General features: G+C 47.7%; 2 protein-coding genes across 2 annotated transcripts; both read right to left on the reverse strand.

The window, feature by feature from the left end:
• Nucleotides 1-17354: 17354 nt before the first annotated feature.
• LOC147120524 (uncharacterized) lies at nucleotides 17355-27540 on the reverse strand. Its single transcript, XM_085986569.1, has 2 exons — nucleotides 21787-27540; nucleotides 17355-18750 (listed from the first exon to the last, which is right to left on the reverse strand). The coding sequence occupies exon 1, from the start codon at nucleotides 26241-26243 to the stop codon at nucleotides 24942-24944; it is 1302 nt and encodes a 433-aa protein (XP_085842695.1). The 5' UTR covers nucleotides 26244-27540; the 3' UTR covers nucleotides 17355-18750; nucleotides 21787-24941.
• Nucleotides 27541-29806: 2266 nt separating this feature from the next.
• On the reverse strand, nucleotides 29807-73853 carry LOC147120525 (uncharacterized). The gene is made up of 4 exons (XM_085984231.1): nucleotides 73770-73853; nucleotides 69534-69578; nucleotides 31075-31553; nucleotides 29807-29810 (listed from the first exon to the last, which is right to left on the reverse strand). The coding sequence occupies exons 1-4, from the start codon at nucleotides 73851-73853 to the stop codon at nucleotides 29807-29809; spliced, it is 612 nt and encodes a 203-aa protein (XP_085840357.1).
• Between the last annotated feature and the right edge of the window lie 70326 nt (nucleotides 73854-144179).

Consider the following 144179-nt stretch of genomic DNA (forward strand, 5'->3'; position numbering starts at 1 on the left):
TTCTCACCTTGCTTTCACTGGCAAGTTTCAGGAATCCTGGGAAACCCATGGACCCAACGTTAAACTCAAAAGTCTATGTAAGTATCACTCTAATTGAGCGATTAACCTATGTTAATTAGCAACTCGCCTCTACTGAGGGGGTTGTGCGCATGCAGCCTAACGCGCTGGAGTGAAATGCAAAGGTCGGTGGGCTGGAGCCAGCATCCTGATGCGCTGACACTTTTGTTAGTTTTAACCCCCTTCACCCACACCTAGACCCACGCACTCCTTCACATTAAAATTCCCCTCATAGGGATCATTTGGGTTACTGCCCAGATCGATCACTATAATTGGATTCTGCTATAATTGCATTGCACAAGGTTGTGATCTTTACACTGTCAACACACACATACTTAGGCTAGCCAATAACCAAGTGTATTAGTGAGTGTATTATAGCATTAGCATTTTCTCATTTCATAACTAGTAAATAACTTGCATTTTTTTCTTTCTTCAATTTTACTTTATGATTTTCCCCCTTTCCTTTTTCTCTTCTGTAGGCAGTATGCCTCGCGAGGGTATGGCTGCATGGGCACTGGCACCCCGGCAGTACATTGCCCCAGTGCCCATTCTTCACTGCATTGTCTGAAGCCTATTCAACCATGGATGGCATCATGGCCAAGTTCAATCCTGCTCTCAAGCAATGACCACACATATGCTCTCTAACTGTTGTCAATGGGTAGCGGGCAGAACCAACACGCTGAATCTTCCTGTTCTGTATTGCTAAGGACCGCAAAAAGAAAACAATGGTATTAACCCATTATTACTTTTTCCCTCACCCAGTCTTTGCTTCTGAACTCCCCTTCTCCATTTGTCTCAGACTTACCCTTTCCCCTCAAATCTGTACCATCGATGCCTCTAACATACCTGCACTGCATCATAGAAACATAGAAGATAGGAGCAGGAGTAGGCCATTCGGCCCCTCGAGCCTGCTCCAACATTCAGTGAGATCATGGTTGATCATCCAAACTCAGTACCCTGTCCCTGCCTTCTCCCCATATCCCTTGATCTCTTTAGCATTAAGAAATATATCTAACTCCTTCTTGAATATATTTAATGAATTGGCCTCAACTGCCTTCTGTGGTAGAGAATTCTACAGGTTCACCACGCACTGGGTGAAGAAATTCCTCCTCATCTCTGTCCTAAATGGCTTACCCCATATCTTTAGACTGTGACCCCTGGTTCTGGACTCCCCAACCATCGGGAACATCCTTCCTGCATCTAGTCTGTCTAGTCCTGTTAGAATTTTATAAGTTTCAATGAGATCCCCTCTCATTCTTCTAAACTCCAGCGAGTATAAGCCCAATCGACCCAATCTCTCCTCATACGTCATTCTTGCCATCCCAGGTATCAGTCTGGTGAATCTTCGTTGCACTCCCTCCATGGCAAGAACATCCTTCCTCAGATAAGGCGACCAAAACTGCACACAATACACAAGGTGTGGACTCAAGGCCAACATACCATTTGCCTTCTTAACCGCCTGCTGCACCTGCATGCTTACCTTCAGCGACTGGTGCACAAGGACACGCAGGTCTCGTTGCACTTCCCCTTCTCCCAATCTATTGCCATTCAGATAATAATCTGCCTTCCTGTTTTTGCCACCAAAGTGGATAACCTCGCATTTATCCACATTATACTGCACCTGCCATGTTTCTGCCCAATCACCCAACCTGTCCAAATCATACTGGAGTTTCTCAGCATCCTCCTCACAGCACACACGCCCACCCAGCTTTGTGTCATCTGCAAACTTGGAGATATTACATCTAGTTCCCTCGTCTAGATCATTAATATATATTGTGAATAGCTGGGGTCCTAGGACTGACCCCTGCGGTACCCCACTAGTCACTGCCTGCCACTCGGAAAAAGACACGTTTATTCCAACTCTTTGCTTCCTGTCTGCCAACGAGTTCTCTATCCAAGTCAGCATCAGTGCGAATATTTCAATTTCTACGAGTAGCCATCACTATTGTTGCATTGGGCTGACAATAACTTGCAAATTGTACTGAATTGAAGGCATATTTTTACTGTGAACTTGTGCCCATTATAAACTGGGTTGAGGCTGTTAAACTGTGTTTTCCTTGTGTCTTTACAGCCAACAGAAAGGAGATTTTCATCAAAGATGAATGGGCAATTATTCTAATTTAATTCAAGTTACAGGAGGACATTAATAAACTTGCAGAATGGGCATATAATTGGCAAATGAAGTTCAACACAGATAAATGTGAGGTTTTACATTTTGGTTGGAAGAATAGGGAGCTCACTTATCACTTGGAGGGTGCGAGTCTAGGTGGGATAGAGGAACAGAGGGATCTCGGAGTACAAATATACAAATCACTTAAAGTTGCGAAGCAGGATAGCAAGGCCGTAAACAAAACAAACCCAAGCACTAGGATTTATTTCTAAAGGGATAGAATTGAAAAGTAGGGAAGTTATGCTAAACTTGTATTGAACCTTGGTTAAACCACACTTAGAGTACTGTGTGCAGTTCTGGTCGCCATGTTATAAAAAGGATATAGAGGCACTGGAGAGGGTGCAGAGAAGATTTACAAGGATGATATCAGAAATGCGAGGGTATACATATCAGGAAAGGATGAACAGGCTGGGTCTCTTTTCTCTTGAAAAAAGAAGGCTAAGGGGTGACCTAATAGAGGTCTTTAAAATTATGAAAGGTTTTGATAGAGTGGATACAGAGAGAATGTTTCCACTTGTAGGGAGGAGCATAAGTAGAGGCCATAAACATAAGATAGTCACCAAGAAATCCAATAGGGAATTCAGAAGAAACTTCTTTACCCAAAGAGTGGTGAGAATGTGGAACTTGCTACCACAGGGAGTGTTTGAAGCAAATAGTATAGATGCATTTAAGGGGAGGCTAGACAAACGTATGAGGGAAAAGGGAATAGAGGGTTATGCTGATAGATTTATATGAGGAAAGACAGGAGGATGCTCGAGTGAGCATAAATGCCAGTATGGACTGGTTGGGCCTGAAAGGATTATTACTAGTCCTAGCCCCTTTAGGGCTACCCCAGATCAGGCGTATTCCCCAGATGTTCACTTTCAACTAAAGTTTGAGGTAGCCAAATCCTAAAGATGCTTAATTGGGTCTAAAGGTCCAGACTATCTCTCCCTAAAGGAAAGGAACAACCTGAAGATGTTACCGTCCTCCAGATAGCACTTTTAATAAGTTTAGCTAGACTGTAATGTTCTGGATATTATGAGGGTCCAGAAAACTCCCCCAGAATTCTACAGCTCCTCACCAAGGAACATACAGAGATTGAGTTTGCGAGTTTGATACAGAAGTATTATGTGAGACAATTCTAAAAATATATAGATTTATTAAAGAACCGACATGTAATTAACAGTTCCAAATACAAAAAGCTTACAATTCTATTATCAGAGATCCTTATTCTCAAATCTTAACTTCGCTAGTTTTACAGTTCTTAGTTTATTCAGAATATCCACCAAAATCAAATACCTTTGATACCCGAGATACAAAGAGGTGTAGACTTACAGAGCCTACCTCTGAAGCCGAGAATCACTTTGCCTCTTCAAGCAAGTCTATCATCCCATTTGAAAGTTCAATTTTTATACCCTTTTGCAGTGGTATTTCCTTTGAAGTTTTCTGCTGATGTAAGCTCATTATCTCTCATCATTTTTCTGCTGACCCCTGCTATTTTTACAATTAGATCAGCTGGTAGCATTGCAGACTCGTGTCTCTCCTTTAGGTGTTCGAAGTTTATCATAAAAAACGGTGTGGAGCAGGTGCATCTATTTGATGTCATTCTTACCAAGGTCTTCTGTTTGTGTCTTTTTATGACATGTAAATTAAAACTCCTCAACTAGGGTGATCTATGCAATTCTTATTTACTTGAGCTGGTTGCAACACAGAATCGTGTCTCCTGTGTTTCATTTGATGTCATTTTTACAAAGGCATATGTTTCTCAATTTTCTGTGTTTCTTTCCGAAATGTGATTTAGGACACCTTAACAGGGTGTACCATTGTGTTCTTTCCAAAGCTGCAGACGTCAGGAACCTGTAACCTTCTGTTTCAATAAGGCTATTGATTCAGTGTCAACAACTTATCTTATCTCAATAGCCTGTATGCTGTTTACAGCTTTAGATTGTTGAGGCTTCCAGATTTCCAGACCGAGTATGTCATGCTTTAATAAAGTCAGAATTCTTTTATAGAATGGTGTATTTTTCTGAATAAGTATATTGCTTATTCCTTCACAGGCCAAATGGCCTGTTTCTGTGCTGTACATCCTATGTAATCATATGTAATCCTATGTAAACTTATTGAGGGAGAAATTCGTGTGGTTTGCACCACACATTAGCGCCACGAGATGACGCTAAAACGGCATTGAGAGCTTTAACGGCAACTGATGCTGGTTCCAGCACCACAAGCCATGTTGGTGTTCCTGGTAGCACTGCCGCTGAACGCAATCGCCAGGGACCTCACCATCGTGGACATCGTGATATCAGTGAGTGTGCAATGCACACTTGATTCCCGATCTCCCAACTTCGTTACAGCCAATGAACTTACGGGCTGGAGAACACGACGACTGCTTCAGGTGGCTTGCAGCAGCAGGAAGCTGGCTCCAGCAATGCTATCTAAAGGGATCATCACCAATCACTCGGACCGGACAGGTTTTTGAAGTTTGAGTGGCTGTGTGCTACTTCCTGCTACTGGAAGAATTTAATTATTAAGCTCAAGGTTCTTTGGTATCAGGGAGTGTTGTGGCAAGTACAAAACACCATAATTATTTCTGAAAAGCTTCAAACTACAATACTTGCTAAAAGTCATGGGGGCTGTACTGACAGTGGACCTCGCCCTCCAGGATCTACAGCAGAGGGAGTGGAGGCAGCGAGATAGTTTGTCCACGATTGGCTCATCAGACTCCGATTCACATGAAAGAAACTCCAGAACCCCGTAGCTCACCACATCACCATCACACAATTCCTGTCTCATGACATATCACAGCATCCACCTGGGCGCAAAGGTGAAATGAGAGAGACCACAAAATATTCCAAACACAATTAATAAATGTACCTATAAACATATCACACATATCACATGAATTCTAATAACTAATGATCATTGTGCCTTCCATAGTTGAATAGCTGTCACTGTGTGCATGGTGTGAGATGTGGGTGTGAGTGTTGCTAGGTAGAGATTGTTGGTGGGTGAGTCTTGGGGTGTGGTGCATTGAGCAGTGTGTGAAGCTTGTGGTACAGATGGTGATATGTAGCATTTGTTGAATCCTTCACTCACCCTGACCACTCGTGTGAGGTCATTAAACTTCTTCCTGCACTGGATGTGGGTCCTGGGGCGCACACTGCTTCCCGTGATGTGGTGTGCCATCTCCTTCCACATGGTGCGGCAGACTTGTGGTGAGGGCCTCCTGCCAGTTGCCAGGTACAGGACCGCCCGCCTTCTCTCCACTGCTAAAACCAATGCTTCCAAAGCTTTGTCGGAATATGTCTGGGCTTTCTCCCTGGGGCAGCGATCTGCCATCAGAATTTGTAATTAAGTGCTACTTCATCTTGATCTTCTTGTGGTTGTTGAGGCAGCTGCACACCCAACAATGCTGAGAGTGAGGTGCTGCAGCATCAATGAACCTCCCCTTTAAGTAGTGAAAAAAGCCTGTGGCAATCATTACTTGTGTTTAGATTGCCCCTAATATAGGTCCATCTTTTCAGTATTTAAACAATGACCTTAGGTTCTTAGACGAGAATCATGATAGCAATCATTTTACTGAGGAGTGAGGCTGAATTTTGTGTGCAGCCTAGATGATTTTAGAATGGCGCTACTTAACCATTTTTAGCCTAAACACTGCCCATTTCTTGGCTATAACAATTTTCTAGCCCATTGAGGTTGAAATTGATCTTGGCCAAAAGGAAAAAATGGGCAATAGCGAATCGACAGCCTGTGGAAGCCACTGGAGCAGGGTGTAAAACAGGCTGCCAATTCATTATCACCCATTTTGTGGAACCTCCTAAAACCAATTTCATCCCCACTGTGCCATCTAGATAATGCCAACCTATAACCAGCTAACTCGCCTTTCCATTTGCCTTTGGTCCAGCTAATGCCTGCTCTGCACTCTTCAACTCAACAACAGCATGGTTGAGATCAGGATCTAACCACATGTGGAATTGTGTGAAATCTAAGATATAGATTGGGCTAACCAAATTAGTAACAATACTGTGGAGGAGGAATTCCTGGAGTGTATACGGGATGGTTTCCTGGACCAATATGTCGAGGAACCAACTAGAGATCAGGCCATCTTAGACTGGGTATTATGTAATGAGAAAGGATTAATTAGCAATCTTGTTGTGCGAGGCTCCCTGGTTCGGAGCGATCATAATATGATAGAATTCTTCATTAAGATGGAGAGTGAAGTAGTTGACTCAGAGACTAGAGTCCTGAATTTAAATAAAGGAAACTACAATGGTATGAGGCGTGAGTTGGGTAGGATTGATTGGGGAATGTCACTCAAAGGGTTGACGGTGGGTAGGCAATGACAAACATTCAAAGATCGCATGGATGAACTACAGAATTTGTTCATCCCAGTTTGGCATAAAAATAAAACAAAAAATGTGACTCAACCGTGGCTAACAAGGGAAATTAGGGATAGCATAATATCCAAGGAGAGGACATATAAATTGGCCAGAAAAAGCAGTAAACCTGAGGATTGGGAGCAGTTTAGGATTCAACAAAGGAGGACAAAGGGATTAATTAAGAGGTGGAAAATAGAGTATGAGAGTAAGCTTTCAGGGAACATAAAAACTGACTGTAAAAGCTTTTATAGATATGTGAAGAGAAAAAGATTGGTGAAGTCAAGCATAGGTCCCTTGCAGTCAGAATCAGGGGAATTTATAATGGGGAACAAAGAAATGGTAGGCCAAATAAATAAATACTTTGGTTCTGTCTTCACAAAGGAGGACACAAATAACCTCCCAGAGCTGTCGGGGAACATAGGGTCTAATGAAAGGGAGGAACTGATAGAGATCAGTATTTGTTGGGAAATGATGTTAGGGAAATCGACGGGATTGAAGGCCGATAAATCCCCAGGGCCTGGTAATCTACATCCTAGGGTACTTAAGGAAGTGGCCCTAGAAATAATAGATGCATTGCTGGTCATCTTCCAAAATTCGATAGACTCTGGAACAGTACCCATGGACTGGCGGGTAGCTAATGTTACCCCACTGTTCAAAAAAGGTGGTAGAGAGAAAACGGGGAATTACAGACCGGTAAGGCTGACATCGGTAGTGGGGAAAATGCTAGAGTCCATTGTAAAAGATGTAATAGCAGAGCACTTGCAAAACAGTGACCGGATCAGACAAAGTCAACATGGATTTACAAAAGGTAAATCGTGCTTGACTAATCTACTGGAATTTTTTGCGGATGTAATTGGTAAAATAGATAAGGGAGAACCAGTGGATGTGGTGTATTGGACTTTCAAAAGGCTTTCGATAAGGTCCCGCATAAGAGATTAGCGTGTAGAGTTAAGGCACATGGGATTGGGGGCAAGGTATTGACTTGGATAGAGAACTGGTTGGCAGACAGAAAGCAAAGAGTTGGAATAAACGGCTCTTTTTCCGAGTGGCAGGCAGTGACAAGTGGGGTACCGCAGGGATCGGTCCTTGGACCCCAGCTATTCACAATATATATAAATGATCTAGATGAGGGAACTAGATGTAATATCTCCAAGTTTGCAGATGACACAAAGCTGGGTGGGCGTGTGTGCTGTGAGGAGGATGCCGAGAAACTCCAATATGATTTGAACAGGTTGGGTGATTGGGCAGAAGCATGGCAGATGCAATATAACATGGATAAATGTGAGGTTATCCACTTTGCTGTCAAAAACAGGAAGGCAGATTATTATCTGAATGGCAATAGATTGGGAGAAGGGGAAGTGCAATGAGACCTGGGCGTCCTTGTGCACCAGTCGCTGAAGGTAACCATGCAGGTGCCGCAGCCGGTTAAGAAGGCAAATGGTATATTGGCCTTTGTAGCGAGAGGGTTTGAGTACAGGAGCAAGGATGTCTTGCTGCAGTTGTACAGGGCCTTGGTGAGACCACATCTTGAGTATTGTGTGCAGTTTTGGTCACATTATCTGAGGAAGGATGTTCTTGCCATGGAGGGAGTTCAGTGAAGATTCACCAGGCTGATACCTGGGATGGCAGGAATGACGTATGAGGAGAGATTGGGTCGATTGGGCTTATACTCGCTGGAGTTTAGAAGAATGAGAGGGGATCTCATTGAAACTTATAAAATTCTAACAGGACTAGACAGACTAGATGCAGGAAGGATGTTCCCGATGGTTGGGGAGTCCAGAACCAGGGGTCACAGTCTAAGGATAAGGGGTAGGCCATTTAGGGCAGAGATGAGGAGGAATTTCTTCACCCAGAGAGTGGTGAACCTGTGGAATTCTTTACGAAAGAAGGCAGTAGAGGCCAATTCATTAAATATATTCAAGAAGGAGTTAGATATATTTCTTAAGGCTAAAGGGATCAAGGGATATGGGGAGAAGGCAGGAACAGGGTACTGAATTTGGACGATCAGCCATGATCTCATTGAATGGCAGAGCAGGCTCGAGGGGCCAAATGGCCTACTCCTGCTCCTATCTTCTATGTTTCTATGTTTCTAAGACTTATCACTGTGTCATAGGATGTTAACGTTCTGATATGTCACCAAAAATGTCATTTTTCTTCACAAATGTAGTTGGCAAGGGAAATAATCAAATAAAATAAAAGGCTGCTCTTGATTGATCTGGAAGTAAGCCAATACCAGTGTAATCAGTGCTTGGTAGCAGATGTATCTCTTCACAGGCATCGCCTTGGCTGATGTCACCAAAGTGTGCCTGTTTGAATTTTTAATATCAAATGGGTATCTCAGGAGTAATTAATGTCTACATTTTCAAATAACTAAATATTTCAAAAAAATTCCAAACACAAGGAACACATGCAACAGTAAGTACTTAACATTCAAAAGGGTAGAAATTGGTCCTCATTGCACCAGTTTCCCAGCCTCCCTATGGCTCAATGCCATACCATATAGTACATTTACCCACTCAGCCATTCAGGAGAGCCAAGAACCAATGAAATCTAAACAATTCTGACTAGTGGCACCAAGTTTAACTACTTTAGAAAGTCTAGTGGTCCAAATTGCAAATATAGTGGAAAAGTGGAGTCTGTCCAAACGCTCCCAAACCACATCAAAATATCAGGTGACCGGATCCAGCCTTCAATGTCAGCTAAGAGCAATAGTTTACCTGAAGCTGCAATTGGTGTATAATGTACTTACACAACGCAAAAAACAAAATATAGGTAGATTCTGGGAAGAAGATGACCTACTTGATGCATTTTGGGAGTGTTTGGACAGACTCAGTCTAAGTTTCACTCCCTGGCAAAGAAAATGGATGTGGAGATCTGTTTAATGACCAATCAAATACAGATCTCGGAAGATATATGGGTAGACTCTGAAACAAATAAACAAATCTTAGCAAAATACTAATTTTGTTGTATTCAGTCTGCCTGAAATTGGGGTGGAGATTGGCAACCACTAGAAGAGGTCATTCTTAAATTTTGCTATTATTTTAGGTTAATTAGCATTGCATAAATAATAATAAATAATGTGTGTCCTAACACAGTGAAAGCTTTTAGTGTCACAGTAAAAAGGATAAGATTACTTAAGCAAGATGATAGGAACACCACAGACATTCAGTTTTATAGCTCAAAACATTATTGTGTTGTTTAATAAGCCTGAACATTTGAGCAGTAAATTGCCAACCTGTGCGACAAAAAATATATCATCTCTACTGTTTAGCAGAATCCATTGTTTTGGGAGGTACAAGGATGTCACTGTCTAAATTATATTAGCGTGTTTCAGTTTTTATTGTTAGTATGTATTTTAATGATGAATGTTCTTAACGGTACAATGAAGGATTAGTGTTGCTGTCTTCTACAATGTTATTTTAAAATATAGTGTAACGGGAACAGCTTTGATAGAGCTTTGAAATTCTTTGAAATTCTCTGAATATTTCTGTCCCTGGAAAGGAACATTTTAGTAGAACTGTGAAATCACAAATAAGCACAGTAATCCTGTAAAATCCATGCAAAAGCTTTATTGTAAAGCAACCTTGCCTTAATTAAAAAATAAAGTACAAGAGTATTATTTACTTCTATTATGCACCATGGAAACACAATTATCTTAGAATGCTTGGTACCAACACTTTTGTTGCAGTAACCATTACACAGTTGAGTGCCTTGAAGAATTCTTTGATTGGTGGATTTGCTTTATGCTTTATTCATCAGTGTAGTGACTAGTTAGACTGCAATGAGTTTGTGTGCAAAATTCTGAATTTATACTTTAAATAGAATTTCACATGGAATTATGGTGTAATTAGGGCATTGCAAGGTGTAAGGAGCATGATTCATATAAGGTCCCAAAAGACATTCCTCCTTCATGCCTGCATAGTCTTTATTATCCAAACATTTGTGGAATTTGTTTAATTGTTTATTTTTTGGAATGTGCTATGTGCCTTTGATTCTCACATGAAAGGCTGAATTTTAATTTGGAGGCGGGTTGGGTGCGGGGGGCGGGGCAAAAAAATAGTTGGGAATCCCGGGAGAATGGGTTTCCCGCAGACCCTGCTGAATTTAACAGCAGGCCTGATTTGCATTTTAAATCTCTGTTTCCCACCCGCAGCCAACCAGATGGAGAGGCTGGCTGGCTGCGGGCGGGTAGACCTGCGGCACTAGACCGCAGAGAGGAGGGAGGGAGGGATCGGGTGGTGGCCAGGGGGTAGTTGGGGTCCGGAGAAGGATCGGGTACAGGGGAAGGATCGGGGCTGGAGCATTGTGGGGGGGGGGGAGGGGGAGAAGGATCAAGGCCAGAGCACCAGGGCAGGAGAGGGAGTCCAGGAGGTCGATCTGAGGCCTTGTGGAGGGGATCGGAGGTCTCATGGGGAAAGATCGGAGGGCTCGGGGGGAATCGGAGGTAAGTATAACGGCATTACCTCCTGGATCCAGCAGTCATCGCCTTACTTTAGCTGGCAGGTTCCCCGATGCCTGGGAAACCCGACCAGCCAGAGTTTGATTTGCAATGGTGGTTAAATCTGAGGCACACCATAGAAACATAGAAGATAGGAGTAGGAGTAGGCCATTCGACCCCTCGAGCCTGCTCTGCCATTCAATGCGATCATGGCTGATCATCCAAATTCAGTACCCTGTCCCTGCTTTCTCCCCATATCCCTTGATCCCTTTAGCCTTAAGAAATATATCTAACTCCTTCTTGAATATATTTAATGAATTGGCCTCAACTACCTTCTGTGGTAGAGAATTCCACAGGTTCACCACTCTCTGGGTGAAGAAATTCCTCCTCATCTCTGTCCTAAATGGCTTACCCCTTATCCTTAGACTGTGACCCCCTGGTTCTGGACTCCCCTGCCATCGGGAACATCCTTCCTGCATCTAGTCTGTCTAGTCCTGTTAGAATTTTATAAGTTTCAATGAGATCCCCTCTCATTCTTCTAAACTCCAGTGAATATAAGCCCAATCGACCCAATCTCTCCTCATACGTCATTCTTGCCATCCCAGGTATCAGTTTGGTGAATCTTCGCTGCACTCCCTCCATGGCAAAAACATCCTTCCTCAGATAAGGCGACCAAAACTGCACACAATACTCAAGGTGTGGTCTCACCAAGGCCCTGTACAACTGCAGCAAGACATCCTTGTTGCTGTACTTGAATCCTCTCGCTATGAAGGCCAACATTCCATTTGCCTTCTTAACTGCCTGCTGCACCTGCATGCTTACCTTCAGCGACTGGTGCACAAGGACACCCAGGTCTCGTTGCACTTCCCCTTCTCTCAATCTATTGCCGTTCAGATAATAATCTGCCTTCCTGTTTTTGCCACCAAAGTGGATAACCCCGCATTTATCCACATTATACTGCATCTGCCATGCATCTGCCCAATCACCCAACCTGTCCAAATCATACTGGAGTTTCTCGGCATCCTCCTCACGGCACACATGCCCACCCAGCTTTGTGTCGTCTGCAAACTTGGAGATATTACATCTAATCCCCTCGTCTAGATCATTAATATATATTGTGAATAGCTGGGGTCCTAGCACCGATCCCTGCGGTACCCCACTAGTCACTGCCTGCCACTCGGAAAAAGACCCGTTTATTCCAACTCTTTGCTTCCTGTCTGCCAACCAGTTCTCTATCCAAGTCAGTACCTTACCCCCAATCCCATGTGTTTTAACTTTACACGCTAATCTCTTATGCAGGACCTTATCGAAAACCTTCTGAAAGTCCAAATACACCATATCCACTGGTTCTCCCTTATCTATTTTAGCCCTTATCACCAGCCTTATTATAATATTTAAATGGACAACCCGCCTCCTGGGAATGGGTTGACTGACCGTCCCACACCCCGCCTCCGTTAAAATCGGAAGTGGACAGGTTGAAGGCGGGTTGGGGGTCAAGATTGAGTTTTTTAACACTTTAACCTCCTACCCGACCCCAACCCACCCATTTGTTTAGGTTAAAATCCCCCCCCCAAATGTTTTTAGCACAAATAACAAAGACGTATTTATATAGTGCCTTTAATGTGGAAAAACATCCCATGCCATTTCACAAAGATGTAAAGAAAAATGATGCTGAACCAAAGAAGGAGATTTTAGGAGGGATGAAAAAAAAACTTAGCCAAATAGGTCAGTTTCAAGGAGGATCTTAGAGGATGAGAGGGGCATGGAAAGGCAGAGAGGTTTAAGGAGGGAATTCTGAAGTGGAGCAAAGGTGGGGGATACACAGGAGCCCACAATCAGAGGAAAAGAGAGTTTCAATGGGGAAGGTTGTAAACCTGGAGGAGGTTACTGAGATAGAAAGGTGTGAGGTCATAGAAGGATTTAAACTCAAGGATGTGAATTTTAAATTTGAGGTGTTGAGAGACCAGGAGCCAATACAGGTCAGTGAGCACAGGGATCATAGTTGAGCTTGATTTGGTACAGGATCGAATATGGGCAGCAGAGATTTGAATGAGCCGAAGTTTATGGATGGTGGAGGATGGGAGGCCGGGCAGTTGCTCATTGGAGTAATCAAGTATGGACATAACAAAGGCATGGATAAGAATTTCTGCAGCAGATGAACTGAGGCAGGTGATATTACAGAGCTGGAAGTAGGTGGTCTTTGTAATGGAGACAATATGGGTTGAAAATTTAGTTCAGGGTTGAACCAGACAGTGAAGCAGTCTGGTTCAACCTGAGACATTGGTCGGGGAGAGGGATCGAGTCAGTGGCGAGGGTACGGAGTTTGTGCTGGGGGCTGAAGACAATAGCTTGGGTCTTCCCAGTGTTTAGCTGGGGGAAATTACGGCTCATCCAAGACCGAATATCAGACAAGCAGTCTAATAGCATAGAGGAAGTGGCAGGGTTGAGAAAGGTGGAGAAGTAGAGCTGCCATCATCATCATTATACATGTGGAAGCTGACCCAAGCCTGCACATGATGTCACCAAGGGGCAACAGGTAGATGAGAAGTGACCAAGATTGGAACATTGGGAGCTCCTGAGGTGACAGTGCTGGTGGGAAGAGAAGCCATTTTAAAAAAATGCTGTGGCTATGATTAGATAGGTAAAAGTGGAACCAAGTAAGGACAATCACACCAAGCTGGACATTGACGGGGAGGCATTGGAAAGGATCGTTGACCATGTCAAAGGCTGCAAAGAGGTTGAGGAGCCATAATACAGTATAGTCACAGAGAATATTGTTCATAACTTTGGTTAGGATTTGAGGGCTGTGGGAGGGGCAGAAACTGAATTGAAGGGATTCAACCAGGAAGTTGCAGGAAAGATGGGTACGGATTTGCAAAGTGACAACATATTCAAAGCCTTTGAAGCGGAAAGGGAGGTTGGAGATGGGGCAGCAATTAGCCAGGACAGGATTAGGGGTGGGTTTTTTGAGACAGATTACTGCAATGGTTTCAAAAGGGAGTGGGACACTGCCTGAAGAGAGGGAACCATTTACAATGTCAGCTAGCATGGGGATTGTGGGAGTGAAAGTCCATATTACCCGAATACCTCGCTATTCTTTCTGTGCAGTCTGTGAGACCAGCATATGCTGGGTTAAAAGTTCAAACAGCTTTCTGCTGAGCATGGGTTGTAAATTGGTAAAGGGGATTTGAGGAAAAGGATGTCTTCGGGGGAAAGATAATAGTAGGATGTGTAAGAGCCACTCAGCCACATCTGAATGTGTCAACTTGATAACTCTGTTTAGGGAGGGTAAGGTTTTATTGCGGCAATAAAACAATTAGAAGAATTGAGAGCCTGGCTGTTTAGTTTATGTTGTTTTTCTGTAGCATTTGTATGTATGTTTAATGTACCATGATTTATTGATAGTATGCATGGACTGTAGTGATCAAAGGGGAAAATGAGTATAAGAAATGTAAGGAAACATTGTTTAGCAGCTCACACTGGAATCAGATAGTGTGTGTCTCAGCAGTTAGCACTCACTGGAATTGGACAGTGTGATGTCTCAAAAGCAGCTTGTGCTCACACTGGTTTTGTGAAGTGTGTGTCCCAGCAGCTCTCATACTGGTTTGTGTAGTATGAAAAAGACTTGTGCACTCATACTGGTTGTGGATAGTATGAGGTCAACAAAGACCTGATCCTGCGTTACTACAACTGAGTGTGTATGTAGTCTGACGTTTAAAGCAACAAAATGAAAAAGAAAAAGAAAGCAGTCCAACAGGGACCATAAAGGGAAGTCAGGTGGTCTGGAGTTTAGTGGGAATCCATTGAGGGAGCAGAAGATTGGTCTCGTGGATGAGCTAAGCTTGGAGAGGGCATGGGGGAGAAACTAGAAAGAGAGAGATTGAGATTCAGAGCAACAGAGGCAGCAGAATGGATGGTCTCTATCTTGGTGATGAAGAAAACCATGAGCTTTGCATATTTGTTGTTAAAGGCGAGGGGGTAAGGAGGAGTTTAATGTGGTGGTTGTTAGTAGAGAAGATGTGTGTGGGGTTATCTTTACAATACCCCCCACCCCTCCACACACACACACTATCTGTATCTTTCTTATAAAGTCCTTGTGGGAGATAGCATTGTCTATGAAGTGGCAATGGTACTAATCCAAACAATGCAACAAGGCTTTCCACTTGTGTTTCCGTGCTGACAAGTATATTTTGATGTTTCCTTTGTTTTTGAGTTGTTTTCTATATTTAGATATGTACTTTTCAATCCAATATAACCAAGTTCAAAGACTAATCATTCATATTCATCTAAAAGCTATTCAGTGCAGTACTGAGGGAGTGCTTCATTGTCAGAGGTGCCGTCTTTCAAATGAGACAATAAACCAAGCCCATCTACCTATTTAGGTGGATGTAAAAGATCCCATGACACTATTCAAAGCAGAAGAAGGAATTCTCAGCGCCCTGTGCAACATTTATCCCGGAACCAATACCACCAAAACAAATTAACCTCTCATTTATCTTATTTGCTGTTTGTGAGATCTTGCTTTGGGCAAAGTAGTTGCTGTGCTTGCACACAAAATAACAGAGACTACACTTCAAAAGTAATTAATGGACTGTGAAATACTTTGGGACACCCCAAGGACATGAAAGCTGCTATATAAATGCAAGTTCTTTCTTTCCATGATATTACTCATGAGCTGAGGAAAAGGTCGAGCTGTGCATTTAGCGGAGCCAGGTGTGGTGGAAGGTGGAGGTCCGTTTTGGTAACCTACACTTCATCATAACCTTTACACTGGTAAAGAGTATGTGCATCCCAGCAAACATCTCGGTATTAAAAATCAGCACAATCTGTGGTGTAAAATGTGGTGCACACTAAGTATTTGTAGCTAGTAAAGTCTATCAAAATATGACTTTTAACTGGAAACAGAAGGCACGCTTTTCCTACTTACCTGTTGTGTTGGGGTACAAACGTAGCCTTCTGGTAACTCGCCCTAAGTAGCCATTCTTCATGTGTGAATATGGACATTGACTAATGGCAGGCTATATCCCTAGCATAAAGAAACAGAGGCCAATAGTAGTGCCTGCATCCCCTTCCCACCCAACTCACCATAGGATTCAATCTGCAGTATTTCAAATAGTGCATTTATCTAATGAGCTATCAGGAAGTTCCCGATATTTGTTTGTAATATTTATTTTTATCCATTTCAAACTTCAAAGCACTTTCAATGTACTCACATCCCATTCACCCCATTCCTGGTTGAGAAAACAAGCAGGCAACGTACTCATAGGGCTCGTCTCCCATAAAAAAAAATGTAATCCACTGATTTTATGCTGGGGTTAGTACTGGGGATTACTACATCTGAGGCACTTAGTGTCAGGATTAGCAATTGCCAGGTCAGGTATAACATGAGTAGGTGCAGAGCAAAGTTCATTCTACTCTTCCGGAATAATGTACCTCTGCTATTATCTTAGAGCGGCCTTTACTGCACTGGGAACCAGTATCACAGAGGAAACGTTGACCTGACAGGGAGTCTGTGATGTACAGGAGTTTCCCTGTGGAACCGACGGCCATCACAACCCGGGCGTGTCCCTCAGGCCCTGTTGTCCTTCTCGGAAACCGCTGGCCTGAGGAAGGTTTTTTTGGGGGGGGGAAAACTGCAGGGAGGACGGCAGCATCTGGCTTTCGCGCCAAAACGAGCGTGGTATGCACACCAGCCCACTGGCGGAGGGCTCAGCTTCACTCTTGTGGGGGATGGGCGCCTCGTGGCCGCACAGCGTTGTTGTGTGATGGTGAAGATTTTATCTGCCTCTGCAGCACAATCCGTGATCGTGGAATTGGCCAAGGCCGTCTGTACCGGTTCCGGTAGCTGACAGAGAAACAACTCTCGGAACAGAAAACATTCTGGTTCCGAGCCCAAGAGCGTGAGCATCTGGCTCATGAGCTCTGATGGCTTTGAGTCCCCGAGGCCGGGCATGGAGATAAGTCTGCGTGCGTGCTCCGACTTGGATAGACCAAAAACTTGCAGTAACCGTGCTTTTAAAGCTTCGTACTTGCCATCATCCGGTGGACTCCCGAGGAGGCTGACGACCCTTGAGGCCGTGGCGCTGTTGAGGGTGGAGACCACGTAATAATAACGGGTCGAATCCGCTGTTACTACCCGGATTGCAAATTGAGCTTCCACCTGGAAGAACCATGCAGCTGGTTGCTGCTCCCAAAATTGCGGCAGTTTGAGGGTGACGCCGTTCGTGTCCATGATGTAACCTCTACGAAAACCGTTCGAAGAGATCGGGGTCACCAATGTAGGAAAGGAGGTTTCTAGCTGAAGAATTGAGAGCGACTCAGAGGATCAAAAACAATAACATTTAATGAACAAATGAAGTTGTACAGTAAACTGCTGAATACAATGCAAATAGGTCTGGTCTGGTTGAAAGCCTCTCTAGGACTGCTAGGAGGTTCTGAATGCTGACGTCATGACGTTCTTCCCGCCATTGGCGGATCACGTGACTGGCGGCATGACGTCATCACGCAGGGTAAAGGGAAGAAGCCATAGTACAGTTAACAGATACATTAAAGGTGCAGCCCACGGTTGCACTACATTGCTGTTAAAGGAATTATCACCAATTGTCCTGAATCCCCTGGTGGCTCTGCCACAAGGTTATCCACTTTGGTGTCAAAAACAAGAAGGCAGATTATTATCTGAATGGCAATAGATTGGGAGAAGGGGAAGTGCAACGAGACCTGGGCATCCTTGTGCACCAGTCGCTGAAGGTAAGCATGCAGGTGCAGCAGGCGGTTAAGAAGGCAAATGGTATGTTGGCCTTCGTAGCGAGAGGGTTTGAGTACAGGAACAAGGATGTCTTGCTGCAGTTGTACAGGGCCTTGGTGAGACCACATCTTGAGTATTGTGTGCAGTTTTGGTTACCTTATCTGAGGAAAAATGTTCTTGCCATGGAAGGAGTGCAGCGAAGATTCACCAGGCTGATACCTGGGATGGCAGGAATGACGTATGAGGAGAGATTGGGTCGATTGGGCTTGTACTCGCTGGAGTTTAGAAGAATGAGAGGGGATCTCATTGAAACTTATAAAATTCTAACAGGGCTAGACAGACTAGATGCAGGAAGGATGATGTTCCTGATGGCGGGGGAGTCCAGAACCAGGGGTCACAGTCTGAAGATAAGGGGTAAGCCATTTAGGACAAAGATGAGGAGGAATTTCTTCACCCAGAGAGTGGTGAACCTGTGGAATTCTCTACCACAGAAGGCAGTAGAGGCCAATTCATTAAATATATTCAAGAAGGAGTTGGATATATTTCTTAAGGCTAAAGGGATCAAGGGATATGGGGAGAAAGCAGGAACAGGGTACTGAATTTGGATGATCAGCCATGGTCGCATTGGGTGGCGGAGCAGGCTCGAGGGGCCGAATGGCCTACTCCTAGCTTCTATATTTCTATGTTTCTCATCGGTTCTGGGGCAGGAGGGATCTGGTTAATAGTGATCACAATATCATTAGGTTTAAAGTAGTTAAGGAAAGGGACAAAGAAGAATCAACGGTGAAAATACCCAGCTGGAAGAGAACCAATTTCAGTGATTTGAGAAGGGATCGAGCACAGGTGGACTGGAAACAAAGATTGTCCAGGAAAACAGTGAATAACCAATGGCAGGCCTTCAAGGCTGAGATAGCTCAGGTACAATCCAAGCATATTCCCATAAGGATGAAAGATGGGCCATCCAAAGCGAGAGCTCCTGATGAGAAAGGATATAAAGGTTAAAATAAAACAGAGAAAGGAGGTTTACAACAAATGTCAGGTACAGAATACAGTCAAAAACCAGGCAGAATACAGAGACTGCGGGGGAAATTGAAACAGGATATAAGAAGGGCAAAGAGACAATATGAGAAAAGATTAGCAGGTAACATAAAAGAGAACCCAAAAATCTTCTATAAACATATGAAAAGTAAAAGGATAGTTAAAGGAATGGTGGGGCCGATTAGGGACCAAATAGGAGCTCATCATACGGAGGCAGAGGGTGTGGCTGAGGTACTGAATGAGTACTTAGCATCTGTCTTCACAAAAGAAGAGGATGAAGTTAATGGGCCAGAAATTCCAGAACGGGGCTTGCAGCGCGTGCAAGCCCCGTATTTGCACTTACCCCGCGCTCCTGCCGATCAGCTCCAGGGACGCCTGCACTTGCAGAAACTGAAAGAAGAATCCCGGGCAGCGTATGACGTCACGCCGCCCAGGAGTGCAGCCAGCGCGGAGCCAGGAGCGTGCAGTGTAAGTGAGACACACCCCTTGAGGTCTCAGTTTCACTGGACACGCCCCCAATGTTTCTGTCAAGCTGCTTTGCTTTTTTACATGCAAAGCAGCAGTTTAAATAGGTTTTTGGAAGTTTTTTGAAGATTTTGGTAACTTTTATAAAGTTTTTTAAATGTTTACATTATTTTGAGTAATCTGAAGTAGTTTTAAAGAGAATTAAAGCAATTTAAAGACTTTTAAAAGCCCTAAAAGAATTTTTTTAATTCCATTTATTTATTTAGCAATGTCGTCGTCACACGTGTCTTCACACTGTTCCCTTTGGGGAACTGTATGAAGTGGTGGAATGATTTATGGCCATGATTAACGCTCATTCCGTGACCGTAACCATCTTTGAACCAGCCATTAGGGCGGTTAGTCCTATGGCGGGAGGGTTTTACGGGCTCCCACAAGCTATACAAGGAGGGGGGGCCACCCACACCCACGGACGCAAATATCCCACTGGATGTCAACCCAGAATTTAGAGCCGGAGCTCCGACTCCACTTGCCGGGACTGTCTGGAGCGGGGTTCAAAACCCTACCCTGATCTGGCCCAGCGGCGGGGATCCTACCGCTATGACAAAGGCCCAATCCGATTAGCAACGTGAAATGGCAGCATAGGGCTCCAGTCACGGGGAGGGAAAAGGCGCAGGAAACGTATGGGTGTCACCTTTTGTGCGGAGTGGGCCTTTTGCGTAGCAGTAAGCATCCCCGCCGCTGGGCCAGAAGGAGTAGGGTTTTGAACCCCACTCCAGACAGTCCCGGCAAGTGGAGTCGGAGCTCCAACTTTAAATTCTGGGTGGACATCCAGCGGGATACTTGCGTCCGTGGGTGTTGGTGGCCCCCCCCCCCCAGATGGGTTGTGGGAGCCCGTAAAACCCTCCCGCCATAGGACTAACCACCCTAATGGCTGGTTCAAAGATGGTTACGGTCACGGAATGAGCGTTAATCACGGCCATAAATCCTTCCACCACTTCATACAGTTCCCCAAAGGGAACAGTGTGAGGATACGTACGATGATGACCTCTTGCGCAATGCACCTCCTTGGACCCTCAGTCGCAGATGCGAGGGGGCAAGTCGTGCAATTGTTAAATTTTTCATTTTATTGACATGTAAAATGTTGGCCCAGTAATTCCCTTCCAAATGCGCGAGTACGGTAGGGGTACTTACGCATCTGGCCGGATGAAATGCCGGTTTTCAGCATGCACAGTGCATGTGGGGAAAACCGGCATTTCCTGTCCTCTGAACGAAGGGGTTCAGAGGCAGAACGCGTGCGACTGCACAGGCAGCGCGTGCGCAGTATAATTCGCCGCTTTCATTAATGCTTTCAGTGAGGTCAAGTCATTACAACTTACGCATGAAAAAAGCATGGGTACAGTTGCTCCAGAGGCTGCGGAGGAAGATATTTATTATCGTGGAGCTTCTGAAAGTATGTATGTCTGTATATATTCCTTTGTGTGTTATGTATATATTCCTTTACTTATGTGTATGAATGTATTATTTAATTATGACTTTCAGAGAAAGTAACTTATTGGAAAATCATAATTAAAAACATACATTCATACATATTAGTAAAGGAATATAAAACATACATACATATACGTAAAGGAATATATGTGGACATACATACATAACTCATTCTCACATTCCATTCACACAGCCACAATTGCTCCTTCTACCTACCGTTCTGAAAACCCTTTTTAAAAAAAAATTTTTTTAACTTTAAAACTTACTTAAAATTTCTTAAAATAACTTCCCTCCCTTTCCCAAACAAAAATATTGCATTTCAGAAGCTCCATGATAAAATATATCTTCCTCCGCAGCCAATGAACAACTTTACACTTGCTTTTTTCAAGTGTAACTTCTAAGGACTTAACCTCACGGATTTCATGATGAAATCCACGAAGTTCACTGCACAAGCACTGCCTGTGCAGTCGCACGCGCTCAAGGTCTGGAAATGCCGGCGTTCCCCGCATGCGCTATTCATGCTGAACGCCGGCATTTCCAACGGCCAGAAGCATGAGTAAGCCGACCGTACTCACGCTTCTGGCCTGGAATTTCTGGCCCAATGTCGCAGTAGAGGAGGGGGGAGTAGAGAAATTGGATAGGATAAAAATAGATAGAAAGGAGGTGCTAAATAGGTTGTCATCATTCAAAGTTAACAAGTCACCTGGTCCAGATGCGATGCATCCTAGGTTGCTGAGGGAAGCTAGGGTGGAGATAGCAGAAGCTCTGACCACAATCTTTCAATCTCCCTCAGATATATGGGAGTGGTGACAGAAGACTGGAGGATTGCAAATGTTACACCCTGTTTAAAAAAGGGGAGAGGGATAAACCTAGTAACTACAGGCCAATCAGTCTAATGTCAGTGATGGGTGAACGACTAGAGACCATTGTCAAGGACAAAATTAATTCTCACTTGGAGAAGCATGGGTTAATAAGAGGCAGCCAGTATGGATTTGTTAAAGGTAAATCGTGTCTGACTAACCTGATTGAGTTCTCTGATGAAGTAACAGAGGGTTGATGAAGGTAGTGCAGCAGATGTTGTATACATGGACTTTCAAAAGGCATCTGATAAAGTACCACATAAGAGACTTACTCGGAAAATAGAAGCACAGGGAATTAAAGGGCTGATGGTAATTTGGGTATATAATTGGCTAAGGGAGAGGAGGCAGTGAGCAGTGCTGAGCGATGTTTTTCTTACTGGAGGGAAGTATACAGTGGGTTCCCCCAGGGGTTGGGATTAGGACCATTGCTTTTTTTGTTATATATAACTGACCTGGACTTGGGTATAGGTGTACAATTTCAAAATTTACGGATGATACAAAACTTGGCAACGTAGTAAATAATGAGCATAGTACAGGGTAGTAGCAGACTTCAGAAGGACAGAGACAGACTGTGAAATGAGCAGACACAAGGCAGATGAAATTAAATGAGGATAAGTGTGAAGTGATGCACTGTGGGAGAAACAACAGGGAGAGGCCGTATAATCTAAATGGGACTATTTTGAGGGGGTGCAAGAGCAGAGGGGCCTGGGGGTCCATATTCACAAATCTTTGAAAGTGCCACAGCAAGTTGGTGAGGCGGTTCAGAAAGCGTATGGGATACTTGGCTTTGCAAATAGGGCCATTGAATACAAAAACAAAGAAGTTACACTAAACCTTTACAAATCACTAGCTAGGAACATGGGACGGGAGGGGGCCATTCAGCCCCTCCAGCCTGTTCCGCCAGTGAGATCATGGCTGATCTGCGACCTAACTCCATTCACCTGCCTTTGGCCCATATCCCTTAATACCTTTGGTTAACACAAACCTATCAATCTCAGATTTAAAATTAACAATTGATCTAACATCAATTGCTGTTTGCGGAAGAGAGTTCCAAACTTCTACCACCCTTTGTGTGTGGAAGTGTTTCCTAATTTCACTCCTGAAAGGTCTGGCTCTAATTTTTAGACTATGCCCCCAGTTCTAGAATCCCCAACCAGCGGAAATAGTCTCTCTCTATCTGCCCTATCTGTTCCCCTTAATATCCTGAAAACATCGATCAGATCACACCTTAACCTTCTGAATTCTAGGGAATACAACCCTAGTTTGTGTAGTCTCTCCCCCGTAACTTAACCCTTGAAGTCCGGGTATCATTCTGGTGGACCTGCGCTGCACTCCCTCCGGGGCCAATATATCCTTCCTGGGGTGTGGTGCCCAGAACTGCTCACGGTACTCCAGGTGTGGTCTAACCAGGGTTTTGTACAGCTGCAGGGTTTTGGCCTCAGCTGGAGTCTTGTGTGCGGTTCTGGGCACCACACTTTTGGGGGGGTGTCAGGGCCTTGGCGGGGGTACAGAGGGGGTTGGCCAGGATGGTACCAGGGATGAGGGACTTCAGTTATGTGGAGAGATTGGAGAAGCTGGGATTGTTCCCCTTAGAGCAGAGAGGGTTAAGAGGAGACCTGATAGAGGCGTTCAAAATGATGAGGGGTTTTGATCGAGCAAGTAGGGAGAAACTGTTCACTCTGGCAAGTGGGTCGGTAACCAAAGGTCACAGACCTGTCGCACTCACACCCATCATAATGAAGTGTTTCGAGAGACTGGTCCTGGCTCACATCAAAGCCAGTGTTCCCGCCTCTCTTGACCAACACCAGTTTGTCTATCGTGCAAACAGATCAACGGAGGATGCAATCACAACTGCTCTACACTCTGCACTGAATCACTTAGATGGTAGAGACCTACATCAGAATGCTGTTCATAGACTACAGCTCAGCATTCAACACTATCGTCCCCAACAAGCTGGCCACCAAACATCGCACTCTTGGCCTGAACACTTCCCTCTGCAACTGGACCCTGGACTTCCTAACAAACAGACCCCAGTCTGTCAAATTAGGTAACCACACCTCCCCCCCCTGACCCTGAACACGGGGGCCCCACAAGGATGTGTGCTGAGCCCCCTCCTCTACTCCCTCTTCACCCACGACTGTGTGGCTGTTATGGTTCCAACACCATCATCAAGTTTGCGGATGATACCACGGTCGTAGGCCAGATCACCAACAACGATGAGTCAGCCTACAGGGAGGAGGTCCAGCATCTCGTGAAGTGGTGCGCCGATAACAACCTGGCCCTTAACATCAAGAAAACCAAAGAAATCATTGTGGACTTCAGGAAGTTTAAAGGCAGAAGTCACACCCCCATCCACATCCATGGGGCTATGGTGGAAAGGGTGGACAGCTTTAAGTTCCTCGGAGTCCACATCACGGAACACCTCTCCTGGTCCCTCAATACCTCCTCTCTGGTGAAGAAGGCCCAGCAGCGCCTATATTTCCTAAGGAGGCTGAAGGGATGCAACCTGTCACCCCTGATCCTCTCTAACTTTTACCGCTGCACAATAGAGAGCATCCTGACAAACTGTATCACAGTATGGTATGGCAGCTGTAGCTACTATGACCGGAAAGCCCTGCAGCGGGTAGTCAAAACTGCCCAACGCATTACCGGCACCCGGCTACCGACCATAGAGCACATACACTAGAAACGCTGTTTACGGAGGTCACAGACCATCATCAAAAACCCTACCCACCCCAGCCACAGTCTGTTCGCCCTCCTGCCATCTGGGAGACGCTACAGATGCATTCGCACCCGAACGACCAGATTTAGGAACAGCTTCTTTCCCAGGGCTGTCATCCTACTGAACTCCACAAATAAACTCTAAAGCCTGCACATCTGCCAATGCACTTTATTATGGTTATGTTTATGTTAATGTATTACAAGACAAATGAATGTTGAATGTTTAAATGTCTTAATCTAAATGTACACTCTCGGGAGCCGCAAGCCTACATTTCGTTGTACTGCACTTGTGCACTAACAATGACAATAAAGTTGATTATTATTATTATTATTATTTAAAATAGTTGCTAAAAGAACTAGAGGGAAATGAGGAGAATTGTTTTCACACAGAGGATTGTTAAGGTCTGGAACGCGCCATCTGAGAGGATGCTGGAATCAGGTTCCACAGGAACTTTCGGATGGTAATTGGACATGTACTTGTAGGGGACTAGTTTGCAGAGTTCTGGGGATGGAGCTGGGGTTTGGGACTAAATTGGACAGCTCTTTCAGGGAGCCGGCACGGACACGATGGGCCGAGTCACCTCCTTCTGTGCTGTTAGATTCTATGATCAGTGTGAAGACGCTGGTGTCCCTTAAGGCTCTTAGAGCTTTTAAAGCTCTTCCCACAGTCAGAACATTTAAAGGGTCTCTCGTCAGTGTGAACAAGCTGGTGTGACAGGAGGTGGGATGACCGAGCGAATCCCTTCCCACACACGGAGCAGGTGAATGGCCTCTCCCCAGTGTGGAGGAGCCAGTGTCTCTTCAGCTCCTCGGAGCTTTTAAAGATCTTTCCACAGTCAGAACATTTAAAGGGTCTCTCGTCAGTGTGAACAAGCTGGTGTGACAGGAGGTGGGATGACTGAGTGAATCCCTTCCCACACACGGAGCAGGTGAACGGCCTCTCACCAGAGTGAACTCGCTGGTGTCTCTTCAGCTCCCCGGAGCTTTTAAAGCTCTTCCCACAGTCAGAACATTTAAAGGATCTCTCGTCAGTGTGAACTCGCTGGTGTACCAGCAGGTTGGAGGGCTGAGCGAATCCCTTCCCACACACGGAGCAGGTGAATGGCCTCTCCGCAGTGTGAACAAGCTGGTGTACCTTCAGCTCCTGGGGGCTTTTAAAACTCTTCCCACACTCCGAACATTTAAAGGGTCTCTCGTTAGTGTGAACTCGCTGGTGTACCTTCAGCTCTCTGGAGCTTTTAAAGCTCTTACCACAGTCAGAACATTTAAAGGGTCTCTCATCAGTGTGAATTCGCTGGTGTACCAGCAGGTTGGAGGGCTGAGCGAATCCCTTCCCACACACAAAGCAGGTGAACGGCCTCTCACCAGTGTGAACTCGCTGGTGTCCCTTCAGATCCCCGGAGCTTTTAAAGCTCTTACCACATACAGGACAGTTAAACGGCCTCTCATCACTGTGAGCTCGCTGGTGTTGCTTCAGATACTGGGGGCTTTTAAAGCTCTTCCCACAGTCAGGACACTGAAATGGTCTCTCGTCAGTGTGAACAAGCTGGTGTTCCTTCAGATCCCCGGAGCTTTTAAACCTCTTCCCACAGTCAGAACACTGAAATGGTCGCTCGTCAGTGTGAACTCGCTGGTGTGTTTGCAGGTGGGATGAACAAACAAATCCCTTTCCACACACGGAGCAGGTGAACGGACTGTTCCTGGTGTGACTGCGCCATTGAACTTCCAATGCAGGCGGGGAACTGAATCCCTTACCGTCGTCCCCACCTTTACCCGGTTTCTTCCCGGTGTGACGGTGCACGTGTCTCGCAAGGTCAGGCGATCGGCTGAATCCGCGTCCACACACTGAACACGTGTGCAGTTTGTCATCGCTGCGATCGCTGCTTTCTCCTTCCATGTGCAAAGGCCGATGATATTCAGGTCCTGATGAATCGAGCGACTCTGTCAGATCTTGACGTGATGTTTGGTCTGAGCTTCCCACCTGTAACTGCTCTACTTCTATAACCTTGTAAATTGAGTTCAGAAAAAGATCAGAGGCAAACTGTTGTTTAATTTTCCCCTTTCTGACCCTAGGGGCAGTGAAGCTGATTTTCAGGCCCCAGCTGCTGCACAGGTTGGTTGAAAGGATCAGCAGTAATGGCGGCTGTAATACCTACAAGCCCCCACACTCCAGAAAGCGCTCTGTTGACTCTGAGTCCCGCGCATGTGCTCATGGCCCCCGCGCTCTCCCTCCTGCTCCACAATCGACCGTACCGATCAGTCTGCAACGGGCATGCTCAGCGCACAAAACCCCACGGTTGGAACATCGGGCGCACATGCAGTGCCGCAACATCTGGCACGTGTGCGCAGCTCAGGTGGGGGCGAGTCGGTGTTTCGCCTCAGCCGCCAGGGAGGTGCGCATGCGCAGGTCGACCCAACATTCTTCCTGTCAGCAATCACTCCCTCGTTTCTTTAATAAAAACAGAAACTGCTGGAAATACTCAGCAGGTCAGGCAGCATCTGTGGAGAGAGAAACAGAGTTAACGTTGCAGGTCGATGACTCTTCATCAGAACTGCTTGTTCTTTAGTGTCAGCTGTGACTCAGTTGGTAGCACTCTTGCCTCTGAGTCAGAAGGTTGTGGGTTCAAGTCCCGCTCCAGAGACTTGAGCACAAAAATCTAGGCTGACACTCCAGTGCAGTGCTGAGGGAGTGCTGCACTGTCGGGGGTGCCGTCTTTCGGATGAGACGTTAAACTGAGGCCCTGTCTGCCCTCTCAGGTGGATGTAAAAGATCCCATGGCATTATTTCTAGAAGGAAAGACTTGCATTTATATAGTGCCTTTCATGACCGGTGGATGTCTTGAAGTGCTTTGCAGCCAATGAGGTGCTACAATGAAGTGGTCACTGTTGTAATGTGGGAAAGAGCAGGGCAGTTATCTCCAGTCTCCTAGCCAATGTTTATCTCTCAATCAACATAAAAAAATAGATTATCTGGTCATTATCACATTGCTGTTTGTGGGTGCTTGCTGTGCGCTAATTGACTGCTGTGTTTCCTACATTGCAACAGTGACTACACTTCGGGAGTGCTTCATTGGCTGTGAAGCACTTTGGGACGTCCGGTGGTGGTGGGGGGCGCTATATAAATGCAAGTCTTTCTTTCTTCGATAGCAAAATACAGCAGATGCTGGAAATCCGAAATGGCAATAGAGTGCTGGGGGGGCACAGCGGGCCGGGCAACATCCGTGGAGAGAAAAAATATTTTTTCTCTATTTTTTTCTCTCCGTGGATGTTGCCTGGCCTGCTGAGTTTTTCCAGCATTTTCTGTTGTTATTTCTTTCTTCACTGGCCTCACCAGTGACCTCTTCTAGCTGATGGTTGATTGACAGCCGAGAGTTCGCGCATGCGCACACGGAGCGACGGCTTGGGCCGAGTCCAGCACAGCGACCCCTCCCGGTCACCAAGGGTAATAACCGCGCATGCCCAGGGGAGACCAACACCCTCCCCCACTCGGAGCTGCGCATGCGCATTCGATCCTGTCGGACGGAGTCGGCGCGGGGCATTCCGGGAAAGGCCTTGGTGTCGGTTCCAGAGTCGCGATCGGTGACGCAAAGTGAGTTTTCTCCGCTCCGATTGGGTGGCGAATCGCGCGGGGTGGGGGGAGGGTTGGATCGGGAGAGAAATAGAAAAACCTGAGAGTCCGCGAGGCCCCGGACCGAGCGGCGTCAATTGGACGGTGCACGTGATCTCCTCGGGGACACGTGACCCGGGCCCACGGCCTGATTGACGGGAGTTTCCGACCAATAGGGAGCGAGCGGGGCGGGGCTAGCGCCGGCTGATTGTCCGATCCGCAGGGCAGCGAGTTTCTGCAGTTCCTTGTTCAGGGTCCGGGGCCAGGGGAAGCGGTGGGCCTTTATTCCCCTTATTGGACACAAGGCTCTTTGTCTCACAACACACTGGCTCAGGTTTTAATAGAGACTTTTTAAATTCATGAATAAAAGCAGATAAACCTCGTGCTTCTGTAGAACAAACTTTCTAATATTTTATAGAATCATAGAATGGTTACAGCACAGAGGGAGGCCATTCGGCTCATCGGCCCGTGCCGGCTCTCTGCAAGATCACTTCAGCTGGTCCCACTCCCCGCCCTTTCCCCGTAACCCTGCAGATTTCTTTACTTCAGGTACTTGTCCAGTTCCCTTTTGAAAGCCGTGATTGAATCTGCCTCCACCACCCTTTCCGGCAGCGCATTCCAGATCCTAACCACTCGCTGCGTGAAAAAGTTTTTCCTCATGTCGCCTTTGGTTCTTCTGTCAATCACCTTGAATCTGTGTCCTCTGGTTCTCGACCCTTCCGCCAATGGGAACAGTTTCTCTCTATCTACTCTGTCCAGTCCCCTCATGATTTTGAACTCCTCTATCAGATCTCCTCTCAACCTTCTTTGCTCGAAGGAGAACAACCCCAGCTTCTCCAGTCTATCCACGTAACTGAAGTCACTCATCCCTGGAACCATTCTTGTGGATTTTTTCTGCACCCTCTCTAAGGACCTCACTTCCATCATAAAGTGCGGTGCGCAGAATTGGACACAATACTCCAGTTGAGGGCGAACCAGTGTTTTATAAAGGTTCATCATAACTTCTTATCTGAACGGCAATAGATTGGGAGAAAGGGAAGTGCAAAGAGACCTGGGTGTCCTTGTGCACCAGTCGCTGTAGGTGCAGCAGGCAGTTAAGAAGGCAAATGGTATGTTTGGCTTCATAGCGACAGGATTCTAGTACAGGAGCAAGGATGTCTTGCTGCAGTTGTACAGGGCCTTGGTGAGACCACATCTTGAGTATTGTGTGCAGTTTTGGTCGCCTTATCTGAGGAAGGATGTTCTTGCCATGGAGGGAGTGCAGCAAAGATTCACCAGACTGATACCTGGGATGGCAGGAATGACGTATGAGGAGAGATTGGGTCGATTGGGCTTATATTCGCTGGAGTTTAGAAGAATGAGAGGGGATCTCATTGAAACTTATAAAATTCTAACAGGACTAGACAGACTAGATGCAGGAAGGATGTTCCCGATGGCGGGGGAGTCCAGAACCAGGGGTCACAGTCTAAAGATAAGGGGTAAGCCATTTAGGACAGTGATGAGGAGGAATTTCTTCACCCAGAGAGTGGTGAACCTGTGGAATTCTCTGCCACAAAAGGCAATTGAGACCAATTCATTAAATATATTCAAGAAGGAGTTAGATATATTTCTTAAGGCTAAAGGGATCAAGGGAAATGGGGAGAAAGCAGGGACAGGGTACTGAATTTGGATGATCGGCCATGATCTCATTGAGTGGCGGAGTAGGCTCGAGGGGCCGAATGGCCTAGTCCTGCTCCTATCTTCTATGTTTATGTATTCAATTTCCCGGTAACTCTAATACCAGATATAAAAGAGGGGAGAGCTGTGTTTAATTCAAAGTGTCCCCTTGGAGATTCTCTGAGTGAAGGAACTGGTCAGCTTGAAATTCGAATGAGAAAAATCAGTGAGAAATTTCCAATTAGCAGATTTTGACCATAGAATCAATGGTTACAGCACAGAAGGAGACCATTCGGCCGGTCGAGCCTGTGCCGAAACAGCGTAGCTCATCAGGACGGGGATTGAACCCGCGACATTGGCGTTATTAGCACCATGCTCTAACCATCTGAGCAAACTGACCAATATCAACTCCCACAGGGATGGGGAATTCTAGAATAAGAAGGAACCGGTCACGATTTGAAAGGTATTAAAGTATTCGAGGGGCCCTTCCATTTGGGATCTTTCTTTATTTTGTCCATTCGAGGAGTTAGATAACAGACTTCCTCTTGTGAATGTAGAGCTGGATTATTGGGCCATGATGTGTTTCCTTGTTGATCTTCTGTTAAATACATTTCCTGAATTAATTTAAATATAAACCAGGTTCTGAGGCGTGATGCTCTATTCACACATCGAAGGTGAGAGAGATGCTGTGGGGCACACGCTAAGTCCAGTCGCTGAAAGTGATTAACAGACTGGGTTTTGTGTTTAGTGATCCCGGGCATGTTACCGATACCTTCCCTGGATACCAAGGCTAGGAGAGGCACTCTAGAAGGTTTGGGTAGCTGGATCTTGTCCATGAGAGTAACCGAAGGTATGAGAACTGAAGTAATCTAGACTTAGAAAGGAGAAAAGGCCCAAAAATGGAGCAGTCTGTAACAGGACATCAATTAGTCTCCTGTTATCTTGGAGACATCAAGGACTCAACACACTGTGTGTTGGAAACAAAGCTGATTTATTTGGCATATATCCAGAAGATTAAACTCCAGCCCAGTTAGGGAGTTATTAACATCAGAAACAAACCCCAACTATCAGAATGAACATGGTTCAGTCCTGAATGTGATTAACAGCAGCAATATCAGCAGAATCCAACCTCTGCAGTCACTTGTGAACTCGCTGGTGTTTCAGTAGGCTGGATGACTGAGTGAATCCCTTCCCACACACGGAGCAGGTGAACGTTCTCTCACCAGTGTGAACTCGGTGTGTCAGCAGATCCCTTGTGCTTTTGAAGCTCTTCTCACAGTCAGAACATTCTAAAGGACTCTTCTTGGTATGAACAAGTTGGTGTGCAATGAGGTTGGCAGACTCTGTGAATCCCTTCCCACACACGGAGCAGGTGAACTGTCCCTCCCCAGTGTGAACTCGCTGGTGTCTCAGCAGGTGGGATGAATTAGTGAATCCCGTCCCACACACGGAGCAGGTGAACGGCCTCTCCACAGTGTGAGTGCGTTGGTGTGCCAGCAAGTTGAATGAACGAGCAAATCCCTTCGCACACACGAAGCAGGTGCATGACCTTTCCTCTGTGTGAGTGCGCTGGTGTGCCAACAAAGAATTTCTGCTTTTAAAGCTCTTCTCACAGTCAGAGCATTTAAAAGATCCATCATCAGTGTGAACAAGCTGGTGTGTAGTTAGGTGGGATGAACGAGTGAATCCCTTCCCACACACGGAGCAGGTGAACGGCCTCTCCCCGGTGTGGATACGCTGGTGTACAGTGAGGTTCCTTGAACGAGTGAATCCCTTCCCACACACGGAGCAGGTGAACAGCCTCTCCCCAGTGTGACTGCGCCGATGAATTTCCAGCTCAGATGGGCAAGAGTATCCCTTCCCACAGTCCCCACATTTCCACCGTTTTTCCGTGGTGCAGGTGTCCTTGATCTCTCTAGGTTGGACGATTGGTTGAAGCCTCGTCTACGCACAAAACACATATATGGTCACTCCCCGCTGTGAAAATTTTCCTCATATAACAGATTCTACAAACAAATACTAATTATGATATTCATACAATATTATAGTTGTGTAGTAAAGTTCTTCTGACAGGCAGTGTCCACCAACTGAGCAGACCGATAGTGAGCAGATCTGGGAGGCACCACAAGATGTTCCACCTTGACTGCAGCAGTCAGCTTTCTTATCCCCGGGGTACGGACTCTCAACCAAGCTGCTAACTGCCCCTCTATTAAGGCCTGAAAAGTAGAGCCTGCGTGATTCTTGTTACATCTGTCAATCAGATCATCCTGCTGAAGGAAAGTTACAGAACAAACAACCTCAAACTAATCTTACAAATAATGAACTAACAAAGGGCCTCCATCGAACTGCAAGGAATATTACTTCCAGCTGCATTCCTTTTACAGATGTGCTCACTCTAACTCGATCCTCCATAGATATAGGCTTGGCAGACTGTTTTTGTAACTAACAGCTCCTTTAGTATATTTTCTTCCCACAATTGAGTGTTGTGCCTCAGGAGTTAATTGGAATTATAAACTTCTTAAATTGATAGTTAAGACAGATGGCTTGCCCGTTGCCTGGACAGCACAATGATGTTTATGGACCTCTCCAACAGGGAAGGTCTCTGTGTAGAGAATAACAACAACTTGCATTTATGTAGCGCCTTTAACATAGTAACATGTCCCAAGGTGCTTCACAGGAGCGTTATCAAAGAAAATTTGACACCAAACCGCATAAGGAGATATTAGTGCAAAAGAGATAGGTTTTAAAGAGCGGCTTAAAAGAGGAAAGAGAGTCGGGGAGTTTGGGGGAACGAATTCCAGAGCTTAGGGCCCAGTAGCTGAAGGCACGGCCGCCAATGGTGGAGCGATTAAAACTGGGGACGTGCAAGAAGCCAAAATTGGAGGAGCGCAGCAATCTGGGTGGGTTGTAGGGCTGGAGGAGGTTACAGAAATAGGGAGGGGTGAGGCCAAGGAGGAATTGAAAAACAGCTTCAATTCAAGAGTTTCTGGGCAGTTAGTCTTTTAATTCAGAATCTATGTAAACATACAATGGCAAAATACTGCGAATGCTGGAAATCTGAAATGACAACAGAAAATGCTGGAAACATTCAGCAGGTCATGTGTATATGAAATAAAGAAAATCTGTCTTGTGTTTAGAATTTCATTCAAAATCTAATTTAATTGTGACAATATTTTCATTTTAATTCCGGACTTCTAAAACCCCCTTTCCCACACTCGGTCCCTCCCTATAAACTGTCCCTGTGTAATATTTCTCAGTTTAGGTGAAGGACGCTTCCTGACCAGTCACCATTTCACTTCCATTTACAGATGCTCCCTGACCAGTCTCCATTTCTCCTCCATTTACAGATGCTCCCTGACCAGTCTCCATTTCTCCTCCATTTACAGACGCTCCCTGACCAGTCTCCATTTCTCCTCCATTTACAGATGCTCCCTGACCAGTCTCCCTTTCTCCTCCATTTACAGATGCTCCCTGACCAGTCATCATTTCTCCTCCATTTACACACGCTCCCTGACCAGTCAACATTTCGCCTCCATTTACAGACGCTCCCTGACCAGTCACCATTTCTCCTCCATTTACAGACGCTTCCTGTCCAGTTTCCATTTCTCCTTCATTTACAGACACTCCCTGACCAGTCAACATTTCTCCTCCATTTACAGACGCTCCCTGACCAGTCACCATTTCTCCTCCATTTACAGATGCTCCCTGACCAGTCACCATTTCTCCTAAGTAAGTGGGCAGAGATTTGGCAGATGGAATATGATACTGGAAAGTGTGAGGTTATGCACTTTGGCAGGAAAAATCATAGAGCAAGTTATTATCTTAATGGCAAGAAACTGGAAAGTACTGCTGTACAAAGGGATCTGGGGGTCCTGGTGCACGAAACACAAAAAGTTAGTATGCAGGTGCAGCAGGTGATCAAGAAGGCCAATGGAATGTTGGCTTTTATTGCTAGGGGGATGGAATATAAAAACAGGGAGGTATTGCTGCAGTTGTACAAGGTATTGGTGAGACCACACCTGGAATACTGCATACAGTTTTGGTGTCCATACTTAAGAAAATACATACTTGCTCTCGAGGCACTACAAAGAAGGTTCACTCGGTTAATCCCAGGGATGAGGGGGTTGACATATGAGGAGAGGTTGAGTAGATTGGGACTCTACTCATTGGAGTTCAGAAGAATGAGAGGCGATCTTATTGAAACATATAAGATTGTGAAGGGGTTGGATCGGGTGGAAGCGGGGAGGATGTTCCCGATGATGGGTGAAACTAGAACTAGGGGGCATAGTCTTAGAATAAGGGGCTGCTCTTTCAAAACTGAGATGAGGAGGAACTACTTCACTCAGAGGGTGGTAGGTCCATGGAATATGCTGCCCCAAAAAGCTGTAGAAGCTACATCATTACATAAATTTAAAACAGAAATAGACTGTTTCCTAGAAGTGAAGGGAATTAAGGGTTACGGGGAGCGGGCAGGAATTTGGACATGAGTCTAGGTTCGGATCGGACATGGCCCTGTGGGTAGCGGAGCGGGCCCAGGGGCCGTGTAGCCTGATCCTGCTCCTATTTCGTGTGTCTAATTCTGTTAGATTCAGGAGATGGTTCTGTGATAGTAGATTGGCGGTTAGGATCAGATCAGCCATGATCTTATTGAATGGCGGAGCAGGCTCGAGGGGCCGATTGGCCTACTCCTGCTCCTATTTCTTATGTTCTTATGCTCTTATGTTAATGAGAGGCGATCTTATTGAAACATATAAGATTGTGAAGGGGCTTGATCGGGTGGATGCGGTGAGGATTTTCCCAATGATGGGTGAAACTAGAACTAGGGGGCATAATCTTAGAATAAAGGGCTGCTCTTTCAAAACTGAGATGAGGAGAAACTTCTTCACTCAGAGGGTGGTAGGTCTGTGGAATTTGCTGCCCCAGAGAGCTGTGGAAGCTACATCATTAAATAAATTTAAAACAGAAATAGACAGTTTCCTAGAAGTAAGGGGAATTAGGGGTTGCGGGGAGCGGGCAGGAAATCGGACATGAGGCTAGGTTCGGATCGGTCATGGCCCTGTGGGTGGCGGAGCGGGCCCAGGGGCCGTGTAGCCTGGTCCTGCTCCTACTTCTTGTGTTCTAATTCTGTGTTAGATTTCAGGAGATGGTTCTATTCACAGGGATTAGTGGAGACCTCGGGAACAGGCTGCCAGCTAGGAGTCCTTCAAGAGTAAATTGGGCCTGTTCCTGGCTGGGGTAGAGATCACCTCTTACAGAAGATAAGTACTGTAGGAAGTACAGGGACAGAGTGATCTCCTGGACGAGTTTCGATCGCCTAGATGGGTCGGAGAGGAATTTCCCAGATTTTTTCTCCCAAATTGGCACATTGGGTTTTTTAACTGGTTTTTCGCCTCTCCCGGGAGATCACATGGGTTCGGGTGGGATGGAGAGTGAAAGTAGATTTGAGGTTAGGATCAGATCAGCCATGATCTTATTGAATGGCAGAGCAGGCTCGAGGGGCCGATTGGCCTACTCCTGCTACTATTTCTTATGTTCTTATGTAATGTGACAGTATTTAGTTTCCTACACCAGCCATCTTGTGAATTCTCTAATGACATTGCTAATTTAGTTCCAATAAGTGCCAAATATAGGGCATTTTATATTGTGGGCCCATTGGAATGGTCAAGACTGCCACACCGCACTTCATATAGGGCCCTTACCACCAACAGGCAAAGAGCCTTTCATTCTATCAATCTGGGTTGGATTCAAATCTAGGCCCTAGAGGTTAAAGGACTGTGAACCTTCCTCTAACTCACTGAATCACCAAGCCACAAAATCACAGATTAGTTCTTCTGGCATCTCACTATAACCAATAGTTAGTAGAAGTATGAAAGCAGTTTCATAGGGAGTGCCCTATTAATTTTCCTTCCCTGAGAGAAACACCTAGCCTCTGCTTGGCACTTCTACCTGACAGTCTAGACAATTTTGTTTTTAAGGCTGTCAGTGTGATAATTAACAGTTGGAACTTGCATCCTATCGCTCTATAGCACAGATGCATTGGTAGACCAAAGTGTTGCACCACCTGCTTCGGTGGTTAGAAGATATTTTAATAAGTCTTGAAACTCAGAATTAATACTTAAGATAGACGAAAAAGTTTGCAGAAGTGAGATGAAGAGCCACAAGACACTACAAGAACAGGCACTGAAACTACTAAACAAACAGCAGAAATGGTTGAAATACAACACAATACAATGGCACTGAGTGGTGCAATGGGTGGCCAGCACAGTCCCCTCTCTCTTCATCCTGAATTCCAACTTAGCTCAGAGGAAATGATGACATTCTCCTTTCACTAATAACTTTTGAAGGTTTAAGTGAAACAAGTTTGAGCCATGTCAGTTCAGTTCCCAATAGGCATAAGCAAACAACACTATACTGTGAGTAATTTCTCATTATTGGCACTACGGGGCAGTCTTGCACAGAGTAATCCTTGGGCCACGTGGTGGTGGACATTTCCTTTTGGCTGCCATCTATTTGAAAACAGAACAGTATTCAATGAAAAAATAAGTAAACCCTCCCTTATGGTTGACTGTATTATTTCTCTAAGCCTATTTAGCCCTAACCACAGGCTTTCTTGGATAGTAAAGCCAATGACAGATTCTCAGAACACTATACAGCAATGTTTTTAACTTACTCAGTTTTTGGCTCAGTGAGGTTTCTACTCCAATCAAATATTGGTCAAGCATATTTCTATGTCAGAGTGGTGTTACTCATCCATTAGCAGCTGCTATTCATGTCATAGAATCATAGAATCTTGAAATTTATGGCACAGAAGGAGGCCATTCGGCCCATCAAGTCTCTGCCAGACGAAAAAGAGCTATTCATCCTAATCCCACGTTCCAGGTCTTGGTCCATAGCCTTGTAGATTACAGCGCTTCAAGTGCATATCCAAGAACTTTTTTAATGAAATGAGGGTTTCTGCCTCTACCACCCTTTCAGGCAATGAGTTCCAGACCCCCACCACCCACTGGGTAAAAAATTGTCTGCTGAACTTCCCTCTAATCCTTCTACCAATTATTTTAAATATATGCTCCTGGTTATTGACCTCTCTGCTAAGGAAGTCTCTGAGATGGATATCTACATCCTGCCCAACCTCTTTTCTACCATGTGCATTCTGGCCATAGTATTGTGCAAATAGTGCTGGCATTCCACCACATTAAATCTGAAGATAATCCCACTGATCTTTGTAAATACCATTCCCTCTGTTTGGGGACAAGACCAGTATGTCCGAGACCCTCTCAGTGGCTTTCCTATACCGCCATCAGCTATTGGAGGTTTACCTCCTCAGTGGTCTGTGAGTGCCACTGTGCTGGTAACTCAATAGAGTGTGGATGTGAAGATGACTTTGTATTTGTGCTGATCAAAATTGTTGTGTGGAGAGATGGCATGGCAAGTGACATTTCATTATCTGAAAGTTCAATGTATTGATTACTGCAAAATAGACAATGGCCCAGAAATTCGATTCGGGGGCTTCCCGCGGGTGCAAGCCCCCGACCTGCACTTATCTTGTGCGCCGGCCGTTGAGCGGTGGGCCCCCATGGAATTGCGATCATGGGCCTCCTCCAACAGCCAGCGCGCAGTGCTTGCGTATCCCAGGGGCGCAGTTAGTTCGATGCGTCCCCTGGGATCACGTGGGCGATGGAGAGCCAATGGTAGCAGGGAATGCTTCATTCATAAGTTTGACAGGAAGATCTGTCAAACCTATAAATACTACAAGCCCCAAAACATCACTAAATCTTCAAATAATTTTTTTTAAAGCCATCACATTTTTAAAATAAACTATAAATTACATGAAATAACTATTTTAAACAATAATTTAAATTTTTGAAAAGTTAATTACATTTTCTAACGGGGCTAAAAATAAACTTACCTTTCTTTAAAGTATTTAAAAATAATAAACCTGTGGAAAAAATGTTGTAATTTTAACTAATTCACCACTTAGCTTATAAAAAGCAGGCCTTGCAAAGGCTTTTTACATGTCTAACTTCTGAAGACTTACCCTCCCGGGAAAACCTGCAAAAAAAACGTCAGTTCGATGCACACGCGCAGCCTCTCCTGTGCACGTGTTCGACTTCTGAACCCCTTTCAGGGGAACGGAAATGCCGGTTTCCCGCGCATGCGCAGTGCATGCAGGAAACCGGCACTTCCATTGGGCTTACAGGTGAGTACCCCATACGTACTCACCCGTGGAGACCCGAATTTCTGGGCCATTATTATCCATAAAGAAGGCCAACTCTTATCGCAGACTACAATTAGTTTCTGGTAAAGTGCATGGGAAAGCATTAGGTAAGGAGAAATATATACATTAGAATCACAGGCAGATAAATCTATTTCAGCTTCTATCACCCCTTCCAGACTTTCCAGGCTGGATAATTCTGTGAGAGCTTATTCAGGTAATGCCAGCACCTAGATTTTGGTTTGGGCCCGTTTTCAAGAGCAGACATGGCGCTGCACAGCCAACACGTGCCTGCACCGAGAGGCCCGAGGATCGATGGAAATTGGACCTCGGGCCTCATCAGTAAACTCGCACCACCACAGGCAGCTTGCCCGAGCAAAGACATCAATATCGTGCCATCTACCTTGCCAGCAGCAGCCCTCGGGTAAGTCCCAGGATGGGAGTTTGGAGTGGGCTACAGGAATGGGCCGATCATGACTCCTGTGGAGCCGGGGTAGCACACATAAGCGCCTGCTCCACTCATCACTGACAAATTTCTTGATGGGGTCCTTTAACAGATGTTAGGCCCCTAATTTACCTATTTAAGGGGCCTAATAATTGTTTTAGGCATCCGCTCGGGAAGCCTACGAAAAGGCCTCCACGAGTTTAGCAGTGGAACCAAACCCTGCGCAAGTTGGGTGCAGGCCATCCCATTGCTACATTGGTACGTGTTAACGCCCATTTTACATCCAAAAAATGAGTGCAATGCACACCAATTTCTATCTTGAGTAACTTCACCTTCCCACATCACCATTTATTGGGTACTACTGGGATTCAGGTGGTAAGCCAACTAAACAGTTAAGTCATTGTCAGATGACAAATGCGGCAGAATGGTTTCAGCATCCCACTGGCTGTCATTATTAAGATGAATTGCACAAAGGAAGAGACTCTAAAAATAAGTGTAATATCAGGAAACAACTTCACTAGCAGGAAAAATAAGGTAGGACTAAACCTGTCACCTCCATGGGGACCTGTATGGTAAGGAATTTAATTAGTTTGTTATTGGAAATAAAAGGGGGACCCCCTGGCCTAATTAATACATTTCTTAATTTCAACATGTCAACCGCCTGGATTAAAGAGAACTTTTTCTCAAGCTCCAGTACATGTCCCATAATTTTCAACAAATACACTGTAGACTATTGAGAACTGTTTAAGTGGTTGCTTTATAGATATTGTTATTTAGCCAGTTCTGGTTTAGGTTTCACTTGAATATAGTTAACCAGGTGTATGGCCTGGATTTTGTGGTCAGTGGCGAACGAATGGCGCTCGCTGTTCATTACACTTACAGCTGCCCACAGACGTTTTGTGGGCTTTTGCGTGGCAACCTACAGTCATCAGGAGTCCGAAACAGCACGGCGCCCTCTACAGGGGATCTGGGACGTGTGTGAACAGGGCAAGCAGCTGCATGGTTCTTCAATCAATCAGATTGAAGAATCCTCACTGAGACACGCGGGGAGCAATTTTAACCCCCAAAAATGGGTGGTTTGCGATCGGGTGGGAGGTTAAAAGAAAGAAAGAAGAAAGACTTACATTTTCTATAGCGCCTTTCACAATCACAGGACATCCCAAAGCGCTTTACAGCTAATGAAGTACTTTTTAAAGTGTAGTCACTGTTGTAAAGAGTTAAATAAAACTGAATCCTGACCCCAACCCGCCTCCGACTCGCCCACTTCCGATTTTAAAGGAGGCAGGACGGAGGGCAGGCAGCCAACCCGCTCCCAAGAGGCGGGTCACCCATTTAAATATTATAATGAGGCTCCATTCCTCATGGTGACCCACTATTGCAAAATTAACTTATCTGCTGGATCCAGCGTCCCTGCCTCACCCATCCCTGCGATTGGACACACCCCTGACCCTTCCAACATCCCCCTGACCTCCCCCTCTGAAGCCTCCGATCTCCCCCCAACCTCCCCACCGAGGCCTCTAATCTCCCACCGATTCCCCCCCCCCCCAACCAGGTCTCCGATCCCCCCTCTGGCCTCCGACCTCCCCCCCCCCCACCCGTTGCCTCCCCCCCCCCGCCAGCTCCCGAGCCCCTTCCCGGCCTCTCCCCTCTGGCCCCGATCCTCCTCCAGCCCTGGACCACCCCTCCCAATGCTCCTCCGGCCCTGATCCTCTGGCCCCAATCCTCCTCCGACCCCCCGACCACTTCCTGCCGATGATGCCTGAAACATTAACTCCGTTTCTCTCTCCACGATGCTGCCTGACCTGCTGAGTGTTTGCAGCATTTTCTGTTGTTGTTTCAGATTTCCAGCAACCGCAGTATTTTGCTATTGTATTAGTGTTTATTTTTAATTTTTAATTTGGTTTGCATTTGAGGAACAGTCAGTTAAAAGTACAAGTACTCTGTGGTAGGAAACTTTAGTAGATCCATACCTTGTTGAGAAGATAACATAAGAAAGGTCAGAATGAGAAAAGGCTGTTCAGCTCAGCAACTCTGCTCCATCGAGACTCTATATGTAATTATTTATCACAACCTTGTCCCCACCATCATCTGTTGATCTGCATTTTAAAGGACAGAGAAAATAAAATCAAGCACCGCTATTATCTTTTTAAGGTTAAGGAGTGAAGAATCCTCCATATTCCTGAGACAGAACATTTTTAAATAGATTATTCTGCTTCCTCTAAGAAGCCAGATGTAATTAGAATCAGAAATTAATATGAAGGTGAATGAGGCAGAAAATTGTGGGGGCAGCAATAACCTTTGAACTATCCATTACAGCAGATTGGATCTTACTTCTGAAGACAATTTAACCAGAGGGAACCACTTTTCCTACTTTGCTGAAAGTGAAGTAGGAGATTTCAATATAATGAGCGGTAACGGAAAAAAGGATTGTATTTCCCAAGACCTTGACCCTCCAACGGTGATGGGATTCAGAATTAAGAACAAGTGAGAGATTCCTTTCCTGGCTAGTGTCATCTGTTCTGAGTATAGCATTAACCCCATATTCAAGTATTGAGAAAATTAGAACAGATAAATTGATAGTCAGTTCTAGGTCCTTCAAAATGGACATAAGAACATAAGAAATAGGAGCAGGAGTAGGCTATTTGGCCCTTTGAGCCTACTCCACCATTCAACAAGATCATGGCTGATCTTCTACCTCAACTCCACATTCCCGCACTATCCCCATATCCCTTAATTCCCTTTGTCTTGAATATACTCAACGAACGAGCATCCACAGCTCTCTAGGGTAGAGAATTCCAAAGATTCACCACCCTTTGAGTGAAGAAATTTCTCCTCATCTCAATCCTAAACAGCCAACCCCTTATTCTGTGACTGTAACCCCATGTTCTAGATTCCCCAGCCAGGGGAAACATTTTCCCAGCATTAACCCTATAAAGCCCCTTAAGAATTTTATATGTTTCAATGAGATCGCCTCTCATTCTTCTAAACTCTAAGGAATATAGGCCTAGTCTACTCAATCTCTCCTCATAGGTCAATCCCATCATCCCAGGAACCAGTCTGGTGAACCTTCGCTGCGCTCCCTCGAAGGCAGCTATGGAGTAAAGTTCTTGGATGTGGAGCAAAATGCTATTACCTATCATAGAATCATAGAATAGTACAGCACAGAACCACCTAGCTAATCTGTTCTCACATGTTGACAAAGTCTCTGTTTCAATCCAACTGAAGCAGCCCATGACAGCCTACAACAGGACATGTATAACATCAAAACTGGGGCTGACAAATGGCAGGTAATATTTACATCGCATAAGTTCCAGTAAAGACCATCATGAACAAGAAAAACTCCAGCCATCTTCCCTTGATCTTCAATGGCACCACCGAATCCTCCACCATCAACATCCTGGGGGGTCACCATAGACCAGAAACTTAACTGGACCAGCCACATAAATACTGTAGCAACAAGAGCAGGTCAGAGGCTAGGTATTCTACGGCGAGTGTCTCACCTCCTGACTCCCCAAAGCCTTTCCACCATCTACAAAGCACAAGTCAGGAGTTTGATGGAATACTCTCCACTTGCCTGGATGAGTGTAGCTCCAACAACACTCAAGAAGCTCGACACCATCCAGGACAAAGCAACCCGTTTGATTGGTACCCCATCCACCACCTTAAACATTCACTCCCTCCACCACCGGCGTACCGTGGCTGCAGTGTGTACCATCTACAAGATGCACTGCAGCACCTCCCAAACCCGCAACCTCTTCCACCTAGAATGACAAGGGCAGCAGGGGCATGGGAACACCACCACCTCCAAGTCCCCCTCCAAGTCACACACCATCCTGACTTGGAAATATATCGCCGATCCTTTATCATCGCTGGGTCAAAATCCTGGAACTCCCTACCTAACAGCACTGTGGGAGTACCTTCACCACACGGACTGCAGCGGTTCAAGAAGGCGGTTCACCACCACCTTATCAAGGGCAAATAGGGATGTGCAATAAATGCTGGCCTTGCCAGCGACACCCACATCCCATAAACAAATTTTTAAAAAGTACCTCGCCATCAACATGCTAGGGGTCAGTATTGACCAGAAGCTGAACTGGGCCAACCATATCAACACTGTGGTTACAAGAACAGGACAGAGGCTGCATACGCTGTTTATCTCCTGACCTCCCAAAGCCTCACTACCATCTTCAAGGCTGAAATCAGGAGTGTGATAGAATACGCCACACTCACCTGGGTGGGTGCACCCACAGCACCACTCAAGAACCTCAACACCATCCAGGACAGAGCAGTTTGCAGCTGCAGCATGTACAAAGGATGCACTGCAGCATCTCACCAAGGTTGCTCCGACAGCACCTCCCTCCCCTGCGACCTCTACCACCAACAACAACAACAGCAGCAATGTTGTGGGAACATGATCACCTCAAAGTTCCCCTCTGTAATGTATATACCTTTAAGGGGGGAACTATCTTTTACAGCTCATGTATACTGCAGTACCGGCAGTGACCACACCTGTATATAGCACTGAGTAGTAATCTGTACAGATCAGTTCCCGTGTGAGCCACGTTGAGTAAACACCTGTTGTACCGTTCTCCTGCAGACTGTGTCTTATTATACACAGACACAACATTGGCGACAAGGCAAGTTAGAACCTACCTGCAACCTCCCGGGGATTCGTTCCTGGAGATCAGTGGATTGGAGGTCAAGGCCAGAGACTCGGGCGTCGAACACGGGCAACCGCCCAGTCATCCAGCAGAGACTCGAGAATTGCGGGGGAGGCTGTCGAGAGCCAGGCTTGGCTTTCCAGTCGAGGTGGTCCAGCGAAACGGGCTGGCAACAGGTAGTGCGCAGACCCTTCCCGGACAGCGGCGGGTTAGAGCCCGACCGAGTGGCACAGCAAAGGGCCGAGCAGCGTCGACGGGGGAGAGAGAGAGAGGGCAGAGTGCACAGGGCGCAGCCGGTGTTCAGGGGCCGAGCAGCGTCGAAGAGAGGGAGAGAGAGACGCGCAGAAACCCGCGAGGCGCCGCCATTGCCACGAGGACCGCCGAGAGCGGTGTTGGCAGCAGTGCAGAAGAAGCGCGCGAAACCTACAGAGCGCCACCATTGCCACGAGAACCGCCGGGAGCGGCATTGGCAGCAGCGGGGAGGAAGGAAAGCGCGGGAGATGCCATTTTAAGCCATTGGGAGACGCCATTTTAAACCACACCCAAAATGCCGAAGAGTGGCAGTATCACTGCGTTTGACAATGAAGTCGAAGATTGGACTACATATGTCGAACGAATAGAGGTATACTGCAAGGCAAATGAGGTGTCAGATGACAAGAAAGTGTCGGTATTGTTAAATTTAATGGGTGCAAAGACGTATGGTTTATTACGAAATCTAGTAACCCCAACGAAGCCAATGGAAAAGAGTTTTGAAGACATAGTAACGATACTACAGGAACATTTAAACCCCACACCACTGCTGATAGCAGAAAGATTCAAGTTTCACAAACGGAACCAGCATAAGGATGAAAGCAATGCTGATTATTTAACAGAACTGCGCAAACTATCGAAACACTGCCAGTTTGGAGCGGGACTGGCAGATACCTTAAGGGACAAGTTTGTGTGTGGGCTTCAAAGTGAAGGAACCCAGAAACGGCTTTTATCTGAAAAGGACCTTATGCTGGAAAAGTCTTTCAGCATTGCGGTATCATATGAAGCAGCAGCACGGGGCGCTGCAGAGATACAACAGAGACCGCAAGAATATGGCACAAACGAAATGTCATATAGAACAGAGAAGTGCTATCGCTGCGGCAGAACAACACACGACCAGAATGATTGCTGGTTCAAAGACAAAGTGTGCAGACAGTGTGGAAAAGTAGGACACATAGCACGAGTCTGCAGGTCAGGAAAGAAAACCAGCAATAAGAAACCTACCAAAGAAAAGTACAAGAAGGTACATAAGATGACAGAAAATAATTCAGACGAATAAAAGAGTGATAACGACTCCGAAAGCAGGGAACTGAGTTGTCTGAAACTACATAATGTGATCACAACGGAGGATCACCGAACCATTTGGGTCACTCTCAAGATAGCAGGAGTCCAGGTAAAGATGGAATTGGACACAGGATCAGCCCTAACAGTCATAAACCGACGGGACTACGAGCGGCTATTCTCACACATACCCTTGAGAGACACAAAAATTATTTTGAAGACGTACACGGGGCAAAAAGTCTACCCCAAAGGAAAAATAAGGGTGACTATTATATATAACGATAAGGAAACACCAACTAGACCTGTATGTATTGCAAGATGGAGGACCACCATTACTGGGATGTGAATGGATCCGGAAAATACAGCTGGATTGGCATTCCATACAGGCACTGACTGTGGCTGACAAAAAGGATGATGACGTCACACCTGGGCGACTGTCAAAGATCCTAACTGACGCGAAAGAAGTGTTCCAGCAAGGACTCGGAACACTAAAAGGCATGACAGTGACGATTAAAATTGAAGAAAACGCAAGCCCAAAATTTTTTAAGGCCAGACCGGTACCTTATGCGATCCGCCCAGCCGTCGAAGCAGAGCTGGAGAGTCTGGAACGTTCACGTGTACTGTCCAAGGTAGACTGGAGCGAGTGGGCTACACCCATCGTCCCTGTGATGAAAAAGTTGTTGAGCAGCACGCCTGGGGAACCAAGGAAGGTTCGCATCTGTGGGTACTTTAAGGTAACAGTGAACCCGGTCCTTCACACCGTACAATATCCACTTCCGCAGATTGAAGATATTTTCGCCTCTCTATCTGCAGGGAAACGCTTCACTAAGATTGATCTGGCCCAGGCGTATCTGCAAATGGAGGTAGAAGAAGCATCAAAAAAATACCTCAAACTCAACACCCATAAAGATCTCTACCAATACAACCGGCTGGTATTCGGGGTAGCATCAGCTCCGGCTACTTGGCAGAGGGCAATGGAACAAGTCCTGCAAGGGATCCCAGGGACCCAGTGTTATTTGGACGACATCCTGGTCACGGGCGAAAATGACAGTGATCACCTTGCCAACCTGGAGCAGGTGCTCACTAGATTGCAGGAATATGGGCTCCGAGCTAACCACCCCAAATGCGAGTTTTTTAGAAAACAGATCTCGTATTGTGGCCACGTTATCGATAAAGAGGGGTTACATAAGTCCCCAGAGAAGATTGAGGCAGTAGTCAAGGCTCTAGCACCTGAAAATGTGTCACAACTGAGGTCGTTCCTCGGGCTGTTAAACTACTACCATAAGTTCTTGCCAAATTTGTCTACAATACTACACCCACTGAACACCCTACTGCAAACTGGGGTGCCATGGAAGTGGAGTGACGAATGTAGACGAGCTTTCCAGAAGAGCAAAACACTAATCACATCGAAAGAGGGATTGGCCCATTGCAACCTGGCATTACCAATTCGGTTGGCATGTGATGCGTCACCCTACGGCATTGGAGCGGTGCTGTCGCACAAATTCTCGGACGGCTCAGAGAGGCCAATAGCCTTTGCGTCACGATCACTAACCTCAGCCGAGCGTAACTACACCCAGATTGACAGGGAGGCCCTCAGCCTAGTGTGGGGAGTGAAAAAGTTCAATCACTATCTGCACGGGCAGAAATTCACCTTGCTGACTGATCACCAGCCTCTTGTCTCCATTTTTAATCCGAAGAAGGGCGTTCCGGTGATGACTGCGCAACGACTACAAAGATGGTCACTTTTTCTAGGGGCGCACCACTATGAGATTGAATATAAGGGCACGAAACAGCATGGAAATGCTGATGGGCTATCACGCCTGCCACTGCCTACTGCGGGGGAAGCACCAGCAGTGGATCCTGTCGAAATATTCCATTCGACTATAGTTGAATACCTACCGGTAACTAACGCTTGTATCGAAAAGGAAACCCGAAATGACCCGACACTGTCTCGGGTATATGATTTGACGGTGAAGGGATGGCCAGCACATGGCGACTCACTGTTGCCAGCATTCTCGACAAGGAGAGAACAGCTGTCAGGGTGCCGGGGGACCTTGATGTGTGGATCCCGAGTGGTAATTCCACCCAAGTTAAGGGATAGAGTGCTCAATGAGCTTCATGAGGGTCATCTGGGAGGGGTAAAAATGAAAAGCCTAGCCAGGGCTTATGTGTGGTGGCCGGGAATCAATAAACAAATCGAGGACCTGACCAAGAGCTGCCCAGGATGCCAGAAAGTCCAAAATGCACCACCACAGGCCCCTCTACACCCATGGGAGTGGCCCTCATCTCCATGGCAACGGGTGCATATTGATTTTGCTGGTCCATTCATGGACTCAATGTTTTTAATAGCCGTGGATGCGCCCTCGAAATGGCCTGAGGTCATCAAAATGTCCTCCACCACCACGGAGAAAACTATTGCAGTCCTACGGACCATTTTTGCCAGGAATGGCTTGCCAGAACAGATTTGCTCCGACAACGGACCACAGTTTGTGTCCGAAGAGTTCCGGAGGTTCTTGAAAAAGAATGGGATAAGGCATTACACATCCGCCCCGTATCATCCAGCCACAAATGGATTGGCTGAGAGGTTCGTACAAACCTTTAAGAAGGCAATAAAGGCTATGTACAATGACAACATTCCGCTGCAGCACAAGGTGGACAATTTCCTGTTCGCCTACCGGAATGCGACACATGCAGTCACCAACCAGGCCCCAGCCATGATGTTCTTTAGCCGAAGGTTAAGATCTCGCCTGGATTTGCTCAGACCAAACGTACGAAGAGATGTTGAGAGTAAACAATTCCAGCATCTCCATGAGAAGCCAACAAGGAGCTTCAATGTAGGGCAACCAGTCTTGGCCCGCGACTACCGAACAGAAAAATGGCAGCCAGGAACGATATGCACACGGCAGGGCCCACTAATGTACACAGTGGACGTTGGGGAGAGCATCGTGAGACGCCATGCTGACCAGATCCTAGAGTCACAGGAACAAGTCAACCCCATGCCTCGCCCATACGTACCTGGTGATGAACCCGACGTACAGGTTGCATCTACCCCAGAAACAGTAGCATCGGAAGCTGATGAACCAACCGACGACAGGGGGCCAGAATCGCCTCCGCACCAAGAGCAAGACACTCGGGAAAGGCGCTATCCAGAAAGGATCAGGAAGCCTCCCCAAAGGCTGAATATATAAATAGACTATTTTCAGCTAATGTTGCATGTTAAAAGTGTTAATTGTAATTAGTTTGATATTTAATTGTTAAATGAGTGTTATGGTACTGTTAATCTAAAAGGGGATGAATTGTAATGTATATACCTTTAAGGGGGGAACAATGTTTTACAGCTCATGTATACTGCAGTACCGGCAGTGACCACACCTGTATATAGCACTGAGTAGTAATCTGTACAGATCAGTTCCCGTGTGAGCCACGTTAAGTAAACACCTGTTGTACCGTTCTCCTGCAGTCTGTGTCTTATTATACACAGACACAACACCCTCCAAGTCACACACTAACCTAACTTGGACATACATCACCAGTCCATAGAATTACATAGAATATACAGCAGAGAAACAGGCTATTCAGCCCAACCAGTCTTTGCGGCCGTTTATGCTCCACTCCAACCTCCTCCCATCTTTCCACGTCTAACTCTATCAGCATAACCCTCAATTCCATTTTCCCTCATATGCTTATCTAGCTTCCCCTTAAATGCATCTATATTATTTGCCTCAACTACTCTCTTTGGTGCGATAGCAAAATACTGCGGATGCTGGAAATCCGAAATAGCAACAGAAAACGCTGGAAAAACTCAGCAGGCCAGGGCAACAGAAACAGAGAGAAACAGAGTCAACGTTTCAGGTCGAAACTCTTCTTCAGAAATGAGAAAAAAAGACAGGAAATTAAGCGGATTAAAAGGCAGTTTGGGGGCTGGGAAATGGGGGAGGGGATGAAAGAAGAGACATTAAGAGATATTCAAGGGGAGATGAGATAGTAATAGGACAGGTAAAGACACAAACAATGGCTCTAGATGAAGTGTGAAATGCGCCGGCAGAGTGAAAGACAGCTGCCATGTGGGAGTGAGAAAAAAAAGGGAAAAGGCACAAACCAAAAGTGTGGATAAAAAATATAAAAATATAATAGGGGCCGAGGTTATGATCTGAAATTGTTGAACTCGATATTGAGTCCGGAAGGCTGTAAAGTGCCTAATCGGAACTCTACTGTAAGACATAGTATGGAAATCTAGGATATAATAGATATTAATCACATGTAAATTCTTTACTACAAATTTCAGGTAGGTACTGCCTTTGATATTCTCTTGGGTTCAGTGACATTGCTCACTCCCATATGAAGACCATGGCCCAGATTTTGCGGAGGCTTCGACAGCGTATGCTCAGCCTACGCCATCTTAAGCATTCTAAAAGGCCCTGCAAGTTCCGGGTTTCCACAAGCACTCTGCATGTGTGAAAACCCGGAACTTGCGATTTGTGAAGGTTCGCCTTGACAGATCTACCGAACCGAAAGTAAAATCACTCTCGCTGGTGCAGATTTGGGCTATTTGCCGAACTACTGCCCAGCAATTGCCCACAAAACTCGTATGGCTGGTAAAAGCAGGTGTAGAGCCTGTGTAGGGTGTTTTTGCGTGCCCCGTGTTTCTGTGACTCTCCCTTGAGTCGACCCATGCATTAAAAACTCCCCGGTTTGTGTTGTTTCCCTTGGACGGCAGGAGCTTTTGCCAATAGTCCCTGCCCAGCCTATCAATTAGCGGGTAATCCCACAGAGAGAGAGAGACCAAGGCCAAATAGGTCTTCTCCTATGCCCGATGCGCAGCATCCCCAGCGGGGTTACTGTGTAACCCGGCCATGACCGGATGCCACCCGGTTGGTCTTCCGAATTATACCGCGAACCTCAAGCCCCACAACCCCCAAGTTCAGACCCAAGGAGTTACTATGGATAGATTATAATTGACTCAGATGAAACAAAATGGTTCAGGTTGGTCAAAGATCGATTCCTTTTATTACACTCACAAAACAACAACCCCTACTCCTCCCGCTTACGGCATAACGAGTAGGTGATCATGGACACTAGCTTATAACCTTAGACTAAAATACCCACCCTGTCGGTTACGCCGAACCAACCCCCTGTAGGGGGTGGTGTGTCGTGCCCAACCAGCTTCGCCTCTGACTGTCCCTTTTGAGTGGTTCGAATCGCTCCCACACCCCTGGGTTCTAGACACCGGACTTAGGTATAGGCAGCGATACAGAAAATCGAGTAGACAAGTGGTTTGGTGTAAGAAAACCAACATTTTTTAAAAAGCAGAATAAAACAATCTTATGAAAATTACTGGTATGAAAAATACAGGCATAAACAATTACACTTATATGGGAATGGGGAACACACGGCACATCAAGGGAAAACAACTACATTAAACAATCCCCTTATCCTTATCTCACCCCCTATACCTAACTAGATTAAGCTATGAGGGGCCAGGAATTCATGCTCACCGATCCAAAACCTGTTGCTTAAACGGTTGTGAGTTTTGAGGTCCGCTCCCGCTGTCCTTTGAGGTACCCCGTCACCACGTGGTCTCAGGGCGCGGCGCTGAAGTTGTTGATGCGAAGCACCCTCCTTTTTCCTCAGCTACCGTCGTCGTCTCGTCACGATGGGTTTTCTTCTTCTTCTCCCTCGGGCGGTCGTCAGCAGTAATGTTACAGTCGGGGGTCGATTGGCGGTCTTTATCGTCTAAAAGATTTTACTACCTATGCTTTGAACGCTAGTTTATTCGTCACGGACGCTGCCACCCACTCTTCGAACGCCAGCTTATTCATACTGTCCACGCATGCAATGCCAACCTTTTCACCAAACGTCAGCTTATAACTAGGCGTTTGGTTTTTCCCAGTGCTGCCCTTCTCTGCCTTTATCGGTTGACCTTCTCCTTCGTCTCGTCTCGTCTCGTCTGCCCGTTTGTGGCCCGTGTGTCCTGTGTGGTTTTGAACTCGGGTCTCGTTCTCCTCCTGCATTTGGCCCTGGTGTAATGGGCGTCCTTGGCTGTTGAGCGGTGCGGGGAGCGAGAAGAGAGCCCGCCACGAGGCCAGGGTGCGAGTACGAGTGGCAGCAGGCCAAGGCCACAAGCAAGAGATAAGAGAGCTAAGAGACGATTACCACTGATGGGCCTACAATTATACCCGTTCTTCAACTCCTTATCTGAGCGCCAAATCAGGTCAGCCCCTTTGTCTTACTTTTGGCGGGCTTGTTTAAATGATTACAACCATTTACTTTAATGACTTTTGGAGTGGTTGTCTCCGGATCTAATGGCCCTGATGTCCTGGTTGTTTGTCATGGATAAGACTTAATTGTCCCCATCCTGACTTGATGGCTACTGTGAGCTGTTACCGATTAAATATGCAGAAACCTAATGGTCTCGGTTCTAGGCCCATTCTAGCTTGATCTATTACAAGTCGAATGAAAGCATATTCTGTGTTTACTTTGTCTGGCTGGCTCCAGAGAGTCCTTTTTCACAGATTCATGCATTTTAAGTTTCGTCTCCGGGCCTGCCTGTCTGCAGAGCCCTGTTTTAAAAATCCTGTCGGTTTGGTCACGAGGCTGCAGAAGCCAATTTGGGTACCCTGTTTTTAATAACTTGTCCAAACAGGGCCCCTTGATCCATAATTTCGGGGAATGTGGGAATTTTGAGAACCCTACACCCCTTCCCAGATTCTAAGCCTAGATAATGGAAAAACCCTTCTAACTAAACCCCTCTCCCAGTTTGGTCAGAACCCACACTTGGAAGCCTCCTCACACACACACCCATGTTAGCCTGCGTCTTGGACACTTGCAGTTCCTCAGCAGCCAAACACACAGGCGGTCCTGGGGCTTTCTAGAGGTGTATGCTGGATATAATTACCAGCCCTTGTCGTTGATTCCCACGGTTCCGGCTCCGTTCGACTCCAGAGACAAAACCGTGTCTAACAGAGGCATGCGATGAGGCCTAGAGAGTTACGTTCAGGCGGTACGACGAGGCACTCACTTTGGGCATTCCTGGAGAGTTGACGGACACGTAGCTACGTGGAGAACCCCATTCCAGATGGTAGAGAAAAAAAAGTAAGCCCGAATACCCCAAAGTTCAGCATGTTTATACCCCGTATAATACACAAAACTGGCTGGGCAATTCCTGGTTACCATGGTCGCAGAGACGCTAGTTGGTCTTCTTGGTGACGTCTCTGTCCTGGATTGGTCATCTTGATGAAAACAATGGTAGGCCATTACTGTAGATGAGCAGTTCTCGAAGAGCTAACTGTTTGTTAAGTTCTTGACTGCTCCTTCATTGAAAGAGTCCAGAGGTGTTACTTTTGGCCTGCAAACCTCATTGTCCATCCAGACATCCTGGCTCCAAGGACAAAAGGTGTTTTTCCACAAATCACAGAAGTTCAAACATGAAAAGGCCCCTGCCTTTCATGACGCCCGCATTGAGACTGCTCCCATGGCAACCCAAAAGACAGACAGTTCCTGCTATCTTCACAGAAACCAAAAGTCAGTCCTTTTTCCTTTTAAAAGTCCAAACTCCATTTTGGAACGCAGCCCATATGAGTCTCCATTTCAAAAGGGTACCATATCCATTTTAAAAGCCCAAAAATCCTTCAGGCCCATGCACCCACTGATGTTGGCACCGGCCAAACCCGACACCTGCTTGCACCAGTGTAAGGGTTAATATAAATCTTAAATTAAAAATGATGCACAATTACTTTATGCAAATTTTGGCCTAGATTAAAATCTTTAAAATTATTTTTCAAAAAATTAAGTTTTTATTGTATTTGATGTATTGAAGGGACTTCTAATTAAATTTGAAATAAGAACATTTATTTTTATTAGAATTGTGTAAATTCTTTAATTATTTGGGGGTTCTATTGCTTGTCATTAGGGGATTCCTTACAGAAATGACTGCAATGGAATCCTCCTTTGTGATTGGAGGACCGGGCCCACTGATCCCAGGGACGCTTCCGAAATGCCTGCATCCCTGGGCCTTTACGCAGGCATATGTCTGCAGGCCCAGGACTCGAAGCCCAGGAGCCTGAAGGTAGGTTTGTAAATTTTTAGCGGGTCAGAGGCGTACTCCAGAGGTACGCCTCCGACCGCAAATTACAGGCCCATACTGCGAAATATCTAACTATAGGATAGCACAACCTGTGGGTGTAACAATAGAATTCTCTTGTGATCTGAAGTTGATCTCATGTCCTTCGCATGTGCCCTCACATGTGCTACTCCAATATTCTGTTAAGTGGACTTTAGTGAGACAGGGCCAGATATGAATTGTTGAACTGCTTTATTTTACAGAGACAGACAGTGAACATAAGACATCCTCCAACTTAACTTCAGTTCCTTCCTTGTCAACAAGAAAAATAATAAAGCACAACACCCTCTCTTGGTTAGTGGGTGAAATATACTTAATTTTATTTAGTCATAGCATTGAATCAGACCAAGGTTCTCTCCCAAGGAATGAGTTTGTGCTGCTATGTAATGGCTGGATTGGGAGCAGCACTCCAAGAAGCAGTGTGGAAACCTCCACAGTCTGACTTTCAGGAATCTGGTGAGTGGACAGCACCATTGTGGCCAGCTGTATGCGGAGGAACAGGGAAAACAATTGTCAGTATGAAGAATGATGGTGCTGGAGTGGGGAGAAGAGGCTGGTTTGACTGTAAGGTTCTCACTTTATTGCAGGTGTTGTGGAGCAGATGCAGGGTAAAGGGTAAGGATGGATTCCTACTTTGTGGTAAGGAAATAGTGGCTCAGCAGAGGCTCAGGCAAATAATGCCAGCTGCTGTCATGGGAGCTTGGGGTAGTTTCCCCTCATGTCCTACTAAACAAGTCATATTACAAGGAGAAGGGTGGCACAGTACTGCACACAGACTCGAGTACTAAGTGTAAAGGACTAACAGCATTTTGCAACTAGTACAGAAGCATCAAAACCATTTATTTTATTCAAAAAGCCAAAAAATAAAGGCCTTTCTTGACTATACCAGCCCGTCACCTGACACAGATAATACCAAAACCACAGTTCTGGAAGCTAAGTACTGGGTTTTGCCCCTGAACTGCGCCTGGCACTAGAGCAGGGAATCTGAGTGCAGAAGTCTCTGATGTTCATTTGCTTGTTATTTTTCGTGCTGAGCCCTCTTCAGGCAGACTCAGGTACAAGCACCCGAAAAGCCATTCAGGAAATCTGCTGCAGAACAGGGGAAAAAGGATTAATGCCCATTTTACTTTACAAACTGCCAATCTCAACATCGAGTTCAACAATTTCAGATCATAACCACTGCTCCCATTTTTTCGGACAGCAGGTGCTGATAACGATTCGAATGTTGTCATTTACATCTCTAGACCCTCTTTTGTTTCTTTACTTGTCCCATTGCCATCTCCTTTTGCTTTGTACCATCATCCCTTTGTCATTTAATCTCTCCTGCCCTCCACCCTATCACAGACCTTCCCTTTTGTTCTTTCCTCCACCACTTCCACCCCGCCCTCCCCTTTCCCTGCCTCTGTACTTGCTTAAAACCGATTATATCTGTAACATTCTCCAGTTCTGATGAATGGTCGCCGACCTGAAACGTTAACTCTGTTTCTCTCTCCACAGATGTTCCCTGGCCTGCTGAGTATTTCCAGCATTTTCTGTTTATATTTCAGATTTCCAGCATCCTTTGTATTAAAGAATCTTAAGGTTTAGTTCAATATTTTTTAATAGATCTAGATACAAGACCAATTGGTGCAAATAGCTGTTAGAAGCAGTTGAATGAATATTGCAGTGTTGGTACATGATGAATCTCAACACACTGTTACCTGAGTCTCAATCACAGAGGCTTGTTGTGCAATGAAAATAAATTGGCTATTGTGGGTCATTGGCAGATCTTCACAGTGTAATGTAACCAAAGATATTTTTTAAAAGCTCGAGTACTTCAGCTGCCTATGAATGCAGAGCTGAGTTTGTTTTTAGCTATATCATATATAAACATGGACACCTGCAAAATCCCTGATTTTTTTCCCCTTATAATCTTAAACTTTGAGGATTTTACATTCATGCAGCTTTGATGATGCAGAAGTGAGAGCGGTTTCCATGGCACCTGAAGTAAAACCCTGGAAAATGTCTGCCTATGGAGTTAAAAGCAAATTCCTTGATAGACAAATTGCCTGAATGTGTGAAATGTGCTCGAAGTGAAACTGACTCTGAAGCCCTCACTATCTTTTTGAAATTCGGAGGAAAATGTTGATCAAATTTTGCAACAGGTGACAGAGTCCCTCCCACTCCTTGCATATAAAATTACCATTCTCTTGTTTCCTGTTCCTGTGCAGATGACAAAAAACTTGGAAGTATAGTGAACAGTGAGGGGGATAGTGATAGACTTCAAGAAGACATAGACAGGCTGGTGGAATGGGCGGACACGTGGCAGATGAAATTTAACGCAGAAAAGTGCGAAGTGATATATTTTGGTAAGAAGAACGATGAGAGGCCATAAAAGGGTACAATTCTAAAGGGGGTGCATGAACAGAGAGACCTGGGGCATACGTGCACAAATCATTGAAGGTGGCAGGGTAGTTGAAAAAACAGTTAAAAAGGTTTATGGGATCCTGGGCTTTAAATAGAGACATTGGCCGTGATTTTCCAAGTGGAGGCGGGTTGGAGGCGGCTTTGATGTTCGGCGGGTTCCGGTCCCACTGCCAGTTTCAGCCGCCCTGAAATTACGATTTTTGCTTAAGTGGGCTGATTAAGCCCGTCGTGTGCACTACCCGGCCCAATCAGTGGGTTCGGGTCTGCTGTTCGTCTCTGCTGATGTCTTTCAGCCAGCTGTATTCAAGGGGCCCATGCAGTCTTGTTTTTGATTAATCCTATTCTGCTGCTTCTCGGTGTGGCACATCTGAAAATGACTGCTTCAAGACCAAAGGCATCTCCCAGATTTGATGATGACTCCCTCCATGCTCTTGTGGAGGGAGTGAGAGGGCGACAAGAAGTCACTGTTACCCGCAAATGGACTGAAGAAGCCTCTTCAGCAAACCAAAACACACTGGCTGCAAATTGCTGAGGAGGTGAGCGCCAGGTCTTTGTGCTCACGCACCTGGGTTCAGTGCAGGAAAATGTTCAATGACATTCAATCTGCTCCCCATTTCCTCCCATCACCAGCACTCTGCATTGTCAACCTACTCCTGCACATCCCACTTTACCCTTACTGATGTCAAAAGACTACTGAGTGCTTGGTCTGAGTATAAAACAAGGCTTTAATCAACTGTTTCAAAACCATGAGATTTCTAGTTACATCACTAGTTCCTGGTTACAGAAACATCCTGAGCAAGCTGGGCCCATGCCCGAGTATTTATACTCCTTGGATGGCGCCACCAGCTGGCCGCCCAGTGTTACTTCATGAGTCATGATAAGATTCATGACACTTACATCCCTTGCACCCTTAACCATCCCTCTCTCTCTATGTACAGAATCACTTCACTATTCGACAATGCTGCCTTCATACTCGCTATCATTGTTATGCAATGACAACAACTAACAATGCACAGGGAGGGCTCTTGGTATTGGCACCTCACTCCATCTTTGTCTCCCTCTAAGCATCTATGCTATGGATTTTCTACACTCACTCCATCATTCTCACTCAAACTCCACTTGTGTCCCTCATTGCAGGGAAAGAGAGCCCACAATAAGAGGGAGAGGGGCAGGACAGGAGGAGGGCCACCTTCCATTGCTCACTTGACTACCGCTGAGGAGGCTGCTATCGACACCATCGGAGGTGCTGAGGATCTGGAACTGGGGGATGGTCAGACGGGCACGGTTGAGCAAGCTGGTGACAGAATAGATTTGCAGCCCTCTCATTTAGATTGCATGAGTGACTGATATGGCATCTGATGTTCATACAGATTGACTTCTGATCATCTGCACAATTCGATGTGCCTGCTACGTTAATATCACATGTTTAACTCATGCCTTTACTCCCCCACAGGACCATCGAGAGCCCCCTCCCCACTGTCCAGGGGGAAGAGCCAGAGACTCCTCAGAGGAAGCTGCAACCTCTGAGGGTGCAGTGACAGCAGAACTGAGTGCAGCCAGCATCAGCACAGAGACAGACACCTCGGTGGGTCATGCGCGAGATAGATTAGTGTTGTCACCTAGTGTATCACAGCTCACAAGTGAGCATCAGCAGATGGTGGAGACAGGGACAGCAGTGGATAGTCCTCGTCGGAGGCCACAGGGTGCTCCCAGCTCTGCTCAGCTGCATATGGAGCCTATGCCTCTGGGGGCATCCAGAAAGAGAGCAGTGTTGAAACTTCAGCAACAAGTGCAGGAGTCTCTGACAGGTTTTGCATCCACGGTAACTGCGAGTGTGCAGAGAATGGAGGAGTCCATCTCAAACATAAGCAATGCCATGGTGGAGGCAATGGCTCATGAACGTGCCACCATGGAGAGGGTGGCAACCTTCTTGGAGGACATAAATCGCCAGACTCAACAGAGCATTGTGACTCTTCTAAATAGTTGGTCTGCTATGGAGGATAGATGGGCAGCTATTGAGGAGAGACACCAGAGGTACATGGACGTCCCAGTTATGAGGACTGTCAGTACAGAGATGGGTCCTCGTGGCCCCACTGATGTGCAGCAAGGTGCTCTCCAGCTGCTTGCTAGTAATGAAGTGCGGGCATCCCATGAGAGGGATGTTGGTGGTCGACAACAAGGATATGTGGGCTCCTCTCCAAGTGCTCCCACTCCCATGCCACTGCGGAGCCTTCGGTCAGAGCCCTAAATTCCTCACCCAACTGAGATGGCCGTCTCAGCCCCTGCACAGCTGCAGGAGGAGCAGTCTGTTGCCGAGCCCTCCCAGGCTCCCAAACTCAGAAGACGCCTGCCAAAGGTGTCGAAGCAGGAGCAGCATGAAAGTGAGCAAGGTGCCTCCACATCTGCTGAAGCCACAGGGGAAGCACCACGTAGAAGCATGCGTAAGAGAAAGTTAACACACAAATAGTCACAAGGGTAGTCACTTGGGTGTTTTGATGTAATACATATTTAAGATTCTAATCGGCATTTCAATTGTAATAAAGAAATGCGATGGCAAACATTCAAAGAGTTGGCCTATGTGTGCCCAGAAATGGACGTGTCACAGTGAGGTGTCAGGGCGCCTTTCATCTGTACTGATGGTGGTGAGAGTGATAGGAACTCATAGTTTATTGTACATGGTGTCTGGCGTGTTAAGATGGTGGCAGCCACATGTGTTTGCTTCGTAAACTTAAGCGAATCTGCATGGATTAGTGCATCTCTTGCATCACAGCCAGCAATGTGCTCGAGTGCTGGTGGACCTGGCACATACGCCTCTGCAAGGTCTTCCCCCTCCTCCTCCTCGTCTGAGGAGGCTGTGCGCTGTGACACTTGTTCCTCAGGCAGCGGTAAGCCACGATGCTGTGCGATGTTGTGCAGTACACAGCAGACCACGATGATTCTGGAGACCCTGGCTGGTGCATACTGTAGCGCTCCACCTGATCTGTCGAGGCATCTGAATCGCATTTTGAGCAAGCCGATGGTTTGCTCGATGATGGCTCTGGTGGAAATGTGGCTGGCATTGTAGCGCTCCTCAGCTTCATTTGATGGCCTCCTCAACGGCGTCATTAGCCACATCTTATGGGGATAGCCCTTGTCTCCAAGTAGCCATCTGGAAGTTGGGTTGGCGGATTGAAGAGCTGAGGCACAGTAGACTGCCGCAGGATGAACGAGGCATGGTAACTGCCAGGGAACTTGGCACAAACATGCATAATGTTCTTCCTGTGGTTACACATCAGCTGGACGTTAAGGGAGTGGAAATCCTTGCGATTGACAAATACAGCTTGGTTGTGATGGGGTGACCTAATGGACACATGTGTGCAGTCTATGATGCCCTGCACCCTTGGCAAGCCTGCCATATTTGCAAAGCCAACAGCACGCACGGTTACACTTGCTTCATCCGTGGAGAAGTGGATGTAATAGCGTGCCTTCACAAAGAAGGCATCGGTAACCTGCGTGATGCAACAGTGTGCGGCCGACTGGGAGATGCTGATGTGTGCTGATGATCCCTGGAAGGACCCTGAAGCAAAAAAATTGAGGGCCGTGGTGACTTTGACAGCCACTGGTAAGGGGTGTCCATCCGCTCCTCTGGGCTCCAGGTGTTGGTGCAGCATTGCGCAGATGTCAGCGACTACCTCTCGTGAAAGTCTCAGCCTCCTTTGGCACTGCTGCTCAGTCATGTTGAGGAAGCTCATCCTCTGTATACCCTGTGTTGGGGGTATCTCCTGCAGCGACGTGCAGGCCTGCGCTGATGCCCTCTGCCCTGTGTAGCATCAGGTGGGTGAGCAGGAGGTTGGTGCTCCTGTTGTTGATGCTGCTGTGCTTGCTCTTCCTCCGATTCTGAGGACCAAGATGAGCGGGTCTAAATGGTTCCCATTCCACTGGTATATATGTCAGTTAAGGAATAGATGTTATAAGCGCTCAGGCAATGTGGGGAGAGGGTTTTCCAAGGAGGTCACAGTGCATATGGATCACAGCTTAACCACTTACAAGCTCAATAGACCTGCAAAAAGTGTTCCAACATCTCAAAACACAAAGTTCTGTCATCTGAAAGTCAGCCATGTTACAGGTCCGCTTTTATGCTGCAGGTGCAACTTTCAAGAATTCGCGTAGTTGTTGAACCCGGCACAATCAGCTGACATGTTTTGGGTACAGCGTGCAACATGCTGAAAATGTCCTAAAATAGGAAGAGCCTGCTAAAATTGGATTATGTAGGCAGTTAACAAGCTGTTAACTGCCTTAAGTGTTTTTCCCGCCGCTTGATGGCGGCTCCAATCGGGACTAACAGACCCGACATCTCGGAACCCGCCATCAATCAAAATGAATTTAACCTCTGACTCGCCTCCAAACCCTTCCTCTGAGCGCTGGCAAAATCACGGCCATAGAGTACAAAAGCAAGGAAATTATGATAAACCTTTATAAAACACTGGTTCGGCCTCACCTGGAGTATTGTGTTCAATTCTGGGCACCGCACTTTAGGAAGGCTGTGAAAGCTTTAGAGAGAGTGCAGAAAAGATTTACGAGAATGGTTCCAGGGATGAGGGACTTCAGTTACGTGGATAGACTGGAGAAGCTGGGGTTATTCTCCTTAGAGCAGAGAAGGTGTGAGAGGAGATTTGATAGAGGTGTTCAAAATCATGAGGGGTCTAGACAGAGTAGATAGAGAGAAACTGTTCCCATTGGTGGAAGGGTCAAGAACCAGAGGACACAGATTTAATGTGACTGGCAGAAAAACCAAAGGCGACATGAGGAAAAACATTTTTACGCAGCGAGTGGTTAGGATCTGGAATGCACTGCCTGAAAGGGTGATGGAGGCTTTCAAAAAGGGAATTGGATAAATACCTGAAGGAAAAAAATTTGCAGGGCTACGGGGAAAGGGCGGGGGACTGGGACTAGCTGAAGTGCTCTTGCAGAGAGCCGGCATGGGCTCGTGGGGCCGAATGGCCTCCATCTGTGCTGTAACCATTCTATGATTCTAGGATACTATGTTTCAATCTGTTCAGGTATAAGGAATAGTTCTTGATGCCTGTGCCTGAAGTACTTTTATGTTTACCAGGATCTTGGAAGGATTCGGAAGACCAAGGTCTTATTTTTTCAAGGGCACCGATGTTACTGCAATAGATCGCAGCTGCAGGTGTGATGGCAGAAGCGATTTGTCAATGGTGAGGGAGGTTCTCCCAATGAGGTGGCACTGGATACACAGTTGGATCTAAAAACTTGTAGGCCAAAGAAATCTCTATATGTATAAAGAATGCAGTAACCAACATTTTCTGTGCTCTCGAAATCACCATCTGCAACATGGCATCCTTTACACCACTTCTGTAGCTGGCAGCTCATCAGACACATCAGCGCAGACTCAAAACATGCCAGGTTGAGCTGGCGTGTTCCCCGAACAGTGGGTAACCCGTGGGGGAGAACGTAAAGTTTGAAGGAAGCCTCAAAATAGTCTTAAATTGGCTCTTAACAAGCCATTTAATAAGCTGAAATCTCTCCCCCGCCACTTGGTATCAGGTCAGTTCTCCGCTGACAGACCCAACACCTGGGAGACTCACGTGGAGGCAGGTTGATAGCGGTTTTCCTACCCGCTGTCAATCTTTGCTATTTTGACAGTGGATCCGCCTCCAAACCCGCCCTCTGAGTGGTATTAAATTCACAGCCTTTGTGTCTGTCATCACGGAAGAAGACGCAAAAAACCTTCCGGAAGTAGTGGAGAACCAAGGATCTAGTGAGAATGAGGAACTAAAAGTAATACTCAAGAAATTAATGGGACTGAAAGCCGATAAATCCCCCTGGACCTGATGGCCTACATCCTAGGGTTTTAGAAACATAGAAAAATAGGAGCAGGAGTAGGCCATTCAGCCCTTTGAGCCAGCTCCGCCATTCAATATGATCATAGCTGATCCTCTATCTCAATACCATATTCCCGTGCTCTCCCCATACCCCTTGATGCCTTTTGTGTCTAGAAATCTATCCAACTCCTTCTTAAATATATTCAGTGACTTGGCCTCCACAGCCTTCTGTGGTAGAGAATTCCATAGGTTCACCTCTGAGTGAAGAAATTTCTCCACATCTCAGTACTGAAAGAGATAGAGATAGTGGATGCATTGGTTGTCATCTTCCAAAATTCCACTGATACTAAAATGACTCCTATGGATTGGAAGGTAGGAAATGTAACCCCACTATTTAAGAAAGGAGGGAGAGAGAAAAAATGAAGAATTACAGACTAGTTAGCCTGACATCAATAGTAGGGAAAATGCTAGAATCTATTATTAAGGACGTGGTAACAGGATGTTAGAAAGTAGGGGTGCCTAAAAATATATATGGTTATGCGAATGAAACTGTAACGCGAATAATATTGTGTGTAAATGATTGTATTAGTGCTCGAGGCAAGTAAGGGGTTAATGTATAAGTTGTGTTTTACTGGAACTGTGTAAGTTTTGTTTTCCTGGAGGCTTGTATTAGACTTTGAGACAAAATTATAAAAGATGTAATAGAGCACTTGGAAAACAGTGACAGGATCGGACAAAGTCAACATGGATTTACAAAAGGTAAATCATGCTTGACTAATCTACTGGAATTTTTTGCAGATGTAACTGGTAGAATAGATAAGGGAGAACCAGTGGATGTGGTGTATTTGGACTTTCAGAAGGCTTTCGATAAGGTCCCGCATAAGAGATTAGCATGCAAAGTTAAAGCACATGGGATTGGGGGTAAGGTACTGACTTGGATAGAGAACAGGTTGGCAGACAGGAAGCAAAGAGTTGGAATAAACGGCTCTCTTTCCGAGTGGCAGGCAGTGACTAGTGGGGTACCACAGGGATCAGTGCTAGGACCCCAGCTATTCACAATACAGGAAACTTTCTGGTATCCGGCACTGACGGGACCGAGCTGGTGCCGTCCCATCAAAACTGCCGTAGAAACCAGCGCTAATGTTAAAATATATGGAGCTTCTGAGCTCCGTGTGAAGCAACAAACCCTGTTGCTTAGCAACAGCTTCAAAACAGTCGGCGTAGCTTGCAAGCGTCTCTGTAGCTAAGCAACAGCTTCAGCTAGACCTTGCAGAGCCACGACTGCAGAAAAAAAGCAACGAAAAGAAAAAAACTTATCTGAACCGACTCCTGAATTTTGCCGGTGGATAGAGCTTTCCAGACATTTAACCTCCGGATAAATGAAAGTTTCCTGGATATATTAATGATCTAGATGAGGGAACTAGATGTAATATCTCCAAGTTTGCAGATGACACAAAGCTAGGTGGGCATGTGTGCTGTGAGGAGGATGCAGAGAAACTCCAGTATGATTTGGACAGGTTGGGTGATTGGGCAGATGCATGGCAGATGTAGTATAATGTGGCAAAAACAGGAAGGCAGATTATTATCTGAACGGCAATAAATTGGGAGAAGGAGAAGTGCAACGAGACCTGCGTGTCCTTGTGCACCAGTCGCTGAAGGTAAGCATGCAGGTGCAGCAGGTGGTTAAGGAGGCAAATGGCACGTTGGCCTTCATAGTAAGAGGATTCGAGTACAGGATGTCTTGCTGCAGTTGTACAGGGCCTTGGTGAGACCACACCTTGAGTATTGTGTGCAGTTTTGGTCGCCTTATCTGAGGAAGGATGTTCTTGCCATGGAGGGAGTGCAGCGAAGATTCACCAGACTAATACCTGGTATGGCAGGAATGACGTATCAGGAGAGATTGGATCGATTGGGCTTATATTCGCTGGAGTTTAGAAGAATGAGAGGGGATCTCATTGAAACTTATAAAATTCTAACAGGACTAGACAGACTAGATGCAGGAAGGATGTTCCCGATGGCGGGAGAGTCCAGAACCAGGGGTCACAGTCTAAGGATAAGGGGTAAGCCATTTAGGACTGAGATGAGGAAGAATTTCTTCACCCAGTGAGTGGTGAACCTGTGGAATTTGCTGCCACAGAAGGTAGTTGAGGCCAATTCATTAAATATATTCAAGAAGGAGTTAGATATATTTCTTAAGGCTAAAGAGATCAAGGGATATGGGGAGAAAGCAGGGACAGGGTACTGAATTTGGATGATCAGCCATGATCTCATTAAATGGCAGAGCAGGCTCGAGGGGCCGAATGGCCTACTTCTGCTCCTATCTTCTATGTTTCTATGTAAAATGTCTTCAGTTAGTTAGAATAGATGAGGCATAACATTCCACACAGGTGCCCACAGTATGGCCTTGTCAGCTAACGACAGGCTAGCTGTCTGTTGTTTGTAAGTTTAGATTTTGACTCTTGTTGTGTCTTTAATTTGGCCAATGAAGGCCCAACCTATGTTTCTTCCATTATTACTAATAACCATATTATAATGCTATGGTAGAATTTGGAGTTTGTTTAACAGAACTGCTTGAGAAGATCATTAAAAGTTAATTAGTATAAAGGACATAGAATAGAAGGAATTTCTGGAAGGGAGTTAATAGTCTCGGGATGGAATAGGCTCTTAGATTAAGGGGAGATAGTTTGGATAGCAGCTGGTTGAGTAAGACAGTTCTGGCTTGGGCCTCTGATTTAATGGCCCAAAGTTGTGCCTGGCACAGCACGTGCATTGGCTGCAGCAGGGGGGACAAGACATGATGAGATAAGAGACTAAGGGGGAGAAATTTGGTATCGCCCCGTTTGGGGCGCAATTATCGGCCGGGCGCAAAGTTTAACGCCTGGCGCTAATTATCGCCTCTGACTGCAAACTTGGCTTCTATCACCCCTGGAGGTGATTGGAGCGCTAAATCAGGCGCTACACACCTCTCTTAAGGCGCTAACGCCGAGGAGCGAGGTGCCACCTCAGAGTGCTGGCGAAGCTCAGATCATGTCAATCAGCAATGGAACACAGACACACTGGTGCCGGCCAGTTCTTAAAGGGGAGGGTCCATCTTGCTCTCCATCCACACCCTGCTCATTGCAGCCTTGAATCTCGGCCTGGAGAGACCTGTACATCAAATCTGCTGGAAAGAACAATGGAGAAGCCCAGGGAAAGAGCTCAGAGTGCAGCCCCCATAGTCTTCTAAATCGATGCAAGGAAGGTCAAATCAAAATGAACCTGCAAAGTGCTGCTCAGTACCCAGAACTCCTTCACACAGCGTTGAATCTCTCCAGAAGTCTCTTTCTCTCTCAGAATGCATGGTGCAAAAATGTCGCCGACAAAAAAAGGCAGGAAGTGGTCGCCCTTAAATAGCGCTCCCCCAGTCCCTTCATGACTGTAAAACATTCCCCTCAACCTGTCATTGCTAGCAGCAGGCAGTAAGGCAGGGGGCGCCACTCAATATCCGGTCCGGGGCGCTACCGGGCCGTTGCACGCTCGACTGATGTGACGATCTGCGGGCGCAGGAGATCATGGCGGTAGTGTTTAGCGCTGCCGCAAAATGTCTGGTCAATTTCGTGAGCGGCACAAACATCGCCACACCAGGGCGCCAGTTGCTTTGCACCCCATTAGCGCCCTCTTAGGGTGCTAACGGGAGGCGCAAAGCAACTGAATTTTTAACTCTATAGCTTTGGAAGGAAAGGGCCGGATGAGATAAGGCAAGACTGTCCTCAAGATGCTGTAAGGCTCTGGTTGGTCAAGTACAGAAAGCATATGTTGTTGAAGTCACTAGAAATCAACAGGCTCTGAGACTTTTGTTGCAACAAAGGCAAAACGCGTGTTACTTTATTCACTCTCCATGAGGACTGAGGGTCTCAGCCTCGTTGCAGGGCTATGATGTCATCACACTACCGACGCATGACATCATCACGCTACCGACGCTCTTAAAGGGACCCTGCCCCGATAACCCATCCAAGTACGTACATATAACAACATTGGCTATACATAGTGAATTGTGTTTAGGTACATATAACCACATTGGCTATACATTGTGAATTGTGTTATTGTCCCTATGTGGTCTCCGCCACATACGTCCCCCCAGAATTCACTAGCACTGGCAATGTCAGTCGTTGGGGGGGCCGGATCACACGGTCGGAACGGCTCCTCAATTCTGGGGCGGGGACCGGGGGGTTCGTCGGAGGGACCTCGGGCGCTCGGTGGTGGACTGAGGGTGCAGAAACCGGAGGTCGGCCCCGCCTCAGGGGCTGTTCCAACTCAACGGGCCGGTCCAGATCCAGGTGGGCCAGCTTAAGACGGTCCACGGAAATGCAGTCCGGCTTACCGCCGACATCCACTATGAAGGTCTTGTCCCCGGTTTCCAGGACGCGGAATGGTCCATCGTAGGGTGGCTGAAGAGGTCCCTGGTGGGCGTGGTGGTGGACGAAAACGTACTCCGCCACACGAAGGTCGAGCGGAACGTGGGACTGCAGGAGGCCATGCTGCAATGTGGGCACCGGCGCGAAAACCTTGGCGTTGTCCAGAAAGTCAGACCGCTGATGGGCTGCGGACCAAGGTTCCGTTGCGTTGGGGACAAAATCCCCGGGAACCCGCAGCGGCTGTCCGTAGACGAGCTCGGCGGATGAGGACTGGAGGTCCTCCTTGGGGGCGGTCCCGAGTCCCAGCATGACCCACGGGAGTCTGTCGATCCAACTGTCGTCCCGGAGGCTGGCCCGGAGCGCGGCCTTCATGGAGCGATGAAACCGTTCGCACAGTCCGTTAGCCTGAGGGTGATATGATGTGGTGTGGTGGAGTCTCAAGCCGAGGCCTCAGGCGACAGCGTTCCAGAGCTCCGACGTGAACTGTGGTCCCCGGTCGGAGGAAATGTCAGATGGGGCGCCGAACCGGGTGACCCAAGTGCTGATGAATGCCCGAGCCACATTGGCGGACGTCGTTGAAGACAGCGGGACGGCTTCCGGCCATCGGGTGGTTCTGTCGATCATTGTGAGGAGGTGGGTGAACCCACGGGAGGGTGGCAGGGGCCCCACCAGGTCCACACTAACATGGTCGAACCGCCTCTCGGGCACTGCGAAAGGCGCCAACGGGGCCTTAGTATGGCGATGCACTTTCGAGCGTTGGCATACCACGCAGGTGCTGGCCCAGTCGCGAACGTCTTTCCTGAACCCATGCCAGACGAACTTAGCCGCCACCAGCTTCTGTGATGGCTTCCTGCCTGGGTGGGAAAGATTATGGACGACGTCGAAAACTTGCCATCTCCACCCGTCAAGCACGACGGGGCGTGGCTGCCCAACGGAGATGTCGCACAGGAGTGTGGTGCCGGCATCGTCGAACGCAACGTCCGCTAGTTGAAGGCCCGTGACCGCTGTTCTGTAGGCCTGGACATCCGGGTCGGAGGCCTGGTCGGCCGCCATGCGGGTGTAGTTGATGCCGAGGTGTACGGCGCTGGCGACGGCTCAGGAGAGACCGTCGGTGATGGGGTTGTCTTTCCCAGCCACATGCTGGATGTCCGTTGTAAACTCTGAGATGAAGGCCAGCTGGCATTGCTGATGGGCCGACCACGGCTCGGAAGCTTTGGCCATGGCGAAGGTCAACGGTTTGTGGTCCACGAACGCTGTGAACGGGCAAGCCTCCAGTAGGAAACAGAAGTGTCGGACAGCGAGGTAGAGGCCAAGAAGCTCGCGATCGAAGGTGCTGTACTTCCGCTCGTTGGGGCGGAGCTGCTGGCTGAAGAAGGCAAGCGGCTGCCAGGTGCCGTTGACCCACTGTTCGTGGACGGTGCTGACCGCATAGTCCGAGGCATCGGTGGTGAGAGCGATCGGCGCATCAGGTAACGGATGCGCCAGCATGGTCGCGATAACGAGGGCCCTTTTCGTGTCCGTGAAAGAATTGGCCATCTCCTCGGACCAGTCGATGGCGAGCTTGTCGGGCTTGCCTTTGAGGGCCTCATAAAGGGGCTCCATAAACTGGCTGCCCGGGGGACGAAGCGATGGTAAAAGTTCACCATGCCCAAAAACTCCTGCAGGGCCTTCACGGTGAGGGGTCGCGGGAAGTCCATCATGGCCTCCACTTTCGATGGCAGTGGCACCGCCCCGTCCTTCGTGATGCGGTGCCCGAGAAAGTCGATCGAGGACAGCCCGAACTGGCACTTGGCCGGGTTGACGATTAGGCCGTGCTGGCTGAGGCGTTGGAAGAGTCCGAAGGTGCGACACATGCTCCGTCCTGGAGGCGCTGGCGATGAGGATGTCGTCCAGGTATACGAACAGCAATGTCAGGTCCCGTAACACGGTGTCCATTAGGCGTTGAAAAGCCTGGGCGGTGTTTTTGAGGCCGAATGGCATGTGGAGGAATTCGAACAGCCCGAACGGGGTGATCACCGCGGTTTTCGGGAAGTCCTGCGGCCGGACAGGGACCTGGTGGTAACCCCGGACGAGGTGCACTTTCGAGAATACCACTTTCCCGGCCAGGCGGGCGGAAAAGTCCTGGATGTGTGGAATCGGGTAGCAGTCGGGGGTCGTAGCGTCGTTGAGGCGCCGGTAATCGCCGCATAGGCGCCACCCACCGCCTGGTTTTGGAGCGATGTGGAGGGGCGAGGCCCATGGACTGTTCGACCAGCGGATGATGCCGAGGCGCTCCATGGTGTCGAACTCAGCTTTAGCGATGGCGAGTTTCCCCGGGTCGAGGCGCTGAGCGCGGGCGTAGACGGGCGGACCGGTGGTCGAGATGTGGTGTTCTACCCCATGTTTGGTGGCGGTGGACGAGAACGTGGGCTTTGTGAGGTCCGGGAACTCGGCGAGGAGGCGGGAAAACTCGTCGGAGGCCGAGAGTGCGCTGGACAACTTCGTCGTGCTGGACCCGCTGAGGGAACACGGGAGCGAGCTGAAAGTCTCAGCGTTGATGAGACGTCGGTTCTTGACGTCCACCAAAAGGCCATTGGCGCAGAGGAAGTCAGCGCCAAGAAGTGGGGTGGAAACTTTTGCCGTGACAAAGTCCCAGGTGAACTGCTGCCCGCCAAAACAAAGCACCACGCTCCGTTTCCCGAAGGTGTGGATGAAACTGCCGTTGGCGGCTTCGAGGACGGGGCCGTGGTTCCCCCCCGGGGGCCGGCACTTCCTGGCTTTGGGGCCGAACTGCGCGTGGTAGAAGCAGAGGCTTGGGGGCTGCCGCCGTTGGGCTGTATCGGTGGGGGCAGGGCTCCACGTGGCCACGCAGTACTGTTGCCCAGCAGAGAAAAATTTGTCGGCCTCCTTGGCCAGGTCGCGGAAATCGGTACTGGAAGAGTTGGCTAAAACCGACCGTACCTGACCTGGCAGCTGTTGAAGGAACAGTTCCTTGAAGAGGAAGCAAGGCCTGTGTGTGCCCAGGAGGGCCAGCATGTGGTCCATCAGCTCCAAGGGCTTGGAGTCGCCAAGCCCGGGTAGAGAGAGAAGTCGGCGTGCACGCTCGGCTTCGGTGAGTCCAAAAGTTTCTAAGAGGTGCGTTTTCAGCGTTTCGAATTTGTTGAGCTCCAGGGGATTCTCGAGCAGGCTCACGACTCTGCCCGCGGTGGAGCTGCCGAGAACAGAGACGACGTAGTAGTACCTCGTGTCGTCCGCGGTGATGTCCCGGAGTGCAAATTGAGCCTCGGCCTGGGCGAACCAAGCGGCAGCCTGTTGTTCCCAAAACTCGGGTAATTTGATGGAAACGGCATTCGCCGCCATTTCGGATGAGGTCTTTGGAATCGTCCAAAAGAGCAGCGGGGTCACCAATGTTGGAGTCACTTGAAATCAACAGGCTCTGAGACTTTTGTTGCAGCAAAGGCAAAACGCGTGTTACTTTATTCACTCTCCATGAGGACTGAGGGTCTCGGCCTCGTTGCAGGGCTATGATGTCATCACGCTACCGACGCATGACTTCATCACGCTACTGACACTCTTAAAGGGACCCTGCCCCGATAACCCAACCAAGTACGTACATATAACAACATTGGCTATACATAGTGAATTGTGTTTAGGTACATATAACAACATTGGCTATACATTGTGAATTGTGTTATTGTCCCTATGTGGTCTCCGCCACAGTGTAATGGTTGTGAGAAGATCCCTGACAATTGGGAGATAACCAGGGGCGTTAACCCTTTTTCCATAGTTTAGACAAAGAACTCGACATGCCATTGGGCACCTTGTTTTAAGGGGAAGCTCTATAGGTTAAATGGTCTTGTCCATATCCTACCTCAGTCCCACCGCTATAAAGAGAATAAAAGGACACTCTAAAGAACTCTTAGCTCAGACCGTGGGGCGAGGGGCTCCTGAGAGTGGAAACGGTGGTCTAACACTCTTCAGAGAGTGCACCCATGTGGACTTTAGTCTAACACTCTTAGGTAGTTCAGAGAAAGAGAGAGAGAGAGAGAGACGTGAGACAAGAAGTAGAACGAATAGGCAGAGTTGTTCGTGCACGCCAGCCGTCTGTCCGATCGGGTCCGGTACCAGCTACTTGTCACGGTTGTATGTTTTTGCTGTATAACTAGTGTGTTATATTCCATACTAAATGCCAATTAAATGCAATATACCCACCATATTGGTTTGCACTCGATCCTGTTTACCAGAGATACGCGAATCTCTACAAATTGGCGAGCCAGCCAGGAGTGCAAAAGGATTGTTGTGGTCGAAACAAGTTGAGGACAGGTTTGGTCTATAAAGGTACTAGGTGTTGTTATCGGGTTGTAAAGCAAAAACGAAATGGCGGTGTGTATTTTAGAGACAAAGTTGCAAACAGTCTCTCGGATAGGTTAGGGGCCCTGAGGGCCCAAGCAGTAATCGGAATAGGGTGACGAGACGAGCAAGAAGAGTTACTCCGAGATTTGGGGCAAGATAGCGTCCCAGGTGGGTGCGAAGAAATGTAAAGTTAAGGAAGCCAGAAATAGGCTGGCTTACGCGGCCCACTTGTGTGCCGTTCGCTTGGGAGGTGAAGTGGTACTCCTGAAAGAGAACAATGCACAACTTGAAAGAAACTTACAGGACTGGCAAGGCCTGTTCCCTTCTCCGTCAAGAGCAAGCCTTGGCAGATGAAGCACGACTTGCCTCAAGACGCCACCATCAGGTGTTTGAGGATAACAAGGCTTTAAAAATCAAAAATGAATCCCTGACCTCACAACTTGAGGATGCCAGGGGAGCCTTGAGAGAATTACTTGAGAAACCCCCTCTGGTGACCACCGACCATACTCAGTGCGAATTAAAAATTATGGAATTGAAGTGAAAAGTGGGGAGACAAACGGCTGCGGCCATCAGTCACATAAAACCAAGGGCTCCCGGTATTAACTGGGATGATCTAACAAGAAAAGCCCAGTGCAATAATAACCCCATCTGCCAAAAAAGCCCCCCACCCTCTGCACCTCTGCCTTCCTATCCAGGACAAACTACCCCGGTAGAAACCAAGCAGGTTAATATAGTCACTACTATCACCCAATTTGGTGACCCTACACCCTCGGATGATGAATTCAATAATGATACCTCTTCTGTAGCCTACAACCTGCCCCCAAATGTGGAAGTAACTACTTCTACCAGTAGATGTTTGACCCTGGCGGAGTGCAAAGCAGTAGCTGAAGAATTGGGACCAATAAACTGGGGGACGAACCCAGTTGCTCTAACAAGTGATTGGGGTACGTTCCATCGCTGTCAGACTGAGTTAGAGTGAACAGACTTAAAATAAGTTCTGTTGTCATGCATCTCACAGGAACTCAAGTTATCACTCTCACAGGAAATCTATGATAAAAACAACAGGTGGTGGGACGTCATGGATTCAGTTTGTTCCCATTCGGACATGGACTCAGTTAATTTCACCCACGCGGCTGGGGATGCCCAGCAAGAGGCTAACGAACACCCCGTGGCCTTTGCAGCAAACCTGGTCGAGAACACAAGGAGCGGCAGAGAGAAGCCCCAGACTCGCAGAGCAGCAAACCTTGTCGGAAACAGAGAGGAGAGAGAAACAAAAAGAAAAAATCCAGGAGTGACATCACAGGATAGCTGGTAACTGATTGGTTGGTAAAGGTCACATCGGTTTTTTTTGCTCTTCCAGTTAGGGGCCGGGGTTAAATAGTTGGCTAGGCATTAAGCAGAAACTTGGAGATTAGTAACAGTTAATACTATATTAAATTAGTAACTGTTATGTTAAATTAATAACTTGAATCATATACATCTTAGTCTTAAGTTTCTGTAAGTTAGTTAATAGTCTATTAAATAGAAGCATGGCAGGGCAGCTCAGTCCCATGGAATGCACATCCTGTGACATGTGGGAAATCCAGGATGCTTCCCGTGTCCTGGACAACCACATGTGCAGGAAGTGTCATTAGCTGGAGGAGCTCGAGCTCCGGGTTTCAGAGGTTGAGCAGCAGCTGGCACCACTGTGGTGCATCCGCGAGGCTGAGAGCTTCGTGGATAGCACATTTCGGGAGGTGGTCACCCCGCAGCTAAGGAGTACACAGGCAGACAGGGAATGGGTGACCGCCAGACAGAAAAGGAGAACCAGGCAGGTAGTGCAGGTGTCCCCGAAGTGCAACTAACTCTCCAACCAGTATTCGGTTCTGAGTACTGGTGAGGGAGATGGTTCCTCTGGGGAGTTCAGTCAGAGCCAACTCCGCAGCACCACGGGTGGCTCAGCAGTACGGGGGGGAGGAAGAAGAGTGGGAGAGTAATAGTGGTAGGGGATTCGATAGGGGAACAGACAGGCGTTTCTGCGGCCGCAGACGTGACTCCAGGATGGTATGTTGCCTCCCTGGTGCCAGGGTCAAGGATGTCACCGAGCAGCTGCAGAACATTCTGAGGCAGGAGGGTGAACAGACAGAGGTCGTGGTCCATATTGGTACCAAGGACATAGGTAGAAACAGGGATGAGGTCCTGCAGGCAGATTTTAGGGAGCTAGGAAAGAGTTTAAAAAGCAGAACCTCAAAGGTAGTAATCTCCAGATTACTCCCGGTGCCACAAGCAAGTGAGTATAGAAATAGGAGGATAAAGCAGATGAAAGGATAGCTGGAGACATGATGCAGGAGGGAGGGATCCAGAGTCCTGGGGCATTGGTACCGGTTCTGGGGAAGGTGGGACCTACACATGCCGGACGGGTTGCACCACAACAGGGCCGGAACCAATATCCTCGCGGGGAAGTTTGCTAGTGCTGTTCGGAAGGGTTTAAACTAATTTGGCTGGGGGATGGGCACCAGGATGTAACATTAGAAAGGGAAAATAAAGTGCTCAAAGGATTGGGAGAGGCAGAGAGCATTAAAGTAAGAAATAATAAGCTATTAGGTGGGGTCCAACTAAGAGAGAATACAGGATGGTCTAAGATGGGTTTACAGTGTATGTATGTGAACGCACGAAGAGTAGTAAACAAGGTAAGTGAGCTGCAGGCACAAATAGCCACATGGGATTATGATGTTGTGGCAATGAGACCTGGGTCAAAAAAGGGGCAGGATTGGATATTAAATATTCCTGGTTATAAGGTGTTCAGGAAAGATAGGGAAGGAAAGATAGGAGGTGGTGTGGCAGTATTGGTTAAGGAGAATGTTACACTGCTGCAGAGGGAGGATATCCTGGAGGGGTCGAGGACAGAATCTATATGGCTAGAGTTAAGAAATAATAGAGGTGCCATTACACTACTAGGCGTATTCTATAGACTGTGGCGGAGCCACCAAAGGACTCAGAGCAGTTGTACATAATTCCTTTAACAGCAATGTAGTTACAGCCTGTGTCTGTACCTTTAATTACACTGTCTAACTGTACTATGTCTAGTTACCTTTACAGCGCGGTTTCAACGTGATGACGTCATGCCGCTCGTCACGTGATTCCCCAATGGCGGGAAGAACGTGATGATGTCATGACGTCAGCCTTCAGACCAGAGTGGCAGTCCTCATGGAGCCTTCAAAGAGAGCAGACCTGTATTCGATGTATTCCAGCAGTTTCTAGTTAAAACCTGTTTTGTTCCATTAAAGTTCGTTGTTTTAATTACCTGAGTCGAACTCAGTCTTTTCGTTAGGAACCTCTGTTCCTATATTGGTGACCCCGACTTCTACGAACAGTTTTCGTGGAAGATATTCATCATGGACACGAACGCTGTGACCCTGAAACTGCCACAATTCTGGGAGTAACAACCAGCCGCGTGGTTTATCCAGGCTGAAGCTCAATTTGCCATCCGGAACATCGTCGCGGATTCGACCCGTTACTACTGCGTGGTCTCCGCCCTCGCCAGCGCCACAGCCTCACGGATCGTCAGCCTCCTCGGTAGCCCACTGGATGACGGCAAGTACGATACTTTAAAGGCGCGGTTGCTGCAGGTCTTCGGCTTCTCGAAGTTGGAGCGCGCTCGCAGACTTCTTGCTATGCCCGGCCTCGGGGACTCCAGACCGTCCGAGCTCATGAGCCAAATGCTCACACTCTTAGGTGCTGAACCGGAATGCTTCCTTTTTAGGGAGTTGTTCCTCTGCCAGCTTCCAGAACCAGTGCAAGCTGCCTTAGCCAGTTCTGTGATCGCAGACTGTGCTGAACTCGCAGCAGAAGCCGATAAGATTTTCACCGTAACCCAGCAGTGCTGCACGGCCACGAGGCACCCAACCCCCACAGACGCGAATCCACCTCCTCAGGCGGCCGGCTGGTGCTCCTACCACGCCCATTTTGGCACGAAAGCCAGGCGCTGCCGTCCTCCCTGCAGTTTTTCGCCCCAAAAAAAAACCGCTCCCGCAGCGTTTTTCGCGAAGGAGGACCGGGTCTAAAGGGCACACCGCGACTGCGATGTCCATCGGATCTTCAGGGAAGCTTCTTTACATCACAGACTCCCTATCGGGTCACCGTTTCCTTTGTGACACCGGTTTGCAGTGTAGTATTTTGCTTGCGTTGAGGCTGGATCTCCAAGCTGGGGGCCACGGCCTTTCCCTCGAAGCAGCTAATGGCGCGGCTATTCGTACCTTCGGGAAGCGGCGGGTCCAACTGTGCTTCGGCGGTCAGCGCTTCTGCTGGGAGTTCGTCACGGCCAAGGTCTCGCAAGCCATCCTCGGGGCAGATTTTCTGTGTGCAAACGGGTTCCTCGTCGATGTCTGGCACTGCCGGTTGATCAACGCGGCCACTTTCCACTCGATCCCCTGCCACCGCAGCACCACCGTGTCGTGGTCTGTTGCCTGCGCGTACCCATCTCCGGATGAATTCACTCGTCTCCTCTGTGAGTTCCCGGAGCTGACCAGGCCGACTTTCTCTTCCTCGGTCACTAAGCATGGTGTGGAGCATCATATCACCACGACGGGCTCCCCGGTTTATGCACGGGCTTGAAGGCTGGAACCTGTAGTGTCCGCGTATAAATAACACATGGACTGCAGGAGAACGGTAATAACAGGTGTTTACTGAACAGAGGGTATGCTGGAACTAACTGTACAAATTAGTACACGGTGTTATATACAGGTGTGGTCACTACTGGTACTGCAGTATACAGGGGCTATAAAAGATAGTTCCTCTCTTAAAGGTACATACATTACAATTCCTCCCTTTTTAGATAAACAGTACATAACATTCATTTAACAATTAAATAATAACTAATTACAATTACAATTTTCTTTGTACTATATACATCAGCTGAAAGTAATCATTTATAAAATTCAGTCTTTGAGGAGGCTTCCTGATCCTGTCTGGATAGCGTCTTTCTCGAGTATCCTGTTCTTGCGGCGGAGTCGATTCTGGCTCATTGTCATTGGTTGGTTCGTCAGCTTCCAATACCACTGATTCTGAGGTAGACGCAATCTGTACTTCGGGTTCATCACCAGGTGCGTATGATCGTGGCATGGGTTTGACTTGTTCCTGTGACTCTAGAATCTGGTCAGCATGGCGTCTCACGATGCTCTCTCCAACGTCCACTATGTACATTAGTGGTCCCTGCCGTGTGCATATCGTTCCTGGCTGCCATTTTTCTGTTCGGTATTCGCGGGCCAAGACTGGTTGCCCTATCTTGAAGCTCCTGGTTGGCTTCTCATTGATGTGCTGGAATTGCTTATTCTCAACATCTCGTCTTATGTTTGGTTTGAGCAAATCCAGGCGACATCTTAACCTTCGGTTAAAGAACATCATGGCTGGAGCTTGGTTGGTGACTGCATGTGTCGCATTCCAGTAAGCAAACAAGAAATTATCCATCTTGTGTTGCAGTGGTATGTTGTCGTTATACATCGCCTTTATTGCTTTTTTAAAGGTTTGAACAAACCTCTCAGCCAATCCATTTGTGGCTGGATGATATGGGGCGGATGTGTAATGCTTTACCCCATTATTCCTCAAAAAATCCTCGGACAAAAACTGTGGTCTATTGTCGGAGCAAATCTGTTCTGGCAAGCCATTCCTGGCGAAGATGGTCCGTAGGACTGCAATAGTTTTCTCCGTGGTGGTGGAGGACATTTTGATGACCTCTGGCCATTTCGAATGTGCATCCACGGCGATTAAAAACATTGAGCCCATAAATGGACCAGCAAAATCAATGTGTACCAGTTGCCATGGAGATGAGGGCCACTCCCATGGGTGTAGCGGGGCCTGTGGTGGAGCGTTTTGGACTTTCTGGCATCCTGGGCAGCTCTTGGTCATTTCCTCGATTTCTTTATCGATTCCCGGCCATCACACAAACGCCCTGGCTAGGCTCTTAATTTTTACCCCTCCCAGATGACCCTCATGAAGCTCATTGAGCACTCTATCTCTCAACTTGGGTGGAATTACCACTCGGGATCCACACATCAAGGTCCCCCAGCACACTGACAGCTGTTCTCTCCTTGGCTGGCCATCCCTTCACCGTCAAATCATAGACCAGAGAGAGTGTCGGGTCATTTCGGGTTTCCTTCTCTATACTTGACTTTGTAACAGGTAGACATTCGACTATGGTCGAATAGAATATCTCAACAGGGTCCACTGCAGGTGCTTCCTCCACCGTAGGCAGCGACAGGCGCGACAGCCCATCAGCATTTCCATGCTGTTTCGTGCCCTTATACTCTATTTCGTATTGATGTGCCCCTAGAAAAAGTGACCATCTTTGCAGCCGTTGCGCCGTCATCACCAGAACGGCCTTCTTTGGGTTAAAAATGGAGACAAGAGGCTGGTGATCAGTCAGTAAGGTGAATTTCTGTCCGTGCAGATAGTGATTGAACTTCTTCACCCCCCACACCAGGCTGAGGGCCTCCCTGTCAATCTGGGCATAGTTACGCTCGGCTGAGGTTAATGAGCGTGACGCAAAGGCTATTGGCCTCTCTGAACCGTCAAGGAATTTGTGCGACAGCACCGCTCCAATGCCGTAGGGAGACGCATCACATGCCAACCGAATCGGTAGTGTTGGATTGTAGTGGGCCAATACTTCTTTTGAAGTGATTAGGCATTTACATTTCTGAAAGGCACACTTACACTCATCACTCCATTTCCATGCTACTCCAGTTTGCAGCAGGGCGTTCAGTGGGTGCAGAATTGTAGACAAATTTGGCAAGAACTTATGGTAGTAGTTCACCAACCCGAGGAACGACCTCAGTTGCAACACATTTTCCGGTGCTGGAGCCTTGACTACTGCCTCAATCTTGTCTGGGGACTTATGTAACCCCTCTTCATCAATCACGTGGCCACAATACGAGATTTGTTTCCTGAAAAACTCGCATTTGGGGCGGTTGGCTCGTAGCCCATATTCTTGTAATCCAGTGAGCACCTGCTCCAGGTTGGCAAGGTGTTCACTGTCATTTTCGCCCGTAACCAGGACGTCGTCCAAATAACACTGGGTCCCCGGGATCCCTTGCAGGACTTGTTCCATCGCCCTCTGCCAAATAGCCGGAGCTGATGCTACCCCGAATACCAGTCAGTTGTACTGGTAAAGACCTTTGTGAGTGTTTATCGTGAGGTATTTTCTAGATGCTTCTTCTACCTCCATTTGTAGATACGCTTGGGCCAGATCAATCTTCGTAAAGCGTTTCCCTCCAGATAGTGAGGCGAAAATATCTTCTATCCGCGGAAGTGGATATTGTACTATGTGAAGGACTGGGTTCACAGTTACCTTAAAGTCCCCACAGATGCGAACCTTCTTCGGCTCCCCAGGCGTGCTGCTCAATGATTTCTTCATTACAGGAACAATGGGTGTGGCCCACTCACTCCAGTCCACCTTGGACAGCACACCCGAACGCTCCAGACTCTCCAGCTCTGCTTCGACGGCTGGGCGGATTGCATACGGTACCAGTCTGGCCTTAAAAAATTTTGGGTTTGCGTTATCTTCAATTTTTATCGTTGCCGTTACGCCTTTTAGAGTCCCAAGTCCTTGCTGGAACACTTCTTTCGCGTCAGTTAGAATTTTTTGACCGTCGTCCAGGTGTGACGTCGTCATCCTTTTTGTCAGCCACAGTTAGCGCCTGAATGGAATGCCAATCCAATTGTATTTTTCGGATCCATTCACGTCCCAATAATGGTGGTCCTCCATCTTGTAGTATATATAGATACAATTTCTGTGTTTCCTTGCCATTGTATTTAACGGGCACCCTTATTTTTCCTCTGGGGTAGACTTTTTGCCCCGTATATGTCTTCAAGACAATGGACGTGTCCTTCAAGGGTATGTGTGAGAATAGCCGCTCGTAGTCTCGTCGATTCATGACTGTTAGGGCTGATCCTGTGTCCAATTCCATCTTTACTTGGGACCCTGCTATCATGAGGGTGACCCAAATGGTTCGGTGATCCTCCTTTGCGATCACGTTGTGTAACTTTAGACAACTTAGTCTCCTGCTCCCGGGGTCATTATCACTCTTCTGATCTTCTGAACTACTGTCCGTCATCTTTTGTACTTTCTTGTACTTTTCCTTAGTAGTTCTTTTAGTGTTGGTTTTCTTTCCCGACCTGCAGACTCGTGCTATGTGTCCCACTTTTCCACATTGCCTGCATACTTGTCCTTAAACCAGCAATCCTTCTGGTCATGGGTTGTTCTGCCGCAGCGATAGCACTTTTCTGCTCCATATGCCATTTCATTGGTGCTATATTCTTGCAGTTTCTGTTGTATTTCTGCAGCTCCCATGCTGCTGCTTCGTAGGATACTGCAACGCTGAAAGCCTTTTCCAGCATAAGGTCCTTTTCCGAAAGTAGTCGTTTCTGGGTTCCTTCACTCTGGAGCCCGCAGACAAACTCATCCCTTAAGGTATCTGCCAGTCCTGCTCCGAACTGGCAGTGTTTCGATAACTTGCGTAGTTCCGTAAGATAGTCAGCATTACTCTCGTCTTTGTGCTGGTTTCTTTTATGGAACTTGAATCTTTCTGCTATCAGCAGCGGTGTAGGGTTTAGATGTTCCTGTAAGATATTGACAATCTCTTCAAAGCTTTTCTCCATTGGTTTAGCTGGGGTAATTAAATTCCGCAATAGGCCGTACGTTCTCGCGCCCATCAAATTCAATAATACCGACGTCTTCTTTTCATTGGCCACCTCATTTGCCTCACAGTACACTTCAATTCTTTCCACATACGTGGTCCAGTCTTCTATTTTGTTGTCGAAAGCAGTGATGCTGCCACTCTTCGGCATCTTGGGTGGTTTAAAATGGCGCCTCCCGCGCTTTTCCTTCTTCCCCAATGGATTAAAGTGGCGCCTCCCGCGCTTTTCCTACTTCCCCCGCTGCGCCTAGCGTTCTAAATAATAATCGCGGCGCCTCGCGGCTTTCTGCGCGTCTCTCTTTTGTTAATTAATTTTCTTCATTTTATTCTTCTTCGACGCTGTCCATTGCACGTCTCTTTTCCTTTCCCCTTTTTTATTTTCTTTAACGCTGCCCGGCTCTTGAGCACCGGCCGCGCCCTGTGCGCTCCACCCTCTCTCTCTTTTTCTTCCCGACAACGCTGCTCGGCCCCCTTGCAAAGCCGCTCGATCGAGCTCTAGCCCGCCGCAGTCCGGGAAGGGTCAGCGCACTACCTGCTACCAGCCCGATTTGCTGGAACACCTTGACTGGAGAACCAAGCCCAGCTCTCCACAGCCTCCCCTGCGATTCTCTGAACTCCAATGGATCACTGGGCGGTTGCCCGCGGTCGACGCCCGTTGCTCTGGCTTTGACCTCCAAGAAGCTTCTTTTCAGGGATGGATCCCCGTGAGGTGATGCAGTACTGCAGGTGAGTTCGAAACTGCTCGTCGCCACTGTAGTGTCCGCGTATAAATAACACACGGACTGCAGGAGTACGGTAATAACAGGTGTTTACTGAACAGAGGGTATGCTGGAACTAACTGTACAAATTACTACACGGTGTTATATACAGGTGTGGTCGCTACTGGTACTGCAGTATACAGGGGCTGTAAAAGATAGTTCCTCTCTTAAAGGTACATACATTACAGAACCCGGCAAGCTCACGGCTGTGAAGGCGGAGTTTGATACAGTGGAGCAACTGGGAATTATTCGATGATCAAATAGTCCCTGGTCTTCGCCTCTCCACATCGTGCCGAAACCTGGTGGTGGCCATGCGGCGACTACCGACACCTGAACGACGCCACTACACCTGATCGGCACCCGATCCCACATATACAAGATTTTTCGGCCCATTTGGCGGGAAATTCCATCTTCTCTAAAGTCGACCTCGTCCGCGGGTATCACCAGGTGTCCGTTCATCCACAGGACGTTCCAAAAACCGCTGTTATCACACCGTTCGGGCTTTTTGAGTTCCTACGAATGCCATTCGGTCTAAAGAACGCAGCACAAGCTTTCCAGCGACTAATGGACTCTGTGCTCCGAGACCTGCCTTTCATTTTCATTTATCTCGATGACATCCTCATCGCCAGTGCTAGCAAGGAAGAGCACCTCAGCCACTTGCGTACTCTTTTCACATGCCTTAGCCAGCATGGGTTAATCATCAACCTGGCCAAGTGCCAGTTTGGCCTGCAAAGCATCAATTTTTTGGGACACCGCATCACCTCGGACGGCGCCGTCCCCCTGGCGATGAAGGTGGAGGTTATTACTTCCCGCACCCGCAGACCGTCAGGGCCCTCCAAGAGTTCCTTGGGATGGTGAATTTCTACCACTGATTCGTCCCCAAGGCGGCGCTGCTTATGCAGCCTTTGTACAGGGCCCTCAAGGGCAAGTCCGGCAAAGACCCAATCGGCTGGACGGCCGAGATGGACCAGGCATTCGGGAACACCAAGAGCGCCTTGGCTGCTGCAACCATGTTGGCACACCCTCTTCAAGGCGCCACCATCGCCCTTACTACAGACGCGTCCGACTACGCCATAGGTGCATTGCAGGAGCAATGGGTCAATGGCACGTGGCAACCGCTGGCGTTTTTCAGCCGGCAGCTGAGAAAAAATGAAAGAAAATACAGCACCTTCGATCAGGAGTTGCTGGCCCTTTTTCTGGCCATCCGCCATTTCAGGTTTTTGTTAGAAGGATGTCCCTTCACGGCTTTTGTCGACCACAAGCCGCTGACTTTCGCCATGTCAAAGACCACCGAACCCTGGTCAGCTCGTCAGCAACGTCACCGGACGTTCATTTTGGAATTTACTACGGACATTCAACATGTGTCTGGTAAAGACAACCTGGTGGCAGATTGCCTCTCCCGCGCGATGGTCCATGTGGTCCATCTTGGAATTGACTATGCTCGCATGGCTGAGGATCAGATTTCGGACCCAGAGGTTCAATCATACAGAACCATCCCGTCGAGTTTCCAACCGGCCGACGTCAGCTTCCAGGCCGCGGGCACCATGCTCCTTTGCGATGTCTCCATGGGCGTTCCCCGACCTATTGTGCCAGCCGTGTGGTGCCAGAAGGTTTTCGACGCAATACACGGATTGTCGCACCCTGGTATGCGGGCTTCACAACGTCTAATGTCGACGAAATTCGTCTGGAAAGGTATGCACCTGGATGTCCGGGACTGGGCCAACACCTGCATGGTCTGCCAGAAGGCCAAGGTCCAGCGGCATGTCAAAGCACCAGTGGCTCAGTTTGTTGTTCCGGAGCGTCGTTTCGACCACGTACATGTGGACCTTGTGGGACCACTACCGCCTTCCCGTGGTTTTACTCATCTCCTCACCGTGGTGGACCGCACCACCAGGTGGCCAGAGGCAATTCCTTTGGTTTCCACCACTTCGGCGGACGTCGCTAGAACCTTCAACTTCGGTTGGGTGGCTCGTTTCAGGGTGCCGGCAGACATCTCCTCCGATCGGGGGCCACAATTTACCTCGGAGCTTTGGAACGCTGTAGCTCAGGGGCTCGGCGCCAAACTTCATCGCACCACCGCCTATCATCCACAGGTGAACGACCTGTGCGAACGATTCCACAGGTCGCTTAAAGCCTCCTTATGGGCCAGTCTTCAAGGTGCGGGATGGGTGGACAGGCTCCCTTGGATCCTGTTGGGCCTTCGCACGGCGCCCAAGGACGACCTGCAATCTTCTTCAGCAGAGCTAGTTTACGGCCAGCCACTCCAAGTTCCTGGTGATTTCCTCCCTTCTCCCACGGAGCCATGGTCCACCTCCCAGCAGTTCGTCAGCCACCAGGAAGCGGCCAAGTGTTTCGTCCCAGTGTCTACATCCAACCACAGCCTACAGAGCTCCCACGTGCCGGTTGAGCTGTAGAGCGCCGAGTACGTCTTCATCCGTCATGACGCTCACCGGGACCCGCTCAAGCCTCCTTACACTGCTCCCTTTCGTGTCATCGAACCGGGAGACAAGTCCTTTGCAGTCGACGTCGGAGGGAAGCCGGATCACATTTCGGTGGACCGCTTGAAGCCGGCCCATCTGGACTTGGATAGCCCAGTCATCATCGCTCAGCCACCAAAACGTGGCCGTCCGCCCACAGCCGCCGTGCCAGTTCAACCACAGCCGCCCGCCGGTTCGACTACACCCGCAGCACCAGCTCAGCCACAGTCGCCTGCCAGCTCGACCACCGGTCATCAAGTTCCTCTGCCAGGTTATCGAAGTCGATCGGACAGACTTGTCAGACCTCCTCCTCGTCTCACTTTTTCTGTTAAAGACAATTCTGGGGGGGGCGCATGTGGCGGAGCCACCAAAGGACTCAGAGCAGTTGTACATAATTCCTTTAACAGCAATGTAGTTACAGCCTGTGTCTGTACCTTTAATTACACTGTCTAACTGTACTATGTCTAGTTACCTTTACAGCGCGGTTTCAACGTGATGACGTCATGCCGTTCGTCACGTGATTCCCCAATGGCGGGAAGAACGTGATGACGTCATGACGTCAGCCTTTGGACCAGAGTGGCAGTCCTCGTGGAGCCTTCAAAGAGACCAGACCTGTATTTGATGTATTCAGAAGTTTCTAGTTAAAACCTGTTTTGTTCCATTAAAGTTCGTTGTTTTAATTGCCTGAGTCGAACTCAGTCTTTTCGTTAGGAACCTCCGTTCCTACAAGACCACCAAATAGTGCGAAAGATGTGGAGGAGCAAATTTGCAGGGAAATTACAGAGAGGTGCAAGAACTATAGATTAGTAATAATGGGGGACTCCAACTATCCTAATATAGACTGGGATTGTAATAGTGTAAAGAGAAGGGGAAGAATTTCTGAAGTGTGATCAGAAGAACTTTATTGATCAATATGTTTCCAGCCCGACAAGGGAGGAGGCATTGCTGGATCTGGTTCTGGGGAATGAGGTAGGTCAAGTGAAGCAAGTGTCAGTAGGTAAACATTTAGGGAAGAGTGATCACAGTATCATAAGGTTTAGATTAGCTATGGAAAAGGACAGGGAGCAATCTAGAGTAAGAACTTTTACATAGAAACATAGAAGATAGGAGCAGGAGTAGGCCATTCAGCCCCTCGAGCCTGCTCCGCCATTCAATGCGATCATGGCTGATCATCAAAATTCAGTACCCTGTCCCTGCTTTCTCCCCATATCTCTTAATCCCCTTAGCCTTAAGAAATATATCTAACACCTTCTTCAATATATTTAATGAATTGGCCTCACCTGTCTTCTGTGGTAGAGAATTCCACAGGTTCACCACTCTCTGGGTGAAGAAATTCCTCCTCATCGCAGTCCTAAGTGGCTTACCCCTTATCCTTAGACTATGACCACTCGTTTTGGACTCCCCCGCCATCGGGAACAGCCTTCAGTCTGGTAAATCTTCACTGCACTCCCTCCATGGCAAGAACACCCTTCCTCAGATAAGGCGACCAAAACTGCACACAATACTCAAGGTGTAGTCTCACCAAGGCCCTGTACAACTGCAGCAAGACATCCTTGCTCCTGTACTCGAATCCTCTCGCTATGAAGGCCAGCATACCATTTGCCTTCTTAACCGCCTGCTGCACCTGTATGCTTACCTTCAGCGACTGGTGTACAAGGACACTCAAGTCTCGTTGCACTGCCCCTTCTCCCAATCTATTGCCGTTCAGATAATAATCTGCCTTCCTGTTTTTGCCACCAAAGTAGATGACCTCGCATTTATCCACATTATACTGCATCTGCCATGCATCTGCCCAATCGCCCAACCTGTCCAAATCGTACTGGAGTTTCTCTGCATCCTCCTCACAGCACACACGCCCACCCAGCTTTGTGTCATCTGCAAACTCGGAGATATTACATCTAGTTCCCTCATCTAGCTCATAAATATATATTGTGAATAACTGGGGTCCTAGCACCGATCCCTGCGGTACCCCACTAGTCACTGCGTTCCACTCGGAAAAAGACCCATTTATTCCAACTTCCTGTCTGCCAACCAATTTTCTATCCAAGTCAGTAGCTTACCCCCAATCCCATGTGCTTTAACTTTACACGCTAATCTCTTATGTGAGACCTTATCAAAAGCCTTCTGAAAGTCCAAATACACCACATCCTTAGGTTCTCCCTTATCTATTCCACCAGTTACATCCTCAAAAGATTCCAGTAGATTAGTCAAGCATGATTTACCTTTTGTAAATCCATATTGACTTTGTCTGATCCTGTCACTGTTTTCCAAGTGCTCTGCTATTACATCTTTTATAATGGACTCTTAGTATTTTCCCCACTACCGATGTCAGGCTTAATTCCCCGTTTTTTCTCTACCACCTTTTTTAAATAGTGGGGTTACATTAGCTACCCTCCAATCCATGGGAACTGTTCCGGAGTCGATAGAATTTTGGAAGATGACCAACAATGCATCCACTATTTCTAGGGCCACTTCCGTAAGTACCCTAGGATGTAGATTATCAGGCCCTGGGGATTTATAAGAACATAAGAACATAAGAAGTAGGAGCAGGAGTAGGCCATACGGCCCCTCGGGCCTGCTCTGCCATTCAATAGGATCATGGCTGATCTGAATCTAGACTCACGTCCACTTCCCTGCCCTCTCCCCGTAACCCCTAATTCCCTTATCTGCTAGGAAACTGTCTATCTCCATTTTAAATGTATTTAATGTTGCAGCTTCCACAGCTCTCTGGGGTAGCAAATTCCATAGATTTACTACCCTCTGAGTGAAGAAGTTTCGCCTCATCTCAGTTTTGAAAGGGCAGCCCCTTATTCTAAGATTATGCCCCCTAGTTCTAGTCTCACCCATCAGTGGAAACATCCTCACCGCATCCACCCGATCAAGCCCCCTCACAATCTTATATGTTTCGATAAGATCGCCTCTCATTCTTCTGAACTCCAATGAGTAGAGTCCCAACCTACTCAACCTTTCCTCATACGTCAACCCCCTCATCTCCGGAATCAACTGAGTGAACCTTCTCTGAACCGCCTCGAGAGCAAGTATATCTTTTCTTAAATATGGAAACCAAAACTGCACGCAGTATTCCAGGTGTGGCCTCACCAATACCCTGTATAACTGAAGCAAGACTTCCCTGTTTTTATACTCCATCCCTCTTGCAATAAAAGCCAAGATTCCATTGGCCTTCCTGATCACCTGCTGCGCCTGCATACTAACTTTTTGTGTTTCATGCACCAGGACCCCCAGATCCCTTTGTATTGTAGCACTTTGCAGTTTCTCTCCATTTAGATAATAACTTGCTCTTTGATTTTTTCTGCCAAAGTGCATAACCTCACACTTTCCAACATTATATTGCATCTGCCAAATCTCTGCCCACTCACTTAGCCTGTCTATGTCCTTTTGCAGGTTTTTTATGTCCTCCTCACTCACTGCTTTCCCTCCCATCTTTGTATCGTCGGCAAACTTGGATATGTTGCACTCGGTCCCTTCCTCCAAATCGTTAATATAGATTGTAAAGAGTTGGGGTCCCAGCACTGACCCCTGTGGAACACCACTGGTTACTGATTGCCAGCCCGAGAACGAACCATTTATCCCAACTCTTTGTTTTCTGTTAGATAGCCAATCTTCCACCCATGCATGTATATTACCCCCAATCCCGTGATTTTTTATCTTGATCAGTAATCTTTTGTGTGGAACCTTGTCAAATGCCTTTTGGAAGTCCAAATACACTACATCCACTGGTTCCCCTTTATCCACCCTGTATGTTACGTCCTCAAAGAATTCGAGCAAATTTGTCAAACATGACTTCCCCTTCATAAAACCATGCTGACTCTGTCCTATTAAATTATGTTTATCCAAATGCTTTGTTACTGTTTCCTTAATAATGGACTCCAACATTTTGCCAACCACAGATGTTAGGCTAACTGGTCTATAGTTTCCGGCCTTTTGTCTACTTCCCTTCTTAAATAAGGGTGTTACATTAGCAGTTTTCCAATCTGCCGGGACCTTTCCTGAGTCCAGGGAGTTTCGGAAAATAATCACCAATGCATCCACAATCCCTACCGCCACTTCTCTCAAGACCCTAGGATGTAGGCCATCAGGTCCGGGGGATTTATCCGTCTTAAGTCCCATTATTTTACCGAGTACCATCTCCTTAGTGATTTTAATCGTGTTTAGCTCCTCCCCCCCCCCCCCATTGCCCCCTGTTTGTCCAGTGTTGGGATATTTTTAGTGTCCTCTACTGTAAAGACTGATACAAAATATTTGTTCAGCGTCTTTGCCATCTCCATGTTCCCCACCACTAGTTTCCCGGTCCCATCCTCTAAGGGACCAGCGTTCACTTTAGCCACCCTTTTTCTTTTTATATAGCTGTAGAAACTCTTGCTATCTGTTTTTATATTTTTTGCTAGTTTACTTTCATAATCTATCTTCCCTTTCTTAATTAATCTTTTAGTTATTCTTTGCTGGCTTTTAAATGCTTCCCAATCTTCTATCCTCCCACTAGATTTGGCTACTTTATATGCCCTTGTTTTCAGTCGGATACTATCCTTTATTACTTTATAAGCCACGGATGGCTGTCTTTTCTTTTACTCCCCTTTTTCCTCAGTGGAATATATTTATCTTGAAAGATGTGAAATATCTCCTTGAATGTAGACCACTGCTCTTGTACCGTCTTACACTTTAATCTGTTTTCCCAGTCCACTTTAGTCAATTGTACTCTCATACCTTCATAGCCTCCTTTATTTAAGTTCAGTACGCTGGTTTGAGATCCAACTCTCTCACCCTCAAACTGAATTTGGAATTCAACCATATTATGGTCACTCATTCCAAGGGGATCCTTTACTAGGACATTTTTTATTAATCCTGTCTCATTACACAGGACCAGATTTAAGATTGCCTGCCCCCTGGTTGGTTCAGTTACATACTGCTCAAGGAACCCATCCCTAATACACTCTATGAACTCTTCCTCAAGGCTGCCATGCCCAATTTGATTAGTCCAGTCAATATGAAAGTTAAAATCCCCCATGATTATAGCTGTTCCCTTATTACAAGCCCCAACTATTTCCTGATTTATACACTGACCAACAGAGTTGCAACTGTTAGGAGGCCTATAGACTACGCCCACTAGTGACTTTTTCCCCTTATTATTCCTTATCTCCACCCAAACTGTTTCACTATCCTGATCCTTTGACCCAATATCATTTCTGACTATTGCAGTGATTCCATCCTTGATTAACATAGCAACCCCACCTCCCTTTCCTTCCTGTCTGTCCTTCCTAATTGTCAAATACACTGGTATGTTTAGTTCCCAGTCATGATCATCTTGCAGCCATGTTTCCGTAATGGCCACCAGATCACACCCATGTGTAGTTATTTGTACCGTCAACTCGTCTATTTTGTTACGAATGCTGCGTGCATTCAGATAAAGAACTTTCAAATATGTTTTCTGACAATTTATTCCTGCTTTTACCCCCTTTACTACTTTTCCATTATACATTCTGTCCCTTCCTGACACGCTCTGGTTTTTAATTCCCCCACTGCTACCTTGCTCTATTGCCTTCTCCGCTGTCATTTTTATTTTTCGCTCTCTTAAAACCTCCCCCCCACTAATTAGTTTACAGCCCTCTCTACAGCCCTAGTTATTTGATTCGCCAGGACTCTAGTCCCAGCACTGGCCAAGTGAAGTCCGTCCCAACGGAACAGCTCCCTCCTGCCCCAGTACTGATGCCAGTGTCCCAAGAAGCAAAACCCATTTCTCCCACACCAGTCTTTGAGCCACGCATTTAACTCTCTAATTTTATTTACCCTAGCCAAATTTGCATGTGGCTCAGGTAGTAATCCAGAGATTATTACCCTTGTGGTTCTGCTTTTTAATTTGGCCCCTAGCTGCTCAAACTCCCTCAGCAGAACCTCCTTCCTTGTCCTATCTATGTCATTGGTACCAACATGGACCACGACAACTGGATCCTCCCCCTCCCACTCCAAGTTTCTCTCCAGCCCAGAGGAGATGTCCTTAACCCTGGCACCGGGCAGGCAACACAGCCTTCAGGACTCTCGCTCTCGGCTGCAAAGAACCCTATCTATCCCCCTAACAATACTATCCCCTACCACTACAACATTTCTTTTAACTCCCCCCACTTGAATGGCCCCCCGCTCCACGGTGCTGTGGCCAGGTTGCTCATCCTCCCCGCAGTCCCCGGTCCCATCCTCACAGGGAGTAAGAGCCTCAAACCTGTTGGACAAGTGCAAGAGCTGCGGCTCCTCGAACACTACCTCCTGGATCCCCATACCTGCCTCACTTCTAGTCACACCATCCTGACCCTGGCCACAGACTACATCTGAATTAATTAATCTAATTGGTGTGACTACTTCCTGGAATACAGAGTCCAGATAACTCTCCCCCTCCCTGATGTGTCTCAGTGTTTGAAGCTCGGACTCCAGCTCATCAACACGGAGCCGGAATTCCTCGAGCAGCCAACACTTACTGCAAATGTGATCACCATGATCATCAATGTTGTCCACCAGCTCCCACATATTGCAGCAGCAACACATCACCTGCTCTCCCATTCTATGTAATGAATTAAATTTATTAATATTTTTTTTAAATACCCACTGCCCCGATTCTAGATGGTGAATATCGCACCTTAGAAACTATAAACCAGATTTTAAGCTTAAAAAGAGACAAATACTCACCAACCAATCACTTACCTGCTTTCTGGTGATGTCACACTTCGATTTCTTTTTACCTCTCACCTTCCCTCTGTGTTCCGAGTTCGGAGACTGGTCTGTGGAGCCTTTTGTAGCCATGCTTTGCCGCTGAAATACCCGCCGACGCTCTGAGGCCTTTCCTGGGTCTCGGGAGCCTTTTGTAGCCCCGCTGCCGCTGAAACACCCGCCGACGCTCTGAGGCCTTACCTGGGTCTCGGGAGCCTTTTGTAGCCCCGCTGCCGCTGAAACACCCGCCGACGCTCTGAGGCCTTACCTGGGTCTCGGGAGCCTTTTGTAGCCCCGCTGCCGCTGAAACACCCGCCGACGCTCTGAGGCCTTACTTGGGTCGCGGGAGCCTTTTGTAGCCCCGCTCTGCCGCTGAAACACCTGCCGATGCTCTGAGGCCTTACCTGGTCTCGGGAGCCCTTTGTAGCCCCGCTCTGCCGCTGAAACACCCGCCGACGCTCTGAGGCCTTTCCTGGGTCTCGGGAGCCTTTTGTAGCCCCGCTGCCGCTGAAACACCCGCCGACGCTCTGAGGCCTTACCTGGGTCTCGGGAGCCTTTTGTAGCCCCGCTGCCGCTGAAACACCCGCCGACGCTCTGAGGCCTTACCTGGGTCTCGGGAGCCTTTTGTAGCCCCGCTGCCGCTGAAACACCCGCCGACGCTCTGAGGCCTTACTTGGGTCGCGGGAGCCTTTTGTAGCCCCGCTCTGCCGCTGAAACACCTGCCGATGCTCTGAGGCCTTACCTGGTCTCGGGAGCCCTTTGTAGCCCCGCTCTGCCGCTGAAACACCCGCCGACGCTCTGAGGCCTTACCTGGGTCTCGGGAGCCTTTTGTAGCCCCGCTGCCGCTGAAACACCCGCCGACGCTCTGAGGCCTTACTTGGGTCGCGGGAGCCTTTTGTAGCCCCGCTCTGCCGCTGAAACACCCGCCGACGCTCTGCGGCCTTACCTGGTCTCGGAAGCCTTTTGTAGCCCCGCTCTGCCGCTGAAACACCCGCCGACGCTCTGAGGCCTTACCTGGGTCTCGGGAGCCTTTTGTAGCCCTGCTCTGCCGCTGAAACACCCGCCGACGCTCTGAGGCCTTACCTGGGTCTCGGAGCCTTTTTTAGCCCCGCTCTGCCACTGAAACACCCGCCGACGCTCTGAGGCCTTACCTGGTCTCGGGAGCCTTTTATAGCCCCGCTCTGCCGCTGAAACACCCGCCGACGCTCTGAGGCTTTACCTGGTCTCGGGAGCCTTTTATAGCCCCGCTCTGCCACTGAAACACCCGCCGACGCTCTGAGGCCTTACCTGGGTCTCGGAGCCTTTTATAGCCCCGCTCTGCCGCTGAAACACCCGCCGACGCTCTGAGGCCTTACCTGGTCTCATACTCTATTTTCCCCCTCTTAATTAATCCCTCTGTCCTCCTTTGCTGAATCCTAAACTGCTCCCAATCCTCAGGTTTGCTGCTTTTTCTGGCCAATTTATATGTCTTCCCCTTGGATCTTATGCTATCCCTAATTTCCTTTGTTAGCCAATGTTGAGTCACCTTTTTTGTTTTATTTTTATGCCAAACAGGGATGAACAAATTCTGTAGTTCATCCATGCGATCTTTAAATGTTTGCCATTGTCTATTCACCGTCAACCCTTTAAGTAACATTCCCCAATCCATCCTAGCCTACTCGCGCCTCATACCATCGTAGTTTCCTTTATTTAATTTCAGTACCCAAGTCTCTGAATAAACTACTTCACTCTCCATCTTAATGAAGAATTCTATCATACAGGAAACTCTTTTTTATCCGGCACCGATGGGACCGGCGTGGTGTCGGTTGATCAAAAAGTCTGAAATACAGAGAGGTATACTTACTAAGGTACGAGAGCCTCATACACGGCCACAGATCCAGGTGCCCCATTGCATGGCAACAGGTGCAGGAACCCCGGTTACACGGCCACAGATTCAGGCATCCCTGTTGCATGGCAACTGGTGCAGGAACCCGGTTACACGGCCACAGATCCAGGGACCCCAGTTACACGACCACTAATATGAAGTAAAACTTACCTGAACCTACTCCTGAATTTTGCTGGTTAAGAGAGATTTCCGGTTATTTAGGTGCCGGTAAAAAGAGTTTCCTGTATTATGATCACTCCTCCCCAAGGGGCCTCGCACAACAAGATTGCTAATTAATCCTTTCTCATTACATAATACCCAGTCTAAGATGGCCTGATCTCTAGTTGGTTCCTCGACATATTGGTCCAGGAAATCATCCTGTATACACTCTAGGAATTCCTCTTCCACAGTATTGTTACTAATTTGGTTAGACCAATCTATATGTAGATTAAAGCCACCCATGATAACTGCTGTGCCCTTATTGCACGCATCTCTAATTTCCCATTTAATGCCACCCCCAACCTCAGTATTACTGTTTGGGGGTCTGTATACAACTCCCACTAACGTTTTCTGCCCCTTGGTATTTCTCAGCTCTACCTATACAGATTCCACATCATCGGAGCTAATATCCTTCCTTACTATTGTGTTAATCTCCTCTTTAACCAGCAATGCTACCCCACCACCTTTTCCTTTTTGTCTGTCCTTCCTGAATATTGAATACCCCTGGATGTTGAATTCCCAGCCTTGGTCACCCTGGAGCCATGTCTCTGTAATCCCAATTACATCATATCCGTTTACATCTATTTGCGCAGCTAATTCATCCACCTTATTACGAATGCTCCTCGCATTAATACACAAAGCCTTCAGGCTTGATTTTTTTAATACTCTTAGACCTTTTAGAATTATTGTTTACTGTGGCCATGTTTGATTTACACCCTTGATTTCTCTGACTTCCACTTTTGCTTTTCTCCTTCCTGTCTTTTGCTTCTATCCTTGCTTCCCTTTCCTCTGTCTCCCTGCACAGGTTCCCAAACCCCTGCCATTTTAGTTTAAACCCTCCCCAACAACACTAGCAAACACTCCCCCGAGGACATCGGTCCCACTCCTGCCCAGGTGCAAACCATCCAGTTTGTACTGGTCCCACCTCCCCCAGAACCAGTTCCAATGTCCCAGGAATTTGAATCACCCCCCTTGCACCATTCTTCTAGCTATGTATTCATCTGAAATATCCTTCTATTTCTACTCTGACTAGCACGTGGCACTGGTAGCAATCCTGAGATTACTACCTTTGAGGTCCTTTTTTAAAATTTACCTCCTAACTCCCTATATTCAGCTTTTAGGACCTCATCCCGTTTTTTACCTATATCGTTGGTACCTATATGCACCACAACAACTGGCTGTTCACGCTCCCCCTCCAGAATGCCCTGCAGCCGCTCCGAGACATCCTGGACCCTTGCACCAGGGTGGCAACATACCATCCTGGAGTCTCATTTGGGGCCACAGAATGGCCTATCTATTCCCCTTACAATAGAATCCCCTATCACTATAGCTCTCCCGCTCTTTTTCCTCCCGTCCCGTGCACCAGAACCACCCATGGTGCCAGGAAGTTGGTTGCTGCTGCCTTCCCTCGATAAGCCATCCTCCCCAACAATATTCAAACATATCTGTTTGAGAGGGGGATGGCCACAGGGGACCCCTGCACTACCTGCCTGCACCTACTACTCTGCCTGGCAGTCACCCATTCCCTTCCTGCCTGTGCAGCCTTTACCTGTGGTGTGACCAACTGATTAAACATGATATCCACGATGTCCTCAGCATCGCGTATGCTCCAGTATGTATCCATTTGCAGCTCCAGTGCCGCAATGCGGTCTGCCAGTAGCTGCAGCTGGATACACTTCCCGCACACATGGTCGTTAGGGAAAAAGGAAGTGTCCCTGATTTCTCACATAGTGCAGGAGGACCATGCCACGGGGCCGAGCTTTGCTGCCATGACTTACCCTTTAATTAATTTAAATTAAATCAATACCACCAATTATACTACAATTAAATGATATACTCTAGGGCCCTTGTTTCCTAGCACTCCCTGCTACACAACAGGGACCTTAGAAACTATAACCACAAAATTAAGACCTTCTAAACTTTATAAACTATGGCCTAGAAATTCAGTGGGCTTTGCGCCCAGTTACCGCCCAAAGAGGGCTTCTGCGCCAGTCTGCAAACTTCGGGCGAACTTCATTGACGCGCTAATTGCGGCAGTAGCCATTAGCGCTGCGCCGTCATCGGTGTGCGCAGCGCCCCGGTTCCGCCCCGACACCGGCCCGATCCCCATCTTCAGTAGCGGCCGCCTCTTCCGTGGCGGCCGCTAATAACATTCGGAGACCGGGTCCATACAGCAGCCTTAGTGGGGCGCTTTAAGGTGGAGGTGCGGCCGGCCGCTTTTTCGGCGGCCGCCTGCCCGCACCTCCTTCCCCGGCCTCCTCCACCACCCCCCCCGCGGCATTGCCGGCTGGTTTCCGGGAGCCCGGCACTTCTCCATTGTGCCGGGCTCTTTTGCCGGCACTCGCGATCGGGGCTCCGGCTGCTGCAGGCACCTCCCCCTTAAGAGAGGGAGGAAGGCCTGCAGTACCGCAGCCTGCCGCTCCGCTGTGGGTGGCGCTGCGGCCACTAGCGCGCCGATATTCAGTTTCAGCGCCCCAAGCGGGGGCGGCCACACCCTTGAACAGTGGCCGTCCTCGACTTTGGGCGCTGAAACTGAATATCGGCTGGGCGCGAGTGGCTCCGCGCCCAGCGGTAAATTCTGGCAGCCAGCGAGCTGGCGGGGCTATAGCTAATTTCTAGGCCTATGAACCTTAACTGTCAAACTATAGAGTAGTATAAGTACTCACCCAATCAGCTGCTTCCTCCTGCCCGTGTCACATTTTGAATCGTGACGTGGCTCTGGAATGCCACCGCCGGTCTGCGAGATTGGTAAGCCTCTGTAAAAATGCCCGCGAAAGTGAGTTTAAATACTCACTGAACCTCTGCTCTCACCACTCCCAACACTGGCCTCTGTAAAAAAGCCTGCGAAAGTGAGTTTAAATACTCACTGAATCTCCGCTCTCACCGCTCCCGGCAATGGCCTTTGAAAAAAAGCCCATGAAAATGAGTTTAAATACTCACTGAACCTCCGCTCTCACCGCTCCCGACAATGGCCTCTGTAAAAAAGCCCGCGAAAGTGAGTTTAAATGCTCACTGAACCTCCGCTCTCACCGCTCCCGACAATGGCCTGTAAAAAAAAGCCCACGAAAGTGAGTTTAAATACTCACTGAACCTCCGCTCTCACTGCTCCCGACAATGGCCTGCTGGGGGGAGGCCAATTTCAGTGAGATGAGAACGGATCTGGCCCGGGTAAACTGGAATCAAAGTTTGGCAGGCAAAACTGCAGTGGAACAATGGGCTGCCTTTAAAGAGGAGATAGTTTGGGTACAGTTGAGGCACATTCCTATGAGGGGAAAAGGTAGGGCAACTACAGTCAAAGCTCCGTGGATGACATACCAGATAGCCAATATGATGAAGCAGAAAAAGAGCGCGTATGACAGATGTCAGGTTGCAAATACATCTGAGAATCAGGCTAAATATAGAAAGTTCAGAGGAGAAGTGAAAAAGAAAATAAGAGGGGCAAAGAGAGGGTATGAGAATAGAATGGCAGCCAAACTAATAGGTAATCCAAAAGTCTTCTATAAGCATATAAATACTAAATGGGTAGTAAGAGGAGGGGTGGGGCTGATTAGGGACCAAAACGGAGACCTATGCATGGAGGCAGAGGGTATGGCTGAGGTACTAAATTAGTACTTTGCATCTGTCTTCACCAAGGAAGAGGATGCTGCCATAGACTTCACCGAGTGACTTAAGAGCTCCTCCCAGAGTCGCAATGCGGATTCTGCCCACTAATTAGCACAATGGACATGATCTTCACCACGCGTCAACTACAAGAGAAATGCAGGGAACAGCACCAACTGCTGTACATGGCCTTCTTTGATCTCTCAAAGGACAAAGAGATCAGAGTGGGAGTGAAGCGGAGAATTAAGAGAGATCAGAGTGGTCCATTCCTCAATCATCCCTAACAGCCCTTCTCATTCGCCTGGCACCTTCCCGTGCAAGCACAGGAGATGCAACACATGCCCTTTTACCTCCTCCCCACTGTCCAGGACCCCAAACACCCCTTCCAGGTGAAGCAGCGATTTACTTGTATTTCTTGCAATTTAATATACTGTATTTGCTGCTCACGATGCAGTCTCCTCTACATTGGGGAGACCAAACGCAGATTGGGCGACCACTTTGCGGAACACCTCCGTTCAGTCCGTAAGGGTGTCACTTTAATTCTCCGCTTCACTCCCACTCTGATCTCTCTGTCCTTGGCCTATTACATTGTTTCAATGAAGCTCAACGTAAGCTCGAGGAACAGCACCTCATCTTTCGATTAGGCGCTTTACAGCCTTCCGGACTCAAAATTGAGTTCAACAATTTCAGACAATAACCCCTGCCTCCATTTTTCATGCTGTATTATTTTGCCATACCCATTTGCAACATTTTATCTTTCCTGCCTCTTACATAAGCACAGTATATTCTTTCAATTCCTTCCTCCCCTCCTAACCGCCCCCCCACCCCCGCTGTCTCTGCACATGCTTAATATCTGTTACATCTCCAGCTTTTTCTAGTTCTGATGAAGGGTCCCAGACCTGAAACATTAACTCTGTTTCTGTCTCCACAGATGCTGCCTGGCCTGCTGAGTATTTCCAGCATTTTCTGTTGTTGTTGCAAATGTTACACCATTGTTCAAAAAAGTGTGTAAAGATAAACACAGCAACTACAGACCAGTCAGTTTAACCTCGGTGGTGGGGAAGCTTTTAGAAACAGTAATCAGGGACAAAATTAACAGTTGCTTCGATAGGTGTGGATTAATTAAGGAAAGCCAGCACGGATTTGTTAAAGGCAAATGGTGTTTAACCAACTTGATTGAGTTTTTTGATGAGGTAACAGAGAGGGTTGATGAGGGCAATGTGGTTGATGTGGTGTAAATGGACTTCCAAAAGGCATTCGACAAAGTGCCTCATAATAGACTCGTCAGCAAAGTTGAAGCCCATGGAATAAAAGGGACAGTGGCAGCATGGATACGAAATTAGCTAAGTGACAAGAAACAGAGAGTAGTGGTGAACCACACTCACTGACACATTTCCCTCTCTCTTGCAAGACTTCGATGGGGCAGGCTACAGAAGAATGCCAATGGGTGTGCACAATGAAATGCTTCATGCATTGGTAGGCCAGCCAGAAAGCCTGAATGCAATGTCAAGGAGGATGGAGGAGTCCAGCATCAACTTGACAAACGGCTTTGTGCAGAGCTTGGAGCCCATCCTTTCCAGTATGAAAGTGATGGCCAACTCCATTTGCAGACTTGTGGACCCAACCAGGATTCAGCATCTGATGGCCGATGTCACAGCTTCCATTGCAACACAAGCAGAAGTCACCCAACATCTGAGTGCTACAGCGGAAGCTCAGACTGCTGCCACGATGGCTGAGCTTACCAGTGTTCATAGAGGCTTGCAGGGTGTCACAGCAGTCCAGCAATCTTTCTTCCAACAGATTACCTCGGATTGCTGGGGTGGCACCCTGGGGGAGTGGCAGAGGCTCCGTGGAGCATGAACCTGCTGTCCTCTCTCAGGATGACAGTATTCATCCTCCCACCCCTGCCACTCCGCCAGTCCCCTTGCTGTTGCCTGTCAGCCTGCCAGCCCAGACTGCTGCTGCCCATGTCGAGATGGTGCAGTCCGAAGCCGGGCCTTCTCGGCCCAGAGCAGCTTGAGGTCATCCTTCAAGACCATCTGCAGTTTCCCCCACTGAAAGTAAACAGCCATGCTGCAGCCACTGGGGTAGCACTGTGTTGGAGCACTAGAACAGGCAAAGGAACACAGAAGACAGGCACTAAGGGAATGCACAAGAGTTATTAGTTTACGTTTCTATGCAATATGGCATGAATTAATTGATAAAGTTGGTTTGGAATGTTTATTTTGTGTTGGCTTTTATTTTTGCATTGTGGCCAAGTGGACTCCATGATGATCAGTGACAGAGGGAAGGTAAAGTGTGGGACTGTTGGTGAATGTGGAATTGGGGTTGTGTTTTCTGGTCTCGCAGCCAGAAGAGTTAGTCACGGACAACCCAGTCAGAAAGCGGCTGTCTTGGCTGACTCCTCCCTTCCTCTTCCTTCTCCTCCTGCTCCTCCTCCTGCTGCTCCTCAGCTGGTCACCATTTGGCTGGTGACAAGGACTGTGCCCTCATGATGGTGAGGTTGTGCAGCAGACCACCACGAATCTTGACGAGTACTGCAGGGTTCCTCCAGAGCAGTCCAGGCAGTGGAAGCATTGCTTCAGCACGCCAATGGTCTGTTTGATGATATTTCATGCGACAGCATGATGTTCGTTGTATGAATGCTGGCCACGAGTGTGTGGGTTGCGCACCGAAGTCATGAGCCATGTTGTTAATGGATAGCCCTTGTCGCCCAGTAGTCACCCTCTGGTTTGTCGTGATGGCTCAAATGCAGATGGGAGGATGCCGAGAAACTCCAGTATGATTTGGACAGGTTGGGTGATGGGCAGAAGCATGGCAGATGCAATATAACGTGGATATATGCGAGGTTATCCACTTTGGTGTCAAAAACAGGAAGGCAGATTATTATCTGAATGGCAATAGATTGGGAGAAGGGGAAGTGCAACGAGACCTGGGCGTCCTTGTGCACCAGTCGCTGAAAGTAAGCATGCAGGTGCAGCGGGCAGTTAAGAAGGCAAATGGTATGTTGGCCTTCGTAGCGAGAGGGTTTGCATACAGGAACAAGGATGTCTTGCTGCAGTTGTACAGGGCCTTGTTGAGACCACATCTTGAGTATTGTGTGCAGTTTTGGTCGCCTTATCTGAGGAAGGATGTGCTTGCCATGGAAGGAGTGCAGCGAAGATTTACCAGGCTGATACCTGGGATGGCAGGAATGACGTATGAAGAGAGATTGGGTCGATTGGGCTTATACTCGCTGGAGTTTAGAAGAATGAGAGGGGATCTCATCAAAACTTATAAAATTCTAACAGGACTAGACTGACCCCTGGTTCTGGACTCCCCGACCATCGGGAACATCCTTCCAGCATCTAGTCAGTCTAGTCCTGTTTCTTCTGTTTGTTTGTTTTTTCCTTTTTGGATTTCTTCCTTCTGGCTTCGACCTCTAATAATTCGCTTCAGGGATGGATCCCCGTGAGGTGGTGCAGAACTGTAGGTAAGTTCGGATCTGTTCATCGCCAATGTAATGTCCATGTGTAATTGAGACACGGACTGCAGAAGTTGGTTATAACAGGTGTTTACTGAATGGAGACAAAACTGGAACTACTATACAAAGTTACTACACAGGCTTATATACAGGGGTGGTCACTACTGGTACTGCAGTATACAGGGGTTGCAGAATATAATTCCTTCTTCAAGGTACATACACTACACCTTTAGCCTTAAGAAATATATCCAACTCATCGAATTCGAAGATTTGCAGGAGAGGCTGTCGAGAGCTGGGCTTGGTTATCCAGTCTATGGTGTTCCAGCTAATCGGGCTGGTGGCAGGTAGTACACTGATCCTTCCTGGGCTGCGGCGGGCTAGAGCTCGATCGGGTGGCTTTTCAACGGGGCCGAGCAGTGTTGTCGGGAAGAGGAGAGAGAGAGAAAGGGTGGAGCACACAGGGCGCGGCCGGTGCCAAGAAGCCGGGCAGCGTACAGACCCGAGAAGAGGGAGGGAAGTGTCCCATAGGGTCTGCTCTGATGATGGGAACAGTAATTAAAATAAAAGAAAAAGAAATTAGAAGCGCAGAAAGCCGCGAGGAGCTGCAGTTTGCCACGGGGACCGCGGAGAGCGGCGTTGGCAGCAGCGCGGGGGGAAGCGCGCGAAGACCATAGGGCGTCACCATCAAGGCATAAAAACGCCAGCAACAGTGCTGGCAGCAGCAGAAAAGACAGAAAGCGCGGGAGGCGCCATCTTAATCCAGCGGGGAAGAAGGCAAAGCGCGGGAGGCGCCATTTTGTTCCATCGGGGAAGAAGGCAAAGCACGGGAGGCGCCATCTTAGATCTCCAAGATGCCGAAGACTGGCAATATCACTGCCTTCGGTAATGCAATAGAAGACTGGACCACGTATGTGGAAAGAGTCGAAGTATATTGCACGGCAAATGAAGTAGCCGATGAGAAAAAGGCATCGGTACTACTAAACTTAATGGGCGCAAGAACGTACGGCCTATTGCGGAACCTGATCACTACAGTCAAACCGATGGCGAAGAGTTTTAACGAAATTGTTGATATCCTACAGGAACACCTAAATCCTACACCGCTGCTGATAGCAGAAAGATTTAAATCCCACAAGAGAAATCAGCATAAAGATGTGAGCAATGCTGATTACCTTACGGAACTACGCAAGCTATCAAAGCACTGCCAGTTCGGAGCAGGACTGGCAGATACCCTACGGGACAAATTTGTCTGTGGACTCCTGAGTGAAGGAACCCAGAAGAGGTTACTCTCAGAGAAAGAGCTGACTCTAGATAAGGCTTTCAGCGTGGCAGTATCATATGAAGCAGCAGCAAAGGGAGCTGCGGGAATATAGCAAAATACGGCACCCATGAAATGACACGGGGATTTGAAAAATGTTATCGCTGCGGCAGAATAACCCATGACCAGAAGGACTACTGGTCTAAGGACAAAACATGCAGGCAATGCGGAAAGATGGGACACATTGCACGAGTTTGCAGGTCTGGGAAGAAAACTAACGACAACAAAAAGACTATTAAGGAAAAGTACAGGAAAGTACAAAACATGACGGACAGTAGTTCCGAAGACTAGAAGAGCGATAGTGAATCCGGGAACAAGAGACTAAGCTGTCTCAAACTACACAACGTAATCACAAAAGAGGATCACCGAACTATTTGGGTCACCCTCACAATAGCAGGGTCCCAAGTCAAAATGGAATTGGATACAGGATCAGCTCTGACTGTCATGAATCGACGAGACTACGAGCGGCTATTCTCACACATACCCTTGAACGAGACATCCATTGTCTTGAAGACATATATGGGGCAGAAAGTATACCCCAGAGGGAAAATAAGGGTGCCTGTCGAATACAACGGCAAGGAAATACAGAAATTGTATCTGTACATACTGCAAGATGGTGAACCACCGTTATTGGGACGTGAATGGATCAGAAAGATAAGTTTAGACTGGCACTCCATTCAGGCACTGACTGTGGCTGGTAAAAAGGATGACGACATCACACCTGGCCGATTGTCAAAAATCTTGGCTAACGCTAAAGAGGTATTTTAACAAGAACTGGGAACTCTTAAAGGCGTAACCGCCTCGATAAAAATAGAAGAGAATGCAATTCCCAAGTTTTTCAAAGCAAGACCGGTACCGTATGCAATTCGCCCAGCCGTCAAGGCAGAGCTGGAGAATCTGGAGAATGCAGGCGTGTTAACTAAGGTAGACTGGAGCGAGTGGGCGACACCCATCGTTCCTGTCATGAAGAAAACGTTAAACAATAAGTCTGAGGAGCCAAGGAAGGTTCGCATCTGTGGGGACCTCAAGGTGACTGTGAACCCAGTCCTTCACACACTACAGTATCCTCTTCCGAGGATAGAAGATATTTTCGCCTCACTATCTGGAGGGAAACGTTTTACAAAAATTGACCTAGCGCAAGCATATTTGCAGATGGAGGTTGAAGAATCCTCCAGGAAATATCTCACGATAAACACTCACAAAGGTCTTTACCAGTATAATCGACTGGTATTCGGAGATGCATCAGCTCTGGCTATATGGCAAAGAGCGATGGAACAAGTCCTGCAAGGGATTCCGGGGACTCAGTGTTACTTGGACGACATCCTAGTGACAGGTGAAAATGACAGTGAACACCTTGCCAACCTAGAGCAGGTGCTCACTAGACTAAGAGAACATGGGCTATGAGCCAATCGCCCCAAGTGCGAGTTTTTTAAGAAACAAATATCGTATTGTGGCCACATGATTGATGAAGAGGGGTTACATAAGTCCCCTGACAAAATTGAAGCAGTAGTTAAGGCTCCAGCGCCTGAAAATGTGTCGCAACTGAGGTCATTCCTCGGATTGGTGAATTACTACCATAAGTTTTTGCCGAATTTGTCCACAATTCTGCACCCACTGAACACCCTGCTACAAACTGGAGTAGCATGGAAATGGAGCGATGAATGTAAGCGGGCCTTTCAGAAGTGTAAAGGCCTGATCACTTCAAGAGAAGTATTGGCTCACTACAACCCATCACTACCGATAAGACTGGCGTGTGATGCGTCTCCCTATGGCGTTGGAGCGGTACTGTCACATAAATCCCTTGATGGTTCAGAGAGGCCGATAGCTTTTGCGTCACGCTCGTTAACTGCAGCCGAGCGTAACTATGCCCAGATTGACAGAGAGGCCCTCAGCCTGGTGTGGGGGGTGAAGAAGTTCAATCACTACCTGCATGGACAGAAATTTACTCTACTAACTGATCATCAACCTCTTGTCTCCATTTTCAGCCCTAAGAAGGGCGTCCCGATAATGACAGCAAAACGGCTACAGAGGTGGTCCCTTTTCCTAGGGGCACACCAATATGACATCGAGTACAAAGGAACTAAACAGCATGGGAATGCTGATGGATTGTCGCGCCTACCGTTGCCGACGGTGGAAGAAGCACCTGCAGTAGATCCTGTGGAGATATTCCACTCGACCATAGTCGAATGTCTACCTGTGACGAATGCAACCATAGAAAAGGAAACACGAAATGACCCGACACTCTCCAGGGCCTATGATTTAACGGTGAAGGGAGGACCAGCACATGGCGAACCACTGTTGCCAGCATTCTCGCCAAGAAGAGAACAGCTGTCAGTGTGCCGAGGAACCTTGATGTGTGGATCCAGAGTAGTAATTCCACCCAAATTGAAGGATAGAGTGCTCAATGAGCTTCATGAGGGTCATCTGGGAGGGGTAAAAATGAAGAACTTAGCCAGAGCGTTTGTGTGGTGGCCGGGAATCGATAGAGAAATCGAAGAGATGACCAAGAGCTGTACAGGATGCCAGAAGGTCCAAAACGCCCCACCACAAGCCCCTCTACATCCATGGGAGTGGCCCTCATCTCCATGGCAAAGGGTGCACATTGATTTTGCTGGTCCATTTATGGACTTGATGTTTTTAATTGCGGTGGATGCGCATTCAAAGTGGCCAGAGGTAATATAAATGTCCTCAACCACCACAGAAAAAATTAGCACAGTCTTACGAACCATATTCGCCAGAAATGGGCTGCCTGAACAGATTTGCTCCGACAATGGACCACAGTTTGTGTCTGAAGAGTTCCGGAGGTTCTTAAAGAACAATGGTGTTAAGCATTACACATCCGCCCCATATCATCCAGCCACCAATGGATTGGCTGAGAGGTTCATTCAAACATTCAAGAAGGATGGCACGGTGGCATAGTGGTTAGCACTGTTGCCTCACAGCGCCAGGGACCCGGGTTCAAATCCGGCCTCGGGCGACTGTCTGTGTGGAGTTTGCACATTCTCCCCGTGTTTGCGTGGGTTTCCTCCGGGTGCTCCGGTTTCCTCCCACAGTCCAAAGATGTGCAGGTTAGGTTGATTGGCTATGATAAATTGACCCTTAGTGTTCGGGGGATTAAATACGTGGGGTTACAGGATAGGGTGGGATATGTGTTGGTGTAGGGGTTACGGGGATCGGGTGGGATATGTGTCGGTGCAGGCTCGATGGGCCGAAATGGCCTCTATCTGCACTGTGGGGTTTCTGTGATTCTGTGAAGGCTATCAAGGCAATGTGTAATGAAGACATACCCCTACAACACAAGGTGGATAACTTCTTGTTTGCCTACCGGAATGCGACACATGCGGTTAGCAACCAAACTCCAGCCATGATGTTCTTCAATCGAAGACTAAGATTCCGCTTGGATTTGGTTAAGCCAAACATCAGAAGAGATGTGGAGAACAGGCAGTTTCAGAATATGAATGAAAGGCCAACCAGGAGTTTCAAGATAGGTCAACCAGTTTTGGCCCGGGACTACCGCATAGGGAAATGGCAGCCAGGAACGATCTGCACACGGCAAGGACCTCTAATGTATACCGTGGACGTTGGAGAGAGCATTGTAAGACGCCATGCTGACCAGATTCTAGAGTCACTGGAAAACGTCAAATCTACACCACGGTCCTATACACCTGGTGATGAAACCGAAGTACCAATTGCATCTACCTCAGAATCGGTGATATTGGAAGCAGACGAACCAAACAACGACGTTGATCCCGAATCAACTTTGCCAGAAGAACCTGATACCCCAAAGAGGCGTTATCCAGACAGAATCAGGAAGCCTCCTCAAAGACTGAATTTATAATTGATTAACTTCAGCTAATGTATATAGCAACTGTAATTGTAAATATGTTATTTAATTATTAATCGAATGTTATGTACTGTTTAGCTAAAAGGGGAGGAATTGTAGTGTATGTACCTTGAAGAAGGAACTATATTCTGCAGCCCCTGTATACTGCAGTACCAGTAGTGACCACCCCTGTATATAAGCCTGTGAAGTAACTTTGTATAGTAGTTCCAGTTTTGTCTCCATTCAGTAAACACCTGTTATAACGAACTTCTGCAGTCCGTGTCTCAATTACACACGGACATTACAAAAGGGATCAAGGGATATGGAGAGAAGGCAGGAACAGGGTACTGAATTTGGATGATCAGCAGGCTCGAGGGGCCGAATGGCCTACTCCTGCTCCAATCTTCTATGTTTCTATGTTTCTATGGGATAGTGGACTGCCACAGAATGAAGGCATAATGACTGCTGGCAGCATGATTCGCTGAGTATTGTCACACACTGACTCAATGTTGAGGGAGATGCAGTACATCTCAGAGTTGATATGCGGCACCCGCAAAGCAATGTCCATGCAGTCAATGACACCCTGCACCATGGGGGAAGCCTTGGCCAACATTTACGAAGGTTTTAAGAGATTTCTAAGTGCATTTTAACCAATTTAACTAAACATAACTTTGAAAGGGTTGAGGAAACTGACCACAATTCAAATATTTTGTTTCATCATCTGATCTGCATTGCTAAAAGTGGCAATGGATCTCAACTGTGAAAGTGACATCTTGGTTGAGCTCCAGGTTTTTTTTTTGGTTCAGTTTGTGTTTGGATTTTTTAAATAATTGAGAACTTCTCCACTTTAAAATATATTTTGTTCTGGACCAAGCACAGCTAGGTTTGGCCCAATGCCATCAAACTGGCAAACTTCAGGTATCTAGTCCAGATTTGAACTCATCTCCAGTCGTTTCAGTTATCCAGTAAGTGAGGAGCACACCACAGGATGAGATGCCTATGTCACGAAAAGTCTTTGGTTTAAATCCTTAGAATGTCAAGTCACACTTTCTTGCAGTTCAATAAATATTTAACATCTTTGTTGTGTTCAAACAAGGCTGAAAGCAAGGCTGATCTGCATTTCTGTATGAAAGTCAACTAACTTTCCCACTGCTGTAAAATCAGAGTTCCCTCCAGCAAACAGTCACCTATTTTGCACTCGCTATTAGAAATTCCCAGTTCCATCTACTTCAATTTAGAGTTTTAAAATTAAACTGTACTTAACTGTATTTTTATTGATTGGATTAAGGAACTTTAAACCTGAGAGCAATTACAAGCAGTAGACTCCTGCAGTGCATCGTAATCTGTTACTATCCCAAGGCTAATTTTATAATTGCTGGTCAGTAGGTCCCCTAACAAGGAAAGAAAGAACCTGCATTTATAAAAGGATTGTTAGTGCAAGGGAAACAACTAATGAACACATGGGAATGATAGAGTTTCCTCTGAGCCGCACTGGGATACTTGCTGTTTGTGAAGTTCAGTGAGCTCGTCAGAGCTGAGTTGTGTATCATAGTTTTTATCACCTCAACAAGCAGGAAATGAGCCTCTTGACGCCTATTAAAAGCAAATGGATCAGAAGTTCAACTGTGCTGATTGGAAATTTCATGCCTACAACTCAGAAATCAACCAGTAAAGGCCTGTTGTAACAATAATAAGCTGCGAATCACTGTCAAAGAGAAACCTGCCTGGAGGGCAGACATGTTTCAGACACACCCGCATCCACAAGCTAAAGAAACAAGCCTGAGAAAACACCACAAATGGGATTGATTCCATACCTACAGCACTAGAATCTACCATTTCAGCAGAAAATTACCCTCAACCAACACAAATACGAAAGTAGAATACTGCGGATGCTGTGAATCTGAAATAAAATGCTAGACACACTCAGCAGGGCAGGCAGCATCTGTGTTGCAAATCTTTCTCTCCTCCACAGATGCTGCCTAACATTCTGAGTGTTTCCAGCATTTTCTGTTTTTATCTCAACCAACACAAGGTGCTGGTGGCAGGCTATGAGTACTCAGGAATTAAAACCAGAAGAAACTATGGTGAAAGTGTTTAACGTCTCGGGAGTGACTGAAGTTAAAAATTGACACATCCACCACACATCTGGTTAGGATTCTCTGCTCAATGTAAGGTTGGCAACCCTAGATGGATATGTTCTTGGAAATGTGATCACATGATGGCCTAGAAATTCGGTATGGCCCCGCCAGGTCTTTTGCGCCTGAAATTTTGCGCTCGCCAGGATTCCCGTAGCGCCCGCCTAAAATTCAGTTGTGACGGGCCAAGACGGCGGCGGGCGCTATTGCAGGGTTTGGCCGCCTCGCTAGGGGCGATGAATGTCACTTTCAGGCGTCCAGCTGCCGCTGCGGCACCCGATGCGGTGCGGCAGGCTGGGGTACTGCAGGCCTCCTCCTCTTAAGGAGGAGCTGCCTGCAGCCGTCAGATCGCCGGTGGATTCCCGCGGCAAATGAGCCCGGCACCACGGAGAAGTGCCGGGCTCGCGGGACTCAGACATCAATGCCGCGGGGGGGTGGTGCAGGAGTCCGGGGAGGGAGGTGCGGGCAGGCGGCCGCCGGGAAAGCGGCCGGCCGCCGCTCCACCTTTATGCGCCGGCCTTTCGGAGCTGCAAGACCCCGTTTCACAAACGCTGTTTGCGGCTGCCACGGGCGAGGCGGCCGCAACTGAATTTGACCATCGGGCCGGAATAGCATTGCAACCGGGGCGCTGCGCACACCGATGACGTCATCGGTGCCGGCGCGGCGCTACCGGCTAACGCCGATGTTAGGGTCCATCTGAATTTCGGGCGATAAAAAACTTCAGGCGCAAACCACTTTATAGCCAATAAGTGGGCGCAAACGCAACTGAATTTCTAGGCCGATATAAATAGCAAATGAATTTCAATATAGATAAGTGTAAGGTGGTGCATTTTGGTAGGAGGAATAAGGAGGCCACATACTCCTTGGAAAACAAAAGTCTGAATGGGGTAAAGGAGCAAAGGGATCTAGGGATACAGATTCACATTAAAAGTTAACAAGACCATAAAAATGCAAACAAAGCATTGAGGAATAGAATTTCAAAGCAGAGAGGCTATTTTAAACTTGTGTCAAACCTTGGTTCGACCTCACTTAGAGAACTGTGTACAGTTCTGGTCTCCATATTACAAAAAGGATATAGAGGCACTGGAGAAGATGCAAAAAAGCTTTACAAGGAGGATACCAGAACTGAGAGGTTCTAACTAGCAGGAAAGACTGAACAGGCTGGGGCTGTTTTCTCTAGAAAGGAGAAAAATGAGGAGTGACCTGATAGAGGTCTTTAAAATTACAAAGGGATTTGATAGGGTAGACATAGAGAAGATGTTTGCAATAGTGGGGAGTCATAAATATGAGGTAGTCACTAATAAATCCAATAAGGAATTCAGGAGAAACTTCTTTACCCAGAGAGTGTGGAACTTGCTACCACAAGGAGTGGTTGAGGCGAATAGCATAGATGCATTTAAGGGGAAGCTAGATAAGTGCATCAGGGTGAAAGGAATAGAAGGATATGTTGATAGGGTGAGATGAAATAGGTTGGAAGGAGGCTCGTGTGGAGCATAAACACCAGCATAGATCAGTTGGACCGAATGGCCTGTTTCTGTGATGTAAATTCTATGCAATATGCTTGATCATGTGACATTTGATGGTGAAGGGGTGAGTAAATCTGAAATTCTGTGATGTTGATGCCCATCTACTGACTGGATAGACCCTGCCATTAGTAACACTTTTTTTTTACAGGCCCTTAAGGAGGATGTTATCAAAACCCCACTGAGAGAGGCAAGAAATTGGAAAGATCAAAGGACATCCACTTTCTGAGACACCCTCTGCCCTCTGCACTGTTCATAAACAAGTTTTGCTTTTTCATTTCTCACAAGAAACTTGGGTTGAGCAAATAGTCTTTAATCAAGAGGCCAACCTGTACTTTGCCTTGGGTAGTAGGTTCTCAGCCTCACCCATGGAGCAGGGAATGGAAGCAGCCTATAATTCCAAGCCGCTTCTGGGCAGCAGGAAATGGCTGAGACAGCCAGACAGGCTCCTCGAGTGTCACCAGGTATGATGGTGGAGCACGGGAATTGCCAGTGGAGACAACAGAGGCAGCTGAGGCACACAGACGCAAAGTTCCACACATCCCAAATACAAAGTACTTTTCTTCCACTCTGCGAGCAGCAGTACTCGAGAGAACAACCCTCAATTCTAGGAGACCCCCGGACAATCTGGGAGGGTTGCCAACCTTTGTTCAATGCCACGTTGTACACTGTACCTGAAATGATAAGAAATCTGGCCTGCAATATGATCTGGAAAATATGGCCTAGAAATTCAGTATAGCCACTTTTGGGGCGGTAAAGTCAGGCAGCCGCTAAAGTTTGTGCCCGGCGCAAAGTCGCGCCCCCTTCGCCGATATTCAGTCGCACGCCCCAAGAGGTTGCTGCTGCGCTAAAACAGGCGATGCACGACTATCTTTAGGCGCTAAGCCGGCGGTGCTGAGCGATACCCCCGAGGCCGGGCGCAGCACAGGTGCGGCGAGTTCTTGATTGACGGCAGACACTCTGGCGCCGGTCAGCTCTTAAAGGGGGAGGGTGGATTTGTTTGCCTGCCATGCCCTGCACACTGCAGCCCTCAACCTAGGCCTGACCACTTCAGCTTCACCTGTACAACGCCCAGGACTATGGAGAAGGCCAGGGAGAGAGCGCAGCGCTTCAGCGACGGAGACCTGAGGGTGCTGGTTGGCGGAGTGGAGCACAGGTGCCATGTTTTGTTCCCAGAAGGTGGCAAGAGGCCGCTGCCCAGCGCCTACCAGAAAGCCTGGAGGGAGGTCTCCAACAGGGTGTCTTCCAACAGCGTGGTTGCCAGGACTCCTGTGCAATGCCGGAAGAAGTTCAACGACCTCACTCGGGTTGTCAGGGTGAGTACCCTTTCCAGTGTCCTCCTCACCCTTGCATGTGCACCTCACATTATGGGCAAAGGGACCTGAAAGCCCTAATGGCCAGCCCTCATCCAGCAGCTATGGGATTGGCATGAAAATCAATTGCACATTCAGCACTTTACACACTGTCCAAGCTATTCGACCATGGGAGGCATTGCAGACAAGATCAGGGCCACACACTGTCCAAGCTATTCGACCATGGGAGGCATTGCAGACAAGATCAGGGCTACACACTGTCCAAGCTATTCGACCATGGGAGGCATTGCAGACAAGGTCAGGGCTACACACTGTCCAAGCTATTCGACCATGGGAGGCATTGCAGACAAGATCAGGGCTACACACTGTCCAAGCTATTCGACCATGGGAGGCATTGCAGACAAGATCAGGGCTACACACTGTCCAAGCTATTCGACCATGGGAGGCAGTGCAGACAAGATCAGGGCTGCACACTGTACTTAGAGGCCGTCCTTTCTCTTGCAGGCCAAGGTTGCGCACAACCGGCGCAACCGAACTGAGACCGGCGGAGACCGTCCTGACCTCAAAGAGCTCTCCGACCTCGACCAGCGTGTGGAGCGCATTATGGGAGGCCGGCTGATTGGCCCCATCGCCAGTGGAGATGCCGACCCTGTTCTGGGCACCAATGGTAAGGGCATCACCTTTTGGACCTCTCTCGTTCCACTTGCGCATGAGATCAGCATCCTTTGCCACTGTCCGACCAATGCGGTGAATGGCACCACTCATGCCTCCCTCGCTGTCGCCCTGTCCTCACTTTAAAGCTACTCTTGTGCCTTCCTGCTTTCAGATGGTGAATCGCCAGGTGAGGAGGCGGGCCCTCAAGCTGCCACTGTCAGCCCTTCGGAAGACGAGGAGGAGGAAGAGGAAGCCGGCCCATCAGTGCCACCCTCAGCCACGCCAGCCCATGGCGATGTAGGGGACACGTCTTCCCTGGAGGGGAGCCGGGGGGAAGGGTCGGAGGAGAGTGAAGCTCCGGGGCCCAGCGGCCTGCAGCAACGCGGGAGGGGTGGGGAAGCTCGGCGGACTTCTCCCCAGAGGGTGAGTGCGGCCTCCAGTCCTGCGACGGTCAGCGCAGAGGAGGTGCGCCTCCTAGAGGAAATGGCCGTCCAGGCTGAGCGCAGGCACACTGAGCTCATGGCTGCAGTGGCAAGGATGCCTGACTCCATAGAGTGTCTGTCAAGGAGTGTGCAGGAATTCGGAGCAGCACAGGCCAGGAGTCTGCAACAATTCAGTGCAGCACAGGCCAGGAGTCTGGAACTATTCAGTGCAGCACAGGCCAGGAGTCTGCAGGACTTCGCGGCAGCACAGTCGGCTTCTAGCCAAGTGCTCAGTCGTGCCGTCCATTCACTGGCTGGTGTCATGCGGACACAGACCAGGGCCACACGGGCACTAATTGCTGCCACCCTCGCTGGATCAGCCAGGCATCGCCAGGGCACTCGCCGCGCAGCAGCAGCCCAGCAGTCTGTTCTTCAGCTGTTTGCTGCGCATGCTGCAGTGCTGGCCCGTGCGAGTCCCAATGTCTCAGGCGACCAGCGAGCACCTGTGATCTGCCAGGTTGCCACCATTCCTGCAGCCGACACTGCCACTCCGCCATTGCAGCTGCCACGAGCTGCTGGACAGACTGCTGCCGCCCAGCCAGAGTTGGAGCAGTCAGCAGCCGGACACTCCAAGGCCAGAGCTGGTGCAGGCCGACCCCCAAGGGCATCTGCCGTCTCGCCACCTGCCCCTCAGCAGCCTTCCCCCAGCCTTGCTGCAGCCACTGGGCTCCCATTGAGGAGGAGCAGCAGGGCGGGCAGGGGCCAGGCAAGGATGCGCAAGACATCGCCCTCGCAGGGCAAAAAGTAGAGGTATGTACAAATGCCTGGTGCTTGTTGTAAGGCTGACACTGGTGCAGTTGTTTTTGTGTAAGGCCGAGACTGGTGTCTTTCTTTCTTTGTGTAAGGCCGAGACTGGTGTCTTTCTTTCTTTTTGTAAGGCCGAGACTGGTAGTTTTGTGTTTTTGGAGGGGGCTTCTCCACATGAGCATGTAATGTGGGAAGGGCAGAGGTTTTCAATAAATTATTGTTGTTAAATTGCAGTGTGCATGGTTTTTTGGTTAAGTCCTGGTTGCCCTGCTCGGCTGAGGGCTTGTGGAGCGGCTACATTCATCTGCTGACATTGGCACAAGCCAGTCCCTGAGAGGGGGCCTAGAACCGACGTTCAATAAGCCGGCGACGGGCGGCCCTTGCACTTTCTGCCTCCCTCCTGTGCTGGTCCTCCTCCTCCTCCTCCTGCTCCTCCTCCTCAGGTGGTCCTCCAATGTGTGGTGGCAGTGGCTGAGTCCTGCGGATAGCCAGGTTGTGCAGCATGCAGCAAACGACCACGAAATGGGAGACTCGCTCCGGCGAATACTGGAGGGCTCCACCGGAACGATCCAGACAGCGGAACCGTTGCTTCAGGACGCCAATTGTTTGTTCGATGATGTTCCTGGTCGCTTGATGGCTCTCGTTGTATCCCTCTTCAGCAGGGGTGCTGGGCGCACGGAGCGGGGTCATCAGCCAGGTACACAAAGGATAGCCTTTGTCCCCGATAAGCCATCCTCGTGGGTGAGGCTGTGCCTGGAACATGTCTGCCACAGAAGTCTGGTGCAGGATGAAGGCATCGTGGCTGCTGCCTGGAAAGCGGGCATTCACAGCTAGGATGAGCTGCCTGTGGTCACACACCAGCTGTATGTTCAGCGAATGGTAGCCCTTCCGGTTGCGGTAATCCTCGGCATTCTCCAGAGGTACCCGCAAAGCCACATGCGTGCAGTCAATGGCGCCCTGCACCATGGGGAAGCCCGCGAATGCTGCAAAGCCCATTGCACGCTGTTGCTGCTTGGCAAGGGCCACGGAGAAGGAGATGAACTGACGTCTCCTTTTGAAAAGGGCATTGGTCACCTGGTGGATGCAGCAATGCACGGCGAACTGGGAGATGTTGGCAATGTCCCCAGTAGCGGATTGGAAGGAGCCGGTGGCATAGAAGTTGAGAGCCACCGTCACCTTTACTGCCACCGACAGAGACGCCCTGCTCCTCAGCTGTGGCTGCAGATCACCGCCAAGCAGCTGGCAGATCTCTGTGACCACCTCCCTTCTGAATCGCAGCCTCTGAACACACTGCTCGTCAGACATGTTGAGATAGGAGAACTGCTGGCGGTATACCCTGGGTGGGTAAGGCCTCCTTTGCCGACGCCTGTTGCCCCCTCTCCGTCTAGCCAGGGCTGCCACTCTCTCACGGCGTCTGTGAGCCCTTTGGATGTAATTGAGAAAGCCAGCGTTGACACCCATTGCAGCCCCCATAATATGCTGGCAAACAATGTGATGTCAATGAAGGCAAAGACTAGTGGAAAGCTGTGGCCTGAAGCCAGAAGTACCTGTCCGAGTGTTGGGCCAAAGCAGAAAGCTATCTACCTTGGTCTCTCTCCAAAGATCCGTTTCGCAAGAAGGTGTGCTGCGAAATGGCAGCCTTTTATATTGCAGGAGGAGTGCCCTTTAATTTTCGCCCCCCGCGCCCCGCATCGGCTGAGCACCGTTCCACTCTAACAGTCGCTAGGGGTGCCAGGCGCACAATGGGGCGTTGCCACTGAAGTTCCGGTTGGGGGCGCACAAAGGGCGTTGCACGAGGAAATGACGTCATGATCTGCGCGCGCAGCTGAGCGTGCGCAAAGACTTTGCGCCGCCGCTAAATCTTGAGTGAAGTTGGGGCGAGGCGCAGATCGCGCTGCGCCCGGGCGCTACCCGCCTAGCGCCCGACATCTACTCCTCCTAAGGCGCTAACGGCTGGCGCAACCAACTGAATTTCTAGGCCTATATGTGTTACCTTTAATAGCACTTGCTTTATGGACTTAAAATAAGTATACATAAGTGGTATGTCCAACTGTGATAGACCACCTCTGAAGTACCCTACTGATATCTATCCTCTTCTCTTCGCTAAAACTTTAGATCATCCCAAGATACTAAGGGGGATAAATTGGGTTGATCTGGGCCTCTCGTTAGCGCCCCCAGGGGCGCTAATGGGGCACAAATACCCTAGCGCCCAGACAGTGGCGCTGCTAACACCTCCCATGAAATTCAGCATGATGTTAGCAGCGCCGGTAGCGCCCCACGGCGCTGCACCTCTGGCAATGACGTCATCGCCGTGCACAGCGCCCCACTCACGCCCCGGCCGCAACCTTGGGTTGCGCCTCCTGACCTATCACCGGACGATATGTGCGACAGGGTCAGGTTGGCGTTTTTGCAGCAGCGGCGGCGCAAGTTAAAGGGCAGGTGTTGGGTGGCCATTTTTTTTGGGCCGACTGCCAGCACCTGCCCCCCTTCCTTTTATTTCTTCAGGGCGCCGGCCACGATTGCTCAGCCTGGCACTCCTCTTGAGTGCTGGGCTGTTTTAAGAACATAACAACATATGTTCCCGGCACCCCGCTCCCCGCTGGTCCAGCCGGGTGTGCGCAGCACTAGGCCCCTCCCCTTTAAGCCTGCAATGATGCTGCACTATGTGCCGATGCGTGTGGCGCTGCTGCACGTAGCACCGCAAAATTCACTGGTAGTGCCCCAAGAAGGAGGAGGAGTGCTTCCAGTAGCTTGGGGCACTACGACTGAATTTATGGCGCAGAGACGCTAACATTTTCAGGGTGCTAAATTTAGTGCCCCGGCAACGTTAGCGCCCCAAAGCGGCCACCACCGAATTTTTCCCCCTAAGTCTTACTGCACTCACACTGCACCAAAATTTCTCTTTCATTTACAGTTGCTCAAATACATTACCTAGAAGGTTTCCATAACTACTATAATCATGATGCCTTATGATAACCATCACGAGATTTGCCATTGTTTTCATATCACAAAGTATTTGTATACAATACTATCTTGGGATCTCCACTGTAGAATATTTGCACACAGATCAAAAAGAAATTTACAATGGTTTCTGTGCACTATCAATGTGAATTTTTTTTTTGCTGTGGAGTGTTATGAATGAACAGTCGAAGCAACCTCTGGGACTTTGACTACCAATTCTAATGATGGCCTTTTTGCCATTTAAAAAAAAATAGATGCTAACAGCGGAGCCGCCAAATTTCTCAGCAGAGCAAGCTTGTTTAATTGCAAATGTTCTTCATTGAAATACTGTGTTTTGTTTGCTAAACTTGTGCTTGGTTAGATCATTCCGAGAGCAGGATTCTGGAAGTAGACCAAGCTTGATGTAACAGCTTGGTAGCACTAATTAGTTCACAGATTTCATAAGAAAAATGGAGCAGCCTATGGGTCCTCAAGTGTTGCTGCCGCAGGTGAATATTTCTATGCTCAGGAATCATGATCACATCTCAGAAATTTAAGCCAGCACCTGCAGTATATTTAACTGTTATCACACTGTTCCAACAGCAACAAACACAGTTCTTATCATTCCAAGTATGTGATAACTTGCTTCTTATTTAAGTTCCTATTCTTTCTGAAATGACAAGTGCTCCTCATGGATTTGCTTAGTGATAAAAAAACAAAGCCACTCAATATTGCAGCATAGATAAATGTTAACCCATAATAAAGACAATTGCGGGAGGATCCGCTCGCTGGGGATTGAGTTTTATCAGCTTTAAATGAACTCCCAATGATTTATTTCAGTTTGGTGCATACAGATTAAAGTTTAGATGAATTTTTGGGGGAATATAACAACAGGATTTCTAGGGAGCAGACATGCTGACATTACACTAAATCCTTTTTATATTCTGATGTACAGAAATAATGAGATGCTGGTGATTGGAGATAAACAAGGTTGGAATAGATAGACTCACAATTTTCTTTGAAGATTATTGTAATGCATCTCCATTGTCTTGGTGTTACGATGACACCATTTTATCTAAGATGCGATATTACGATAGAATATTTTTACAGTTTTCATGATTTTCTGCACAAAATAATTTCGAGAGTCATCTTTAACTTAACTTTCAAAGCACGTGTGTAAACTACTTTTAGATATGGACCTATGAACTATATATTTCCCCAAAATAATCATCTAAACTTTAATTTGTATACACCAAACTGAAATAAATCATAGGAGGTATAGCAATCATTAAAACATCAATACAATTTATCACACCAAATGCAAGATTTAGTAAGTTAATGTTAGTTCAAGGGCAATGTTCAGATATTCAGCCTATTTTTAAGGATCCAAAATACTCTATAGTGTACTTATTCCTGTATTATTTATCTCAGGATTCGAAGCTATAGAAAACAAATGGAGGTTTGTAGAGTTATTTTATTTTAGAGATTTGATATGCTAGCTAAAGCTTACTTCAATGACATTTAACTTTAATCAGTAAATTTAATTTTAATTGGTTGCAAGTTGAATGAGACAAAGAATTGTTTTTCATATTGAATTGATTCTTGAATGTTATTGTTTTCATAAAATAAGAAATAAAGATAAGATTTTCTTAAGCAGATTACTCTGCCGATTCTGTTTGTTATTGCAGAAATGAATTAAGGCGCCCATGTACTAAAATCATATTTGACCCAATTTTAACCTAGGGCGGAATTCAGGTGGGCAGTGTGCAAGGCATGTGGCCAAACGCATCCCCCCCCAACCTCGGCAGTGTGAGGCCTGGGCAACTTTAACTCCTGGACCTCACCTGCATGCCAATGGTCAACTTCTCACCCGAAACAAGCAGGAAGCGGCAACTGGCTGGCTGGCGGGAGTGCACACATGGTAGAGAGACTTTGGGGAGTCAGGAGGTGAGCCACTCGGCACAGAATACCCAGCTTCTGACCTGCTCTAGTACCCAAGGCATTTAATTGTGTGAAAAAGTGCCTCCTGATTTCACTCCTCAATAACCTAGCTCTTAAATTAAATTTATGCCCTCTTGTTTTAGATTCCCCGCCAGACAAAATAATTTCCCTGTATCTTATTTTAAAGACCTTGAATAGATCACCCCTCAACCTTCTAAGCTCAAGAGAATACAAACCAAGGCCTGGAAAGTAACAGGGATGGGTTGAGGCTGGGAGTCAATTGAAAATTTGAAGGCTGACATTGATAGATTTTTGTTGGGTAAGGATATTAAGAGATATGGAGCCAAGGTAGATAGATGGAGTTAAGATACAGATGATGCAGCCATGATCTAATTGAATGGTGGAACAGGCTCAAGGGGCTGAATAGCCTCCTCCTGTTCTTAAGTTACAGGCTCAAGAGATTGAATGGCCCCCTCCTGCTCTTATGTAACAGGCTCGAGGCGGTGAACGGCCTCCTCCTGTTCCTATGTAACAGGCTCGAGAGGCTGAATGGGCTCTTCCTGTTCCTATGTAATAGACTCGAGGGGCTGAACGGCCTCCTCCTTTTCTGCTGAGGATCCCCAACCGGTGAGGATAGCAAGTGGACTTTGATTCAGGCTGATTCTATGCAGGTCCCGCACAGCTGGCTGCGAGAGACAGAGAGAGAGATTCTCCTGTGCTCCCAGTCTCGGTAAAAGGACAGCGAGCAATCTCACTGCACCATCCAGTCCCCTGCCCACCCCCCAGGGCCTCTGAACTGGACCCGGGCCACACAGAGCCCAAACAAAAAGAAAGAGGCAAGATTAGGTTTAGAGGGGATTTGAGGAGAAATTTTTTCACCCAGAGGGTGGTAGGGGTCTGGAACTCACTGCCTGAAAGGGTGGTAGAGGCAGAGACCCTCATCACATTTAAAAAGTACTTGGATATGCACTTGAAGTGCCATGACATACAAGGCTACGGACCAAGTGCTGGAAAGTGGGATTAGGGTGGATAGCTCTTTGTCGGCTGGCATGGACAAGATGGGCCAGATGGCCTCCTTCTGTGCTGTAAATTTCTATAATTCTATGATTCTATGATTAGGAATTCACAGAAAACCATATAAACAACAAGTTGTGAGACATACAAGTCAAAATGAGCTGATGACGGGTGATGTATATGTTTGTGTGTGCACGTGCGTGTGTGTCTGTCTATGTCTGCCTGTCTGTCCGTGCGTGTGTGTCAGTTTGTGAGTATGCACGTCTGTCTGCGTGTCTGTCTGTGAGTGTGCGTGTCTGTCTGTCTGTCTGTGCGCGTGTGTGTTTGTCTGTGCATCTGTGTGTGTGCCTGTCTGTGAGTGTCTGTCTGTCTCTGTGTGTGTCTGTCTGTGTGTCTGTCTGTCTCTGTCTATCTGTATGTGAGAAATTACTACCCAGTTAGAGGACCTTGCTCTCTCCGACACAACCTTCTCATTAGTCCGATGGGGAGTCCCGCAGCGGATCTGTAGAGTGCTGCATGCCTCGCTGTTCTTAAAAAGTGGATGACGAGCATTTCTAGACAAGACAGGGAGAAGGCAAGAGAGAGGGAAGGAGAGACAACTTCACGCAGTGTCTACAGGCCTGGGCTTCTCACAAGCCTGACCCGGGGTTCCAGTGTCCAGCCCGCTGGGCCGCAGGTCTGGGGAGTGGGGTGGGGGGGCTCCTCGCCCTGCCAGGGGACACGAACCTTCCAGCAATGCTCCCTACTGGTCGCTCACTGCAGTTCCAGCTTCTTATTCTCTTTCTGTTTCTCCTGCACCACATCCATGTTCCTGTTCTGCCGCATGCTCTTCCGCAATTTGATTGGGTGACTCCCCACATACTTCCCGTTCATCTCCCTCATTCTCCTGCTCTTCCTGGCCCATAAGCAGTGCTGTATAGACCTTCTCCCAATCTGTCCATGCCTCCCTTCAGCTGCCAGGTTTCTCGAGGCCTAGGAAACCCGACCGACCACTGTAAAACCTGCTAAGCAGGTTAAATCAGAGGCTGCCATTCTCAATAAACTATTAAAATTGCCAACCCGCCTTCTGGGAGCAGGCTGGCTGCCCGCCACTTGTCCCGCCTTTTTTAAACCCAGAAGTTGAGATGGAGACAGGGTGGGGTCAGGTTTCAGATTTTTTAAATTTTAACCTCTGACCCAACCCCAACCCACATGTTTTGGGTGTTAAAATTCACTCCCAAATTTTTGCAACATGTTCTCACAGAAACCACAGAAACCCCACAGTGCAGATAGAGGCCATTTCGGCCCATCGAGCCTGCACCGACACATATCCCACCCGATTCTCATAATATAACCCTTTAAGCCTTGATATCATTCTTGTGAATCTGTGCTGTACCCCCCGCCAAGGCCAATATATCTTTCCTGAATTTTAATTCTATGCCTGTCATTTTAATTCTCCATCCCATTCCAACTCTGACCTCTCTGTCCTTTGTCTCCTACACTGTTCTAATGAAGCTCAACAAAAGCTCGAGGAACAGCACCTCATCACTTAGGCACTTTGCACCTCATCACTTAGGCTCTTTACAGCCTTTTGCACTCAACATTGAGTTCAGATCATAACCACTGCTCCCATTTTCTTGGACAGTAGGTGCTAGTAATGGTTCTGCTGTTGCCATTTTCACCTCCTCTAGGCCCATCTTTTGTTTTGTTACTTGTCCCATTACCACCCCCTTTGCCTCGCACCATCATCCCTTTTATCATTTAATCTCTCCTGCCTTCCACCCTATCACAGATCTTCCCTTTTGTTCTTTCCTCCCCACCCCCTTTCCCTGCCTCTGTACTTGCTTAAAACCTGTTACATCTCTAACGGTTTCCAGTTCTGATGAAACGTCATTGCCCTGAAACATTAACTTTGTTTCTCTCTGCACAGATGCTGCCTGACCTGCTGAGTATTTCCAGCATTCTCTGTTTTTATATCTTTCCTGAAGTTCATTGTTCAAATCTGAACACAGTTCTTCAGATGCGGTCTGAACAAGTCTCTGTACAACTGAAGCATTACTTCCTCATTTTTGAATTCCAACCACTTGAGATAAAGGCCAACATTCCATTAGCCTTTTTGATTACTTTGGTGCCTGTGCACTAGCTTTTAGTGATTGCTATACCTGGACACCTAAATCATTGTAAATTAGTAGGGCCATTGTACCAATAATGTCTTGATAGCAAAATACTGCAGATGTTGGAAATCCGAAATAACAACAGAAAATGCTGGAAAAACTCAGCAAGTCAGGCAACATCCGTGGAGAGAAATTTGAGTTGACGTTTCGGGTTTGACCCTTCTTCAAAACTGGAGAGAAAAGGAACTAGATCGAAGGCAGGGCTGCGATCGGACAAAAGAATAAAAGAACCAAAAGAAGTAAAAGAGATTAGAAGCTAGACGAGATGGTAATAGGCTGTGATGAGGTGTAAAGTGTACTGGCAGGGCAAAAGATAGCTGCCAGGTGTGAGAGAGAAACAAAAGGAAAGGGGGGGGGGAAAGGAAAGGAGTGGAAAAATATAAGTGAAAATGAAATAGGGGCCGAGGTTATGATCTGAAATTGTTGAACTCGATATTGAGACCGGAGGGCTGCAGAGTGCCTAATCGGAAGATGAGGTGCTGTTCCTCGAGTTTACGTTGAGCTTCCGTGGAACAGTACAAGAGGCCAAGGACGGTGAGGTCCGAGTGGGAATGGAGCGGTGAATTGAAATGACAGGCGACCGGAAGCTCGGGGTCACCCTTACGGACTGAACGGACCGCAACCGAGGATTCCCCTCTACCGTGGTTGACACTGCCCTCGACCGTGTCAGTTCTATCTCCCGCACCTCTGCCCTCACCCCTGCCCCTCCCTCCCGGAACCACGATAGGGTTCCCCTTGTCCTCACCTTTCACCCCACCAGCCTCCACATTCAACGGATCATCCTCCGGCATTTCCGCTACCTCCAAAGTGATCCCACCACCAAACGTATCTTCCCCTCCCCTCCCCTTTCAGCATTCCGCAGGGACCGCTCTCTCCGAGACACCCTAGTCCACTCCTCTATCACCCCAAACAGCCCTTCCCCTTCGCCTGGCACCTTCCCGTGCAAGCGGAGGAGATGTAACACCTGCCCCTATACCTCCCCCCTCCCCACTGTCCAGGGCCCCAAACACCCCTTCCAGGTGAAACAGCGATTTACTTGTACTTCTCGCAATCTAGTATACTGTATTCGCTGCTCACGATGCGGTCTCCTCTACATTGGGGAGACCAAACGCAGATTGGGTGACCGCTTTGCGGAACACCTCCGTTCAGTCCGTAAGGGTGACCCCGAGCTTCCGGTCGCCTGTCATTTCAATTCACCGCTCCATTCCCACTCGGACCTCACCGTCCTTGGCCTCTTGTACTGTTCCACGGAAGCTCAACGTAAACTCGAGGAACAGCACCTCATCTTCCGATTAGGCACTCTGCAGCCTTCCGGTCTCAATATCGAGTTCAACAATTTCAGATCATAACCTCGGCCCCTATTTCATTTTCACTTATATTTTTCCACTCCTTTCCTTTCCCCCCCCCCCCTTTCCTTTTGTTTCTCTCTCACACCTGGCAGCTATCTTTTGCCCTGCCAGTACACTTTACACCATCACAGCCTATTACCATCTCGTCTAGCTTCTAATCTCTTTTACTTCTTTTGGTTCTTTTATTCTTTTGTCCGATCGCAGCCCTGCCTTCGATCTAGTTCCTTTTCTCTCCAGTTTTGAAGAAGGGTCAAACCCGAAACGTCAACTCAAATTTCTCTCCACGGATGTTGCCTGACTTGCTGAGTTTTTCCAGCATTTTCTGTTGTTATTACCAATAATGTCTTGCTTTGAGAGAAGCACACATTGTTATTAATAGTCATTTGGGTACTGAAATATTTGGTGCTTTTAAAAAATGTATTTAACTCCTGGAGAAATTATTTTGTTCATTTTAATCATACACATTAAAAAGCTAAATTAGATTAATGGACAGATCCAAAGAACACTATTCTAACGTACAGTATTCTGAAAATACATTCTGCTGTGTAAAATGTTTCTCGATTTTGCTGCAAAGAGCTTCTGCAGTACTTGGAGTGATAACCCTCTCAGAAGCTCTGCATTTTATAACTTCAGAATTTCTATCACACCCAACATAGACTGTGCATTGCTACAGATTAATTTATGGACTAAATAATAAGCTGTGAAGATGCATAACTCAAATAGACATGCATAGCATTTAATCCATTATGTGGAAAGAAAAGTTGCTCATTGTAAATGAATTGAAATAATTGTATTTATGATAACAAGAAAGGTAAGCAGTAAGGCATTCATGATTCTTCAAATCTACCACTGTTAGACGTGAAGCTTGATTTCCCAAAATGCTGCACCTCAAGACACAGTGTAAAGCTATCCGTGTTGTCTGCTATATTTTTCGAGAGATAATAATCTCCTTAGACTCCTTAGACTCCTTGCAATAGGAGCCAATCTCTCCATGCTAATTGAATCTGGACAAGTCCACAAACTAGATTTTGTGACATTAATCTACTGCAGTTACATACTGCTGTCGACGCTTTCAATTGCAATGTTTACAAGTGCAGCAAGAAAAGTTTTCATTACAGCGTCTCCCAGCTTTTGGTAACTTGAACAACAACCAACACTGTATTTTTTAGGCTTTTTAAAAGTTTCAATCTAGTTAAAATGGTTCAGTTAGAATTCATCCTGTTTGCAGCTTGTTGGTGCCTATTTAGCATTTATAACGAAATGGTCATTTTGGCATTAACCATATTTTCAAGCTACTATTTTGTGCAGGAAAACACAGGCATAATGAACTGGCACAGAAATAGAACTGAACTATTAACAGGCTGACTTCACTAAAATAAATCAATTTTTAGTGCTAAAGTTATGTGCTATTAAGCATCTTCCGAGTAGATTTTAATTTCTCCCATCTATAATACTTTGTCAAAGATCTACCATATACAACATGCTACGGATGAAATTGTTGAGATTGAAAATACTTTTCCATCTTTATTGGATAGCTGTGCCTATCCCTGTAGATCCGAAGGGTGGCAGAACTGGAAGTCACTCTGGACAGTGTGCCTTTATGACATCTTTGGCAACACTATTCCTGTTCATCCTCCTCAGCTAATTCAAGTGCCTGGGAAGTATTGGAAGAATCCCCATTGTAGTCAATTTTCTGTAAGCTGAAACTAAGTGAAAGAGCAGTTACCATTAGAATCCCGGCGGGCATTAAATTCGCTCAGCTCTAATGCCTTACTTTATCCAGTTAACTTTGAGCCTTGAAGTTATTGAGGCGCATCAATTTTATTAGCAAACTTTCAACGATGGATCAACTTTTGAAACCGGAACGCTTGGATTTGGACCCGTATGCTTTGGATGCATCGGCACGGTTTGGACACTGGTTCCAGTGCTTGGAATTTTTTATGGCCAACTCCAAAGCCGTCACAGCCTCTAATGCCACCGGAGATGTGAAACTCGGGATCCTGCAGAATTGGGTAAGCCACCGGGTTTTTCCACTCATCCAAGACGCTGCCACCTACCTGGATGCCTGCAACATTCTAAAGGCCCACTATCAGCGGCCTACCAACGAGGTGTACGCCAGGCATCTGCTTGCTACCTGCACACAGCGACCCGGAGAGTCGCTAGAGGACTTTCTAGTCACCCTAAAAGTGCTTGGCAAAGACTGCAAATGCAAAGACGTGAAAGCCACGATATACACAGACGAGCTTATTCGGGATGCCTTTATCGCAGGCCTTAGCTCTAATTACACCTGGCAGAGACTGCTAGAGAAAACGGGCCTAGATCTGACACAGGCTGTGGTAGGAGAGCATCGCAAGTGCGATGCGTATAGAGGGTAATTTGATGCACCAGCCCCTAAATAAGCTATAATGCGAGAAACAACTACAACAACTATTGTATGCCTTAAGCACCATAGTGTACAACACCATCAGCACCACCACATAAATTTTAGACGTGAATTAAACTGTGCGAAATGCAAGCAAACCACACTCCCTGCATCGGTAGCCACTACTGCACATTTGCTGGCAACATTGAGGCTTATGCAGGCAGCAATATCAAGGTTATAATGGCTGCTCCAGGCACATCTTACAAGTAAGTCCAAGCCACCCAAGGTAGCTGATGGTCATGTCTGAATGAAAGTCTTCATGCTCTTTCATATTTTCATTCATCCAAAGCAAACATTTAAGGTGCTTTTCATCACAGAAAATTAAAAACAAATTGAAGGGAAGGGGGCTGAAATTATACAAACCCCTTTTGACTATAATCCTGTTATTTGTAGTTAAAAATTGTAAACTATGGAAAGATTTTTTAATTTACAGTTTAGTTTCCACATTATGGGCTGAATTTTGCCGGCGCTCAGAGGGCGGGTTCAGAAGGCGGGTCCGCTGTCAAAATGGCAGTGATTGACAGAGGGGCGGAAATGCACTCTGATCCCGCCTCCTTGTTAATTTCCCAAGTGCCGGCTCGCGGTTTGCAGACCTGGCACGAAGCGGCAGGTCAGGCAACTAAGATACTTAAGAAGCTGCTTAAAGGTATTTAAGCAGCATTTTACCAGGTCCTAACAATTTTTCCATGTTTTTTACGAGGTTCCCGGCGCTCCTGGATCACGTCAAGTAAGTGTGTCGGGTTCTCAGTGACTCTCCATTGCTGTGAACAGTTGACAGCAGCAAAAGTGGTATTAAAGCTAACATTTCACAGCTGTTCAATTTCCAATCTCAGAGGCTGGAGCCTTCAGGATTTGGAATACACTTTTCAGCTTTATGGAGGTTTGAAGTGTTTGGAGCAAACTCTCTATCCAGTGTCACCTCCTTGGAGCAACCTCTCTCACCATTAACAGATTGCTTCTGCCATCTCAACTTCAGCTGCCATCTATTCCATCAGCATCAGTGCCCTTGAAAAAAATCTCACCTTGGTCTTCAGAATCTCACCACGATCAGCCCCAGCACCAACATCACCAGGCACACCAGCATCACCAACAACAGCACCAACCTTCTCCGTAATCAACTGATCATCAGCATTATGTTTTATTCGCTTATGGGATCTGGGCATCGCTGGCAAGGCCAGCATTTATTGCCCATCCCTAATTGCCCTTGAGAAGGTGGTGGTGAGCCGCTTTCTTTAACTGCTGCAGTCTGTGTGGTGAAGGTACTCCCACAGTGTTGTTAAGTAGGGAGTTCCAGGATTTTGACCCAGCGACGATGAAGAATCGGCGATATACTTCTAAGTCAGGATGGTGTGTGACTTGGAGGGCAACTTGGAGGTGGTGGTGTTCCCATGCGCCTGCTGCCCTTGTCCTTCTAGGTGGAAGATGTCGTGGGTTTGGGAGGTGCTGCCGAAGAAGCCTTGGCGAGTTGCTGCAGTGCATCTTGTAGATGGTACATGTGATGAAATATGTCATTCATCAGACTCTGTATTTAACTACATATATTGTATTGCCTGCTCCTGTGTTTTACCTTGTATTGTATATAGTGCACCGCCCCCTTTCTCCCCATTGGGTGTGTCGGCTCCGCCCATACCTGGCCCTACTTAAGACAAGCCCAGGCTTGTCTTGCAGCAGAACAGCAGAATGCTAGGTGAAGACACAGGCATCTTTCTTTGTTAATAAAAGCCTTACTTTATCCAGTTAACTTTGAGCCTTGAAGTTATTGAGGCGCATCAATTTTATTAGCAAACTTTCAACGATGGATCAACTTTTGAAACCGGAACGCTTGGATTTGGACCCGTATGCTTTGGATGCATCGGCACGGTTTGGACACTGGTTCCAGTGCTTGGAATTTTTTATGGCCAACTCCAAAGCCGTCACAGCCTCTAAAGCCACCGGAGATGTGAAACTCGGGATCCTGCAGAATCGGGTAAGCCACCGGGTTTTTCCACTCATCCAAGACGCTGCCACCTACCTGGATGCCTGCAACATTCTAAAGGCCCACTATCGGCGGCCTACCAACGAGGTGTACGCCAGGCATCTGCTTGCTACCTGCACACAGCGACCCGGAGAGTCGCTAGAGGACTTTCTAGTCACCCTAAAAGTGCTTGGCAAAGACTGCAAATGCAAAGACGTGAAAGCCACGATATACACAGACGAGCTTATTCGGGATGCCTTTATCGCAGGCCTTAGCTCTAATTACACCTGGCAGAGACTGCTAGAGAAAACGGGCCTAGATCTGACACAGGCTGTGGACACAGCGTGATCGCTGGATGTGGCTCAGAAGAACTCTGACTCCTACTCTTCAGACCGCGCGGCCCACGCCGCCTCGTACGCACCAAGGGCGCCGCCATGTTGGAAGACATCTTCCCCGCCCGGTAGCCCAACACCGTCGGGGCCCTGCTCTCCCCTCAGAAGCCCTACGACCGCCGCGACGCATCGGGGCCCCAAATGCTACTTCTGCGGGCAGCCGAAGCACACCAGGAACCTGTGCCCGGCGAAAGGCACCACCTGCTGTAAGTGCGGTAAGAAGGGGCACTTTGGGAAGGTGTGCAGAGGGAACCCCGCAGGCAAACCCGCCACCGCCGCGTGCGCGCCGTGGGAGCGGCCATCTTGGACGCCATCTTGTCCGACCTTGTGGGGTCCACCATCTCGCGAGCAGACATCGTGGACGCCATCTTACCCGGCCTCGTGTGGCCCACCATCTTGTCCCGATCAGGGCCCTACAGTGGCGTCGATCACAATGGACCAGTCCAGACCGCACCCACTATCCAAATCGATGGTGGACATCGAGGTAAACGGGTGCAAGGTTAAATGTTTAATTGACAGCGGGAGCACGGAGAGCTTCATTCACCCTGGTCTGGTACAACGACTCTAACTATAGTCCCTACTCAGGGCACGATCTCTATGGCCGACAAAACCCAGATATCGACTATTGCGGGTTACTGCGCGGTACGATTGTCCGTTAAAGGCACTGTATATAATCATTTTAAACTGTTAATTATGAAGGATTTATGTGTGAGCGTGATCTTGGGCCTGGATTTTCAGTGCCACCACCAAAGCATCACGCTCAATTTCGGTGGGACCCAGCCGCCCCTCACAGTGTGCGGTCTGGCTACCCTGAAGGTAAAGCCGCCTTCGCTATTCGCGAACCTTACCCCTAACTGCCGGCCAATAGCGACCAAAAGCAGGAGGTACAGCTGGGAGGACAGGCGGTTTATCGCGACCGAGGTAGACAGGCTCCTGAGGGAGCGCATTATTGAACGCAGCAACAGCCCGTGGCGCGCCCAAGTGGTGGTGGTGAGGGGTAGCGAGAAGAAGCGGATGGTGATTGACTATAGTCAAACAGTCAACATCTATACCCAACTAGACGCCTACCCGCTACCCCGCATATCCGAGATGGTGAACCAAATCGCCCAATACCGGGTGTTCTCCACTATCGACCTCAAGTCAGCGTACCACCAGCTCCCTATCAGACCAGAGGACCGTTCGTACACCGCCTTCGAGGCAAACGGACGCCTCTACCAGTTCCTCAGAGTCCCCTTTGGGGTGACGAATGGGGTCTCGGTCTTTCAGAGGGAGATGGACCGCATGGTCGATGACCACCACTTGCAGGCAACCTTCCCCTATCTCGACAACGTCACCATCTGCGGCCACAACCAACAGGACCACGACTCAAACCTCGCGAGGTTTCTGAAAACCGCACAAAAACTCAACCTCACTTACAACGAGGACAAGTGCGTTTTCAACACCACGCGCCTCTGCATACTAGGCAGCATGGTGGAGAATGGGGAAATCGGACCAGACCCCGACCGAGTGCGCCCCCTACAGGAGCTGCCCCTGCCCAACACTCCCAAAGCCCTGAAAAGGTGCCTGGGGTTATTCTCGTATTATGCCCAATGGGTCCCTAACTACTCCGATAAAGCCCACCCCCTCTTGAAAGCATCCTCTTTCCCGCTCTCTGCTGAGGCCCAGGCTGCCTTCAAAAGCATTAAGCAGGATATTGAGCGGGCCACGCTACAGGCAGTGGACGAGAACACTCCCTTTCAAGTGGAAAGTGATGCGTCTGACTTTGCCTTGGCGGCCACCCTCAACCAGGCGGGGCGGCCCGTAGCTTTCTTCTCGAGGACCCTCCAGGGGCCCGAGATCAGACACTCCTCCGTGGAAAAGGAGGCCCAAGCCATCGTGGAGGCAGTGCGCCACTGGCGGCACTACCTAGCCGGCAAACGCTTCACCCTACTTACCGACTAGCGGTCGGTAGCGTTTATGTTCAATAATAAACAGAGGGGGAAGATTAAAAATGATAAGATTCTTAGGTGGCGGATCGAGCTCTCCACCTTCGAGTACGACATCATATACCGGCCGGGGGCCCTTAACGAATCCCCCGATGCCCTCTCACGAGGGATGTGTGCCAACGCCACCGGGGATCGGCTACAGACCCTCCACAACGACCTCTGCCACCCAGGGGTCACACGGCTGTTCCACTTCATAAAGTCCCGCAACTTACCCTACTCGATTGAGGAAGTTCGGTCTCTGACCAGGAACTGCCGCACTTGCGCTGAGTGCAAGCCTCGGTTCTACCGCCCTGATAGAGCCCACCTAATCAAAGCTACACGGCCCTTTGAGCGGCTTAGCTTAGATTTCAAGGGCCCCCTCCCGTCCATCGACCGCAATGTTTACTTCCTGAACATTGTGGACGAATACTCCCGTTTCCCATTCGCCTTCCCCTGCCCAGACATGACCAGCGCCACGGTCATTAAATGCCTCAACAGCCTGTTCTGCCTGTTCGGTATGCCAAGCTATAGCCACACGGATAGGGGGGCGTCCTTCATGAGTGAAGAGCTACGCCAGTACATGCTGTCCAAGGGGATTGCCACGAGCCGTACCACCAGCTACAACCCCCGGGGTAACGGTCAGGTGGAGCGAGAGAACGGGACAGTATGGAGGGCAGTCACTCCAACTCTAAGGACCAAGGGCCTCCCTATCTCCCGCTGGCAGGAAGTCCTCCCAGATGTGCTCCACTCAATACGGTCACTATTGTGTACCGCCACTAATGCCACGCCTCATGAGCTAATGTTTGTGTTTACCGGAAATCCGCCTCAGGCGTATCCATACCGTCATGGCTCTCCACCCCAGGTCCGGTACTTTTGCGGAAGCATGTGAGGGGCCACAAGACAGACCCTCTCGTGGAGCCAGTGCACCTGCTCCACGCCAACCCACAATATGCGTATGTCCGGCACGCCGACGGACGGGAGGACACTGTGTCCATAAAAGACCTCGCCCCAGCCGGTAACAACAGCAACAATGACAATGACTACAACAACAACGACAACAACCACAACAACTATTGCCCACCCACTCCACCCACTATTCTTTCATCACACCCGGAAGAACACCAGCCAATGGTACCCCCACCACCTACTCCTTCAACAACCCCGGTGGTGCCCCTGGCAGAGACCCAGGAGGTCACCTGGGACACCCAGCAGCACCCGCGGCACCGCAACCGTTACGTCGGTCACAGAGGACTATCACACCCCCGGACAGACTAAATCTGTAGAAGGGGTGAATGTGATGAAATATGTCATTCATCAGACTCTGTATTTAACTACATATATTGTATTGTCTGCTCCTGTGTTTGTATTGCCTGCTCCTGTGTTTTACCTTGTATTGTATATAGTGCACCGCCCCCTTTCTCCCCATTGGGTGTGTCGGCTCCACCCATACCTGGCCCTACTTAAGACAAGCCCAGGCTTGTCTTGCAGCAGAACAGCAGAATGCTAGGTGAAGCCACAGGCATCTTTCTTTGCTAATAAAAGCCTTGTTTTATCCAGTTAACTTTGAGCCTTGAAGTTATTGAGGCGCATCAGTACACACTGCAGCCACAGTACGCCGGTGGTGGAGGGAGTAAATGTGGTGGATGGGGTGCCAATTAAATGGGCTGCTTTGTCCTGGATGGTGTCGAGCTTCTTGAGTGTTGTTGGAGCTGCACTCATCCAGGCAAGTGGAGAGTATTCCATCACACTCCTTACTTGTGCCTTGGAAAGGCTTTGGGGAGTCAGGAGGTGAGACACTCGCTGCAGAATACCTAGCCTCTGACATGCTCTTGTTGCCACATTATTTATGTGGCTGGTCCAGTTAAGTTACTGGTCAATGGTGACCCTCAGGATGTTGATGGTGGGGGATTCGGCATCCGGCCACATTGCTGCCTGGGAGGCCAGGGATGACCTCACCATGGCCACTTTTACTTCACTTGAGGCTGCACACTCTGGCTGCCACATGATGCACCAGGTTGGCACCACCCCCTGCCAATACCATAAAGCATCCCTACAATGCCCAAGCCATTCCTTTCACACTCATCACCATTACAGGGGTTACCATTATGTCTCACTATTCACTGCAACTCATGAAGCCAGTTCCAAAGGTGCATAAAGATCTGTCCAAGAAGGCAAACTGTTGAAAATAAAGATTTCAATGTTTGACAACACATTAACAGAAACTTTACATGAACATTGGTGATAATACCCAACTGCCTACGCTTGTGTGTTGTTAGTTGGTATGATTGGACAAGGATGAGGGTGAGGGATGGCTAGTGAGATGGGAATGTGATAATGTAGATAGAGAGGGATGGGTGGAAGTGGAAGGTAAGTTGGTGTGAGTAAGGATGTGCAGGAGTAGGGTAGGGAAGGCAGAGTGATGGGGATGTGATGAGTGGCACAGCAGGATGAGGTTGAGTGTTGCTTTGCAGTAACATTTTGTGATCTACTGAGATCATTGAAATGTTTGCGCCACTGCAGCCTGGTCCTCCTGATGACATCCCTGCTTGTGCCCTGTGCAATGTGCAACCAGGCTGTGTTGGTGTCCTGGGGAGGTCTCTTCCGCCCATGGGAAGGGAAGAGAACCTCCCTGCGTGCTGTGACTCCCTCCATAAGCATATGGAGGGAGTAATAGGAGAGCCTGGATGCAGCTGTGCACATTTGTGCAGTGCTTGTCAGTGTTTGCAGCACCTCAATGCTGCAGAACACTGACAGCACAACTGTCAAAATGATTGTGGACATGGTCCCTTTAAGGAAACTGGCTGATGACGCATCATCAAATTACATCATCAGACACGCTTCCTATTAATTGGCCGGGAACCTCACAGGGCGGGCTTAACATCCCCAGCAATGGAAAATCATGTTGGAGGCCGGGATTGAGACAGATGCGGGGTCCCCACATGCCACGGACGTCGCCTGCCACGGACCCGCCAAGGTTGGAAAAATCCAGCTCTATATGTGAGGGCTGAGTCAATTAACTCCATTTATACTTTTACTAGCTGAAGTGCCCGGCGGTGCCGAGGCTTTTTCGAGGGCATGTTGTTGGAAGAGAGAGAGAGAGCGCGACTGGGGGGGGAGAGAGAGAGCAACTGGGGGGTAGAGAGAGAGCGACTGGGGGGAAGAGAGAGAGCGACTGGGGGGAAGAGAGAGAGCGACTGGGAGGAAGAGAGAGAGCGGGTGGGGGGGAAGGGAGGGCGGGGGGGAAGGGGAGGGGGGAAGGGGAAGGGAAGGGAGGGGGGAAAGGGAGGGGGGAAAGGGAGGGGGGAAAGGGAGGGGGTGAGGGGGGAAAGGGAGGGGGGAGGGGGGACGGGGGGAGGGGGAAGGGGAGGGGGGCGGGGGGAGGGGGGAAAGGGAGGGGGGGAGGGAGGGGCGGAGGGGGAGGGGAAGGGAGAAGGGGGAGGGGGGGAAGAGGGGGGGCGGGGGGAGAAGCGGGGGGCAGGGGGGAAGGGAAGGGGAGGGGGGCGCGGGGGGGTGGAAGGGGTGGCGGGGGGGCGGAAGGGGGGGAAGGGAGGGGGGGAAAGGGGGGGGCGGGGGGGAAAGGGGCGGGGGGGAAGGGAGGGGGGCGGGGGGGACGGGAAGGGGCGGCGGGGCGGAAGGGGGGGCGGGGTGGGCCCAGGCCGAGAGCCCCGCTCTCCGAGCCCCGCGCCCCCCGGCCGAGCCCGATTGCGGCTCTGAGAGACGGCCGGCGGCCGAGCCCCGCCCCGCCCCCCCGGCCGAGCCCGATTGCGGCTCTGAGAGACGGCCGGCGGCCAAGCCCCGCCCGAGCCGAGCGCGGAACAGAGACGCCGCGTCTCACCTGCTCCTGCTGCGCGCGCACCCTGACCCTTGTGGCTGACGCCGTTGCCCCGGGTAACGTGACGCGTGGGGGGGTGAGGAGCTTAGCAGAAGCCCTAGCTCGGGCCTGGCTGGGCAAGAAAGGCCCAGGCTTTCAGGGCCTAACAAAAAAACGGGGAAAGGTAGCAAAAAGAATGTTGAGGTTAGAAAAAATATTTACAAATGAATGAAGTTTTTTAAAAAACAATTTAATAAATTCAATTTTATTTTGCTGGAAATGTATATTTGAAAAGAAAGACGCAGAAAGCAGGAAAAAGAACGGAAGCAAGATGGCGGCGACTCACCTCGGTTCAGAACGATAAGGCCCGCCCACACACGCATCGATTGGTCGACCGTCAGGTCACCAAAGCGTAGGATTGGTCAATTGTCCCGTCACTCGACCGTAGGAGGGCCCGGCCGCACGCGGCAGCAAGCCGCCGTACGATTGGTCGACCTCGAGGTCACTCTGTCGCTAATGAGCGGATAATGAGATGCTAATGAGCGGAACGTTGAAGGTTTTTGGGATACCGCGGGCGCGATTTTAGCCCGGCCGAAACGTAAATACGCTTAAAACCGTCTCGGAAGCATAAGCTTTCTTTGGAGGTAATGCGCGCGTAGGTACGCCCTGTAACTTTCGAGCGCATAGCCCGACAGACGCACAGGCGATGACAGACAGAATGACAAAATGACAGACAGAAGTACCGATTTATATATATAGATTACTTAATTCACAGCACCATAATAGTAACTATACCAGTTACTGTTTCTCTATTATGAGCCTGCTTAGGAATTCATCTCATTTACCAATATAACATTTAGTTATGATGACTATTAAAAATTGCATTCTACAATCTTGAGTCTTCAAAAGAATTTATAACGTTAGTTTTTAAAATTTAAACTGCTTACTCAGTAAGGAAAAGTTCTTTTGTTTATTATTAACAATAACAACTTACATTTGTAGAGCACCTTTAACATAGAAAAACATCCCGAAGTGCTTCAAAGAAGAAAAAAGAACAGACATTGAATGGCTTAAGAGATATGATCAAAGCTTTGGTCAAAAAGATGGCGGTAGAGGATATCTTGAAAGGAAAGCAGAGTAGAGAGGGGAAAGATTTTAGGGAGCGATTTCCAGAAAATAACTGTGGGAATCAGTGAGTTTATAGTCGACATTGGTGGACAGTCTATACCCAGAAATGAAGGTAGAGAAGTCAAGGAAGGGAGGGGACGAGTTGAAGATGGACCATGTGAAGGTGAGGGAATGATGGAAATTAGAAGCAAAGTTGATGAAATTTTCCAGTTCAGGCAAAAGCAGGAAGTGGTACGAACACAGTTATCAATGTATCGGAAAAAGAGGTCAGTGGGGCAGGGGCTGGTGGTAGGGGGGTGTGGGGTTACCTGATTAGAACTGGAACAAAGAATGTTTCACCTATCCCATGAAAAGCTAGGACCCATATGAGTTCCCATAACAACACCTTTTATTTGAGAAAGTGAGTAGAGTTAAAGGAAAAGTTGTTCAATGTAAGAACAAGTTTGGCCAGGCGGAGGAGGGTGGTGGTGGATAGGGACTGGTTGGGCCATCGTTCAAGGAAGAAGGAGAGGGCCTGCAGGCCATCCTGGTGGGGATTGGAGGTGTAGAGGAACTGGACATCCATGCTGAAAGAGAGACACATTTATTTACTTATTTACACTAATTATTTACAATAAATATCTCCAGACTTTCCCTCCATCCATGTACTGTGGGGATAATTTTAAATCCAGTCTGAACAAGTGTAATTGCAGGAAATCCATGATTACAGTTCTTTAGCCTGGGGGATGGAACCATTATAATGAGTTGAAATGCTTTCGGCCGCAGGGATTGACTGATGGGAGTAAAAGATTGAGGAAATTCGGGTGTAGCGTAATTATGTGCGTAACTCACTTGCGCCTAATTTTCCTTGATCTTTAATGCCTGGTATTTGCATGTCTTTACCAGACTAATGGGCATAATTAACAAAAAAGAAAGCACAACATGCAATTTTTACATTTAATAAATGATAAAGAATTGTTTTTGAGATCTGCTATCCTTGGAATTACTATTTTATGCCATTTAGTAAATGTTGACTTTTATCATTATAAAATAATTCATGAAATGAAATAAAGAAACAACATAATTAGGTTCTGATCATATGAAGTGTAAAGCATGTAAAGAGGTGCATGCTCGTTAAATATAATTCCCATCAGCTTCAAGCAAAAGGAGACATATCCTCCCAAAGCAGACTGTTTCTTGTCTGTGAATCAATATTACCCAAGCACTGGATTTTGCTATAGGCATACTTCCTAAGAATCATTACTTCTTGGGCGAAAGAGCAGATGTTGTTCCCACTCACAGCTCCCCAAAGGAACTTTCAAGAAACACATTTTTTTGTTATTATTAATATTCCATAAAATAGGCTAATAAATACTGTTGTTTTGTTACCAGAGATAGCTCAAGCAATTAAAATAACATTGTAACACAGTAAATGGGCATACTCAAGGTGTAAATTACAGCTACAGAAGTTTTGTTTTAAATTACATAATGAAATATCAAATGTATGTGTCTTTATTATGTTCAGAGTAGAGACAGCGGAACTCTGCATCTGGTTATGTTAAATTGTGGCACTGGGTGTTCAAAATGAAAATATTTTGTATTCCCCAACTCTGATAACCTGAGCTTTTGACTGATATCCTCAGCTTCAAGCCCCATATCCTTTCCATCATAAAGACTGCCTACTTCCAGCTTCATAATATCGCCTGCCGCCACCCCACCTCAGCCGATCTGCTGCTGAAACACTTATTCATGCCTTTGTTATTCCGATGGCCAAGAATTTTGGTTGCGCCCATTTTTGGACTCGCAGGGGGTGCAGAGATTGATCCCTGCGCCTGCATGATGAGGCCTGAGGTGTCCCCGATTTTGGGCCTCGGGCCTCATTTACCTCGAGCCGGTGAGATGCCAAGAGCAACAGGCCGCTTGCAGGCAAAGCATGATTGATGATCTGATCGGGCCACTCCTGCTGGTGCAGCAGCTCTCAAGTAAATGAGGAAGGGAGGGAGGGCGACCGGGATGGGGTGGCAACCAGGTCGGGAGGTAGTAGCGGTGATCATCTTCTAGGAGGGTGGTTGCGGGGGTTGGCGTTATTGGTCAGTGGAGGGGCGGGGGTATATGGCAGCAGCGATTGGCAGGCAGTGACCACGTTCTTTGAATGTGGGGTCGGGGGGGTGGGCACTCCTCCACATGTAGCTAAGTAATTTTAAAAGCTTGCCTTGTTGATTGTGGCCAAATAGGCGGTCCCATTAGGCCACATGTAAACCTGGCACCGGCTGCCTTGGGGCAAAACAATCTTGTAGTGGGGGCCTCAAACAGGCGATAGGCCCTTTATTTGTATATGCAAAGGGTATACTGCCTGTTTCAGGCGTGAGAACTACATGCCACTTTTTGGCTTTTTTCAAGTGGGTGGTGCACCTCCAGCTCGTAATGAGCATGCACTTCCTGCCAGCCATATTGGAGGCTTAGGAGGCTGTTTAGTGCCCAACAAATAGGTCCTTCGCAGTCAAATTTCTAAGCTGATTACTCCAATGCATTCCTAACTGGCCTCTCAGCTTCCATCCTCCATATACTGCAGCTCATCTAAAGCTCTGCTGTCCGTGTCCTATTCCACACCTTTCCCATCACCCCTTTCCTTACTGACTTTCACTGGCTGCATGCCTCAAATTTAAAATTCTCATCCTTGTGTTTAAATCACTTGTTGCCTCACCACTCTCCATCTGTGTAACCTCCTCTAGTCCTATAAGCCCCACCCCCTAAATATCCTTTCATCTGACTCTTCCAACCTCATGCATTCCCCTCCTCCCTTCGCCCACCATCGGTAGTTGTGCCTTTACCCACTCTCTGGAATTCCCCCCGTAAACTACTTAGCATCTCCACCTCCCTCACCTCCTTTAAGACTGTCCTTAAAACCCAACTTTTGGTCACCCCTCCTAACTTCTCCTTGTTTGGCAGAGAATTGATTTTTCCTCATTGCAATCTGAAGTGGCATGGGACATTTTTCTAAAGGCAAGTTGTTGGGTAGGAAAAAAACCACCAAAAATATAAATGTATTGCTGTGAAGTTACATAACAATGATTCATGTAGCGGGTGCACACAGTGGGCCCTGGCAGGTTACTTCTAGATCCAGATGCACAAGTGCTTCTGCCAGTCCTCCAATAAACTCACTGTTGAAGAACTGATTGCCTGATATCCCCAATCTGAAATGATCTTTCAGGGGTCTGTGAAGCTGATAGAGCATTGCAATGTGCAAAATATTTCTCAGATATCGAGTTCCTTGCAAAAAAATCATTTTATCATATTATCTGCAGAGTGAAAGCACATTTCAAAGTGGGCAATTCACTTGCTCACAACAGCACACCATTTACTGCTTAGAAAGGATCTGAATGTTTTGTTTAAAATTTCAGTCAGTCCAAATTGCATGAATTCATATTAATTTAGAAAACCCTAAATTTTGGCCAGGTTTGGATGTTTCAAATTTAGTTATTTTTGGCCTTTTAAGAGGCTGTTACAACACGGCACAGTAGGATAATTTACCATAACGTATCTGCATACATATAACACCATATTGGAAGTTGTTTTGCAAAAATTGTGCAAGCTTTTACATATTTCTGTTGTCAATAGGTGGCGAACAGTAACTGTCAGACTGCTTGATCTATGATACTTGTTCTGGACTTATGGACATTATGGACATTTTACATGCAGACAGCACCCTCTGGTGGTGGTTATTGTGTTAGCAGTGTTTGTATGTAGCAGAGGTCCTTTGACCTTTCTACCTTTCTTCCTGTTTGACCCAGGAAATAGAATTCCAGAAAGAACCTAGCAGAGCAATGGAGAATCTGCCATGAGGGATTCTCAACCCAATGTAATCTGATCTCATATGTTAGGCCAGGCGCAATATCTGTGAGTATCTTTGTCTGTTAGCATGATAGTAACTTTGTCAGCATAGTATTTTGATAACACTATGTTTATAAAAGGTTAATATTTGCTATTTACAGAAGTACAGTCCAAATGTTAGTTAGTTATACAATTAGTCTATTCTACTGTTGTAAATATGTTTATATCTTATGTAATATCGAATGTATAGTACTCAGTTTATGTACAAAACATACTTTGTCTTTGTTTACAATTTCACAAATTTGTTCAAGTAAAGCTTCAAAACAGCGAAACGGCTTCACGAGGAATTATTTGAATGAGTGTTTAACTTGCTGGATAACTAGATAGGAGCATGTCTAGCGAGGCCAGTACAGTGAAAAGATGGCAATACGGCTAGCTGTGAAGAGCAGAGCAGGAGGAACCCAGTGTAAGCCTTAACCTCGTAGAGCACACCTACCTCACATCAACATGTCAGAAGATAATAACGAAAATGCTTTGCAGCGAGGAGAAGACCTTAAATGGGCAGACGAAACTGTAGAAGGTGACAATCGGTCTATAAGCTCTGGTTACATCAGATTGCAAGCTGGTTCACGGTCATCAGGTGGTTCTAGAGTAAGCGTGGCCATCGCCAGAGCACGGGCTAAGCTAGTAGCAGCTCAAGCCAGAGCTGCGCATGCGAAGAGTGAAATAGAAATAAAAGTAAGACAGGCCCATCTCCAAGCTGAAACCCAGGCCGAACAGACCCGACTCCAAGCCGAACAGGCCTGACTCCAAGCTGAACAGGCCCGTCACCAAGTGGAACGCCAGGCTGAACAGGCCCGTCTCCAAGCCACATTAGAAGCTCTGCAGCAACAAAAAGAGATAGATGCTGCATTAGCTGAGACACAAGTATTCGAGGCAATTTTGGAGGGAGCTGATCCCGAGACAGCTTACAAACGTTAAATTCCCGTTTCGCGGCAGAGTCGACGACAGCGCACCATAGATTATGTGAGCGACCATGCCGACATACAGTTTACAAGAGAAAGGGATGAAGGCCTGCACATCTCTACAGATGCAAGCACTTCATATAACATGCCCCAAGTTGCCAACCAAGGTCAAAGTAGACAGCGTGCCTCAAGCCGCAGAGTCTCCCCCAGCAGGACGGAAGACACGGTGCAGAGGAATAGAACGCTGAATAGAGAAAGTCAGCAGCAAACCCCCTTTCGTTTCCTTGAGACCCCCAGAATCAGAGCCCCTAGTCAAGGCAACCCTGGCACAGGTCCCAGTACCTACGACCTTGCCAAATACCTTGCATGCACCCAGCTGGTGACTACAGGGTTAACCAAGTTTGATGACAGGCCGGAGAATTATCGGCTTGGAAGTCCTGCTTCCACGATGCCATATCGGGCTTAGACCTGTCGGCAGGAGAAGAGCTCGGCCTCCTTATCAAATGGCTCGGCCCAGAGTCCGCCGGACAGGCCTGCAGGATAAAAGCGGCCAATGTGGGACGTCTGCCAGCGGGGTTGAAGATGGCTTGGGCGAGGCTGGAAGAAAGCTACGGCTCACCCAAAGCCATTGAAAGGGCTCTCTTTGACAGGTTGGAGAACTTTCTGAAGTTGACGAGTAAGGAACCCCAGAAGCTCCGCGACCTTGGAGATCTGCTGTCGGAACTCGAAGCCGCAAAGCAGGACGGCTACCTACCCGGTCTATCGTACTTAGACACTTCCAGAGGGGTAAGTCCCATCGTTGAGAAGCTTCCATTTAACCTGCAGGAGAAGTGGATAATGTTTGGATCAGAGTTCAAGCTAAAGCACAACGTGGCCTTCCCACCATTCTCTGCCAAATTCATCCGTAAAGAAGCCAAAGCCAGGAACGACCCCAGCTTCAACCTCTTCTCCTCCCACCCAGCACTTGCCAGAAGAGACAAGTTTGACAGACATGGAAAGACACCAATATCTCTCCACAAAATGCAAGTGTCCTCAACTGAGAACACAAAGATTCAGAAGAAACCTGAGGATATGAGCAAACAATGCCCTATCCACAACAAGCCCCATCCTTTAAAGAAGTGCAGAGGCTTCAGGGAGATGTCCCTGGAAGATCAGAAACAATACCTTAAAGAGAACTCTATATGTTTCAAGTGCTGCTCTTCCACGAGCCATCTCACCAAGAACTGCAACGTAGATGCAAAATGCACAGAATGTGAAAGTTGTTATGTTCATTAATAAATAGACAGTCTTATTATGAACACAGCTAGCTTTTGCTAGCTACTTTTATTGTGCACATGTGGACTTGTACAGCATCTTGTAGAGGCTTCCATCTTGACTGCTGTCTTGTGGGTAGCCTAGCCTCATGGGTAATGTAGTCTTAATATAATATATAGCTGGGTAGTGTAGTCTTATACATACAGCTATATACAGCTCTACTGCTCCACCTAGTGTCCACCACAGAATGACATGTTATTGATCACTACGTCCTCCTTTCTTTGAGGTTTAACAAAATCAATATCAATCAACTTTCAAGAAAACAATAAAGATAATATCAGTAACACTTTTGGTAGTGCTCTATAAACATAAACATTTTCAAAACAGTCAACACATTTTCAAAGCTTTACATTGTACTCAAAGATTAAGTCTATCAGGCTCTTTTACTTCACGTGTGGATCTTCTCAACACGGGTAAGTCTGATGTGTCTTCATGAGATTGTTCTGGCGGTGAATGACAAGATGCAGTTGCGGCATTGCCATCAATCTGCTCTTGTATAGATCGAGGTCTCCTTGCGATCTTTGCTTGGAGAGGGTTTCAGTGTTTCCTTCGCTCTTCATGCCATAACTCTCAATGTATTCAATGCACTCTCGAAAAACTGCTGGCAGCTGGATCCCATCATACAGCATAGTCCTCTCAGCAGCTTCGGCTAATGCAACACCAATGATTGGCCTGAGGGAAGAAGGAGTATCCACCGGAACTGCTTCCTGCTCTGGTGCAGGCTTCTTTTTCTTTTTCTCTTTCCACTGCTTAACAACATCTGCTGTGGTTATATCTTTGGACTTTTTCTCCTTGTGTTTTTCCTCTTTGTGCTTTTCTTCTTTTGGCTTCTCTTTGACCTTAATGTCTTTTTCTTTCTTCTTGGAGAAACTAGGCTTTTTGAAGACATGGATACCCTTTGGCCTTTTCATCCTTGATGGGCTCTCTGCTTCATTACCTGAGTCATCTGGTCTGCTTATGGCACAGTTTATACGATAGACTCTTTTGACCAGTTCTAAGTCCTCACAAGCTTTGTCACCTAGTATCGAATCAAGTCTTTCAGCCGCAACAGAAAACATGAGATGATGCACTTTGTCTTTGACTGTCACTTTGAGTCTGCATACACCTAAGCTATCTATTTCCTGTCCATTATAGTCCTTCAGTAGTACTGACTTTTTCTGTATTTTGGGTTTTTCTTTCATATTGTTAATGTCACTCATACTGATTAAGTTTGCTTTTGCCCCAGTGTCCAGTTTCAATGTAACTAATGCTCCATTTATCTGCAGTGGGATCATCCATTTGTCCTCTTTTACTGTATTAACTTTATGTTCAGCATTGTCTATTTCTGAGGGCTGCACATTTTCTGTATCTTTTTTGATATCGTCACATGACACAATTCCTACAAAAAATGTCTCACTTAAATCAGTGTCCTCAATCACATTAACTTGTTGCCCTTTCATTGTTTTTACTTTTGAAAAGCATTGTTTGGCAAAGTGATTCTTTCCATTACACTTTGGGCACATTTTTCCAAACGCTGGGCATTGTCTTAACTGGTGTTTGTAACCACAGCGTTTACAATTAAAAATTTCATCCTCCGATTGCTTTTCATTTCTGTTCTGCCCACGTTCCTTCCCTTTGTAGGACACAGCACCGACAGCAGCATTATCACTCATTACATTCACATCATTATTGATGTCACTGAAAGTCTTCGCGTGATTTCGAGCTAGCTCGCTGGCTTGGCATATTTTCACCGCATTTTCCAAATTTAGTTCGGTTTCTCTCAACAGACGTTCCCTGACTTTTTTATCATGAATACCAAACACAATCTGGTCACGAATCATGAATGCTTTGAGCTCAGAGAAATTACATGTCTGTGCTTTCAGTTTCAGATCAGTTATGAAGCTAACAAAAGTCTCATTTTGTTGCTGTGTCCGAGAACAGAACATATATCTTTCATAGGTCTCATTCTTTTTGGGAGAGCAATGTGCATCAAATTTTTTTAGCACATCTTCTAATTTTTCTCTGTTCTCCACTGGATTAAATACAAATGTATTAAATACCTCTATCGCCTGTGGGCCTGCAACCGTAAGCAGCAATGCTATCTTCCTTGCGTCTGGCTTCGTACCGAATCCGATGGCTGCAATGTAGAGTTCGAATTGCTGTTTAAAAGTCTGCCAATTGTAGTCGATTTTTTCTGTGAGATTCAAACGCTCTGGTGGCTTCAAATTCTCCATGTCGCTTTTCACAATTTTCAGCAGATCTTCACCACCCTGGTACCATGTTATGTTCATTAATAAATAGACATTCTTATTATGAACACAGCTAGCTTTTGCTAGCTACTTTTATTGTGCACATGTGGACTGGTACAGCATCTTGTAGAGGCTTCCATCTTGACTGCTGTCTTGTGGGTAGCCTAGCCTCATGGGTAATGTAGTCTTAATATAATATATAGCTGGGTAGTGTAGTCTTATACATACAGCTATATACAGCTCTACTGCTCCACCTAGTGTCCACCACAGAATGACATGTTATTGATCACTACAAAAGTGATCGGCATATTTCAGCACTCCACCCAGGCCCAGCTCCTTGGAAGTCAGAGTCGCCTCCTCCCACCTCAGAGCACGGCAGGGAGAGAGAGGGAGCTGCCGGTCCGGAGATTACATCCAAGTGCACCGAGGTGTGTGAAGAAGGAGTGAGCGCAAGAGCATGCTCCAAGATATGCCTCGTTAATGTGTACCCTGTAGGATGTTGCCAGGAATCTGAAAAGATGTATGCCATACTAGATGAACAAAGCAATCGTTCTCTAGCAAGATCCGAGTTCTTCAACATCTTCAAGGTCAAAGGAAGTCCGTCGCCTTACACGCTGAAGATGTGTGCTGGACTTTCAGAGACAGCCGGCAAGGGGGCTGGCGGTTATGTTGTTGAGTCAGCTGATGGGAAGATTAGCCTCCCCCTTCCTACACTCATCGAGTGTAATCAAGTCCCCGACAAACGTTCTGAGATTCCCACTCCGAATGCAGCTCGTCATCACCGTCATCTGAGACGCATTGCAGACGAGATCCCACCTCTTGATCCAGATGCAAGCATACTTCTGTTGTTGGGAAGGGACATCCTGAGGGTACATAAGATAAGGAAACAGATCAACGGTCCACATGACGCCCCTTTCGCCCAAAGGCTAGATCTCGGCTGGGTCATTGTTGGAGATTTGTGCCTCAGGGGCACTCACAAGCCATCTCAGGTGAGCACACTCAAGACTTCCATCTTGGAGAATGGTCGTCCAAGCTACCTTACCCCATGCAGTAGCCAGATCCGAGTGACAGAGAAGTTCAGTCATACGGCTCAGCCTCAGAAAACCCCAGCGCTGATCTCCACAGACAGCACACAGATGATGCTCACTGGAGAGAACCCGGGTCAGTCTGTCTTCTGTCGCACCGCCAACGATCACAAACTTGCTCCATCGATTGACGACATGAGGTTCCTCCAGATTATGGACAATGAGGCCTCTCGTGACAGCTCTAACAGCTGGGTTGCACCCTTACCCTTCCGGAACCCCAGATGACGGTTGCCGAACAACAGGGAGTATGCCTATAATCGTCTTAACTCACTCCATCGCACACTAGAGAAGAAGCCAAAGATGAAAGCACACTTCCTAGAATTTGTCAAGAAAATGCTTGTCAACGATCATGCAGAGATAGCTCCTCCAATCCAGAAAGGCCAAGAGTGTTGGTACCTCCCTTCCTTCGGAGTCTATCACCCCAAAAAGCCGGAACAGATCCGCGTGGTGTTTGACTCCAGTGCACCATATCAGGGAGTCTCTCTCAACGATGTACTCCTCACAGGGTCCGATTTTAACAACAGCCTCTTGGGAGTACTCATGAGATTCAGGAAGGAGCCCGTCGCCATCACTGCCGATATCCAGCACATGTTTCATTGCTTTGTGGTGAGAGAAGACAACAAAGACTTCCTCCGCTTCCTGTGGTATCGGGACAACGACCCCAATAGAGACATTGTGGACTACAGAATGCGTGTCCATGTCTTCGGGAATAGCCCGTCCCCTGCTGTCGCCATATACGGACTGAGGAGGGCTGCCAAGGAAGAAGACGACGACTTTGGCAGTGATGTGGGAGGGTTCATCGAACGAGAGTTCTATGTCGATGACGCACTGAAGTCATTCCCGACCGAAGCAGAGGCCATCAGTACCCTCGGACGAGCTCAGGAACTGCTCACACTATCCAACCTCAGGCTGCACAAGATAGCCTCTAACAGACCAGCAGTGATGGAGGCATTCCCCCCTGAAGATCGTGCTAAGGACGTCAAGGATCTAGACCTCTTCACTGATGACCTCCCCTTACAGCATAGCCTAGGAGTGTCTTGGAACATAGCAACTGACACGTTCACGTTCCAAGTCTTAGATGCCAAGAAACCCTTCACACGTAGAGGAGTGCTCTCTACAGTCAACAGCCTATATGACCCTCTCGGCTTCTTAGCCCCTGTCACCATACAAGGCAGGCTGCTCCTCAGGGAACTCTCCACATGCGCTGAAGAGTGGGATTCACCTCTCCCTGAAGGGATGGAAGCAGAGTGGGACAGATGGAGAGACTCACTCCAAGACTTACAGGAGATCCGAATACCTCGCTCCCATACGTCCTTCTCTCCCTTAAATGCCCAATTCAAAGAGCTTTGTGTCTTTGCAGACGCATCCGCTAAGGCCATTGCAAGTGTGGCTTATCTGAAGGTCACCACTCAAGATGGACAAAGCAAAATCGGCTTCGTCTTTGATAGGGGCAAGTTGGCGCCCCAGCCAGACCTCACCATACCCAGATTGGAACTGTGCATAGCAGAACGCAACCTACCCCCTCACAGCAGTCTACGGAAGCTGCATCCTATCATCGACACCGACGGACCGTCTCCGAGGTGGTTCTTCTTTTGTCGCCAGAGGACTCTAGTGACAAGTAGTGTTCGGACTATGTGGAGTCGTTAACAACCCCAGACGGGGAGTGTTCTGGACTTATGGACATTATGGACATTTTACATGCAGATAGCACCCTCTGGTGGTGGTTATTGTGTTAGCAGTGTTTGTATGTAGCAGAGGTCCTTTGACCTTTCTACCTTTCTTCCTGTTTGACCCAGGAAATAGAATTCCAGAAAGAACCTAGCAGAGCAATGGAGAATCTGCCATGAGGGATTCTCAATCCAAGGTAATCTGATCTCATATGTTAGGCCAGGCACAATATCTGTGAGTATCTTTGTCTGTTCGCATGATAGTAACTTTGTCAGCGTAGTATTTTGATAACACTATGTTTATAAAAGGTTAATATTTGCTATTTACAGAAGTACAGTCCAAATGTTAGTTAGTTATACAATTAGTCTATTCGACTGTTGTAAATATGTTTATATCTTATGTAATATCGAATGTATAGTACTCAGTTTATGTACAAAACATACTTTGTCTTTGTTTACTGTAGTGTATGTACCTTTAAGAGGAACTATATTTTTGAAGCCCCTGTATACTGTAGTACCAGTAGTGACCACTCGGGTATATAAGCCTGTGTAGCGTCTTGTGTAGTTAGTTCACCTCCAGACTTTGTTCAGTAAACACTTGTTAAATCAACTCCTGCATTCCGTGTCTCCATTAACACACGGATCTAACAGTGGCGACGAGTTAGAAACGAACTTACCTGCAATTCGGCAGCACCTCAAGGGGATCGATTCTTCAGACGAAGGTCGAAGCCAGAAGCAAGAAAAAAAAACTGTGGTTTCACCAGCTAAACGGGCTGGTGGCAGGTAGTGCACTGATCCTTCCTGGGCTGCGGCGGGCTAGAGCTCGATCGGGTGGCTCTGCAATGGGGCCGGGCAGCGAGTCGGGAAGCAGAAGCAAAGAGAGAGAGAGGGTGGAGCACTCAGGGCACGGCCGGTGCTGCAAAGCAGGTCGGCGTTCGGACCGAGCAGAGGGAGGGGAAAGTCCCAGAGGGTCCGCTCCACGACGGGAACGGTTCTCCAAGTAACGGAGAAACTATTGAAGTGATATATTTAAAAAAAATAGAACTACCGCGAAAAGCTGCAGGTCGCAATGGGAACCGTGGAGAACAGCGTTGGCAGCAGCGGCAGCGGCGGGAAAGTGCGGGAGGCACCATCTTAACTCGGCAGGGAAGAAAGAAAAGCGCGGGAGGTGCCATTTTGATCCATCGGGGACGGAGGAAAAGCGTGGGAAGCGCCATTTTAGATTTTCAAGATGCCAAAGACTGGCAATATTACTGCTTTCGATAGTGATATAGAAGATTGGACCACATATGTAGAAAGAGTGGAGGTATATTGCAAGGCGAATGAAGTAGCGGATGATAAAAAGGCATCGGTACTTCTAAATCTGATGGGCGCAAGGACATACGGGCTGTTACGAAACTTGATCACTCCAGCCAAACCGATGGACAAGAATTTTAAGGAGATTGTTGATACCTTACAGGAGCACTTAAACCCAACACCACTGCTGATAGCGGAATGATTCAAATTCTTCATGAGGAATCAGCACAAGAATGAAACTAACGCTGATTACCTCACCGAATTACGAAAGCTGTCAAAGCACTGCCAATTCGGGGCAGGACTGGCAGATTCTCTACGAGACAAATTCGTCTGCGGTCTCCTAAGCGAATGAACACAGAAAAGACTACTTTCTGAGAAAGATTTGACATTGGACAAGGCTTTCAGTGTGGCTGTATCATACGAAGCAGCAGCAAGAGGAGCAAGAGGAGCTGCAGAGATACAGCAAAAGCCACAGGACTTCGGCACCCATGAAATGACACGGGGTTTCGAGAGATGTTATCGCTGCGGCAGATCCACCCATGACCAGAAGGACTGCTGGTTCAAGGACAAAGCATGCAGGCAATGCGGAAAGATGGGACACATTGCATGTGTATGCAGATCTGGAAAGAAATCCGCTGACAGTAAAAAGGTCAATAAGGAAAAGTACAGAAAGGTACAAATGATGACGGACAGTAGCTCCAAAGACCAGAAGAGCGATAGCGACTCCGGAAACAAGAGACTAAGCTGTCTCAAATTACATAATGTAATTGCCAAAGAAGATTACCAGACCATTTGGGTTACCCTCACGATAGCGTGGTCCCCAGTCAAAATGGAGCTAGATACAGGATCAGCTCTGACCGTCATAAGTCGACGGGATTACGAGCGGCTATTTCCGCATATACCTTTGAAAGACACATCCATTATCTTGAAGACATATACGGGGCAGAAAGTATACCCCAGAGGGAAAATAAGGGTGCCTGTTGTATACAACGGCAAGGAAATACAGAAGTTGTATTTATACGTTCTGCAAGATGGTGGTCCACCGTTGTTGGGACGTGAATGGATCAGAAAGATACGTTTAGACTGGCACTCCATTCAGGCACTGACGGTGACCAGTAAGAAAAAAAACTATGATGACGTCATACCTGGACGATTAAAAGAAATCTTGGCTAACGCCAAAGAAGTGTTTCAACAGGAACTAGGAACCCTGAAAGGCGCCACCGCCTCAATAAAAGTGGAAGATGCGGCAATTCCCAAGTTTTTTAAGGCAAGGCCGGTGCCATACGCAATTCGTCCAGCCGTCGAGGCAGAGCTGGAGAATTTGGAAAAAGCAGGCGTGTTATCCAAGTTAGATTAGATTGAAGAAAACGTTGAATAATGATAACTCTGAGGAACAGAGAAAAGTTCGCATCTGTGGGGATTTCAAGGTGACTGTAAATCCGGTTCTTCACACAGTACAGTATCCTCTTCCGAGGATAGAAGATATCTTCGCCTCACTATCCGGAGGGAAACGTTTCACCAAAATTGACTTAGCACAGGCAGATCTACAGATGGAGGTTGAGGAGGCCTCCAAAAAGTATCTCACGATAAACACACACAAAGGCCTGTACCAGTACAATCGACTGGTTTTCGGAGTGGCATCAGCTCCGGCTATCTGGCAAAGAGCTATGGAGCAAGTC

Source organism: Somniosus microcephalus, chromosome 4 (genome assembly GCF_052327205.1).
Source record: "Somniosus microcephalus isolate GS21.2 chromosome 4, FLI_Smic_1.0, whole genome shotgun sequence".
NCBI lineage: Eukaryota > Metazoa > Chordata > Chondrichthyes > Squaliformes > Somniosidae > Somniosus > Somniosus microcephalus.

Bases quoted from the DNA above. Each gene is read 5' to 3' on its own strand.
- LOC147120525 (XM_085984231.1), bottom strand. From the start codon at position 73,853: ATGCTTAGTGACCGAGGAAGAGAAAGTCGGCCTGGTCAGCTCCGGGAA. The intron at 69,579-73,769 runs GTACGCGCAGGC...GTTCTCTTTCAG, and splicing joins GTGAATTCATCCGGAGATGG to GAGTACCACTTCACCTCCCA. The intron at 31,554-69,533 runs GTAAGCCAGCCT...TTTTGTGCGTAG, and splicing joins ACGGCACACAAGTGGGCCGC to ACGAGGCTTCAACCAATCGT.
- LOC147120524 (XM_085986569.1), bottom strand. From the start codon at position 26,243: ATGGAAGGAGAAAGCAGCGATCGCAGCGATGACAAACTGCACACGTGT.